A 138,933-nucleotide genomic window follows, 5' to 3' on the forward strand; every position below is an offset into this window, starting at 1 on the left:
TTCGGCGCTCTCACTGCCGCGGCCCGGGTTCGATTCCCGGTCAGGGAAGCGTGTGCTTTCTTGCACACCAAGTCCACTACAAGACTCTGGAAGCCCCCCACCCACATGCTGTGTAGGTTAAAGGAATGTAAAGCTTCCTCCTTCTGCTACTTCCTTTTTTGCCAAACTTCTAAACGACACGTTGCTGCCTCATTCACCACCTCCACACACCCACACCAGCGTGGCTTTATGCTTTCAAGTCTGCAAGTCTTTTAGGGAGGCAAGATAATGTTTGAGAAATTTGAATGGAACAGTGTAAATGATCCGTCACTGCCTTCAGCAGATTGCACTCTGGCATGCCAGCGCATCTGCAGGCAGGCACCTGGCCATGATATCCGGCAGTGGCGCGAGGGAAAAGAAAAGTCTTCTTCGAGCCCGCGACCTAAGGATTGCCTTATTAACAACTACAGTCCTCCGCTCTACCAACTGAGCTATCAAAGGCGCTAGCCTAAAGAGTTGGACTGAAAACTGACAAGTGCATTTAGGACAGACTCGGATGCTCTCCTATGATTGTAGAACGAGTACATCTGGCAAAAGCCTAGCCCTAGCCCCTGAACTTAATCCTATCTCCTTCCTTTCAGACGTGGCTGAAAACGGTGTCCCTGGTGGTCTAGTGGCTAGGATTCGGCGCTCTCACCGCCGCGGCCCGGGTTCGATTCCCGCTCAGGGAAGCGTCTGCTTTCTTGCACACCAAGTCCACTACAAGACTCTGGAAGCCCCCCACCCACATGCTGTGTAGGTTAAAGGAATGTAAAGCGTCCTCCTTCTGCTACTTCCTTTTTTGCCAAACTTCTAAACGACACGTTGCTGCCTCATTCACCACCTCCACACACCCACACCAGCGTGGCTTTATGCTTTCAAGTCTGCAAGTCTTTTAGGGAGGCAAGATAATGTTTGAGAAATTTGAATGGAACAGTGTAAATGATCTGTCACTGCCTTCAGCAGATTGCACTCTGGCATGCCAGCGCATCTGCAGGCAGGCACCTGGCCATGATATCCGGCAGTGGCGCGAGGGAAAAGAAAAGTCTTCTTCGAGCCGGATTTGAACCCGCGACCTAAGGATCGCCTTATTAACAACTACAGTCCTCTGCTCTACCAACTGAGCTATCAAAGGCGCTAGCCTAAAGAGTTGGACTGAAAACTGACAAGTGCATTTAGGACAGACTCGGATGCTCTCCTATGATTGTAGAACGAGTACATCTGGCAAAGGCCTAGCCCTAGCCCCTGAACTTAATCCTATCTCCTTCCTTTCAGACGTGGCTGAAAACGGTGTCCCTGGTGGTCTAGTGGCTAGGATTCGGCGCTCTCACTGCCGCGGCCCGGGTTCGATTCCCGGTCAGGGAAGCGTCTGCTTTCTTGCACACCAAGTCCACTACAAGACTCTGGAAGCCCCCCACCCACATGCTGTGTAGGTTAAAGGAATGTAAAGCTTCCTCCTTCTGCTACTTCCTTTTTTGCCAAACTTCTAAACGACACGTTGCTGCCTCATTCACCACCTCCACACACCCACACCAGCGTGGCTTTATGCTTTCAAGTCTGCAAGTCTTTTAGGGAGGCAAGATAATGTTTGAGAAATTTGAATGGAACAGTGTAAATGATCTGTCACTGCCCTCAGCAGATTGCACTCTGGCATGCCAGCGCATCTGCAGGCAGGCACCTGGCCATGATATCCGGCAGTGGCGCGAGGGAAAAGAAAAGTCTTCTTCGAGCCGGATTTGAACCCGCGACCTAAGGATCGCCTTATTAACAACTACAGTTCTCTGCTCTACCAACTGAGCTATCAAAGGTGCTAGCCTAAAGAGTTGGACTGAAAACTGACAAGTGCATTTAGGACAGACTCGGATGCTCTCCTATGATTGTAGAACGAGTACATCTGGCAAAAGCCTAGCCCTAGCCCCTGTACTTAATCCTATCTCCTTCCTTTCAGACGTGGCTGAAAACGGTGTCCCTGGTGGTCTAATGGCTAGGATTCGGCGCTCTCACCGCCGCGGCCCGGGTTCGATTCCCGCTCAGGGAAGCGTCTGCTTTCTTGCACACCAAGTCCACTACAAGACTCTGGAAGCCCCCCACCCACATGCTGTGTAGGTTAAAGGAATGTAAAGCGTCCTCCTTCTGCTACTTCCTTTTTTGCCAAACTTCTAAACGACACGTTGCTGCCTAATTCACCACCTCCACACACCCACACCAGTGTGGCTTTATGCTTTCAAGTCTGCAAGTCTTTTAGGGAGGCAAGATAATGTTTGAGAAATTTGAATGGAACAGTGTAAATGATCCGTCACTGCCTTCAGCAGATTGCACTCTGGCATGCCAGCGCATCTGCAGGCAGGCACCTGGCCATGATATCCGGCAGTGGCGCGAGGGAAAAGAAAAGTCTTCTTCGAGCCCGCGACCTAAGGATTGCCTTATTAACAACTACAGTCCTCCGCTCTACCAACTGAGCTATCAAAGGCGCTAGCCTAAAGAGTTGGACTGAAAACTGACAAGTGCATTTAGGACAGACTCGGATGCTCTCCTATGATTGTAGAACGAGTACATCTGGCAAAAGCCTAGCCCTAGCCCCTGAACTTAATCCTATCTCCTTCCTTTCAGACGTGGCTGAAAACGGTGTCCCTGGTGGTCTAGTGGCTAGGATTCGGCGCTCTCACTGTCGTGGCCCGGGTTCGATTCCCGGTCAGGGAAGCGTGTGCTTTCTTGCACACCAAGTCCACTACAAGACTCTGGAAGCCCCCCACCCACATGCTGTGTAGGTTAAAGGAATGTAAAGCTTCCTCCTTCTGCTACTTCCTTTTTTGCCAAACTTCTAAACGACACGTTGCTGCCTCATTCACCACCTCCACACACCCACACCAGCGTGGCTTTATGCTTTCAAGTCTGCAAGTCTTTTAGGGAGGCAAGATAATGTTTGAGAAATTTGAATGGAACAGTGTAAATGATCCGTCACTGCCTTCAGCAGATTGCACTCTGGCATGCCAGCGCATCTGCAGGCAGGCACCTGGCCATGATATCCGGCAGTGGCGCGAGGGAAAAGAAAAGTCTTCTTCGAGCCCGCGACCTAAGGATTGCCTTATTAACAACTACAGTCCTCCGCTCTACCAACTGAGCTATCAAAGGCGCTAGCCTAAAGAGTTGGACTGAAAACTGACAAGTGCATTTAGGACAGACTCGGATGCTCTCCTATGATTGTAGAACGAGTACATCTGGCAAAAGCCTAGCCCTAGCCCCTGAACTTAATCCTATCTCCTTCCTTTCAGACGTGGCTGAAAACGGTGTCCCTGGTGGTCTAGTGGCTAGGATTCGGCGCTCTCACCGCCGCGGCCCGGGTTCGATTCCCGCTCAGGGAAGCGTCTGCTTTCTTGCACACCAAGTCCACTACAAGACTCTGGAAGCCCCCCACCCACATGCTGTGTAGGTTAAAGGAATGTAAAGCGTCCTCCTTCTGCTACTTCCTTTTTTGCCAAACTTCTAAACGACACGTTGCTGCCTCATTCACCACCTCCACACACCCACACCAGCGTGGCTTTATGCTTTCAAGTCTGCAAGTCTTTTAGGGAGGCAAGATAATGTTTGAGAAATTTGAATGGAACAGTGTAAATGATCTGTCACTGCCTTCAGCAGATTGCACTCTGGCATGCCAGCGCATCTGCAGGCAGGCACCTGGCCATGATATCCGGCAGTGGCGCGAGGGAAAAGAAAAGTCTTCTTCGAGCCGGATTTGAACCCGCGACCTAAGGATCGCCTTATTAACAACTACAGTCCTCTGCTCTACCAACTGAGCTATCAAAGGTGCTAGCCTAAAGAGTTGGACTGAAAACTGACAAGTGCATTTAGGACAGACTCGGATGCTCTCCTATGATTGTAGAACGAGTACATCTGGCAAAAGCCTAGCCCTAGCCCCTGAACTTAATCCTATCTCCTTCCTTTCAGACGTGGCTGAAAACGGTGTCCCTGGTGGTCTAGTGGCTAGGATTCGGCGCTCTCACCGCCGCGGCCCGGGTTCGATTCCCGCTCAGGGAAGCGTCTGCTTTCTTGCACACCAAGTCCACTACAAGACTCTGGAAGCCCCCCACCCACATGCTGTGTAGGTTAAAGGAATGTAAAGCGTCCTCCTTCTGCTACTTCCTTTTTTGCCAAACTTCTAAACGACACGTTGCTGCCTCATTCACCACCTCCACACACCCACACCAGCGTGGCTTTATGCTTTCAAGTCTGCAAGTCTTTTAGGGAGGCAAGATAATGTTTGAGAAATTTGAATGGAACAGTGTAAATGATCCGTCACTGCCTTCAGCAGATTGCACTCTGGCATGCCAGCGCATCTGCAGGCAGGCACCTGGCCATGATATCCGGCAGTGGCGCGAGGGAAAAGAAAAGTCTTCTTCGAGCCCGCGACCTAAGGATTGCCTTATTAACAACTACAGTCCTCCGCTCTACCAACTGAGCTATCAAAGGCGCTAGCCTAAAGAGTTGGACTGAAAACTGACAAGTGCATTTAGGACAGACTCGGATGCTCTCCTATGATTGTAGAACGAGTACATCTGGCAAAAGCCTAGCCCTAGCCCCTGAACTTAATCCTATCTCCTTCCTTTCAGACGTGGCTGAAAACGGTGTCCCTGGTGGTCTAGTGGCTAGGATTCGGCGCTCTCACTGTCGTGGCCCGGGTTCGATTCCCGGTCAGGGAAGCGTGTGCTTTCTTGCACACCAAGTCCACTACAAGACTCTGGAAGCCCCCCACCCACATGCTGTGTAGGTTAAAGGAATGTAAAGCTTCCTCCTTCTGCTACTTCCTTTTTTGCCAAACTTCTAAACGACACGTTGCTGCCTCATTCACCACCTCCACACACCCACACCAGCGTGGCTTTATGCTTTCAAGTCTGCAAGTCTTTTAGGGAGGCAAGATAATGTTTGAGAAATTTGAATGGAACAGTGTAAATGATCCGTCACTGCCTTCAGCAGATTGCACTCTGGCATGCCAGCGCATCTGCAGGCAGGCACCTGGCCATGATATCCGGCAGTGGCGCGAGGGAAAAGAAAAGTCTTCTTCGAGCCGGATTTGAACCCGCGACCTAAGGATCGCCTTATTAACAACTACAGTCCTCTGCTCTACCAACTGAGCTATCAAAGGTGCTAGCCTAAAGAGTTGGACTGAAAACTGACAAGTGCATTTAGGACAGACTCGGATGCTCTCCTATGATTGTAGAACGAGTACATCTGGCAAAAGCCTAGCCCTAGCCCCTGAACTTAATCCTATCTCCTTCCTTTCAGACGTGGCTGAAAACGGTGTCCCTGGTGGTCTAGTGGCTAGGATTAGGCGCTCTCACCGCCGTGGCCCGGGTTCGATTCCCGGTCAGGGAAGCGTCTGCTTTCTTGCACACCAAGTCCACTACAAGACTCTGGAAGCCCCCCACCCACATGCTGTGTAGGTTAAAGGAATGTAAAGCGTCCTCCTTCTGCTACTTCCTTTTTTGCCAAACTTCTAAACGACACGTTGCTGCCTCATTCACCACCTCCACACACCCACACCAGCGTGGCTTTATGCTTTCAAGTCTGCAAGTCTTTTAGGGAGGCAAGATAATGTTTGAGAAATTTGAATGGAACAGTGTAAATGATCTGTCACTGCCCTCAGCAGATTGCACTCTGGCATGCCAGCGCATCTGCAGGCAGGCACCTGGCCATGATATCCGGCAGTGGCGCGAGGGAAAAGAAAAGTCTTCTTCGAGCCGGATTTGAACCCGCGACCTAAGGATCGCCTTATTAACAACTACAGTTCTCTGCTCTACCAACTGAGCTATCAAAGGTGCTAGCCTAAAGAGTTGGACTGAAAACTGACAAGTGCATTTAGGACAGACTCGGATGCTCTCCTATGATTGTAGAACGAGTACATCTGGCAAAAGCCTAGCCCTAGCCCCTGTACTTAATCCTATCTCCTTCCTTTCAGACGTGGCTGAAAACGGTGTCCCTGGTGGTCTAATGGCTAGGATTCGGCGCTCTCACCGCCGCGGCCCGGGTTCGATTCCCGCTCAGGGAAGCGTCTGCTTTCTTGCACACCAAGTCCACTACAAGACTCTGGAAGCCCCCCACCCACATGCTGTGTAGGTTAAGGGAATGTAAAGCTTCCTCCTTCTGCTACTTCCTTTTTTGCCAAACTTCTAAACGACACGTTGCTGCCTCATTCACCACCTCCACACACCCACACCAGCGTGGCTTTATGCTTTCAAGTCTGCAAGTCTTTTAGGGAGGCAAGATAATGTTTGAGAAATTTGAATGGAACAGTGTAAATGATCCGTCACTGCCTTCAGCAGATTGCACTCTGGCATGCCAGCGCATCTGCAGGCAGGCACCTGGCCATGATATCCGGCAGTGGCGCGAGGGAAAAGAAAAGTCTTCTTCGAGCCCGCGACCTAAGGATTGCCTTATTAACAACTACAGTCCTCCGCTCTACCAACTGAGCTATCAAAGGCGCTAGCCTAAAGAGTTGGACTGAAAACTGACAAGTGCATTTAGGACAGACTCGGATGCTCTCCTATGATTGTAGAACGAGTACATCTGGCAAAAGCCTAGCCCTAGCCCCTGAACTTAATCCTATCTCCTTCCTTTCAGACGTGGCTGAAAACGGTGTCCCTGGTGGTCTAGTGGCTAGGATTCGGCGCTCTCACTGCCGCGGCCCGGGTTCGATTCCCGCTCAGGGAAGCGTCTGCTTTCTTGCACACCAAGTCCACTACAAGACTCTGGAAGCCCCCCACCCACATGCTGTGTAGGTTAAAGGAATGTAAAGCGTCCTCCTTCTGCTACTTCCTTTTTTGCCAAACTTCTAAACGACACGTTGCTGCCTCATTCACCACCTCCACACACCCACACCAGCGTGGCTTTATGCTTTCAAGTCTGCAAGTCTTTTAGGGAGGCAAGATAATGTTTGAGAAATTTGAATGGAACAGTGTAAATGATCTGTCACTGCCTTCAGCAGATTGCACTCTGGCATGCCAGCGCATCTGCAGGCAGGCACCTGGCCATGATATCCGGCAGTGGCGCGAGGGAAAAGAAAAGTCTTCTTCGAGCCGGATTTGAACCCGCGACCTAAGGATCGCCTTATTAACAACTACAGTCCTCTGCTCTACCAACTGAGCTATCAAAGGTGCTAGCCTAAAGAGTTGGACTGAAAACTGACAAGTGCATTTAGGACAGACTCGGATGCTCTCCTATGATTGTAGAACGAGTACATCTGGCAAAAGCCTAGCCCTAGCCCCTGAACTTAATCCTATCTCCTTCCTTTCAGACGTGGCTGAAAACGGTGTCCCTGGTGGTCTAGTGGCTAGGATTCGGCGCTCTCACCGCCGCGGCCCGGGTTCGATTCCCGCTCAGGGAAGCGTCTGCTTTCTTGCACACCAAGTCCACTACAAGACTCTGGAAGCCCCCCACCCACATGCTGTGTAGGTTAAAGGAATGTAAAGCGTCCTCCTTCTGCTACTTCCTTTTTTGCCAAACTTCTAAACGACACGTTGCTGCCTCATTCACCACCTCCACACACCCACACCAGCGTGGCTTTATGCTTTCAAGTCTGCAAGTCTTTTAGGGAGGCAAGATAATGTTTGAGAAATTTGAATGGAACAGTGTAAATGATCCGTCACTGCCTTCAGCAGATTGCACTCTGGCATGCCAGCGCATCTGCAGGCAGGCACCTGGCCATGATATCCGGCAGTGGCGCGAGGGAAAAGAAAAGTCTTCTTCGAGCCGGATTTGAACCCGCGACCTAAGGATTGCCTTATTAACAACTACAGTCCTACGCTCTACCAAGTGAGCTATCAAAGGCGCTAGCCTAAAGAGTTGGACTGAAAACTGACAAGTGCATTTAGGACAGACTCAGATGCTCTCCTATGATTGTAGAACGAGTACATCTGGCAAAAGCCTAGCCCTAGCCCCTGAACTTAATCCTATCTCCTTCCTTTCAGACGTGGTTGAAAACGGTGTCCCTGGTGGTCTAGTGGCTAGGATTCGGCGCTCTCACTGCCGCGGCCTGGGTTCGATTCCCGGTCAGGGAAGCGTGTGCTTTCTTGCACACCAAGTCCACTACAAGACTCTGGAAGCCCCCCACCCACATGCTGTGTAGGTTAAAGGAATGTAAAGCGTCCTCCTTCTGCTACTTCCTTTTTTGCCAAACTTATAAACGACATGTTGCTGCCTCATTCACCACCTCCACACACCCACACCAGCGTGGCTTCATGCTTTCAAGTCTGCAAGTCTTTTAGGGAGGCAAGATAATGTTTGAGAAATTTGAATGGAACAGTGTAAATGATCCGTCACTGCCTTCAGCAGATTGCACTCTGGCATGCCAGCGCATCTGCAGGCAGGCACCTGGCCATGATATCCGGCAGTGGCGCGAGGGAAAAGAAAAGTCTTCTTCAAGCCGGATTTGAACCCGCGACCTAAGGATCGCCTTATTAACAACTACAGTCCTCCGCTCTACCAACTGAGCTATCAAAGGCGCTAGCCTAAAGAGTTGGACTGAAAACTGACAAGTGCATTTAGGACAGACTCGGATGCTCTCCTATGATTGTAGAACGAGTACATCTGGCAACAGCCTAGCCCTAGCCCCTGAACTTAATCCTATCTCCTTCCTTTCAGACGTGGCTGAAAACGGTGTCCCTGGTGGTCTAGTGGCTAGGATTCGGCGCTCTCACCGCCGCAGCCCGGGTTCGAGTCCCGCTCAGGGAAGCGTCTGCTTTCTTGCACACCAAGTCCACTACAAGATTCTGGAAGCCCCCCACCCACATGCTGTGTAGGTTAAAGGAATGTAAAGCGTCCTCCTTCTGCTACTTCCTTTATTGCCAAACTTCTAAACGACACGTTGCTGCCTCATTCACCACCTCCACACACCCACACCAGCGTGGCTTTATGCTTTCAATTCTGCAAGTCTTTTAGGGAGGCAAGATAATGTTTGAGAAATTTGAATGGAACAGTGTAAATGATCCGTCACTGCCTTCAGCAGATTGCACTCTGGCATGCCAGCGCATCTGCAGGCAGGCACCTGGCCATGATATCCCGCAGTGGCGCGAGGGAAAAGAAAAGTCTTCTTCGAGCCGGATTTGAACCCGCGACCTAAGGATCGCCTTATTAACAACTACAGTCCTCCGCTCTACCAACTGAGCTATCAAAGGTGCTAGCCTAAAGAGTTGGACTGAAAACTGACAAGTGCATTTAGGACAGACTCGGATGCTCTCCTATGATTGTAGAACGAGTACATCTGGCAAAAGCCTAGCCCTAGCCCCTGAACTTAATCCTATCTCCTTCCTTTCAAACGTGGCTGAAAACGGTGTCCCTGGTGGTCTAGTGGCTAGGATTCGGCGCTCTCACCGCCGCGGCCCGGGTTCGATTCCCGCTCAGGGAAGCGTGTGCTTTCTTGCACACCAAGTCCACTACAAGACTCTGGAAGCCCCCCACCCACATGCTGTGTAGGTTAAAGGAATGTAAAGCGTCCTCCTTCTGCTACTTCCTTTTTTGCCAAACTTATAAACGACATGTTGCTGCCTCATTCACCACCTCCACACACCCACACCAGCGTGGCTTCATGCTTTCAAGTCTGCAAGTCTTTTAGGGAGGCAAGATAATGTTTGAGAAATTTGAATGGAACAGTGTAAATGATCCGTCACTGCCTTCAGCAGATTGCACTCTGGCATGGCAGCGCATCTGCAGGCAGGCACCTGGCCATGATATCCGGCAGTGGCGCGAGGGAAAAGAAAAGTCTTCTTCAAGCCGGATTTGAACCCGCGACCTAAGGATCGCCTTATTAACAACTACAGTCCTCCGCTCTACCAACTGAGCTATCAAAGGCGCTAGCCTAAAGAGTTGGACTGAAAACTGACAAGTGCATTTAGGACAGACTCGGATGCTCTCCTATGATTGTAGAACGAGTACATCTGGCAAAAGCCTAGCCCTAGCCCCTGAACTTAATCCTATCTCCTTCCTTTCAGACGTGGCTGAAAACGGTGTCCCTGGTGGTCTAGTGGCTAGGATTCGGCGCTCTCACCGCCGCGGCCCGGGTTCGATTCCCGGTCAGGGAAGCGTCTGCTTTCTTGCACACCAAGTCCACTACAAGACTCTGGAAGCCCCCCACCCACATGCTGTGTAGGTTAAAGGAATGTAAAGCGTCCTCCTTCTGCTACTTCCTTTTTTGCCAAACTTCTAAACGACACGTTGCTGCCTCATTCACCACCTCCACACACCCACACCAGCGTGGCTTTATGCTTTCAAGTCTGCAAGTCTTTTAGGGAGGCAAGATAATGTTTGAGAAATTTGAATGGAACAGTGTAAATGATCCGTCACTGCCTTCAGCAGATTGCACTCTGGCATGCCAGCGCATCTGCAGGCAGGCACCTGGCCATGATATCCGGCAGTGGCGCGAGGGAAAAGAAAAGTCTTCTTCGAGCCGGATTTGAACCCGCGACCTAAGGATCGCCTTATTAACAACTGCAGTCCTCTGCTCTACCAACTGAGCTATCAAAGGTGCTAGCCTAAAGAGTTGGACTGAAAACTGACAAGTGCATTTAGGACAGACTCGGATGCTCTCCTATGATTGTAGAACGAGTACATCTGGCAAAAGCCTAGCCCTAGCCCCTGAACTTAATCCTATCTCCTTCCTTTCAGACTAGGCTGAAAACGGTGTCCCTGGTGGTCTAGTGGCTAGGATTCGGCGCTCTCACCGCCGCGGCCCGGGTTCGATTCCCGGTCAGGGAAGCGTGTGCTTTCTTGCACACCAAGTCCACTACAAGACTCTGGAAGCCCCCCACCCACATGCTGTGTAGGTTAAAGGAATGTAAAGCGTCCTCCTTCTGCTACTTCCTTTTTTGCCAAACATCTAAACGACACGTTGCTGCCTCATTCACCACCTCCACACACCCACACCAGCATGGCTTTATGCTTTCAAGTCTGCAAGTCTTTTAGGGAGGCAAGATAATGTTTGAGAAATTTGAATGGAACAGTGTAAATGATCCGTCACTGCCTTCAGCAGATTGCACTCTGGCATGCCAGCGCATCTGCAGGCAGGCACCTGGCCATGATATCCGGCAGTGGCGCGAGGGAAAAGAAAAGTCTTCTTCGAGCCGGATTTGAACCCACGCCCTAAGGATTGCCTTATTAACAACTACAGTCCTCCGCTCTACCAAGTGAGCTATCAAAGGCGCTAGCCTAAAGAGTTGGACTGAAAACTGACAAGTGCATTTAGGACAGACTCAGATGCTCTCCTATGATTGTAGAACGAGTACATCTGGCAAAAGCCTAGCCCTAGCCCCTGAACTTAATCCTATCTCCTTCCTTTCAGACGTGGCTGAAAACGGTGTTCCTGGTGGTCTAGTGGCTAGGATTCGGCGCTCTCACTGCCGCGGCCCGGGTTCGATTCCCGGTCAGGGAAACGTGTGCTTTCTTGCACACCAAGTCCACTACAAGACTCTGGAAGCCCCCCACCCACATGCTGTGTAGGTTAAAGGAATGTAAAGCGTCCTCCTTCTGCTACTTCCTTTTTTGCCAAACTTCTAAACGACACGTTGCTGCCTCATTCACCACCTCCACACACCCACACCAGCGTGGCTTTATGCTTTCAAGTCTGCAAGTCTTTTAGGGAGGCAAGATAAAGTTTGAGAAATTTGAATGGAACAGTGTAAATGATCCGTCACTGCCTTCAGCAGATTGCACTCTGGCATGCCAGCGCATCTGCAGGCAGGCACCTGGCCATGATATCCGGCAGTGGCGCGAGGGAAAAGAAAAGTCTTCTTCGAGCCGGATTTGAACCCGCGACCTAAGGATTGCCTTATTAACAACTACAGTCCTCCGCTCTACCAAGTGAGCTATCAAAGGCGCTAGCCTAAAGAGTTGGACTGAAAACTGACAAGTGCATTTAGGACAGACTCGGATGCTCTCCTATGATTGTAGAACGAGTACATCTGGCAAAAGCCTAGCCCTAGCCCCTGAACTTAATCCTATCTCCTTCCTTTCAGACGTGGCTGAAAACGGTGTCCCTGGTGGTCTAGTGGCTAGGATTCGGCGCTCTCACTGCCGCGGCCCGGGTTCGATTCCCGCTCAGGGAAGCGTGTGCTTTCTTGCACACCAAGTCCACTACAAGACTCTGGAAGCCCCCCACCCACATGCTGTGTAGGTTAAAGGAATGTAAAGCGTCCTCCTTCTGCTACTTCCTTTTTTGCCAAACTTCTAAACGACACGTTGCTGCCTCATTCACCACCTCCACACACCCACACCAGCGTGGCTTTATGCTTTCAAGTCTGCAAGTCTTTTAGGGAGGCAAGATAATGTTTGAGAAATTTGAATGGAACAGTGTAAATGATCCGTCACTGCCTTCAGCAGATTGCACTCTGGCATGCCAGCGCATCTGCAGGCAGGCACCTGGCCATGATATCCGGCAGTGGCGCGAGGGAAAAGAAAAGTCTTCATCGAGCCGGATTTGAACCCGCGACCTAAGGATCGCCTTATTAACAACTACAGTCCTCTGCTCTACCAACTGAGCTATCAAAGGTGCTAGCCTAAAGAGTTGGACTGAAAACTGACAAGTGCATTTAGGACAGACTCGGATGCTCTCCTATGATTGTAGAACGAGTACATCTGGCAAAAGCCTAGCCCTAGCCCCTGAACTTAATCCTATCTCCTTCCTTTCAGACGTGGCTGAAAACGGTGTCCCTGGTGGTCTAGTGGCTAGGGTTCGGCGCTCTCACTGCCGCGGCCCGGGTTCGATTCCCGCTCAGGGAAGCGTGTGCTTTCTTGCACGTCAAGTCCACTACAAGACTCTGGAAGCCCCCCACCCACATGCTGTGTAGGTTAAAGGAATGTAAAGCGTCCTCCTTCTGCTACTTCCTTTTTTGCCAAACATCTAAACGACACGTTGCTGCCTCATTCACCACCTCCACACACCCACACCAGCGTGGCTTTATGCTTTCAAGTCTGCAAGTCTTTTAGGGAGGCAAGATAATGTTTGAGAAATTTGAATGGAACAGTGTAAATGATCCGTCACTGCCTTCAGCAGATTGCACTCTGGCATGCCAGCGCATCTGCAGGCAGGCACCTGGCCATGATATCCGGCAGTGGCGCGAGGGAAAAGAAAAGTCTTCTTCGAGCCGGATTTGAACCCGCGACCTAAGGATTGACTTATTAACAACTACAGTCCTCCGCTCTACCAACTGAGCTATCAAAGCAATAGCCTAAAGAGTTGGACTGAAAACTGACAAGTGCATTTAGGACAGACTCGGATGCTCTCCTATGATTGTAGAACGAGTACATCTGGCAAAAGCCTAGCCCTAGCCCCTGAACTTAATCCTATCTCCTTCCTTTCAGACGTGGCTGAAAACGGTGTCCCTGGTGGTCTAGTGGCTAGGATACGGCGCTCTCACTGCCGCGGCCCGGGTTCGATTCCTGGTCAGGGAAGCGTGTGCTTTCTTGCACACCAAGTCCACTACAAGACTCTGGAAGCCCCCCACCCACATGCTGTGTAGGTTAAAGGAATGTAAAGCGTCCTCCTTCTGCTACTTCCTTTTTTGCCAAACATCTAAACGACACGTTGCTGCCTCATTCACCACCTCCACACACCCACACCAGCGTGGCTTTATGCTTTCAAGTCTGCAAGTCTTTTAGGGAGGCAAGATAATGTTTGAGAAATTTGAATGGAACAGTGTAAATGATCCGTCACTGCCTTCAGCAGATTGCACTCTGGCATGCCAGCGCATCTGCAGGCAGGCACCTGGCCATGATATCCGGCAGTGGCGCGAGGGAAAAGAAAAGTCTTCTTCAAGCCGGATTTGAACCCGCGACCTAAGGATTGCCTTATTAACAACTACAGTCCTCCGCTCTACCAAGTGAGCTATCAAAGGCGCTAGCCTAAAGAGTTGGACTGAAAACTGACAAGTGCATTTAGGACAGACTCAGATGCTCTCCTATGATTGTAGAACGAGTACATCTGGCAAAAGCCTAGCCCTAGCCCCTGAACTTAATCCTATCTCCTTCCTTTCAGACGTGGCTGAAAACGGTGTCCCTGGTGGTCTAGTGGCTAGGATTCGGCGCTCTCACTGCCGCGGCCCGGGTTCGATTCCCGGTCAGGGAAGCGTGTGCTTTCTTGCACACCAAGTCCACTACAAGACTCTGGAAGCCCCCCACCCACATGCTGTGTAGGTTAAAGGAATGTAAAGCGTCCTCCTTCTGCTACTTCCTTTTTTGCCAAACTTCTAAACGACACGTTGCTGCCTCATTCACCACCTCCACACACCCACACCAGCGTGGCTTTATGCTTTCAAGTCTGCAAGTCTTTTAGGGAGGCAAGATAAAGTTTGAGAAATTTGAATGGAACAGTGTAAATTATCCGTCACTGCCTTCAGCATATTGCACTCTGGCATGCCAGCGCATCTGCAGGCAGGCACCTGGCCATGATATCCGGCAGTGGCGCGAGGGAAAAGAAAAGTCTTCTTCGAGCCGGATTTGAACCCGCGACCTAAGGATCGCCTTATTAACAACTACAGTCCTCTGCTCTACCAACTGAGCTATCGAAGGTGCTATGCTAAGGGGTCGGACTGAAAACTGACAAGTGCATTTAGAACAGACTCGGATGCTCTCCTATGATTGTAGAACGAGTACATCTGGCAAAAGCCTAGCCCTAGCCCCTGAACTTAATCCTATCTCCTTCCTTTCAGACGTGGCTAAAAACGGTGTCCCTGGTGGTCTAGTGGCTAGGATTCGGCGCTCTCACCGCCGCGGCCCGGGTTCGATTCCCGCTCAGTGAAGCGTGTGCTTTCTTGCACACCAAGTCCACTACAAGACTCTGGAAGCCCCCCACCCACATGCTGTGTAGGTTAAAGGAATGTAAAGCGTCCTCCTTCTGCTACTTCCTTTTTTGCCAAACTTCTAAACGACATGTTGCTGCCTCATTCACCACCTCCACACACCCACACCAGCGTGGCTTTATGCTTTCAAGTCTGCAAGTCTTTTAGGGAGGCAAGATAAAGTTTGAGAAATTTGAATGGAACAGTGTAAATTATCCGTCACTGCCTTCAGCATATTGCACTCTGGCATGCCAGCGCATCTGCAGGCAGGCACCTGGCCATGATATCCGGCAGTGGCGCGAGGGAAAAGAAAAGTCTTCTTCGAGCCGGATTTGAACCCGCGACCTAAGGATCGCCTTATTAACAACTACAGTCCTCTGCTCTACCAACTGAGCTATCAAAGGTGCTAGCCTAAAGAGTTGGACTGAAAACTGACAAGTGCATTTAGGACAGACTCGGATGCTCTCCTATGATTGTAGAACGAGTACATCTGGCAAAAGCCTAGCCCTAGCCCCTGAACTTAATCCTATCTCCTTCCTTTCAGACGTGGCTGAAAACGGTGTCCCTGGTGGTCTAGTGGCTAGGATTCGGCGCTCTCACTGCCGCGGCCCGGGTTCGATTCCCGCTCAGGGAAGCGTGTGCTTTCTTGCACACCAAGTCCACTACAAGACTCTGGAAGCCCCCCACCCACATGCTGTGTAGGTTAAAGGAATGTAAAGCGTCCTCCTTCTGCTACTTCCTTTTTTGCCAAACTTCTAAACGACACGTTGCTGCCTCATTCACCACCTCCACACACCCACACCAGCGTGGCTTTATGCTTTCAAGTCTGCAAGTCTTTTAGGGAGGCAAGATAATGTTTGAGAAATTTGAATGGAACAGTGTAAATGATCCGTCACTGCCTTCAGCAGATTGCACTCTGGCATGCCAGCGCATCTGCAGGCAGGCACCTGGCCATGATATCCGGCAGTGGCGCGAGGGAAAAGAAAAGTCTTCTTCGAGCCGGATTTGAACCCGCGACCTAAGGATTGCCTTATTAACAACTACAGTCCTCTGCTCTACCAAGTGAGCTATCAAAGGCGCTAGCCTAAAGAGTTGGACTGAAAACTGACAAGTGCATTTAGGACAGACTCGGATGCTCTCCTATGATTGTAGAACGAGTACATCTGGCAAAAGCCTAGCCCTAGCCCCTGAACTTAATCCTATCTCCTTCCTTTCAGACGTGGCTGAAAACGGTGTCCCTGGTGGTCTAGTGGCTAGGATTCGGCGCTCTCACTGCCGCGGCCCGGGTTCGATTCCCGCTCAGGGAAGCGTGTGCTTTCTTGCACACCAAGTCCACTACAAGACTCTGGAAGCCCCCCACCCACATGCTGTGTAGGTTAAAGGAATGTAAAGCGTCCTCCTTCTGCTACTTCCTTTTTTGCCAAACTTCTAAACGACACGTTGCTGCCTCATTCACCACCTCCACACACCCACACCAGCGTGGCTTTATGCTTTCAAGTCTGCAAGTCTTTTAGGGAGGCAAGATAATGTTTGAGAAATTTGAATGGAACAGTGTAAATGATCCGTCACTGCCTTCAGCAGATTGCACTCTGGCATGCCAGCGCATCTGCAGGCAGGCACCTGGCCATGATATCCGGCAGTGGCGCGAGGGAAAAGAAAAGTCTTCTTCGAGCCGGATTTGAACCCGCGACCTAAGGATTGCCTTATTAACAACTACAGTCCTCTGCTCTACCAAGTGAGCTATCAAAGGCGCTAGCCTAAAGAGTTGGACTGAAAACTGACAAGTGCATTTAGGACAGACTCGGATGCTCTCCTATGATTGTAGAACGAGTACATCTGGCAAAAGCCTAGCCCTAGCCCCTGAACTTAATCCTATCTCCTTCCTTTCAGACGTGGCTGAAAACGGTGTCCCTGGTGGTCTAGTGGCTAGGATTCGGCGCTCTCACTGCCGCGGCCCGGGTTCGATTCCCGCTCAGGGAAGCGTGTGCTTTCTTGCACGTCAAGTCCACTACAAGACTCTGGAAGCCCCCCACCCACATGCTGTGTAGGTTAAAGGAATGTAAAGCGTCCTCCTTCTGCTACTTCCTTTTTTGCCAAACATCTAAACGACACGTTGCTGCCTCATTCATCACCTCCACACACCCACACCAGCGTGGCTTTATGCTTTCAAGTCTGCAAGTCTTTTAGGGAGGCAAGATAATGTTTGAGAAATTTGAATGGAACAGTGTAAATGATCCGTCACTGCCTTCAGCAGATTGCACTCTGGCATGCCAGCGCATCTGCAGGCAGGCACCTGGCCATGATATCCGGCAGTGGCGCGAGGGAAAAGAAAAGTCTTCTTCGAGCCGGATTTGAACCCGCGACCTAAGGATTGCCTTATTAACAACTACAGTCCTCCGCTCTACCAAGTGAGCTATCAAAGGCGCTAGCCTAAAGAGTTGGACTGAAAACTGACAAGTGCATTTAGGACAGACTCGGATGCTCTCCTATGATTGTAGAACGAGTACATCTGGCAAAAGCCTAGCCCTAGCCCCTGAACTTAATCCTATCTCCTTCCTTTCAGACGTGGCTGAAAACGGTGTCCCTGGTGGTCTAGTGGCTAGGATTCGGCGCTCTCACTGCCGCGGCCCGGGTTCGATTCCCGCTCAGGGAAGCGTGTGCTTTCTTGCACACCAAGTCCACTACAAGACTCTGGAAGCCCCCCACCCACATGCTGTGTAGGTTAAAGGAATGTAAAGCGTCCTCCTTCTGCTACTTCCTTTTTTGCCAAACTTCTAAACGACACGTTGCTGCCTCATTCACCACCTCCACACACCCACACCAGCGTGGCTTTATGCTTTCAAGTCTGCAAGTCTTTTAGGGAGGCAAGATAATGTTTGAGAAATTTGAATGGAACAGTGTAAATGATCCGTCACTGCCTTCAGCAGATTGCACTCTGGCATGCCAGCGCATCTGCAGGCAGGCACCTGGCCATGATATCCGGCAGTGGCGCGAGGGAAAAGAAAAGTCTTCTTCGAGCCGGATTTGAACCCGCGACCTAAGGATTGCCTTATTAACAACTACAGTCCTCTGCTCTACCAAGTGAGCTATCAAAGGCGCTAGCCTAAAGAGTTGGACTGAAAACTGACAAGTGCATTTAGGACAGACTCGGATGCTCTCCTATGATTGTAGAACGAGTACATCTGGCAAAAGCCTAGCCCTAGCCCCTGAACTTAATCCTATCTCCTTCCTTTCAGACGTGGCTGAAAACGGTGTCCCTGGTGGTCTAGTGGCTAGGATTCGGCGCTCTCACTGCCGCGGCCCGGGTTCGATTCCCGCTCAGGGAAGCGTGTGCTTTCTTGCACACCAAGTCCACTACAAGACTCTGGAAGCCCCCCACCCACATGCTGTGTAGGTTAAAGGAATGTAAAGCGTCCTCCTTCTGCTACTTCCTTTTTTGCCAAACTTCTAAACGACACGTTGCTGCCTCATTCACCACCTCCACACACCCACACCAGCGTGGCTTTATGCTTTCAAGTCTGCAAGTCTTTTAGGGAGGCAAGATAATGTTTGAGAAATTTGAATGGAACAGTGTAAATGATCCGTCACTGCCTTCAGCAGATTGCACTCTGGCATGCCAGCGCATCTGCAGGCAGGCACCTGGCCATGATATCCGGCAGTGGCGCGAGGGAAAAGAAAAGTCTTCATCGAGCCGGATTTGAACCCGCGACCTAAGGATCGCCTTATTAACAACTACAGTCCTCTGCTCTACCAACTGAGCTATCAAAGGTGCTAGCCTAAAGAGTTGGACTGAAAACTGACAAGTGCATTTAGGACAGACTCGGATGCTCTCCTATGATTGTAGAACGAGTACATCTGGCAAAAGCCTAGCCCTAGCCCCTGAACTTAATCCTATCTCCTTCCTTTCAGACGTGGCTGAAAACGGTGTCCCTGGTGGTCTAGTGGCTAGGATTCGGCGCTCTCACTGCCGCGGCCCGGGTTCGATTCCCGCTCAGGGAAGCGTGTGCTTTCTTGCACGTCAAGTCCACTACAAGACTCTGGAAGCCCCCCACCCACATGCTGTGTAGGTTAAAGGAATGTAAAGCGTCCTCCTTCTGCTACTTCCTTTTTTGCCAAACATCTAAACGACACGTTGCTGCCTCATTCATCACCTCCACACACCCACACCAGCGTGGCTTTATGCTTTCAAGTCTGCAAGTCTTTTAGGGAGGCAAGATAATGTTTGAGAAATTTGAATGGAACAGTGTAAATGATCCGTCACTGCCTTCAGCAGATTGCACTCTGGCATGCCAGCGCATCTGCAGGCAGGCACCTGGCCATGATATCCGGCAGTGGCGCGAGGGAAAAGAAAAGTCTTCTTCGAGCCGGATTTGAACCCGCGACCTAAGGATTGCCTTATTAACAACTACAGTCCTCCGCTCTACCAAGTGAGCTATCAAAGGCGCTAGCCTAAAGAGTTGGACTGAAAACTGACAAGTGCATTTAGGACAGACTCGGATGCTCTCCTATGATTGTAGAACGAGTACATCTGGCAAAAGCCTAGCCCTAGCCCCTGAACTTAATCCTATCTCCTTCCTTTCAGACGTGGCTGAAAACGGTGTCCCTGGTGGTCTAGTGGCTAGGATTCGGCGCTCTCACTGCCGCGGCCCGGGTTCGATTCCCGCTCAGGGAAGCGTGTGCTTTCTTGCACACCAAGTCCACTACAAGACTCTGGAAGCCCCCCACCCACATGCTGTGTAGGTTAAAGGAATGTAAAGCGTCCTCCTTCTGCTACTTCCTTTTTTGCCAAACTTCTAAACGACACGTTGCTGCCTCATTCACCACCTCCACACACCCACACCAGCGTGGCTTTATGCTTTCAAGTCTGCAAGTCTTTTAGGGAGGCAAGATAATGTTTGAGAAATTTGAATGGAACAGTGTAAATGATCCGTCACTGCCTTCAGCAGATTGCACTCTGGCATGCCAGCGCATCTGCAGGCAGGCACCTGGCCATGATATCCGGCAGTGGCGCGAGGGAAAAGAAAAGTCTTCTTCGAGCCGGATTTGAACCCGCGACCTAAGGATTGCCTTATTAACAACTACAGTCCTCTGCTCTACCAAGTGAGCTATCAAAGGCGCTAGCCTAAAGAGTTGGACTGAAAACTGACAAGTGCATTTAGGACAGACTCGGATGCTCTCCTATGATTGTAGAACGAGTACATCTGGCAAAAGCCTAGCCCTAGCCCCTGAACTTAATCCTATCTCCTTCCTTTCAGACGTGGCTGAAAACGGTGTCCCTGGTGGTCTAGTGGCTAGGATTCGGCGCTCTCACTGCCGCGGCCCGGGTTCGATTCCCGCTCAGGGAAGCGTGTGCTTTCTTGCACACCAAGTCCACTACAAGACTCTGGAAGCCCCCCACCCACATGCTGTGTAGGTTAAAGGAATGTAAAGCGTCCTCCTTCTGCTACTTCCTTTTTTGCCAAACTTCTAAACGACACGTTGCTGCCTCATTCACCACCTCCACACACCCACACCAGCGTGGCTTTATGCTTTCAAGTCTGCAAGTCTTTTAGGGAGGCAAGATAATGTTTGAGAAATTTGAATGGAACAGTGTAAATGATCCGTCACTGCCTTCAGCAGATTGCACTCTGGCATGCCAGCGCATCTGCAGGCAGGCACCTGGCCATGATATCCGGCAGTGGCGCGAGGGAAAAGAAAAGTCTTCTTCGAGCCGGATTTGAACCCGCGACCTAAGGATTGCCTTATTAACAACTACAGTCCTCTGCTCTACCAAGTGAGCTATCAAAGGCGCTAGCCTAAAGAGTTGGACTGAAAACTGACAAGTGCATTTAGGACAGACTCGGATGCTCTCCTATGATTGTAGAACGAGTACATCTGGCAAAAGCCTAGCCCTAGCCCCTGAACTTAATCCTATCTCCTTCCTTTCAGACGTGGCTGAAAACGGTGTCCCTGGTGGTCTAGTGGCTAGGATTCGGCGCTCTCACTGCCGCGGCCCGGGTTCGATTCCCGCTCAGGGAAGCGTGTGCTTTCTTGCACACCAAGTCCACTACAAGACTCTGGAAGCCCCCCACCCACATGCTGTGTAGGTTAAAGGAATGTAAAGCGTCTTCCTTCTGCTACTTCCTTTTTTGCCAAACTTCTAAACGACACGTTGCTGCCTCATTCACCACCTCCACACACCCACACCAGCGTGGCTTTATGCTTTCAAGTCTGCAAGTCTTTTAGGGAGGCAAGATAATGTTTGAGAAATTTGAATGGAACAGTGTAAATGATCCGTCACTGCCTTCAGCAGATTGCACTCTGGCATGCCAGCGCATCTGCAGGCAGGCACCTGGCCATGATATCCGGCAGTGGCGCGAGGGAAAAGAAAAGTCTTCATCGAGCCGGATTTGAACCCGCGACCTAAGGATCGCCTTATTAACAACTACAGTCCTCTGCTCTACCAACTGAGCTATCAAAGGTGCTAGCCTAAAGAGTTGGACTGAAAACTGACAAGTGCATTTAGGACAGACTCGGATGCTCTCCTATGATTGTAGAACGAGTACATCTGGCAAAAGCCTAGCCCTAGCCCCTGAACTTAATCCTATCTCCTTCCTTTCAGACGTGGCTGAAAACGGTGTCCCTGGTGGTCTAGTGGCTAGGATTCGGCGCTCTCACTGCCGCGGCCCGGGTTCGATTCCCGCTCAGGGAAGCGTGTGCTTTCTTGCACGTCAAGTCCACTACAAGACTCTGGAAGCCCCCCACCCACATGCTGTGTAGGTTAAAGGAATGTAAAGCGTCCTCCTTCTGCTACTTCCTTTTTTGCCAAACATCTAAACGACACGTTGCTGCCTCATTCATCACCTCCACACACCCACACCAGCGTGGCTTTATGCTTTCAAGTCTGCAAGTCTTTTAGGGAGGCAAGATAATGTTTGAGAAATTTGAATGGAACAGTGTAAATGATCCGTCACTGCCTTCAGCAGATTGCACTCTGGCATGCCAGCGCATCTGCAGGCAGGCACCTGGCCATGATATCCGGCAGTGGCGCGAGGGAAAAGAAAAGTCTTCTTCGAGCCGGATTTGAACCCGCGACCTAAGGATTGCCTTATTAACAACTACAGTCCTCCGCTCTACCAAGTGAGCTATCAAAGGCGCTAGCCTAAAGAGTTGGACTGAAAACTGACAAGTGCATTTAGGACAGACTCGGATGCTCTCCTATGATTGTAGAACGAGTACATCTGGCAAAAGCCTAGCCCTAGCCCCTGAACTTAATCCTATCTCCTTCCTTTCAGACGTGGCTGAAAACGGTGTCCCTGGTGGTCTAGTGGCTAGGATTCGGCGCTCTCACTGCCGCGGCCCGGGTTCGATTCCCGCTCAGGGAAGCGTGTGCTTTCTTGCACACCAAGTCCACTACAAGACTCTGGAAGCCCCCCACCCACATGCTGTGTAGGTTAAAGGAATGTAAAGCGTCCTCCTTCTGCTACTTCCTTTTTTGCCAAACTTCTAAACGACACGTTGCTGCCTCATTCACCACCTCCACACACCCACACCAGCGTGGCTTTATGCTTTCAAGTCTGCAAGTCTTTTAGGGAGGCAAGATAATGTTTGAGAAATTTGAATGGAACAGTGTAAATGATCCGTCACTGCCTTCAGCAGATTGCACTCTGGCATGCCAGCGCATCTGCAGGCAGGCACCTGGCCATGATATCCGGCAGTGGCGCGAGGGAAAAGAAAAGTCTTCATCGAGCCGGATTTGAACCCGCGACCTAAGGATCGCCTTATTAACAACTACAGTCCTCTGCTCTACCAACTGAGCTATCAAAGGTGCTAGCCTAAAGAGTTGGACTGAAAACTGACAAGTGCATTTAGGACAGACTCGGATGCTCTCCTATGATTGTAGAACGAGTACATCTGGCAAAAGCCTAGCCCTAGCCCCTGAACTTAATCCTATCTCCTTCCTTTCAGACGTGGCTGAAAACGGTGTCCCTGGTGGTCTAGTGGCTAGGATTCGGCGCTCTCACTGCCGCGGCCCGGGTTCGATTCCCGCTCAGGGAAGCGTGTGCTTTCTTGCACGTCAAGTCCACTACAAGACTCTGGAAGCCCCCCACCCACATGCTGTGTAGGTTAAAGGAATGTAAAGCGTCCTCCTTCTGCTACTTCCTTTTTTGCCAAACATCTAAACGACACGTTGCTGCCTCATTCATCACCTCCACACACCCACACCAGCGTGGCTTTATGCTTTCAAGTCTGCAAGTCTTTTAGGGAGGCAAGATAATGTTTGAGAAATTTGAATGGAACAGTGTAAATGATCCGTCACTGCCTTCAGCAGATTGCACTCTGGCATGCCAGCGCATCTGCAGGCAGGCACCTGGCCATGATATCCGGCAGTGGCGCGAGGGAAAAGAAAAGTCTTCTTCGAGCCGGATTTGAACCCGCGACCTAAGGATTGCCTTATTAACAACTACAGTCCTCCGCTCTACCAAGTGAGCTATCAAAGGCGCTAGCCTAAAGAGTTGGACTGAAAACTGACAAGTGCATTTAGGACAGACTCAGATGCTCTCCTATGATTGTAGAACGAGTACATCTGGCAAAAGCCTAGCCCTAGCCCCTGAACTTAATCCTATCTCCTTCCTTTCAGAGGTGGCTGAAAACGGTGTCCCTGGTGGTCTAGTGGCTAGGATTCGGCGCTCTCACTGCCGCGGCCCGGGTTCGATTCCCGGTCAGGGAAGCGTGTGCTTTCTTGCACACCAAGTCCACTACAAGACTCTGGAAGCCCCCCACCCACATGCTGTGTAGGTTAAAGGAATGTAAAGCGTCCTCCTTCTGCTACTTCCTTTTTTGCCAAACTTCTAAACGACACGCTGCTGCCTCATTCACCACCTCCACACACCCACACCAGCGTGGCTTTATGCTTTCAAGTCTGCAAGTCTTTTAGGGAGGCAAGATAAAGTTTGAGAAATTTGAATGGAACAGTGTAAATTATCCGTCACTGCCTTCAGCATATTGCACTCTGGCATGCCAGCGCATCTGCAGGCAGGCACCTGGCCATGATATCCGGCAGTGGCGCGAGGGAAAAGAAAAGTCTTCTTCGAGCCGGATTTGAACCCGCGACCTAAGGATCGCCTTATTAACAACTACAGTCCTCTGCTCTACCAACTGAGCTATCAAAGGTGCTAGCCTAAAGAGTTGGACTGAAAACTGACAAGTGCATTTAGGACAGACTCGGATGCTCTCCTATGATTGTAGAATGAGTACATCTGGCAAAAGCCTAGCCCTAGCCCCTGAACTTAATCCTATCTCCTTCCTTTCAGACGTGGCTAAAAATGGTGTCCCTGGTGGCCTAGTGGCTAGGATTCGGCGCTCTCACCGCTGTGGCCCGGGTTCGATTCCCGGTCAGGGAAGCGTCTGCTTTCTTGCACACCAAGTCCACTACAAGACTCTGGAAGCCCCCCACCCACATGCTGTGTAGGTTAAAGGAATGTAAAGCGTCCTCCTTCTGCTACTTCCTTTTTTGCCAAACATCTAAACGACACGTTGCTGCCTCATTCACCACCTCCACACACCCACACCAGCGTGGCTTTATGCTTTCAAGTCTGCAAGTCTTTTAGGGAGGCAAGATAATGTTTGAGAAATTTGAATGGAACAGTGTAAATGATCCGTCACTGCCTTCAGCAGATTGCACTCTGGCATGCCAGCGCATCTGCAGGCAGGCACCTGGCCATGATATCCGGCAGTGGCGCGAGGGAAAAGAAAAGTCTTCTTCGAGCCGGATTTGAACCCGCGACCTAAGGATTGCCTTATTAACAACTACAGTCCTCCGCTCTACCAAGTGAGCTATCAAAGGCGCTAGCCTAAAGAGTTGGACTGAAAACTGACAAGTGCATTTAGGACAGACTCGGATGCTCTCCTATGATTGTAGAACGAGTACATCTGGCAAAAGCCTAGCCCTAGCCCCTGAACTTAATCCTATCTCCTTCCTTTCAGACGTGGCTAAAAATGGTGTCCCTGGTGGCCTAGTGGCTAGGATTCGGCGCTCTCACCGCTGTGGCCCGGGTTCGATTCCCGGTCAGGGAAGCGTCTGCTTTCTTGCACACCAAGTCCACTACAAGACTCTGGAAGCCCCCCACCCACATGCTGTGTAGGTTAAAGGAATGTAAAGCGTCCTCCTTCTGCTACTTCCTTTTTTGCCAAACATCTAAACGACACGTTGCTGCCTCATTCACCACCTCCACACACCCACACCAGCGTGGCTTTATGCTTTCAAGTCTGCAAGTCTTTTAGGGAGGCAAGATAATGTTTGAGAAATTTGAATGGAACAGTGTAAATGATCCGTCACTGCCTTCAGCAGCTTGCACTCTGGCATGCCAGCGCATCTGCAGGCAGGCACCTGGCCATGATATCCGGCAGTGGCGCGAGGGAAAAGAAAAGTCTTCTTCGAGCCGGATTTGAACCCGCGACCTAAGGATTGCCTTATTAACAACTACAGTCCTCCGCTCTACCAAGTGAGCTATCAAAGGCGCTAGCCTAAAGAGTTGGACTGAAAACTGACAAGTGCATTTAGGACAGACTCGGATGCTCTCCTATGATTGTAGAACGAGTACATCTGGCAAAAGCCTAGCCCTAGCCCCTGAACTTAATCCTATCTCCTTCCTTTCAGATGTGGCTGAAAACGGTGTCCCTGGTGGTCTAGTGGCTAGGATTCGGCGCTCTCACCGCCGCGGCCCGGGTTCGATTCCCGCTCAGGGAAGCGTCTGCTTTCTAGCACACCAAGTCCACTACAAGACTCTGGAAGCCCCCCACCCACATGCTGTGTAGGTTAAAGGAATGTAAAGCGTCCTCCTTCTGCTACTTCCTTTTTTGCCAAACTTCTAAACGACATGTTGCTGCCTCATTCACCACCTCCACACACCCACACCAGCGTGGCTTCATGCTTTCAAGTCTGCAAGTCTTTTAGGGAGGCAAGATAATGTTTGAGAAATTTGAATGGAACAGTGTAAATGATCCGTCACTGCCTTCAGCAGATTGCACTCTGGCATAGCAGCGCATCTGCAGGCAGGCACCTGGCCATGATATCCGGCAGTGGTGCGAGGGAAAAGAAAAGTCTTCTTCGAGCCGGATTTGAACCCGCGACCTAAGGATCGCCTTATTAACAACTACAGTCCTCTGCTCTACCAACTGAGCTATCAAAGGTGCTAGCCTAAAGAGTTGGACTGAAAACTGACAAGTGCATTTAGGACAGACTCGGATGCTCTCCTATGATTGTAGAACGAGTACATCTGGCAAAAGCCTAGCCCTAGCCCCTGAACTTAATCCTATCTCCTTCCTTTCAGACGTGGCTAAAAACGGTGTCCCTGGTGGCCTAGTGGCTAGGATTCGGCGCTCTCACCGCCGTGGCCCGGGTTCGATTCCCGGTCAGGGAAGCGTCTGCTTTCTTGCACACCAAGTCCACTACAAGACTCTGGAAGCCCCCCACCCACATGCTGTGTAGGTTAAAGGAATGTAAAGCGTCCTCCTTCTGCTACTTCCTTTTTTGCCAAACATCTAAACGACACGTTGCTGCCTCATTCACCACCTCCACACACCCACACCAGCGTGGCTTTATGCTTTCAAGTCTGCAAGTCTTTTAGGGAGGCAAGATAATGTTTGAGAAATTTGAATGGAACAGTGTAAATGATCCGTCACTGCCTTCAGCAGATTGCACTCTGGCATGCCAGCGCATCTGCAGGCAGGCACCTGGCCATGATATCCGGCAGTGGCGCGAGGGAAAAGAAAAGTCTTCTTCGAGCCGGATTTGAACCCACGCCCTAAGGATTGCCTTATTAACAACTACAGTCCTCCGCTCTACCAAGTGAGCTATCAAAGGCGCTAGCCTAAAGAGTTGGACTGAAAACTGACAAGTGCATTTAGGACAGACTCAGATGCTCTCCTATGATTGTAGAACGAGTACATCTGGCAAAAGCCTAGCCCTAGCCCCTGAACTTAATCCTATCTCCTTCCTTTCAGACGTGGCTGAAAACCGTGTCCCTGGTGGTCTAGTGGCTAGGATTCGGCGCTCTCACCGCCGCGGCCCGGGTTCGATTCCCGCTCAGGGAAGCGTCTGCTTTCTAGCACACCAAGTCCACTACAAGACTCTGGAAGCCCCCCACCCACATGCTGTGTAGGTTAAAGGAATGTAAAGCGTCCTCCTTCTGCTACTTCCTTTTTTGCCAAACTTCTAAACGACATGTTGCTGCCTCATTCACCACCTCCACACACCCACACCAGCGTGGCTTCATGCTTTCAAGTCTGCAAGTCTTTTAGGGAGGCAAGATAATGTTTGAGAAATTTGAATGGAACAGTGTAAATGATCCGTCACTGCCTTCAGCAGATTGCACTCTGGCATAGCAGCGCATCTGCAGGCAGGCACCTGGCCATGATATCCGGCAGTGGCGCGAGGGAAAAGAAAAGTCTTCTTCGAGCCGGATTTGAACCCGCGACCTAAGGATCGCCTTATTAACAACTACAGTCCTCTGCTCTACCAACTGAGCTATCAAAGGTGCTAGCCTAAAGAGTTGGACTGAAAACTGACAAGTGCATTTAGAACAGACTCGGATGCTCTCCTATGATTGTAGAACGAGTACATCTGGCAAAAGCCTAGCCCTAGCCCCTGAACTTAATCCTATCTCCTTCCTTTCAGACGTGGCTAAAAACGGTGTCCCTGGTGGTCTAGTGGCTAGGATTCGGCGCTCTCACCGCCGCGGCCCGGGTTCGATTCCCGCTCAGTGAAGCGTGTGCTTTCTTGCACACCAAGTCCACTACAAGACTCTGGAAGCCCCCCACCCACATGCTGTGTAGGTTAAAGGAATGTAAAGCGTCCTCCTTCTGCTACTTCCTTTTTTGCCAAACTTCTAAACGACATGTTGCTGCCTCATTCACCACCTCCACACACCCACACCAGCGTGGCTTTATGCTTTCAAGTCTGCAAGTCTTTTAGGGAGGCAAGATAAAGTTTGAGAAATTTGAATGGAACAGTGTAAATGATCCGTCACTGCCTTCAGCAGATTGCACTCTGGCATGCCAGCGCATCTGCAGGCAGGCACCTGGCCATGATATCCGGCAGTGGCGCGAGGGAAAAGAAAAGTCTTCTTCGAGCCGGATTTGAACCCACGCCCTAAGGATTGCCTTATTAACAACTACAGTCCTCCGCTCTACCAAGTGAGCTATCAAAGGCGCTAGCCTAAAGAGTTGGACTGAAAACTGACAAGTGCATTTAGGACAGACTCAGATGCTCTCCTATGATTGTAGAACGAGTACATCTGGCAAAAGCCTAGCCCTAGCCCCTGAACTTAATCCTATCTCCTTCCTTTCAGACGTGGCTGAAAACCGTGTCCCTGGTGGTCTAGTGGCTAGGATTCGGCGCTCTCACCGCCGCGGCCCGGGTTCGATTCCCGCTCAGGGAAGCGTCTGCTTTCTAGCACACCAAGTCCACTACAAGACTCTGGAAGCCCCCCACCCACATGCTGTGTAGGTTAAAGGAATGTAAAGCGTCCTCCTTCTGCTACTTCCTTTTTTGCCAAACTTCTAAACGACATGTTGCTGCCTCATTCACCACCTCCACACACCCACACCAGCGTGGCTTCATGCTTTCAAGTCTGCAAGTCTTTTAGGGAGGCAAGATAATGTTTGAGAAATTTGAATGGAACAGTGTAAATGATCCGTCACTGCCTTCAGCAGATTGCACTCTGGCATAGCAGCGCATCTGCAGGCAGGCACCTGGCCATGATATCCGGCAGTGGCGCGAGGGAAAAGAAAAGTCTTCTTCGAGCCGGATTTGAACCCGCGACCTAAGGATCGCCTTATTAACAACTACAGTCCTCTGCTCTACCAACTGAGCTATCAAAGGTGCTAGCCTAAAGAGTTGGACTGAAAACTGACAAGTGCATTTAGAACAGACTCGGATGCTCTCCTATGATTGTAGAACGAGTACATCTGGCAAAAGCCTAGCCCTAGCCCCTGAACTTAATCCTATCTCCTTCCTTTCAGACGTGGCTAAAAACGGTGTCCCTGGTGGTCTAGTGGCTAGGATTCGGCGCTCTCACCGCCGCGGCCCGGGTTCGATTCCCGCTCAGTGAAGCGTGTGCTTTCTTGCACACCAAGTCCACTACAAGACTCTGGAAGCCCCCCACCCACATGCTGTGTAGGTTAAAGGAATGTAAAGCGTCCTCCTTCTGCTACTTCCTTTTTTGCCAAACTTCTAAACGACATGTTGCTGCCTCATTCACCACCTCCACACACCCACACCAGCGTGGCTTTATGCTTTCAAGTCTGCAAGTCTTTTAGGGAGGCAAGATAAAGTTTGAGAAATTTGAATGGAACAGTGTAAATTATCCGTCACTGCCTTCAGCATATTGCACTCTGGCATGCCAGCGCATCTGCAGGCAGGCACCTGGCCATGATATCCGGCAGTGGCGCGAGGGAAAAGAAAAGTCTTCTTCGAGCCGGATTTGAACACGCGACCTAAGGATTGCCTTATTAACAACTACAGTCCTCCGCTCTACCAACTGAGCTATCAAAGGCGCTAGCCTAAAGAGTTGGACTGAAAACTGACAAGTGCATTTAGGACAGACTCGGATGCTCTCCTATGATTGTAGAACGAGTACATCTGGCAAAAGCCTAGCCCTAGCCCCTGAACTTAATCCTATCTCCTTCCTTTCAGACGTGGCTAAAAACGGTGTCCCTGGTGGCCTAGTGGCTAGGATTCGGCGCTCTCACCGCCGTGGCCCGGGTTCGATTCCCGGTCAGGGAAGCGTCTGCTTTCTTGCACACCAAGTCCACTACAAGACTCTGGAAGCCCCCCACCCACATGCTGTGTAGGTTAAAGGAATGTAAAGCGTCCTCCTTCTGCTACTTCCTTTTTTGCCAAACATCTAAACGACACGTTGCTGCCTCATTCACCACCTCCACACACCCACACCAGCGTGGCTTTATGCTTTCAAGTCTGCAAGTCTTTTAGGGAGGCAAGATAATGTTTGAGAAATTTGAATGGAACAGTGTAAATGATCCGTCACTGCCTTCAGCAGATTGCACTCTGGCATGCCAGCGCATCTGCAGGCAGGCACCTGGCCATGATATCCGGCAGTGGCGCGAGGGAAAAGAAAAGTCTTCTTCGAGCCGGATTTGAACCCACGCCCTAAGGATTGCCTTATTAACAACTACAGTCCTCCGCTCTACCAAGTGAGCTATCAAAGGCGCTAGCCTAAAGAGTTGGACTGAAAACTGACAAGTGCATTTAGGACAGACTCAGATGCTCTCCTATGATTGTAGAACGAGTACATCTGGCAAAAGCCTAGCCCTAGCCCCTGAACTTAATCCTATCTCCTTCCTTTCAGACGTGGCTGAAAACCGTGTCCCTGGTGGTCTAGTGGCTAGGATTCGGCGCTCTCACTGCCGCGGCCCGGGTTCGATTCCCGGTCAGGGAAACGTGTGCTTTCTTGCACACCAAGTCCACTACAAGACTCTGGAAGCCCCCCACCCACATGCTGTGTAGGTTAAAGGAATGTAAAGCGTCCTCCTTCTGCTACTTCCTTTTTTGCCAAACTTCTAAACGACACGTTGCTGCCTCATTCACCACCTCCACACACCCACACCAGCGTGGCTTTATGCTTTCAAGTCTGCAAGTCTTTTAGGGAGGCAAGATAAAGTTTGAGAAATTTGAATGGAACAGTGTAAATTATCCGTCACTGCCTTCAGCATATTGCACTCTGGCATGCCAGCGCATCTGCAGGCAGGCACCTGGCCATGATATCCGGCAGTGGCGCGAGGGAAAAGAAAAGTCTTCTTCGAGCCGGATTTGAACCCGCGACCTAAGGATCGCCTTATTAACAACTACAGTCCTCTGCTCTACCAACTGAGCTATCAAAGGTGCTAGCCTAAAGAGTTGGACTGAAAACTGACAAGTGCATTTAGGACAGACTCGGATGCTCTCCTATGATTGTAGAACGAGTACATCTGGCAAAAGCCTAGCCCTAGCCCCTGAACTTAATCCTATCTCCTTCCTTTCAGACTGGGCTGAAAACGGTGTCCCTGGTGGTCTAGTGGCTAGGATTCGGCGCTCTCACCGCCGCGGCCCGGGTTCGATTCCCGGTCAGGGAAGCGTGTGCTTTCTTGCACACCAAGTCCACTACAAGACTCTGGAAGCCCCCCACCCACATGCTGTGTAGGTTAAAGGAATGTAAAGCGTCCTCCTTCTGCTACTTCCTTTTTTGCCAAACTTCTAAACGACACGTTGCTGCCTCATTCACCACCTCCACACACCCACACCAGCGTGGCTTTATGCTTTCAAGTCTGCAAGTCTTTTAGGGAGGCAAGATAATGTTTGAGAAATTTGAATGGAACAGTGTAAATGATCCGTCACTGCCTTCAGCAGATTGCACTCTGGCATGCCAGCGCATCTGCAGGCAGGCACCTGGCCATGATATCCGGCAGTGGCGCGAGGGAAAAGAAAAGTCTTCTTCGAGCCGGATTTGAACCCGCGACCTAAGGATTGCCTTATTAACAACTACAGTCCTCCGCTCTACCAAGTGAGCTATCAAAGGCGCTAGCCTAAAGAGTTGGACTGAAAACTGACAAGTGCATTTAGGACAGACTCGGATGCTCTCCTATGATTGTAGAACGAGTACATCTGGCAAAAGCCTAGCCCTAGCCCCTGAACTTAATCCTATCTCCTTCCTTTCAGACGTGGCTGAAAACGGTGTCCCTGGTGGTCTAGTGGCTAGGATTCGGCGCTCTCACTGCCGCGGCCCGGGTTCGATTCCCGCTCAGGGAAGCGTGTGCTTTCTTGCACACCAAGTCCACTACAAGACTCTGGAAGCCCCCCACCCACATGCTGTGTAGGTTAAAGGAATGTAAAGCGTCCTCCTTCTGCTACTTCCTTTTTTGCCAAACTTCTAAACGACACGTTGCTGCCTCATTCACCACCTCCACACACCCACACCAGCGTGGCTTTATGCTTTCAAGTCTGCAAGTCTTTTAGGGAGGCAAGATAATGTTTGAGAAATTTGAATGGAACAGTGTAAATGATCCGTCACTGCCTTCAGCAGATTGCACTCTGGCATGCCAGCGCATCTGCAGGCAGGCACCTGGCCATGATATCCGGCAGTGGCGCGAGGGAAAAGAAAAGTCTTCTTCGAGCCGGATTTGAACCCGCGACCTAAGGATTGCCTTATTAACAACTACAGTCCTCTGCTCTACCAAGTGAGCTATCAAAGGCGCTAGCCTAAAGAGTTGGACTGAAAACTGACAAGTGCATTTAGGACAGACTCGGATGCTCTCCTATGATTGTAGAACGAGTACATCTGGCAAAAGCCTAGCCCTAGCCCCTGAACTTAATCCTATCTCCTTCCTTTCAGACGTGGCTGAAAACGGTGTCCCTGGTGGTCTAGTGGCTAGGATTCGGCGCTCTCACTGCCGCGGCCCGGGTTCGATTCCCGCTCAGGGAAGCGTGTGCTTTCTTGCACACCAAGTCCACTACAAGACTCTGGAAGCCCCCCACCCACATGCTGTGTAGGTTAAAGGAATGTAAAGCGTCCTCCTTCTGCTACTTCCTTTTTTGCCAAACTTCTAAACGACACGTTGCTGCCTCATTCACCACCTCCACACACCCACACCAGCGTGGCTTTATGCTTTCAAGTCTGCAAGTCTTTTAGGGAGGCAAGATAATGTTTGAGAAATTTGAATGGAACAGTGTAAATGATCCGTCACTGCCTTCAGCAGATTGCACTCTGGCATGCCAGCGCATCTGCAGGCAGGCACCTGGCCATGATATCCGGCAGTGGCGCGAGGGAAAAGAAAAGTCTTCATCGAGCCGGATTTGAACCCGCGACCTAAGGATCGCCTTATTAACAACTACAGTCCTCTGCTCTACCAACTGAGCTATCAAAGGTGCTAGCCTAAAGAGTTGGACTGAAAACTGACAAGTGCATTTAGGACAGACTCGGATGCTCTCCTATGATTGTAGAACGAGTACATCTGGCAAAAGCCTAGCCCTAGCCCCTGAACTTAATCCTATCTCCTTCCTTTCAGACGTGGCTGAAAACGGTGTCCCTGGTGGTCTAGTGGCTAGGATTCGGTGCTCTCACTGCCGCGGCCCGGGTTCGATTCCCGCTCAGGGAAGCGTGTGCTTTCTTGCACGTCAAGTCCACTACAAGACTCTGGAAGCCCCCCACCCACATGCTGTGTAGGTTAAAGGAATGTAAAGCGTCCTCCTTCTGCTACTTCCTTTTTTGCCAAACATCTAAACGACACGTTGCTGCCTCATTCACCACCTCCACACACCCACACCAGCGTGGCTTTATGCTTTCAAGTCTGCAAGTCTTTTAGGGAGGCAAGATAAAGTTTGAGAAATTTGAATGGAACAGTGTAAATGATCCGTCACTGCCTTCAGCAGATTGCACTCTGGCATGCCAGCGCATCTGCAGGCAGGCACCTGGCCATGATATCCGGCAGTGGCGCGAGGGAAAAGAAAAGTCTTCTTCGAGCCGGATTTGAACCCGCGACCTAAGGATCGCCTTATTAACAACTACAGTCCTCTGCTCTACCAACTGAGCTATCAAAGGTGCTAGCCTAAAGAGTTGGACTGAAAACTGACAAGTGCATTTAGGACAGACTCGGATGCTCTCCTATGATTGTGGAATGAGTACATCTGGCAAAAGCCTAGCCCTAGCCCCTGAACTTAATCCTATCTCCTTCCTTTCAGACGTGGCTAAAAATGGTGTCCCTGGTGGCCTAGTGGCTAGGATTCGGCGCTCTCACCGCTGTGGCCCGGGTTCGATTCCCGGTCAGGGAAGCGTCTGCTTTCTTGCACACCAAGTCCACTACAAGACTCTGGAAGCCCCCCACCCACATGCTGTGTAGGTTAAAGGAATGTAAAGCGTCCTCCTTCTGCTACTTCCTTTTTTGCCAAACTTCTAAACGACATGTTGCTGCCTCATTCACCACCTCCACACACCCACACCAGCGTGGCTTTATGCTTTCAAGTCTGCAAGTCTTTTAGGGAGGCAAGATAAAGTTTGAGAAATTTGAATGGAACAGTGTAAATTATCCGTCACTGCCTTCAGCATATTGCACTCTGGCATGCCAGCGCATCTGCAGGCAGGCACCTGGCCATGATATCCGGCAGTGGCGCGAGGGAAAAGAAAAGTCTTCTTCGAGCCGGATTTGAACCCGCGACCTAAGGATTGCCTTATTAACAACTACAGTCCTCCGCTCTACCAACTGAGCTATCAAAGGCGCTAGCCTAAAGAGTTGGACTGAAAACTGACAAGTGCATTTAGGACAGACTCGGATGCTCTCCTATGATTGTAGAACGAGTACATCTGGCAAAAGCCTAGCCCTAGCCCCTGAACTTAATCCTATCTCCTTCCTTTCAGACGTGGCTAAAAACGGTGTCCCTGGTGGCCTAGTGGCTAGGATTCGGCGCTCTCACCGCTGTGGCCCGGGTTCGATTCCCGGTCAGGGAAGCGTCTGCTTTCTTGCACACCAAGTCCACTACAAGACTCTGGAAGCCCCCCACCCACATGCTGTGTAGGTTAAAGGAATGTAAAGCGTCCTCCTTCTGCTACTTCCTTTTTTGCCAAACATCTAAACGACACGTTGCTGCCTCATTCACCACCTCCACACACCCACACCAGCGTGGCTTTATGCTTTCAAGTCTGCAAGTCTTTTAGGGAGGCAAGATAATGTTTGAGAAATTTGAATGGAACAGTGTAAATGATCCGTCACTGCCTTCAGCAGATTGCACTCTGGCATGCCAGCGCATCTGCAGGCAGGCACCTGGCCATGATATCCGGCAGTGGCGCGAGGGAAAAGAAAAGTCTTCTTCGAGCCGGATTTGAACCCACGCCCTAAGGATTGCCTTATTAACAACTACAGTCCTCCGCTCTACCAAGTGAGCTATCAAAGGCGCTAGCCTAAAGAGTTGGACTGAAAACTGACAAGTGCATTTAGGACAGACTCAGATGCTCTCCTATGATTGTAGAACGAGTACATCTGGCAAAAGCCTAGCCCTAGCCCCTGAACTTAATCCTATCTCCTTCCTTTCAGACGTGGCTGAAAACCGTGTCCCTGGTGGTCTAGTGGCTAGGATTCGGCGCTCTCACTGCCGCGGCCCGGGTTCGATTCCCGGTCAGGGAAACGTGTGCTTTCTTGCACACCAAGTCCACTACAAGACTCTGGAAGCCCCCCACCCACATGCTGTGTAGGTTAAAGGAATGTAAAGCGTCCTCCTTCTGCTACTTCCTTTTTTGCCAAACTTCTAAACGACACGTTGCTGCCTCATTCACCACCTCCACACACCCACACCAGCGTGGCTTTATGCTTTCAAGTCTGCAAGTCTTTTAGGGAGGCAAGATAAAGTTTGAGAAATTTGAATGGAACAGTGTAAATTATCCGTCACTGCCTTCAGCATATTGCACTCTGGCATGCCAGCGCATCTGCAGGCAGGCACCTGGCCATGATATCCGGCAGTGGCGCGAGGGAAAAGAAAAGTCTTCTTCGAGCCGGATTTGAACCCGCGACCTAAGGATCGCCTTATTAACAACTACAGTCCTCTGCTCTACCAACTGAGCTATCAAAGGTGCTAGCCTAAAGAGTTGGACTGAAAACTGACAAGTGCATTTAGGACAGACTCGGATGCTCTCCTATGATTGTAGAACGAGTACATCTGGCAAAAGCCTAGCCCTAGCCCCTGAACTTAATCCTATCTCCTTCCTTTCAGACTGGGCTGAAAACGGTGTCCCTGGTGGTCTAGTGGCTAGGATTCGGCGCTCTCACCGCCGCGGCCCGGGTTCGATTCCCGGTCAGGGAAGCGTGTGCTTTCTTGCACACCAAGTCCACTACAAGACTCTGGAAGCCCCCCACCCACATGCTGTGTAGGTTAAAGGAATGTAAAGCGTCCTCCTTCTGCTACTTCCTTTTTTGCCAAACTTCTAAACGACACGTTGCTGCCTCATTCACCACCTCCACACACCCACACCAGCGTGGCTTTATGCTTTCAAGTCTGCAAGTCTTTTAGGGAGGCAAGATAATGTTTGAGAAATTTGAATGGAACAGTGTAAATGATCCGTCACTGCCTTCAGCAGATTGCACTCTGGCATGCCAGCGCATCTGCAGGCAGGCACCTGGCCATGATATCCGGCAGTGGCGCGAGGGAAAAGAAAAGTCTTCTTCGAGCCGGATTTGAACCCGCGACCTAAGGATTGCCTTATTAACAACTACAGTCCTCCGCTCTACCAAGTGAGCTATCAAAGGCGCTAGCCTAAAGAGTTGGACTGAAAACTGACAAGTGCATTTAGGACAGACTCGGATGCTCTCCTATGATTGTAGAACGAGTACATCTGGCAAAAGCCTAGCCCTAGCCCCTGAACTTAATCCTATCTCCTTCCTTTCAGACGTGGCTGAAAACGGTGTCCCTGGTGGTCTAGTGGCTAGGATTCGGCGCTCTCACTGCCGCGGCCCGGGTTCGATTCCCGCTCAGGGAAGCGTGTGCTTTCTTGCACACCAAGTCCACTACAAGACTCTGGAAGCCCCCCACCCACATGCTGTGTAGGTTAAAGGAATGTAAAGCGTCCTCCTTCTGCTACTTCCTTTTTTGCCAAACTTCTAAACGACACGTTGCTGCCTCATTCACCACCTCCACACACCCACACCAGCGTGGCTTTATGCTTTCAAGTCTGCAAGTCTTTTAGGGAGGCAAGATAATGTTTGAGAAATTTGAATGGAACAGTGTAAATGATCCGTCACTGCCTTCAGCAGATTGCACTCTGGCATGCCAGCGCATCTGCAGGCAGGCACCTGGCCATGATATCCGGCAGTGGCGCGAGGGAAAAGAAAAGTCTTCTTCGAGCCGGATTTGAACCCGCGACCTAAGGATTGCCTTATTAACAACTACAGTCCTCTGCTCTACCAAGTGAGCTATCAAAGGCGCTAGCCTAAAGAGTTGGACTGAAAACTGACAAGTGCATTTAGGACAGACTCGGATGCTCTCCTATGATTGTAGAACGAGTACATCTGGCAAAAGCCTAGCCCTAGCCCCTGAACTTAATCCTATCTCCTTCCTTTCAGACGTGGCTGAAAACGGTGTCCCTGGTGGTCTAGTGGCTAGGATTCGGCGCTCTCACTGCCGCGGCCCGGGTTCGATTCCCGCTCAGGGAAGCGTGTGCTTTCTTGCACACCAAGTCCACTACAAGACTCTGGAAGCCCCCCACCCACATGCTGTGTAGGTTAAAGGAATGTAAAGCGTCCTCCTTCTGCTACTTCCTTTTTTGCCAAACTTCTAAACGACACGTTGCTGCCTCATTCACCACCTCCACACACCCACACCAGCGTGGCTTTATGCTTTCAAGTCTGCAAGTCTTTTAGGGAGGCAAGATAATGTTTGAGAAATTTGAATGGAACAGTGTAAATGATCCGTCACTGCCTTCAGCAGATTGCACTCTGGCATGCCAGCGCATCTGCAGGCAGGCACCTGGCCATGATATCCGGCAGTGGCGCGAGGGAAAAGAAAAGTCTTCATCGAGCCGGATTTGAACCCGCGACCTAAGGATCGCCTTATTAACAACTACAGTCCTCTGCTCTACCAACTGAGCTATCAAAGGTGCTAGCCTAAAGAGTTGGACTGAAAACTGACAAGTGCATTTAGGACAGACTCGGATGCTCTCCTATGATTGTAGAACGAGTACATCTGGCAAAAGCCTAGCCCTAGCCCCTGAACTTAATCCTATCTCCTTCCTTTCAGACGTGGCTGAAAACGGTGTCCCTGGTGGTCTAGTGGCTAGGATTCGGTGCTCTCACTGCCGCGGCCCGGGTTCGATTCCCGCTCAGGGAAGCGTGTGCTTTCTTGCACGTCAAGTCCACTACAAGACTCTGGAAGCCCCCCACCCACATGCTGTGTAGGTTAAAGGAATGTAAAGCGTCCTCCTTCTGCTACTTCCTTTTTTGCCAAACATCTAAACGACACGTTGCTGCCTCATTCACCACCTCCACACACCCACACCAGCGTGGCTTTATGCTTTCAAGTCTGCAAGTCTTTTAGGGAGGCAAGATAATGTTTGAGAAATTTGAATGGAACAGTGTAAATGATCCGTCACTGCCTTCAGCAGATTGCACTCTGGCATGCCAGCGCATCTGCAGGCAGGCACCTGGCCATGATATCCGGCAGTGGCGCGAGGGAAAAGAAAAGTCTTCTTCGAGCCGGATTTGAACCCGCGACCTAAGGATCGCCTTATTAACAACTACAGTCCTCTGCTCTACCAACTGAGCTATCAAAGGTGCTAGCCTAAAGAGTTGGACTGAAAACTGACAAGTGCATTTAGGACAGACTCGGATGCTCTCCTATGATTGTGGAATGAGTACATCTGGCAAAAGCCTAGCCCTAGCCCCTGAACTTAATCCTATCTCCTTCCTTTCAGACGTGGCTAAAAATGGTGTCCCTGGTGGCCTAGTGGCTAGGATTCGGCGCTCTCACCGCTGTGGCCCGGGTTCGATTCCCGGTCAGGGAAGCGTCTGCTTTCTTGCACACCAAGTCCACTACAAGACTCTGGAAGCCCCCCACCCACATGCTGTGTAGGTTAAAGGAATGTAAAGCGTCCTCCTTCTGCTACTTCCTTTTTTGCCAAACTTCTAAACGACATGTTGCTGCCTCATTCACCACCTCCACACACCCACACCAGCGTGGCTTCATGCTTTCAAGTCTGCAAGTCTTTTAGGGAGGCAAGATAATGTTTGAGAAATTTGAATGGAACAGTGTAAATGATCCGTCACTGCCTTCAGCAGATTGCACTCTGGCATAGCAGCGCATCTGCAGGCAGGCACCTGGCCATGATATCCGGCAGTGGCGCGAGGGAAAAGAAAAGTCTTCTTCGAGCCGGATTTGAACCCGCGACCTAAGGATCGCCTTATTAACAACTACAGTCCTCTGCTCTACCAACTGAGCTATCAAAGGTGCTAGCCTAAAGAGTTGGACTGAAAACTGACAAGTGCATTTAGAACAGACTCGGATGCTCTCCTATGATTGTAGAACGAGTACATCTGGCAAAAGCCTAGCCCTAGCCCCTGAACTTAATCCTATCTCCTTCCTTTCAGACGTGGCTAAAAACGGTGTCCCTGGTGGTCTAGTGGCTAGGATTCGGCGCTCTCACCGCCGCGGCCCGGGTTCGATTCCCGCTCAGTGAAGCGTGTGCTTTCTTGCACACCAAGTCCACTACAAGACTCTGGAAGCCCCCCACCCACATGCTGTGTAGGTTAAAGGAATGTAAAGCGTCCTCCTTCTGCTACTTCCTTTTTTGCCAAACTTCTAAACGACATGTTGCTGCCTCATTCACCACCTCCACACACCCACACCAGCGTGGCTTTATGCTTTCAAGTCTGCAAGTCTTTTAGGGAGGCAAGATAAAGTTTGAGAAATTTGAATGGAACAGTGTAAATTATCCGTCACTGCCTTCAGCATATTGCACTCTGGCATGCCAGCGCATCTGCAGGCAGGCACCTGGCCATGATATCCGGCAGTGGCGCGAGGGAAAAGAAAAGTCTTCTTCGAGCCGGATTTGAACCCGCGACCTAAGGATTGCCTTATTAACAACTACAGTCCTCCGCTCTACCAACTGAGCTATCAAAGGCGCTAGCCTAAAGAGTTGGACTGAAAACTGACAAGTGCATTTAGGACAGACTCGGATGCTCTCCTATGATTGTAGAACGAGTACATCTGGCAAAAGCCTAGCCCTAGCCCCTGAACTTAATCCTATCTCCTTCCTTTCAGACGTGGCTAAAAACGGTGTCCCTGGTGGCCTAGTGGCTAGGATTCGGCGCTCTCACCGCCGTGGCCCGGGTTCGATTCCCGGTCAGGGAAGCGTCTGCTTTCTTGCACACCAAGTCCACTACAAGACTCTGGAAGCCCCCCACCCACATGCTGTGTAGGTTAAAGGAATGTAAAGCGTCCTCCTTCTGCTACTTCCTTTTTTGCCAAACATCTAAACGACACGTTGCTGCCTCATTCACCACCTCCACACACCCACACCAGCGTGGCTTTATGCTTTCAAGTCTGCAAGTCTTTTAGGGAGGCAAGATAATGTTTGAGAAATTTGAATGGAACAGTGTAAATGATCCGTCACTGCCTTCAGCAGATTGCACTCTGGCATGCCAGCGCATCTGCAGGCAGGCACCTGGCCATGATATCCGGCAGTGGCGCGAGGGAAAAGAAAAGTCTTCTTCGAGCCGGATTTGAACCCACGCCCTAAGGATTGCCTTATTAACAACTACAGTCCTCCGCTCTACCAAGTGAGCTATCAAAGGCGCTAGCCTAAAGAGTTGGACTGAAAACTGACAAGTGCATTTAGGACAGACTCAGATGCTCTCCTATGATTGTAGAACGAGTACATCTGGCAAAAGCCTAGCCCTAGCCCCTGAACTTAATCCTATCTCCTTCCTTTCAGACGTGGCTGAAAACCGTGTCCCTGGTGGTCTAGTGGCTAGGATTCGGCGCTCTCACTGCCGCGGCCCGGGTTCGATTCCCGGTCAGGGAAACGTGTGCTTTCTTGCACACCAAGTCCACTACAAGACTCTGGAAGCCCCCCACCCACATGCTGTGTAGGTTAAAGGAATGTAAAGCGTCCTCCTTCTGCTACTTCCTTTTTTGCCAAACTTCTAAACGACACGTTGCTGCCTCATTCACCACCTCCACACACCCACACCAGCGTGGCTTTATGCTTTCAAGTCTGCAAGTCTTTTAGGGAGGCAAGATAAAGTTTGAGAAATTTGAATGGAACAGTGTAAATTATCCGTCACTGCCTTCAGCATATTGCACTCTGGCATGCCAGCGCATCTGCAGGCAGGCACCTGGCCATGATATCCGGCAGTGGCGCGAGGGAAAAGAAAAGTCTTCTTCGAGCCGGATTTGAACCCGCGACCTAAGGATCGCCTTATTAACAACTACAGTCCTCTGCTCTACCAACTGAGCTATCAAAGGTGCTAGCCTAAAGAGTTGGACTGAAAACTGACAAGTGCATTTAGGACAGACTCGGATGCTCTCCTATGATTGTAGAACGAGTACATCTGGCAAAAGCCTAGCCCTAGCCCCTGAACTTAATCCTATCTCCTTCCTTTCAGACTGGGCTGAAAACGGTGTCCCTGGTGGTCTAGTGGCTAGGATTCGGCGCTCTCACCGCCGCGGCCCGGGTTCGATTCCCGGTCAGGGAAGCGTGTGCTTTCTTGCACACCAAGTCCACTACAAGACTCTGGAAGCCCCCCACCCACATGCTGTGTAGGTTAAAGGAATGTAAAGCGTCCTCCTTCTGCTACTTCCTTTTTTGCCAAACTTCTAAACGACACGTTGCTGCCTCATTCACCACCTCCACACACCCACACCAGCGTGGCTTTATGCTTTCAAGTCTGCAAGTCTTTTAGGGAGGCAAGATAATGTTTGAGAAATTTGAATGGAACAGTGTAAATGATCCGTCACTGCCTTCAGCAGATTGCACTCTGGCATGCCAGCGCATCTGCAGGCAGGCACCTGGCCATGATATCCGGCAGTGGCGCGAGGGAAAAGAAAAGTCTTCTTCGAGCCGGATTTGAACCCGCGACCTAAGGATTGCCTTATTAACAACTACAGTCCTCCGCTCTACCAAGTGAGCTATCAAAGGCGCTAGCCTAAAGAGTTGGACTGAAAACTGACAAGTGCATTTAGGACAGACTCGGATGCTCTCCTATGATTGTAGAACGAGTACATCTGGCAAAAGCCTAGCCCTAGCCCCTGAACTTAATCCTATCTCCTTCCTTTCAGACGTGGCTGAAAACGGTGTCCCTGGTGGTCTAGTGGCTAGGATTCGGCGCTCTCACTGCCGCGGCCCGGGTTCGATTCCCGCTCAGGGAAGCGTGTGCTTTCTTGCACACCAAGTCCACTACAAGACTCTGGAAGCCCCCCACCCACATGCTGTGTAGGTTAAAGGAATGTAAAGCGTCCTCCTTCTGCTACTTCCTTTTTTGCCAAACTTCTAAACGACACGTTGCTGCCTCATTCACCACCTCCACACACCCACACCAGCGTGGCTTTATGCTTTCAAGTCTGCAAGTCTTTTAGGGAGGCAAGATAATGTTTGAGAAATTTGAATGGAACAGTGTAAATGATCCGTCACTGCCTTCAGCAGATTGCACTCTGGCATGCCAGCGCATCTGCAGGCAGGCACCTGGCCATGATATCCGGCAGTGGCGCGAGGGAAAAGAAAAGTCTTCTTCGAGCCGGATTTGAACCCGCGACCTAAGGATTGCCTTATTAACAACTACAGTCCTCTGCTCTACCAAGTGAGCTATCAAAGGCGCTAGCCTAAAGAGTTGGACTGAAAACTGACAAGTGCATTTAGGACAGACTCGGATGCTCTCCTATGATTGTAGAACGAGTACATCTGGCAAAAGCCTAGCCCTAGCCCCTGAACTTAATCCTATCTCCTTCCTTTCAGACGTGGCTGAAAACGGTGTCCCTGGTGGTCTAGTGGCTAGGATTCGGCGCTCTCACTGCCGCGGCCCGGGTTCGATTCCCGCTCAGGGAAGCGTGTGCTTTCTTGCACACCAAGTCCACTACAAGACTCTGGAAGCCCCCCACCCACATGCTGTGTAGGTTAAAGGAATGTAAAGCGTCCTCCTTCTGCTACTTCCTTTTTTGCCAAACTTCTAAACGACACGTTGCTGCCTCATTCACCACCTCCACACACCCACACCAGCGTGGCTTTATGCTTTCAAGTCTGCAAGTCTTTTAGGGAGGCAAGATAATGTTTGAGAAATTTGAATGGAACAGTGTAAATGATCCGTCACTGCCTTCAGCAGATTGCACTCTGGCATGCCAGCGCATCTGCAGGCAGGCACCTGGCCATGATATCCGGCAGTGGCGCGAGGGAAAAGAAAAGTCTTCATCGAGCCGGATTTGAACCCGCGACCTAAGGATCGCCTTATTAACAACTACAGTCCTCTGCTCTACCAACTGAGCTATCAAAGGTGCTAGCCTAAAGAGTTGGACTGAAAACTGACAAGTGCATTTAGGACAGACTCGGATGCTCTCCTATGATTGTAGAACGAGTACATCTGGCAAAAGCCTAGCCCTAGCCCCTGAACTTAATCCTATCTCCTTCCTTTCAGACGTGGCTGAAAACGGTGTCCCTGGTGGTCTAGTGGCTAGGATTCGGTGCTCTCACTGCCGCGGCCCGGGTTCGATTCCCGCTCAGGGAAGCGTGTGCTTTCTTGCACGTCAAGTCCACTACAAGACTCTGGAAGCCCCCCACCCACATGCTGTGTAGGTTAAAGGAATGTAAAGCGTCCTCCTTCTGCTACTTCCTTTTTTGCCAAACATCTAAACGACACGTTGCTGCCTCATTCACCACCTCCACACACCCACACCAGCGTGGCTTTATGCTTTCAAGTCTGCAAGTCTTTTAGGGAGGCAAGATAATGTTTGAGAAATTTGAATGGAACAGTGTAAATGATCCGTCACTGCCTTCAGCAGATTGCACTCTGGCATGCCAGCGCATCTGCAGGCAGGCACCTGGCCATGATATCCGGCAGTGGCGCGAGGGAAAAGAAAAGTCTTCTTCGAGCCGGATTTGAACCCGCGACCTAAGGATCGCCTTATTAACAACTACAGTCCTCTGCTCTACCAACTGAGCTATCAAAGGTGCTAGCCTAAAGAGTTGGACTGAAAACTGACAAGTGCATTTAGGACAGACTCGGATGCTCTCCTATGATTGTGGAATGAGTACATCTGGCAAAAGCCTAGCCCTAGCCCCTGAACTTAATCCTATCTCCTTCCTTTCAGACGTGGCTAAAAATGGTGTCCCTGGTGGCCTAGTGGCTAGGATTCGGCGCTCTCACCGCTGTGGCCCGGGTTCGATTCCCGGTCAGGGAAGCGTCTGCTTTCTTGCACACCAAGTCCACTACAAGACTCTGGAAGCCCCCCACCCACATGCTGTGTAGGTTAAAGGAATGTAAAGCGTCCTCCTTCTGCTACTTCCTTTTTTGCCAAACATCTAAACGACACGTTGCTGCCTCATTCACCACCTCCACACACCCACACCAGCGTGGCTTTATGCTTTCAAGTCTGCAAGTCTTTTAGGGAGGCAAGATAATGTTTGAGAAATTTGAATGGAACAGTGTAAATGATCCGTCACTGCCTTCAGCAGATTGCACTCTGGCATGCCAGCGCATCTGCAGGCAGGCACCTGGCCATGATATCCGGCAGTGGCGCGAGGGAAAAGAAAAGTCTTCTTCGAGCCGGATTTGAACCCGCGACCTAAGGATTGCCTTATTAACAACTACAGTCCTCCGCTCTACCAAGTGAGCTATCAAAGGCGCTAGCCTAAAGAGTTGGACTGAAAACTGACAAGTGCATTTAGGACAGACTCGGATGCTCTCCTATGATTGTAGAACGAGTACATCTGGCAAAAGCCTAGCCCTAGCCCCTGAACTTAATCCTATCTCCTTCCTTTCAGACGTGGCTAAAAATGGTGTCCCTGGTGGCCTAGTGGCTAGGATTCGGCGCTCTCACCGCTGTGGCCCGGGTTCGATTCCCGGTCAGGGAAGCGTCTGCTTTCTTGCACACCAAGTCCACTACAAGACTCTGGAAGCCCCCCACCCACATGCTGTGTAGGTTAAAGGAATGTAAAGCGTCCTCCTTCTGCTACTTCCTTTTTTGCCAAACATCTAAACGACACGTTGCTGCCTCATTCACCACCTCCACACACCCACACCAGCGTGGCTTTATGCTTTCAAGTCTGCAAGTCTTTTAGGGAGGCAAGATAATGTTTGAGAAATTTGAATGGAACAGTGTAAATGATCCGTCACTGCCTTCAGCAGATTGCACTCTGGCATGCCAGCGCATCTGCAGGCAGGCACCTGGCCATGATATCCGGCAGTGGCGCGAGGGAAAAGAAAAGTCTTCTTCGAGCCGGATTTGAACCCGCGACCGAAGGATTGCCTTATTAACAACTACAGTCCTCCACTCTACCAAGTGAGCTATCAAAGGCGCTAGCCTAAAGAGTTGGACTGAAAACTGACAAGTGCATTTAGGACAGACTCAGATGCTCTCCTATGATTGTAGAACGAGTACATCTGGCAAAAGCCTAGCCCTAGCCCCTGAACTTAATCCTATCTCCTTCCTTTCAGACGTGGCTGAAAACGGTGTCCCTGGTGGTCTAGTGGCTAGGATTCGGCGCTCTCACTGCCGCGGCCCGGGTTCGATTCCCGGTCAGGGAAGCGTCTGCTTTCTTGCACACCAAGTCCACTACAAGACTCTGGAAGCCCCCCACCCACATGCTGTGTAGGTTAAAGGAATGTAAAGCGTCCTCCTTCTGCTACTTCCTTTTTTGCCAAACTTCTAAACGACACGTTGCTGCCTCATTCACCACCTCCACACACCCACACCAGCGTGGCTTTATGCTTTCAAGTCTGCAAGTCTTTTAGGGAGGCAAGATAAAGTTTGAGAAATTTGAATGGAACAGTGTAAATGATCCGTCACTGCCTTCAGCATATTGCACTCTGGCATGCCAGCGCATCTGCAGGCAGGCACCTGGCCATGATATCCGGCAGTGGCGCGAGGGAAAAGAAAAGTCTTCTTCGAGCCGGATTTGAACCCGCGACCTAAGGATCGCCTTATTAACAACTACAGTCCTCTGCTCTACCAACTGAGCTATCAAAGGTGCTAGCCTAAAGAGTTGGACTGAAAACTGACAAGTGCATTTAGGACAGACTCGGATGCTCTCCTATGATTGTAGAATGAGTACATCTGGCAAAAGCCTAGCCCTAGCCCCTGAACTTAATCCTATCTCCTTCCTTTCAGACGTGGCTAAAAATGGTGTCCCTGGTGGCCTAGTGGCTAGGATTCGGCGCTCTCACCGCTGTGGCCCGGGTTCGATTCCCGGTCAGGGAAGCGTCTGCTTTCTTGCACACCAAGTCCACTACAAGACTCTGGAAGCCCCCCACCCACATGCTGTGTAGGTTAAAGGAATGTAAAGCGTCCTCCTTCTGCTACTTCCTTTTTTGCCAAACATCTAAACGACACGTTGCTGCCTCATTCACCACCTCCACACACCCACACCAGCGTGGCTTTATGCTTTCAAGTCTGCAAGTCTTTTAGGGAGGCAAGATAATGTTTGAGAAATTTGAATGGAACAGTGTAAATGATCCGTCACTGCCTTCAGCAGATTGCACTCTGGCATGCCAGCGCATCTGCAGGCAGGCACCTGGCCATGATATCCGGCAGTGGCGCGAGGGAAAAGAAAAGTCTTCTTCGAGCCGGATTTGAACCCGCGACCTAAGGATCGCCTTATTAACAACTACAGTCCTCTGCTCTACCAACTGAGCTATCAAAGGTGCTAGCCTAAAGAGTTGGACTGAAAACTGACAAGTGCATTTAGGACAGACTCGGATGCTCTCCTATGATTGTAGAATGAGTACATCTGGCAAAAGCCTAGCCCTAGCCCCTGAACTTAATCCTATCTCCTTCCTTTCAGACGTGGCTAAAAATGGTGTCCCTGGTGGCCTAGTGGCTAGGATTCGGCGCTCTCACCGCTGTGGCCCGGGTTCGATTCCCGGTCAGGGAAGCGTCTGCTTTCTTGCACACCAAGTCCACTACAAGACTCTGGAAGCCCCCCACCCACATGCTGTGTAGGTTAAAGGAATGTAAAGCGTCCTCCTTCTGCTACTTCCTTTTTTGCCAAACATCTAAACGACACGTTGCTGCCTCATTCACCACCTCCACACACCCACACCAGCGTGGCTTTATGCTTTCAAGTCTGCAAGTCTTTTAGGGAGGCAAGATAATGTTTGAGAAATTTGAATGGAACAGTGTAAATGATCCGTCACTGCCTTCAGCAGATTGCACTCTGGCATGCCAGCGCATCTGCAGGCAGGCACCTGGCCATGATATCCGGCAGTGGCGCGAGGGAAAAGAAAAGTCTTCTTCGAGCCGGATTTGAACCCGCGACCTAAGGATTGCCTTATTAACAACTACAGTCCTCCGCTCTACCAAGTGAGCTATCAAAGGCGCTAGCCTAAAGAGTTGGACTGAAAACTGACAAGTGCATTTAGGACAGACTCGGATGCTCTCCTATGATTGTAGAACGAGTACATCTGGCAAAAGCCTAGCCCTAGCCCCTGAACTTAATCCTATCTCCTTCCTTTCAGACGTGGCTAAAAACGGTGTCCCTGGTGGCCTAGTGGCTAGGATTCGGCGCTCTCACCGCTGTGGCCCGGGTTCGATTCCCGGTCAGGGAAGCGTCTGCTTTCTTGCACACCAAGTCCACTACAAGACTCTGGAAGCCCCCCACCCACATGCTGTGTAGGTTAAAGGAATGTAAAGCGTCCTCCTTCTGCTACTTCCTTTTTTGCCAAACATCTAAACGACACGTTGCTGCCTCATTCACCACCTCCACACACCCACACCAGCGTGGCTTTATGCTTTCAAGTCTGCAAGTCTTTTAGGGAGGCAAGATAATGTTTGAGAAATTTGAATGGAACAGTGTAAATGATCCGTCACTGCCTTCAGCAGATTGCACTCTGGCATGCCAGCGCATCTGCAGGCAGGCACCTGGCCATGATATCCGGCAGTGGCGCGAGGGAAAAGAAAAGTCTTCTTCGAGCCGGATTTGAACCCGCGACCTAAGGATTGCCTTATTAACAACTACAGTCCTCCGCTCTACCAAGTGAGCTATCAAAGGCGCTAGCCTAAAGAGTTGGACTGAAAACTGACAAGTGCATTTAGGACAGACTCGGATGCTCTCCTATGATTGTAGAACGAGTACATCTGGCAAAAGCCTAGCCCTAGCCCCTGAACTTAATCCTATCTCCTTCCTTTCAGACGTGGCTAAAAACGGTGTCCCTGGTGGCCTAGTGGCTAGGATTCGGCGCTCTCACCACTGTGGCCCGGGTTCGATTCCCGGTCAGGGAAGCGTCTGCTTTCTTGCACACAAAGTCCACTACAAGACTCTGGAAGCCCCCCACCCACATGCTGTGTAGGTTAAAGGAATGTAAAGCGTCCTCCTTCTGCTACTTCCTTTTTTGCCAAACATCTAAACGACACGTTGCTGCCTCATTCACCACCTCCACACACCCACACCAGCGTGGCTTTATGCTTTCAAGTCTGCAAGTCTTTTAGGGAGGCAAGATAATGTTTGAGAAATTTGAATGGAACAGTGTAAATGATCCGTCACTGCCTTCAGCAGATTGCACTCTGGCATGCCAGCGCATCTGCAGGCAGGCACCTGGCCATGATATCCGGCAGTGGCGCGAGGGAAAAGAAAAGTCTTCTTCGAGCCGGATTTGAACCCGCGACCTAAGGATTGCCTTATTAACAACTACAGTCCTCCACTCTACCAAGTGAGCTATCAAAGGCGCTAGCCTAAAGAGTTGGACTGAAAACTGACAAGTGCATTTAGGACAGACTCAGATGCTCTCCTATGATTGTAGAACGAGTACATCTGGCAAAAGCCTAGCCCTAGCCCCTGAACTTAATCCTATCTCCTTCCTTTCAGACGTGGCTGAAAACGGTGTCCCTGGTGGTCTAGTGGCTAGGATTCGGCGCTCTCACTGCCGCGGCCCGGGTTCGATTCCCGGTCAGGGAAGCGTGTGCTTTCTTGCACACCAAGTCCACTACAAGACTCTGGAAGCCCCCCACCCACATGCTGTGTAGGTTAAAGGAATGTAAAGCGTCCTCCTTCTGCTACTTCCTTTTTTGCCAAACTTCTAAACGACACGTTGCTGCCTCATTCACCACCTCCACACACCCACACCAGCGTGGCTTTATGCTTTCAAGTCTGCAAGTCTTTTAGGGAGGCAAGATAAAGTTTGAGAAATTTGAATGGAACAGTGTAAATGATCCGTCACTGCCTTCAGCATATTGCACTCTGGCATGCCAGCGCATCTGCAGGCAGGCACCTGGCCATGATATCCGGCAGTGGCGCGAGGGAAAAGAAAAGTCTTCTTCGAGCCGGATTTGAACCCGCGACCTAAGGATCGCCTTATTAACAACTACAGTCCTCTGCTCTACCAACTGAGCTATCAAAGGTGCTAGCCTAAAGAGTTGGACTGAAAACTGACAAGTGCATTTAGGACAGACTCGGATGCTCTCCTATGATTGTAGAATGAGTACATCTGGCAAAAGCCTAGCCCTAGCCCCTGAACTTAATCCTATCTCCTTCCTTTCAGACGTGGCTAAAAATGGTGTCCCTGGTGGCCTAGTGGCTAGGATTCGGCGCTCTCACCGCTGTGGCCCGGGTTCGATTCCCGGTCAGGGAAGCGTCTGCTTTCTTGCACACCAAGTCCACTACAAGACTCTGGAAGCCCCCCACCCACATGCTGTGTAGGTTAAAGGAATGTAAAGCGTCCTCCTTCTGCTACTTCCTTTTTTGCCAAACATCTAAACGACACGTTGCTGCCTCATTCACCACCTCCACACACCCACACCAGCGTGGCTTTATGCTTTCAAGTCTGCAAGTCTTTTAGGGAGGCAAGATAATGTTTGAGAAATTTGAATGGAACAGTGTAAATGATCCGTCACTGCCTTCAGCAGATTGCACTCTGGCATGCCAGCGCATCTGCAGGCAGGCACCTGGCCATGATATCCGGCAGTGGCGCGAGGGAAAAGAAAAGTCTTCTTCGAGCCGGATTTGAACCCGCGACCTAAGGATTGCCTTATTAACAACTACAGTCCTCCGCTCTACCAAGTGAGCTATCAAAGGCGCTAGCCTAAAGAGTTGGACTGAAAACTGACAAGTGCATTTAGGACAGACTCAGATGCTCTCCTATGATTGTAGAACGAGTACATCTGGCAAAAGCCTAGCCCTAGCCCCTGAACTTAATCCTATCTCCTTCCTTTCAGACGTGGCTGAAAACGGTGTCCCTGGTGGTCTAGTGGCTAGGATTCGGCGCTCTCACTGCCGCGACCCGGGTTCGATTCCCGGTCAGGGAAGCGTCTGCTTTCTTGCACACCAAGTCCACTACAAGACTCTGGAAGCCCCCCACCCACATGCTGTGTAGGTTAAAGGAATGTAAAGCGTCCTCCTTCTGCTACTTCCTTTTTTGCCAAACATCTAAACGACACGTTGCTGCCTCATTCACCACCTCCACACACCCACACCAGCGTGGCTTTATGCTTTCAAGTCTGCAAGTCTTTTAGGGAGGCAAGATAATGTTTGAGAAATTTGAATGGAACAGTGTAAATGATCCGTCACTGCCTTCAGCAGATTGCACTCTGGCATGCCAGCGCATCTGCAGGCAGGCACCTGGCCATGATATCCGGCAGTGGCGCGAGGGAAAAGAAAAGTCTTCTTCGAGCCGGATTTGAACCCGCGACCTAAGGATTGCCTTATTAACAACTACAGTCCTCCGCTCTACCAAGTGAGCTATCAAAGGCGCTAGCCTAAAGAGTTGGACTGAAAACTGACAAGTGCATTTAGGACAGACTCGGATGCTCTCCTATGATTGTAGAACGAGTACATCTGGCAAAAGCCTAGCCCTAGCCCCTGAACTTAATCCTATCTCCTTCCTTTCAGACGTGGCTAAAAACGGTGTCCCTGGTGGCCTAGTGGCTAGGATTCGGCGCTCTCACCACTGTGGCCCGGGTTCGATTCCCGGTCAGGGAAGCGTCTGCTTTCTTGCACACAAAGTCCACTACAAGACTCTGGAAGCCCCCCACCCACATGCTGTGTAGGTTAAAGGAATGTAAAGCGTCCTCCTTCTGCTACTTCCTTTTTTGCCAAACATCTAAACGACACGTTGCTGCCTCATTCACCACCTCCACACACCCACACCAGCGTGGCTTTATGCTTTCAAGTCTGCAAGTCTTTTAGGGAGGCAAGATAATGTTTGAGAAATTTGAATGGAACAGTGTAAATGATCCGTCACTGCCTTCAGCAGATTGCACTCTGGCATGCCAGCGCATCTGCAGGCAGGCACCTGGCCATGATATCCGGCAGTGGCGCGAGGGAAAAGAAAAGTCTTCTTCGAGCCGGATTTGAACCCGCGACCTAAGGATTGCCTTATTAACAACTACAGTCCTCCACTCTACCAAGTGAGCTATCAAAGGCGCTAGCCTAAAGAGTTGGACTGAAAACTGACAAGTGCATTTAGGACAGACTCAGATGCTCTCCTATGATTGTAGAACGAGTACATCTGGCAAAAGCCTAGCCCTAGCCCCTGAACTTAATCCTATCTCCTTCCTTTCAGACGTGGCTGAAAACGGTGTCCCTGGTGGTCTAGTGGCTAGGATTCGGCGCTCTCACTGCCGCGGCCCGGGTTCGATTCCCGGTCAGGGAAGCGTGTGCTTTCTTGCACACCAAGTCCACTACAAGACTCTGGAAGCCCCCCACCCACATGCTGTGTAGGTTAAAGGAATGTAAAGCGTCCTCCTTCTGCTACTTCCTTTTTTGCCAAACTTCTAAACGACACGTTGCTGCCTCATTCACCACCTCCACACACCCACACCAGCGTGGCTTTATGCTTTCAAGTCTGCAAGTCTTTTAGGGAGGCAAGATAAAGTTTGAGAAATTTGAATGGAACAGTGTAAATGATCCGTCACTGCCTTCAGCATATTGCACTCTGGCATGCCAGCGCATCTGCAGGCAGGCACCTGGCCATGATATCCGGCAGTGGCGCGAGGGAAAAGAAAAGTCTTCTTCGAGCCGGATTTGAACCCGCGACCTAAGGATCGCCTTATTAACAACTACAGTCCTCTGCTCTACCAACTGAGCTATCAAAGGTGCTAGCCTAAAGAGTTGGACTGAAAACTGACAAGTGCATTTAGGACAGACTCGGATGCTCTCCTATGATTGTAGAACGAGTACATCTGGCAAAAGCCTAGCCCTAGCCCCTGAACTTAATCCTATCTCCTTCCTTTCAGACGTGGCTAAAAACGGTGTCCCTGGTGGCCTAGTGGCTAGGATTCGGCGCTCTCACCACTGTGGCCCGGGTTCGATTCCCGGTCAGGGAAGCGTCTGCTTTCTTGCACACAAAGTCCACTACAAGACTCTGGAAGCCCCCCACCCACATGCTGTGTAGGTTAAAGGAATGTAAAGCGTCCTCCTTCTGCTACTTCCTTTTTTGCCAAACATCTAAACGACACGTTGCTGCCTCATTCACCACCTCCACACACCCACACCAGCGTGGCTTTATGCTTTCAAGTCTGCAAGTCTTTTAGGGAGGCAAGATAATGTTTGAGAAATTTGAATGGAACAGTGTAAATGATCCGTCACTGCCTTCAGCAGATTGCACTCTGGCATGCCAGCGCATCTGCAGGCAGGCACCTGGCCATGATATCCGGCAGTGGCGCGAGGGAAAAGAAAAGTCTTCTTCGAGCCGGATTTGAACCCGCGACCTAAGGATTGCCTTATTAACAACTACAGTCCTCCACTCTACCAAGTGAGCTATCAAAGGCGCTAGCCTAAAGAGTTGGACTGAAAACTGACAAGTGCATTTAGGACAGACTCAGATGCTCTCCTATGATTGTAGAACGAGTACATCTGGCAAAAGCCTAGCCCTAGCCCCTGAACTTAATCCTATCTCCTTCCTTTCAGACGTGGCTGAAAACGGTGTCCCTGGTGGTCTAGTGGCTAGGATTCGGCGCTCTCACTGCCGCGGCCCGGGTTCGATTCCCGGTCAGGGAAGCGTGTGCTTTCTTGCACACCAAGTCCACTACAAGACTCTGGAAGCCCCCCACCCACATGCTGTGTAGGTTAAAGGAATGTAAAGCGTCCTCCTTCTGCTACTTCCTTTTTTGCCAAACTTCTAAACGACACGTTGCTGCCTCATTCACCACCTCCACACACCCACACCAGCGTGGCTTTATGCTTTCAAGTCTGCAAGTCTTTTAGGGAGGCAAGATAAAGTTTGAGAAATTTGAATGGAACAGTGTAAATGATCCGTCACTGCCTTCAGCATATTGCACTCTGGCATGCCAGCGCATCTGCAGGCAGGCACCTGGCCATGATATCCGGCAGTGGCGCGAGGGAAAAGAAAAGTCTTCTTCGAGCCGGATTTGAACCCGCGACCTAAGGATCGCCTTATTAACAACTACAGTCCTCTGCTCTACCAACTGAGCTATCAAAGGTGCTAGCCTAAAGAGTTGGACTGAAAACTGACAAGTGCATTTAGGACAGACTCGGATGCTCTCCTATGATTGTAGAATGAGTACATCTGGCAAAAGCCTAGCCCTAGCCCCTGAACTTAATCCTATCTCCTTCCTTTCAGACGTGGCTAAAAATGGTGTCCCTGGTGGCCTAGTGGCTAGGATTCGGCGCTCTCACCGCTGTGGCCCGGGTTCGATTCCCGGTCAGGGAAGCGTCTGCTTTCTTGCACACCAAGTCCACTACAAGACTCTGGAAGCCCCCCACCCACATGCTGTGTAGGTTAAAGGAATGTAAAGCGTCCTCCTTCTGCTACTTCCTTTTTTGCCAAACATCTAAACGACACGTTGCTGCCTCATTCACCACCTCCACACACCCACACCAGCGTGGCTTTATGCTTTCAAGTCTGCAAGTCTTTTAGGGAGGCAAGATAATGTTTGAGAAATTTGAATGGAACAGTGTAAATGATCCGTCACTGCCTTCAGCAGATTGCACTCTGGCATGCCAGCGCATCTGCAGGCAGGCACCTGGCCATGATATCCGGCAGTGGCGCGAGGGAAAAGAAAAGTCTTCTTCGAGCCGGATTTGAACCCGCGACCTAAGGATTGCCTTATTAACAACTACAGTCCTCCGCTCTACCAAGTGAGATATCAAAGGCGCTAGCCTAAAGAGTTGGACTGAAAACTGACAAGTGCATTTAGGACAGACTCAGATGCTCTCCTATGATTGTAGAACGAGTACATCTGGCAAAAGCCTAGCCCTAGCCCCTGAACTTAATCCTATCTCCTTCCTTTCAGACGTGGCTGAAAACGGTGTCCCTGGTGGTCTAGTGGCTAGGATTCGGCGCTCTCACTGCCGCGACCCGGGTTCGATTCCCGGTCAGGGAAGCGTGTGCTTTCTTGCACACCAAGTCCACTACAAGACTCTGGAAGCCCCCCACCCACATGCTGTGTAGGTTAAAGGAATGTAAAGCGTCCTCCTTCTGCTACTTCCTTTTTTGCCAAACTTCTAAACGACACGTTGCTGCCTCATTCACCACCTCCACACACCCACACCAGCGTGGCTTTATGCTTTCAAGTCTGCAAGTCTTTTAGGGAGGCAAGATAAAGTTTGAGAAATTTGAATGGAACAGTGTAAATGATCCGTCACTGCCTTCAGCATATTGCACTCTGGCATGCCAGCGCATCTGCAGGCAGGCACCTGGCCATGATATCCGGCAGTGGCGCGAGGGAAAAGAAAAGTCTTCTTCGAGCCGGATTTGAACCCGCGACCTAAGGATCGCCTTATTAACAACTACAGTCCTCTGCTCTACCAACTGAGCTATCAAAGGTGCTAGCCTAAAGAGTTGGACTGAAAACTGACAAGTGCATTTAGGACAGACTCGGATGCTCTCCTATGATTGTAGAATGAGTACATCTGGCAAAAGCCTAGCCCTAGCCCCTGAACTTAATCCTATCTCCTTCCTGTCAGACGTGGCTAAAAATGGTGTCCCTGGTGGCCTAGTGGCTAGGATTCGGCGCTCTCACCGCTGTGGCCCGGGTTCGATTCCCGGTCAGGGAAGCGTCTGCTTTCTTGCACACCAAGTCCACTACAAGACTCTGGAAGCCCCCCACCCACATGCTGTGTAGGTTAAAGGAATGTAAAGCGTCCTCCTTCTGCTACTTCCTTTTTTGCCAAACATCTAAACGACACGTTGCTGCCTCATTCACCACCTCCACACACCCACACCAGCGTGGCTTTATGCTTTCAAGTCTGCAAGTCTTTTAGGGAGGCAAGATAATGTTTGAGAAATTTGAATGGAACAGTGTAAATGATCCGTCACTGCCTTCAGCAGATTGCACTCTGGCATGCCAGCGCATCTGCAGGCAGGCACCTGGCCATGATATCCGGCAGTGGCGCGAGGGAAAAGAAAAGTCTTCTTCGAGCCGGATTTGAACCCGCGACCTAAGGATTGCCTTATTAACAACTACAGTCCTCCGCTCTACCAAGTGAGCTATCAAAGGCGCTAGCCTAAAGAGTTGGACTGAAAACTGACAAGTGCATTTAGGACAGACTCAGATGCTCTCCTATGATTGTAGAACGAGTACATCTGGCAAAAGCCTAGCCCTAGCCCCTGAACTTAATCCTATCTCCTTCCTTTCAGACGTGGCTGAAAACGGTGTCCCTGGTGGTCTAGTGGCTAGGATTCGGCGCTCTCACTGCCGCGACCCGGGTTCGATTCCCGGTCAGGGAAGCGTGTGCTTTCTTGCACACCAAGTCCACTACAAGACTCTGGAAGCCCCCCACCCACATGCTGTGTAGGTTAAAGGAATGTAAAGCGTCCTCCTTCTGCTACTTCCTTTTTTGCCAAACTTCTAAACGACACGTTGCTGCCTCATTCACCACCTCCACACACCCACACCAGCGTGGCTTTATGCTTTCAAGTCTGCAAGTCTTTTAGGGAGGCAAGATAAAGTTTGAGAAATTTGAATGGAACAGTGTAAATGATCCGTCACTGCCTTCAGCATATTGCACTCTGGCATGCCAGCGCATCTGCAGGCAGGCACCTGGCCATGATATCCGGCAGTGGCGCGAGGGAAAAGAAAAGTCTTCTTCGAGCCGGATTTGAACCCGCGACCTAAGGATCGCCTTATTAACAACTACAGTCCTCTGCTCTACCAACTGAGCTATCAAAGGTGCTAGCCTAAAGAGTTGGACTGAAAACTGACAAGTGCATTTAGGACAGACTCGGATGCTCTCCTATGATTGTAGAACGAGTACATCTGGCAAAAGCCTAGCCCTAGCCCCTGAACTTAATCCTATCTCCTTCCTTTCAGACTGGGCTGAAAACGGTGTCCCTGGTGGTCTAGTGGCTAGGATTCGGCGCTCTCACCGCCGCGGCCCGGGTTCGATTCCCGGTCAGGGAAGCGTGTGGTTTCTTGCACACCAAGTCCACTACAAGACTCTGGAAGCCCCCCACCCACATGCTGTGTAGGTTAAAGGAAAGTAAAGCGTCCTCTTTCTGCTACTTCCTTTTTTGCCAAACTTCTAAACGACACGTTGCTGCCTCATTCACCACCTCCACACACCCACACCAGCGTGGCTTTATGTTTTCAAGTCTGCAAGTCTTTTAGGGAGGCAAGATAAAGTTTGAGAAATTTGAATGGAACAATGTAAATGATCCGTCACTGCCTTCAGCATATTGCACTCTGGCATGCCAGTGCATCTGCAGGCAGGCACCTGGCCATGATATCCCGCAGTGGCGCGAGGGAAAAGAAAAGTTTCCTTCGAGCTGGATTTGAACAAGCAACCTAAGGATCGCCTTTATAACAACTACAGTCCTCCGCTCTACCAACTGAGCTATCGAAGGTGCTATGCTAAAGGGTCGGACTGAAAACTGACAAGTGCGTTTAGGACAGAGTCTCATGCACTCCTATGATTGTAGAGCGAGTACATCCGGCAAAAGCCTTGCCCTAGCCCCTGAACTTAATCCTATCTCCTTCCTTTCAGACGTAGCTGAAAACGGTGGCCCTGGTGGTCTAGTGGCTAGGATTCGGCGCTCTCACCGCTGCGGCCGGGTTCGATTCCCGGTCAGGGAAGTGTGTGCTTTCTTGCACACCAAGTCCACTACAAGACTCTGGAAGGTCCCCCCCCCCCCCACCCACATGCTGGGCTGTGTAGGTTGAAGGGATGTAAAGCGTCCTCCTTCTGCTACTTCCTTTTTTGCCAAACTTCTAAACGACACGTTGCTGCCTCATTCACCACCTCCACACACCCACACCAGCGTGGCTTTATGTTTTCAAGTCTGCAAGTCTTTTAGGGAGGCAAGATAAAGTTTGAGAAATTTGAATGGAACAATGTAAATGATCCGTCACTGCCTTCAGCATATTGCACTCTGGCATGCCAGTGCATCTGCAGGCAGGCACCTGGCCATGATATCCCGCAGTGGCGCGAGGGAAAAGAAAAGTCTCCTTCGAGCCGGATTTGAACCAGCGACCTAAGGATCGCCTTATTAACAACTACAGTCCTCCGCTCTACCAACTGAGCTATCGAAGGTGCTATGCTAAGGGGTTGGACCGAAAACTGACAAGTGCGTTTAGGACAGAGTCTCATGCACTCCTATGATTGTAGAGCGAGTACATCCGGCAAAAGCCTTGCCCTAGCCCCTGAACTTAATCCTATCTCCTTCCTTTCAGACGTAGCTGAAAACGGTGGCCCTGGTGGTCTAGTGGCTAGGATTCGGCGCTCTCACCGCTGCGGCCGGGTTCGATTCCCGGTCAGGGAAGTGTGTGCTTTCTTGCACACCAAGTCCACTACAAGACTCTGGAAGGTCCCCCCCCCCCACCCACATGCTGGGCTGTGTAGGTTGAAGGAATGTAAAGCGTCCTCCTTCTGCTACTTCCTTTTTTGCCAAACTTCTAAACGACACGTTGCTGCCTCATTCACCACCTCCACACACCCACACCAGCGTGGCTTTATGTTTTCAAGTCTGCAAGTCTTTTAGGGAGGCAAGATAAAGTTTGAGAAATTTGAATGGAACAATGTAAATGATCCGTCACTGCCTTCAGCATATTGCACTCTGGCATGCCAGTGCATCTGCAGGCAGGCACCTGGCCATGATATCCCGCAGTGGCGCGAGGGAAAAGAAAAGTCTCCTTCGAGCCGGATTTGAACCAGCAACCTAAGGATCGCCTTATTAACAACTACAGTCCTCCACTCTACCAACTGAGCTATTGAAGGTGCTATGCTAAGGGGTCGGACTGAAAACTGACAAGTGCGTTTAGGACAGAGTCTCATGCACTCCTATGATTGTAGAGCGAGTACATCCGGCAAAAGCCTTGCCCTAGCCCCTGAACTTAATCCTATCTCCTTCCTTTCAGACGTAGCTGAAAACGTTGGCCCTGGTGGTCTAGTGGCTAGGATTCGGCGCTCTCACCCCTGCGGCCGGGTTCGATTCCCGGTCAGGGAAGTGTGTGCTTTCTTGCACACCAAGTCCACTACAAGACTCTGGAAGGTCCCCCCCCCACCCACATGCTGGGCTGTGTAGGTTGAAGGAATGTAAAGCGTCCTCCTTCTGCTACTTCCTTTTTTGCCAAACTTCTAAATGACACGTTGCTGCCTCATTCACCACCTCCACACACCCACACCAGCGTGGCTTTATGTTTTCAAGTCTGCAAGTCTTTTAGGGAGGCAAGATAAAGTTTGAGAAATTTGAATGGAACAATGTAAATGATCCGTCACTGCCTTCAGCATATTGCACTCTGGCATGCCAGTGCATCTGCAGGCAGGCACCTGGCCATGATATCCCGCAGTGGCGCGAGGGAAAAGAAAAGTTTCCTTCGAGCTGGATTTGAACCAGCGACCTAAGGATCGCCTTTATAACAACTACAGTCCTCCGCTCTACCAACTGAGCTATCGAAGGTGCTATGCTAAAGGGTCGGACTGAAAACTGACAAGTGTGTTTAGGACAGAGTCTCATGCACTCCTATGATTGTAGAGCGAGTACATCCGGCAAAAGCCTTGCCCTAGCCCCTGAACTTAATCCTATCTCCTTCCTTTCAGACGTAGCTGAAAACGGTGGCCCTGGTGGTCTAGTGGCTAGGATTCGGCGCTCTCACCGCTGCGGCAGGGTTCGATTCCCGGTCAGGGAAGTGTGTGCTTTCTTGCACACCAAGTCCACTACAAGACTCTGGAAGGTCCCCCCCCCCACCCACATGCTGGGCTGTGTAGGTTGAAGGAATGTAAAGCGTCCTCCTTCTGCTACTTCCTTTTTTGCCAAACTTCTAAACGACACGTTCCTGCCTCATTCACCACCTCCACACACCCACACCAGCGTGGCTTTATGTTTTCAAGTCTGCAAGTCTTTTAGGGAGGCAAGATAAAGTTTGAGAAATTTGAATGGAACAATGTAAATGATCCGTCACTGCCTTCAGCATATTGCACTCTGGCATGCCAGTGCATCTGCAGGCAGGCACCTGGCCATGATATCCCGCAGTGGCGCGAGGGAAAAGAAAAGTCTCCTTCGAGCCGGATTTGAACCAGCGACCTAAGAATCGCCTTATTAACAACTACAGTCCTCCGCTCTACCAACTGAGCTATCGAAGGTGCTATGCTAAGGGGTCGGAATGAAAACTGACAAGTGCGTTTAGGACAGAGTCTCATGCACTCCTATGACTGTAGAGCGAGTACATCCGGCAAAAGCCTTGCCCTAGCCCCTGAACTTAATCCTATCTCCTTCCTTTCAGACGTAGCTGAGAACGGTGGCCCTGGTGGTCTAGTGGCTAGGATTCGGCGCTCTCACCGCTGCGGCCGGGTTCGATTCCCGGTCAGGGAAGTGTGTGCTTTCTTGCACACCAAGTCCACTACAAGACTCTGGAAGGTCCCCACCCACATGCTGGGCTGTGTAGGTTGAAGGAATGTAAAGCGTCCTCCTTCTGCTACTTCCTCTTTTGCCAAACTTCTAAACGACACGTTGCTGCCTCATTCACCACCTCCACACACCCACACCAGCGTGGCTTTATGTTTTCAAGTCTGCAAGTCTTTTAGGGAGGCAAGATAAAGTTTGAGAAATTTGAATGGAACAATGTAAATGATCCGTCACTGCCTTCAGCATATTGCACTCTGGCATGCCAGTGCATCTGCAGGCAGGCACCTGGCCATGATATCCCGCAGTGGCGCGAGGGAAAAGAAAAGTCTCCTTCAAGCCGGATTTGAACCAGCAACCTAAGGATCGCCTTGTTAACAACTACAGTCCTCTGCTCTACCAACTGAGCTATCGAAGGTGCTATGCTAAGGGGTCGGACTGAAAACTGACAAGTGCGTTTAGGACAGAGTCTCATGCACTCCTATGATTGTAGAGCGAGTACATCCGGCAAAAGCCTTGCCCTAGTCCCTGAACTTAATCCTATCTCCTTCCTTTCAGACGTAGCTGAAAACGGTGGCCCTGGTGGTCTAGTGGCTAGGATTCGGCGCTCTCACCGCTGCGGCCGGGTTCGATTCCCGGTCAGGGAAGTGTGTGCTTTCTTGCACACCAAGTCCACTACAAGACTCTGGAAGGTCCCCCCCCCCACCCACATGCTGGGCTGTGTAGGTTGAAGGAATGTAAAGCGTCCTCCTTCTGCTACTTCCTTTTTTGCCAAACTTCTAAACGACACGTTGCTGCCTCATTCACCACCTCCACACACCCACACCAGCGTGGCTTTATGTTTTCAAGTCTGCAAGTCTTTTAGGGAGGCAAGATAAAGTTTGAGAAATTTGAATGGAACAATGTAAATGATCCGTCACTGCCTTCAGCATATTGCACTCTGGCATGCCAGTGCATCTGCAGGCAGGCACCTGGCCATGATATCCCGCAGTGGCGCGAGGGAAAAGAAAAGTCTCCTTCAAGCCGGATTTGAACCAGCAACCTAAGGATCGCTTTGTTAACAACTACAGTCCTCCGCTCTACCAACTGAGCTATCGAAGGTGCTATGCTAAGGGGTTGGACTGAAAACTGACAAGTGCGTTTAGGACAGAGTCTCATGCACTCCTATGATTGTAGAGCGAGTACATCCGGCAAAAGCCTTGCCCTAGCCCCTGAACTTAATCCTATCTCCTTCCTTTCAGACGTAGCTGAAAATGGTGGCCCTGGTGGTCTAGTGGCTAGGATTCGGCGCTCTCACCGCTGCGGCCGGGTTCGATTCCCGGTCAGGGAAGTGTGTGCTTTCTTGCACACCAAGTCCACTACAAGACTCTGGAAGGTCCCCCCCCCCCACCCACATGCTGGGCTGTGTAGGTTGAAGGAATGTAAAGCGTCCTCCTTCTGCTACTTCCTTTTTTGCCAAACTTCTAAACGACACGTTGCTGCCTCATTCACCACCTCCACACACCCACACCAGCGTGGCTTTATGTTTTCAAGTCTGCAAGTCTTTTAGGGAGGCAAGATAAAGTTTGAGAAATTTGAATGGAACAATGTAAATGATCCGTCACTGCCTTCAGCATATTGCACTCTGGCATGCCAGTGCATCTGCAGGCAGGCACCTGGCCATGATATCCCGCAGTGGCGCGAGGGAAAAGAAAAGTCTCCTTCAAGCCGGATTTGAACCAGCAACCTAAGGATCGCTTTGTTAACAACTACAGTCCTCCGCTCTACCAACTGAGCTATCAAAGGTGCTATGCTAAGGGGTTGGACTGAAAACTGACAAGTGCGTTTAGGACAGAGTCTCATGCACTCCTATGATTGTAGAGCGAGTACATCCGGCAAAAGCCTTGCCCTAGCCCCTGAACTTAATCCTATCTCCTTCCTTTCAGACGTAGCTGAAAATGGTGGCCCTGGTGGTCTAGTGGCTAGGATTCGGCGCTCTCACCGCTGCGGCCGGGTTCGATTCCCGGTCAGGGAAGTGTGTGCTTTCTTGCACACCAAGTCCACTACAAGACTCTGGAAGGTCCCCCCCCCCCACCCACATGCTGGGCTGTGTAGGTTGAAGGAATGTAAAGCGTCCTCCTTCTGCTACTTCCTTTTTTGCCAAACTTCTAAACGACACGTTGCTGCCTCATTCACCACCTCCACACACCCACACCAGCGTGGCTTTATGTTTTCAAGTCTGCAAGTCTTTTAGGGAGGCAAGATAAAGTTTGAGAAATTTGAATGGAACAATGTAAATGATCCGTCACTGCCTTCAGCATATTGCACTCTGGCATGCCAGTGCATCTGCAGGCAGGCACCTGGCCATGATATCCCGCAGTGGCGCGAGGGAAAAGAAAAGTCTCCTTCGAGCCGGATTTGAACCAGCGACCTAAGAATCACCTTATTAACAACTACAGTCCTCCGCTCTACCAACTGAGCTATCGAAGGTGCTATGCTAAGGGGTCGGAATGAAAACTGACAAGTGCGTTTAGGACAGAGTCTCATGCACTCCTATGACTGTAGAGCGAGTACATCCGGCAAAAGCCTTGCCCTAGCCCCTGAACTTAATCCTATCTCCTTCCTTTCAGACGTAGCTGAGAACGGTGGCCCTGGTGGTCTAGTGGCTAGGATTCGGCGCTCTCACCGCTGCGGCCGGGTTCGATTCCCGGTCAGGGAAGTGTGTGCTTTCTTGCACACCAAGTCCACTACAAGACTCTGGAAGGTCCCCCCCCCCCCCCACCCACATGCTGGGCTGTGTAGGTTGAAGGAATGTAAAGCGTCCTCCTTCTGCTACTTCCTCTTTTGCCAAACTTCTAAACGACACGTTGCTGCCTCATTCACCACCTCCACACACCCACACCAGCGTGGCTTTATGTTTTCAAGTCTGCAAGTCTTTTAGGGAGGCAAGATAAAGTTTGAGAAATTTGAATGGAACAATGTAAATGATCCGTCACTGCCTTCAGCATATTGCACTCTGGCATGCCAGTGCATCTGCAGGCAGGCACCTGGCCATGATATCCCGCAGTGGCGCGAGGGAAAAGAAAAGTCTCCTTCGAGCCGGATTTGAACCAGCGACCTAAGGATCGCCTTATTAACAACTACAGTCCTCCGCTCTACCAACTGAGCTATCGAAGGTGCTATGCTAAGGGGTTGGACCGAAAACTGACAAGTGCGTTTAGGACAGAGTCTCATGCACTCCTATGATTGTAGAGCGAGTACATCCGGCAAAAGCCTTGCCCTAGCCCCTGAACTTAATCCTATCTCCTTCCTTTCAGACGTAGCTGAAAACGGTGGCCCTGGTGGTCTAGTGGCTAGGATTCGGCGCTCTCACCCCTGCGGCCGGGTTCGATTCCCGGTCAGGGAAGTGTGTGCTTTCTTGCACACCAAGTCCACTACAAGACTCTGGAAGGTCCCCCCCCCACCCACATGCTGGGCTGTGTAGGTTGAAGGAATGTAAAGCGTCCTCCTTCTGCTACTTCCTTTTTTGCCAAACTTCTAAATGACACGTTGCTGCCTCATTCACCACCTCCACACACCCACACCAGCGTGGCTTTATGTTTTCAAGTCTGCAAGTCTTTTAGGGAGGCAAGATAAAGTTTGAGAAATTTGAATGGAACAATGTAAATGATCCGTCACTGCCTTCAGCATATTGCACTCTGGCATGCCAGTGCATCTGCAGGCAGGCACCTGGCCATGATATCCCGCAGTGGCGCGAGGGAAAAGAAAAGTTTCCTTCGAGCTGGATTTGAACCAGCGACCTAAGGATCGCCTTTATAACAACTACAGTCCTCCGCTCTACCAACTGAGCTATCGAACGTGCTATGCTAAAGGGTCGGACTGAAAACTGACAAGTGTGTTTAGGACAGAGTCTCATGCACTCCTATGATTGTAGAGCGAGTACATCCGGCAAAAGCCTTGCCCTAGCCCCTGAACTTAATCCTATCTCCTTCCTTTCAGACGTAGCTGAAAACGGTGGCCCTGGTGGTCTAGTGGCTAGGATTCGGCGCTCTCACCGCTGCGGCAGGGTTCGATTCCCGGTCAGGGAAGTGTGTGCTTTCTTGCACACCAAGTCCACTACAAGACTCTGGAAGGTCCCCCCCCCCACCCACATGCTGGGCTGTGTAGGTTGAAGGAATGTAAAGCGTCCTCCTTCTGCTACTTCCTTTTTTGCCAAACTTCTAAACGACACGTTCCTGCCTCATTCACCACCTCCACACACCCACACCAGCGTGGCTTTATGTTTTCAAGTCTGCAAGTCTTTTAGGGAGGCAAGATAAAGTTTGAGAAATTTGAATGGAACAATGTAAATGATCCGTCACTGCCTTCAGCATATTGCACTCTGGCATGCCAGTGCATCTGCAGGCAGGCACCTGGCCATGATATCCCGCAGTGGCGCGAGGGAAAAGAAAAGTCTCCTTCGAGCCGGATTTGAACCAGCGACCTAAGAATCGCCTTATTAACAACTACAGTCCTCCGCTCTACCAACTGAGCTATCGAAGGTGCTATGCTAAGGGGTCGGAATGAAAACTGACAAGTGCGTTTAGGACAGAGTCTCATGCACTCCTATGACTGTAGAGCGAGTACATCCGGCAAAAGCCTTGCCCTAGCCCCTGAACTTAATCCTATCTCCTTCCTTTCAGACGTAGCTGAGAACGGTGGCCCTGGTGGTCTAGTGGCTAGGATTCGGCGCTCTCACCGCTGCGGCCGGGTTCGATTCCCGGTCAGGGAAGTGTGTGCTTTCTTGCACACCAAGTCCACTACAAGACTCTGGAAGGTCCCCACCCACATGCTGGGCTGTGTAGGTTGAAGGAATGTAAAGCGTCCTCCTTCTGCTACTTCCTCTTTTGCCAAACTTCTAAACGACACGTTGCTGCCTCATTCACCACCTCCACACACCCACACCAGCGTGGCTTTATGTTTTCAAGTCTGCAAGTCTTTTAGGGAGGCAAGATAAAGTTTGAGAAATTTGAATGGAACAATGTAAATGATCCGTCACTGCCTTCAGCATATTGCACTCTGGCATGCCAGTGCATCTGCAGGCAGGCACCTGGCCATGATATCCCGCAGTGGCGCGAGGGAAAAGAAAAGTCTCCTTCAAGCCGGATTTGAACCAGCAACCTAAGGATCGCCTTGTTAACAACTACAGTCCTCTGCTCTACCAACTGAGCTATCGAAGGTGCTATGCTAAGGGGTCGGACTGAAAACTGACAAGTGCGTTTAGGACAGAGTCTCATGCACTCCTATGATTGTAGAGCGAGTACATCCGGCAAAAGCCTTGCCCTAGTCCCTGAACTTAATCCTATCTCCTTCCTTTCAGACGTAGCTGAAAACGGTGGCCCTGGTGGTCTAGTGGCTAGGATTCGGCGCTCTCACCGCTGCGGCCGGGTTCGATTCCCGGTCAGGGAAGTGTGTGCTTTCTTGCACACCAAGTCCACTACAAGACTCTGGAAGGTCCCCCCCCCCACCCACATGCTGGGCTGTGTAGGTTGAAGGAATGTAAAGCGTCCTCCTTCTGCTACTTCCTTTTTTGCCAAACTTCTAAACGACACGTTGCTGCCTCATTCACCACCTCCACACACCCACACCAGCGTGGCTTTATGTTTTCAAGTCTGCAAGTCTTTTAGGGAGGCAAGATAAAGTTTGAGAAATTTGAATGGAACAATGTAAATGATCCGTCACTGCCTTCAGCATATTGCACTCTGGCATGCCAGTGCATCTGCAGGCAGGCACCTGGCCATGATATCCCGCAGTGGCGCGAGGGAAAAGAAAAGTCTCCTTCAAGCCGGATTTGAACCAGCAACCTAAGGATCGCTTTGTTAACAACTACAGTCCTCCGCTCTACCAACTGAGCTATCGAAGGTGCTATGCTAAGGGGTTGGACTGAAAACTGACAAGTGCGTTTAGGACAGAGTCTCATGCACTCCTATGATTGTAGAGCGAGTACATCCGGCAAAAGCCTTGCCCTAGCCCCTGAACTTAATCCTATCTCCTTCCTTTCAGACGTAGCTGAAAATGGTGGCCCTGGTGGTCTAGTGGCTAGGATTCGGCGCTCTCACCGCTGCGGCCGGGTTCGATTCCCGGTCAGGGAAGTGTGTGCTTTCTTGCACACCAAGTCCACTACAAGACTCTGGAAGGTCCCCCCCCCCCACCCACATGCTGGGCTGTGTAGGTTGAAGGAATGTAAAGCGTCCTCCTTCTGCTACTTCCTTTTTTGCCAAACTTCTAAACGACACGTTGCTGCCTCATTCACCACCTCCACACACCCACACCAGCGTGGCTTTATGTTTTCAAGTCTGCAAGTCTTTTAGGGAGGCAAGATAAAGTTTGAGAAATTTGAATGGAACAATGTAAATGATCCGTCACTGCCTTCAGCATATTGCACTCTGGCATGCCAGTGCATCTGCAGGCAGGCACCTGGCCATGATATCCCGCAGTGGCGCGAGGGAAAAGAAAAGTCTCCTTCAAGCCGGATTTGAACCAGCAACCTAAGAATCGCTTTGTTAACAACTACAGTCCTCCGCTCTACCAACTGAGCTATCAAAGGTGCTATGCTAAGGGGTTGGACTGAAAACTGACAAGTGCGTTTAGGACAGAGTCTCATGCACTCCTATGATTGTAGAGCGAGTACATCCGGCAAAAGCCTTGCCCTAGCCCCTGAACTTAATCCTATCTCCTTCCTTTCAGACGTAGCTGAAAATGGTGGCCCTGGTGGTCTAGTGGCTAGGATTCGGCGCTCTCACCGCTGCGGCCGGGTTCGATTCCCGGTCAGGGAAGTGTGTGCTTTCTTGCACACCAAGTCCACTACAAGACTCTGGAAGGTCCCCCCCCCCCACCCACATGCTGGGCTGTGTAGGTTGAAGGAATGTAAAGCGTCCTCCTTCTGCTACTTCCTTTTTTGCCAAACTTCTAAACGACACGTTGCTGCCTCATTCACCACCTCCACACACCCACACCAGCGTGGCTTTATGTTTTCAAGTCTGCAAGTCTTTTAGGGAGGCAAGATAAAGTTTGAGAAATTTGAATGGAACAATGTAAATGATCCGTCACTGCCTTCAGCATATTGCACTCTGGCATGCCAGTGCATCTGCAGGCAGGCACCTGGCCATGATATCCCGCAGTGGCGCGAGGGAAAAGAAAAGTCTCCTTCGAGCCGGATTTGAACCAGCGACCTAAGAATCGCCTTATTAACAACTACAGTCCTCCGCTCTACCAACTGAGCTATCGAAGGTGCTATGCTAAGGGGTCGGAATGAAAACTGACAAGTGCGTTTAGGACAGAGTCTCATGCACTCCTATGACTGTAGAGCGAGTACATCCGGCAAAAGCCTTGCCCTAGCCCCTGAACTTAATCCTATCTCCTTCCTTTCAGACGTAGCTGAGAACGGTGGCCCTGGTGGTCTAGTGGCTAGGATTCGGCGCTCTCACCGCTGCGGCCGGGTTCGATTCCCGGTCAGGGAAGTGTGTGCTTTCTTGCACACCAAGTCCACTACAAGACTCTGGAAGGTCCCCCCCCCCCCCCCACCCACATGCTGGGCTGTGTAGGTTGAAGGAATGTAAAGCGTCCTCCTTCTGCTACTTCCTCTTTTGCCAAACTTCTAAACGACACGTTGCTGCCTCATTCACCACCTCCACACACCCACACCAGCGTGGCTTTATGTTTTCAAGTCTGCAAGTCTTTTAGGGAGGCAAGATAAAGTTTGAGAAATTTGAATGGAACAATGTAAATGATCCGTCACTGCCTTCAGCATATTGCACTCTGGCATGCCAGTGCATCTGCAGGCAGGCACCTGGCCATGATATCCCGCAGTGGCGCGAGGGAAAAGAAAAGTCTCCTTCAAGCCGGATTTGAACCAGCAACCTAAGGATCGCCTTGTTAACAACTACAGTCCTCTGCTCTACCAACTGAGCTATCGAAGGTGCTATGCTAAGGGGTCGGACTGAAAACTGACAAGTGTGTTTAGGACAGAGTCTCATGCACTCCTATGATTGTAGAGCGAGTACATCCGGCAAAAGCCTTGCCCTAGTCCCTGAACTTAATCCTATCTCCTTCCTTTCAGACGTAGCTGAAAACGGTGGCCCTGGTGGTCTAGTGGCTAGGATTCGGCGCTCTCACCGCTGCGGCCGGGTTCGATTCCCGGTCAGGGAAGTGTGTGCTTTCTTGCACACCAAGTCCACTACAAGACTCTGGAAGGTCCCCCCCCCCACCCAAATGCTGGGCTGTGTAGGTTGAAGGAATGTAAAGCGTCCTCCTTCTGCTACTTCCTTTTTTGCCAAACTTCTTAACGACACGTTGCTGCCTCATTCACCACCTCCACACACCCACACCAGCGTGGCTTTATGTTTTCAAGTCTGCAAGTCTTTTAGGGAGGCAAGATAAAGTTTGAGAAATTTGAATGGAACAATGTAAATGATCCGTCACTGCCTTCAGCATATTGCACTCTGGCATGCCAGTGCATCTGCAGGCAGGCACCTGGCCATGATATCCCGCAGTGGCGCGAGGGAAAAGAAAAGTCTCCTTCAAGCCGGATTTGAACCAGCAACCTAAGGATCGCTTTGTTAACAACTACAGTCCTCCGCTCTACCAACTGAGCTATCGAAGGTGCTATGCTAAGGGGTTGGACTGAAAACTGACAAGTGCGTTTAGGACAGAGTCTCATGCACTCCTATGATTGTAGAGCGAGTACATCCGGCAAAAGCCTTGCCCTAGCCCCTGAACTTAATCCTATCTCCTTCCTTTCAGACGTAGCTGAAAATGGTGGCCCTGGTGGTCTAGTGGCTAGGATTCGGCGCTCTCACCGCTGCGGCCGGGTTCGATTCCCGGTCAGGGAAGTGTGTGCTTTCTTGCACACCAAGTCCACTACAAGACTCTGGAAGGTCCCCCCCCCCCACCCACATGCTGGGCTGTGTAGGTTGAAGGAATGTAAAGCGTCCTCCTTCTGCTACTTCCTTTTTTGCCAAACTTCTAAACGACACGTTGCTGCCTCATTCACCACCTCCACACACCCACACCAGCGTGGCTTTATGTTTTCAAGTCTGCAAGTCTTTTAGGGAGGCAAGATAAAGTTTGAGAAATTTGAATGGAACAATGTAAATGATCCGTCACTGCCTTCAGCATATTGCACTCTGGCATGCCAGTGCATCTGCAGGCAGGCACCTGGCCATGATATCCCGCAGTGGCGCGAGGGAAAAGAAAAGTCTCCTTCGAGCCGGATTTGAACCAGCGACCTAAGGATCGCCTTATTAACAACTACAGTACTCCGCTCTACCAACTGAGCTATCGAAGGTGCTATGCTAAGGGGTCGGAATGAAAACTGACAAGTGCGTTTAGGACAGAGTCTCATGCACTCCTATGATTGTAGAGCGAGTACATCCGGCAAAAGCCTTGCCCTAGCCCCTGAACTTAATCCTATCTCCTTCCTTTCAGACGTAGCTGAAAACGGTGGCCCTGGTGGTCTAGTGGCTAGGATTCGGCGCTCTCACCGCTGCGGCAGGGTTCGATTCCCGGTCAGGGAAGTGTGTGCTTTCTTGCACACCAAGTCCACTACAAGACTCTGGAAGGTCCCCCCCCCCACCCACATGCTGGGCTGTGTAGGTTGAAGGAATGTAAAGCGTCCTCCTTCTGCTACTTCCTTTTTTGCCAAACTTCTAAACGACACGTTCCTGCCTCATTCACCACCTCCACACACCCACACCAGCGTGGCTTTATGTTTTCAAGTCTGCAAGTCTTTTAGGGAGGCAAGATAAAGTTTGAGAAATTTGAATGGAACAATGTAAATGATCCGTCACTGCCTTCAGCATATTGCACTCTGGCATGCCAGTGCATCTGCAGGCAGGCACCTGGCCATGATATCCCGCAGTGGCGCGAGGGAAAAGAAAAGTCTCCTTCGAGCCGGATTTGAACCAGCGACCTAAGGATCGCCTTATTAACAACTACAGTCCTCCGCTCTACCAACTGAGCTATCGAAGGTGCTATGCTAAGGGGTCGGAATGAAAACTGACAAGTGCGTTTAGGACAGAGTCTCATGCACTCCTATGACTGTAGAGCGAGTACATCCGGCAAAAGCCTTGCCCTAGCCCCTGAACTTAATCCTATCTCCTTCCTTTCAGACGTAGCTGAGAACGGTGGCCCTGGTGGTCTAGTGGCTAGGATTCGGCGCTCTCACCGCTGCGGCCGGGTTCGATTCCCGGTCAGGGAAGTGTGTGCTTTCTTGCACACCAAGTCCACTACAAGACTCTGGAAGGTCCCCCCCCCCCCCACCCACATGCTGGGCTGTGTAGGTTGAAGGAATGTAAAGCGTCCTCCTTCTGCTACTTCCTCTTTTGCCAAACTTCTAAACGACACGTTGCTGCCTCATTCACCACCTCCACACACCCACACCAGCGTGGCTTTATGTTTTCAAGTCTGCAAGTCTTTTAGGGAGGCAAGATAAAGTTTGAGAAATTTGAATGGAACAATGTAAATGATCCGTCACTGCCTTCAGCATATTGCACTCTGGCATGCCAGTGCATCTGCAGGCAGGCACCTGGCCATGATATCCCGCAGTGGCGCGAGGGAAAAGAAAAGTCTCCTTCAAGCCGGATTTGAACCAGCAACCTAAGGATCGCCTTGTTAACAACTACAGTCCTCTGCTCTACCAACTGAGCTATCGAAGGTGCTATGCTAAGGGGTCGGACTGAAAACTGACAAGTGTGTTTAGGACAGAGTCTCATGCACTCCTATGATTGTAGAGCGAGTACATCCGGCAAAAGCCTTGCCCTAGTCCCTGAACTTAATCCTATCTCCTTCCTTTCAGACGTAGCTGAAAACGGTGGCCCTGGTGGTCTAGTGGCTAGGATTCGGCGCTCTCACCGCTGCGGCCGGGTTCGATTCCCGGTCAGGGAAGTGTGTGCTTTCTTGCACACCAAGTCCACTACAAGACTCTGGAAGGTCCCCCCCCCCACCCACATGCTGGGCTGTGTAGGTTGAAGGAATGTAAAGCGTCCTCCTTCTGCTACTTCCTTTTTTGCCAAACTTCTAAACGACACGTTGCTGCCTCATTCACCACCTCCACACACCCACACCAGCGTGGCTTTATGTTTTCAAGTCTGCAAGTCTTTTAGGGAGGCAAGATAAAGTTTGAGAAATTTGAATGGAACAATGTAAATGATCCGTCACTGCCTTCAGCATATTGCACTCTGGCATGCCAGTGCATCTGCAGGCAGGCACCTGGCCATGATATCCCGCAGTGGCGCGAGGGAAAAGAAAAGTCTCCTTCAAGCCGGATTTGAACCAGCAACCTAAGGATCGCTTTGTTAACAACTACAGTCCTCCGCTCTACCAACTGAGCTATCGAAGGTGCTATGCTAAGGGGTTGGACTGAAAACTGACAAGTGCGTTTAGGACAGAGTCTCATGCACTCCTATGATTGTAGAGCGAGTACATCCGGCAAAGCCTTGCCCTAGCCCCTGAACTTAATCCTATCTCCTTCCTTTCAGACGTAGCTGAAAACGGTGGCCCTGGTGGTCTAGTGGCTAGGATTCGGCGCTCTCACCGCTGCGGCAGGGTTCGATTCCCGGTCAGGGAAGTGTGTGCTTCCTTGCACACCAAGTCCACTACAAGACTCTGGAAGGTCCCCCCCCCCACCCACATGCTGGGCTGTGTAGGTTGAAGGAATGTAAAGCGTCCTCCTTCTGCTACTTCCTTTTTTGCCAAACTTCTAAACGACACGTTCCTGCCTCATTCACCACCTCCACACACCCACACCAGCGTGGCTTTATGTTTTCAAGTCTGCAAGTCTTTTAGGGAGGCAAGATAAAGTTTGAGAAATTTGAATGGAACAATGTAAATGATCCGTCACTGCCTTCAGCATATTGCACTCTGGCATGCCAGTGCATCTGCAGGCAGGCACCTGGCCATGATATCCCGCAGTGGCGCGAGGGAAAAGAAAAGTCTCCTTCGAGCCGGATTTGAACCAGCGACCTAAGGATCGCCTTATTAACAACTACAGTCCTCCGCTCTACCAACTGAGCTATCGAAGGTGCTATGCTAAGGGGTCGGAATGAAAACTGACAAGTGCGTTTAGGACAGAGTCTCATGCACTCCTATGACTGTAGAGCGAGTACATCCGGCAAAAGCCTTGCCCTAGCCCCTGAACTTAATCCTATCTCCTTCCTTTCAGACGTAGCTGAGAACGGTGGCCCTGGTGGTCTAGTGGCTAGGATTCGGCGCTCTCACCGCTGCGGCCGGGTTCGATTCCCGGTCAGGGAAGTGTGTGCTTTCTTGCACACCAAGTCCACTACAAGACTCTGGAAGGTCCCCCCCCCCCACCCACATGCTGGGCTGTGTAGGTTGAAGGAATGTAAAGCGTCCTCCTTCTGCTACTTCCTCTTTTGCCAAACTTCTAAACGACACGTTGCTGCCTCATTCACCACCTCCACACACCCACACCAGCGTGGCTTTATGCTTTCAAGTCTGCAAGTCTTTTAGGGAGGCAAGATAAAGTTTGAGAAATTTGAATGGAACAGTGTAAATGATCCGTCACTGCCTTCAGCATATTGCACTCTGGCATGCCAGCGCATCTGCAGGCAGGCACCTGGCCATGATATCCCGCAGTGGCGCGAGGGAAAAGAAAAGTCTCCTTCGAGCCGGATTTGAACCAGCGACCTAAGGATCGCCTTATTAACAACTACAGTACTCCGCTCTACCAACTGAGCTATCGAAGGTGCTATGCTAAGGGGTCGGACTGAAAACTGACAAGTGCGTTTAGGACAGAGTCTCATGCACTCCTATGATTGTAGAGCGAGTACATCCGGCAAAAGCCTTGCCCTAGCCCCTGAACTTAATCCTATCTCCTTCCTTTCAGACGTAGCTGAAAACGTTGGCCCTGGTGGTCTAGTGGCTAGGATTCGGCGCTCTCACCGCTGCGGCCGGGTTCGATTCCCGGTCAGGGAAGTGTGTGCTTTCTTGCACACCAAGTCCACTACAAGACTCTGGAAGGTCCCCCCCCCACCCACATGCTGGGCTGTGTAGGTTGAAGGAATGTAAAGCGTCCTCCTTCTGCTACTTCCTTTTTTGCCAAACTTCTAAACGACACGTTCCTGCCTCATTCACCACCTCCACACACCCACACCAGCGTGGCTTTATGTTTTCAAGTCTGCAAGTCTTTTAGGGAGGCAAGATAAAGTTTGAGAAATTTGAATGGAACAATGTAAATGATCCGTCACTGCCTTCAGCATATTGCACTCTGGCATGCCAGTGCATCTGCAGGCAGGCACCTGGCCATGATATCCCGCAGTGGCGCGAGGGAAAAGAAAAGTCTCCTTCGAGCCGGATTTGAACCAGCGACCTAAGGATCGCCTTATTAACAACTACAGTCCTCCGCTCTACCAACTGAGCTATCGAAGGTGCTATGCTAAGGGGTCGGAATGAAAACTGACAAGTGCGTTTAGGACAGAGTCTCATGCACTCCTATGACTGTAGAGCGAGTACATCCGGCAAAAGCCTTGCCCTAGCCCCTGAACTTAATCCTATCTCCTTCCTTTCAGACGTAGCTGAGAACGGTGGCCCTGGTGGTCTAGTGGCTAGGATTCGGCGCTCTCACCGCTGCGGCCGGGTTCGATTCCCGGTCAGGGAAGTGTGTGCTTTCTTGCACACCAAGTCCACTACAAGACTCTGGAAGGTCCCCCCCCCCCACCCACATGCTGGGCTGTGTAGGTTGAAGGAATGTAAAGCGTCCTCCTTCTGCTACTTCCTCTTTTGCCAAACTTCTAAACGACACGTTGCTGCCTCATTCACCACCTCCACACACCCACACCAGCGTGGCTTTATGCTTTCAAGTCTGCAAGTCTTTTAGGGAGGCAAGATAAAGTTTGAGAAATTTGAATGGAACAGTGTAAATGATCCGTCACTGCCTTCAGCATATTGCACTCTGGCATGCCAGCGCATCTGCAGGCAGGCACCTGGCCATGATATCCCGCAGTGGCGCGAGGGAAAAGAAAAGTCTCCTTCGAGCCGGATTTGAACCAGCGACCTAAGGATCGCCTTATTAACAACTACAGTACTCCGCTCTACCAACTGAGCTATCGAAGGTGCTATGCTAAGGGGTCGGACTGAAAACTGACAAGTGCGTTTAGGACAGAGTCTCATGCACTCCTATGATTGTAGAGCGAGTACATCCGGCAAAAGCCTTGCCCTAGCCCCTGAACTTAATCCTATCTCCTTCCTTTCAGACGTAGCTGAAAACGTTGGCCCTGGTGGTCTAGTGGCTAGGATTCGGCGCTCTCACCGCTGCGGCCGGGTTCGATTCCCGGTCAGGGAAGTGTGTGCTTTCTTGCACACCAAGTCCACTACAAGACTCTGGAAGGTCCCCCCCCCACCCACATGCTGGGCTGTGTAGGTTGAAGGAATGTAAAGCGTCCTCCTTCTGCTACTTCCTTTTTTGCCAAACTTCTAAATGACACGTTGCTGCCTCATTCACCACCTCCACACACCCACACCAGCGTGGCTTTATGTTTTCAAGTCTGCAAGTCTTTTAGGGAGGCAAGATAAAGTTTGAGAAATTTGAATGGAACAATGTAAATGATCCGTCACTGCCTTCAGCATATTGCACTCTGGCATGCCAGTGCATCTGCAGGCAGGCACCTGGCCATGATATCCCGCAGTGGCGCGAGGGAAAAGAAAAGTTTCCTTCGAGCTGGATTTGAACCAGCGACCTAAGGATCGCCTTTATAACAACTACAGTCCTCCGCTCTACCAACTGAGCTATCAAAGGTGCTATGCTAAAGGGTCGGACTGAAAACTGACAAGTGCGTTTAGGACAGAGTCTCATGCACTCCTATGATTGTAGAGCGAGTACATCCGGCAAAAGCCTTGCCCTAGCCCCTGAACTTAATCCTATCTCCTTCCTTTCAGACGTAGCTGAAAACGGTGGCCCTGGTGGTCTAGTGGCTAGGATTCGGCGCTCTCACCGCTGCGGCAGGGTTCGATTCCCGGTCAGGGAAGTGTGTGCTTCCTTGCACACCAAGTCCACTACAAGACTCTGGAAGGTCCCCCCCCCACCCACATGCTGGGCTGTGTAGGTTGAAGGAATGTAAAGCGTCCTCCTTCTGCTACTTCCTTTTTTGCCAAACTTCTAAACGACACGTTCCTGCCTCATTCACCACCTCCACACACCCACACCAGCGTGGCTTTATGTTTTCAAGTCTGCAAGTCTTTTAGGGAGGCAAGATAAAGTTTGAGAAATTTGAATGGAACAATGTAAATGATCCGTCACTGCCTTCAGCATATTGCACTCTGGCATGCCAGTGCATCTGCAGGCAGGCACCTGGCCATGATATCCCGCAGTGGCGCGAGGGAAAAGAAAAGTCTCCTTCGAGCCGGATTTGAACCAGCGACCTAAGGATCGCCTTATTAACAACTACAGTACTCCGCTCTACCAACTGAGCTATCGAAGGTGCTATGCTAAGGGGTCGGACTGAAAACTGACAAGTGCGTTTAGGACAGAGTCTCATGCACTCCTATGATTGTAGAGCGAGTACATCCGGCAAAAGCCTTGCCCTAGCCCCTGAACTTAATCCTATCTCCTTCCTTTCAGACGTAGCTGAAAACGTTGGCCCTGGTGGTCTAGTGGCTAGGATTCGGCGCTCTCACCGCTGCGGCCGGGTTCGATTCCCGGTCAGGGAAGTGTGTGCTTTCTTGCACACCAAGTCCACTACAAGACTCTGGAAGGTCCCCCCCCCACCCACATGCTGGGCTGTGTAGGTTGAAGGAATGTAAAGCGTCCTCCTTCTGCTACTTCCTTTTTTGCCAAACTTCTAAATGACACGTTGCTGCCTCATTCACCACCTCCACACACCCACACCAGCGTGGCTTTATGTTTTCAAGTCTGCAAGTCTTTTAGGGAGGCAAGATAAAGTTTGAGAAATTTGAATGGAACAATGTAAATGATCCGTCACTGCCTTCAGCATATTGCACTCTGGCATGCCAGTGCATCTGCAGGCAGGCACCTGGCCATGATATCCCGCAGTGGCGCGAGGGAAAAGAAAAGTTTCCTTCGAGCTGGATTTGAACCAGCGACCTAAGGATCGCCTTTATAACAACTACAGTCCTCCGCTCTACCAACTGAGCTATCAAAGGTGCTATGCTAAAGGGTCGGACTGAAAACTGACAAGTGCGTTTAGGACAGAGTCTCATGCACTCCTATGATTGTAGAGCGAGTACATCCGGCAAAAGCCTTGCCCTAGCCCCTGAACTTAATCCTATCTCCTTCCTTTCAGACGTAGCTGAAAACGGTGGCCCTGGTGGTCTAGTGGCTAGGATTCGGCGCTCTCACCGCTGCGGCAGGGTTCGATTCCCGGTCAGGGAAGTGTGTGCTTCCTTGCACACCAAGTCCACTACAAGACTCTGGAAGGTCCCCCCCCCCACCCACATGCTGGGCTGTGTAGGTTGAAGGAATGTAAAGCGTCCTCCTTCTGCTACTTCCTTTTTTGCCAAACTTCTAAACGACACGTTCCTGCCTCATTCACCACCTCCACACACCCACACCAGCGTGGCTTTATGTTTTCAAGTCTGCAAGTCTTTTAGGGAGGCAAGATAAAGTTTGAGAAATTTGAATGGAACAATGTAAATGATCCGTCACTGCCTTCAGCATATTGCACTCTGGCATGCCAGTGCATCTGCAGGCAGGCACCTGGCCATGATATCCCGCAGTGGCGCGAGGGAAAAGAAAAGTCTCCTTCGAGCCGGATTTGAACCAGCGACCTAAGGATCGCCTTATTAACAACTACAGTCCTCCGCTCTACCAACTGAGCTATCAAAGGTGCTATGCTAAGGGGTCGGAATGAAAACTGACAAGTGCGTTTAGGACAGAGTCTCATGCACTCCTATGACTGTAGAGCGAGTACATCCGGCAAAAGCCTTGCCCTAGCCCCTGAACTTAATCCTATCTCCTTCCTTTCAGACGTAGCTGAGAACGGTGGCCCTGGTGGTCTAGTGGCTAGGATTCGGCGCTCTCACCGCTGCGGCCGGGTTCGATTCCCGGTCAGGGAAGTGTGTGCTTTCTTGCACACCAAGTCCACTACAAGACTCTGGAAGGTCCCCCCCCCCCACCCACATGCTGGGCTGTGTAGGTTGAAGGAATGTAAAGCGTCCTCCTTCTGCTACTTCCTCTTTTGCCAAACTTCTAAACGACACGTTGCTGCCTCATTCACCACCTCCACACACCCACACCAGCGTGGCTTTATGTTTTCAAGTCTGCAAGTCTTTTAGGGAGGCAAGATAAAGTTTGAGAAATTTGAATGGAACAATGTAAATGATCCGTCACTGCCTTCAGCATATTGCACTCTGGCATGCCAGTGCATCTGCAGGCAGGCACCTGGCCATGATATCCCGCAGTGGCGCGAGGGAAAAGAAAAGTCTCCTTCAAGCCGGATTTGAACCAGCAACCTAAGGATCGCCTTGTTAACAACTACAGTCCTCCGCTCTACCAACTGAGCTATCGAAGGTGCTATGCTAAGGGGTCGGACTGAAAACTGACAAGTGTGTTTAGGACAGAGTCTCATGCACTCCTATGATTGTAGAGCGAGTACATCCGGCAAAAGCCTTGCCCTAGTCCCTGAACTTAATCCTATCTCCTTCCTTTCAGACGTAGCTGAAAACGGTGGCCCTGGTGGTCTAGTGGCTAGGATTCGGCGCTCTCACCGCTGCGGCCGGGTTCGATTCCCGGTCAGGGAAGTGTGTGCTTTCTTGCACACCAAGTCCACTACAAGACTCTGGAAGGTCCCCCCCCCCACCCACATGCTGGGCTGTGTAGGTTGAAGGAATGTAAAGCGTCCTCCTTCTGCTACTTCCTTTTTTGCCAAACTTCTAAACGACACGTTGCTGCCTCATTCACCACCTCCACACACCCACACCAGCGTGGCTTTATGTTTTCAAGTCTGCAAGTCTTTTAGGGAGGCAAGATAAAGTTTGAGAAATTTGAATGGAACAATGTAAATGATCCGTCACTGCCTTCAGCATATTGCACTCTGGCATGCCAGTGCATCTGCAGGCAGGCACCTGGCCATGATATCCCGCAGTGGCGCGAGGGAAAAGAAAAGTCTCCTTCAAGCCGGATTTGAACCAGCAACCTAAGGATCGCTTTGTTAACAACTACAGTCCTCCGCTCTACCAACTGAGCTATCGAAGGTGCTATGCTAAGGGGTTGGACTGAAAACTGACAAGTGCGTTTAGGACAGAGTCTCATGCACTCCTATGATTGTAGAGCGAGTACATCCGGCAAAAGCCTTGCCCTAGCCCCTGAACTTAATCCTATCTCCTTCCTTTCAGACGTAGCTGAAAACGGTGGCCCTGGTGGTCTAGTGGCTAGGATTCGGCGCTCTCACCGCTGCGGCCGGGTTCGATTCCCGGTCAGGGAAGTGTGTGCTTTCTTGCACACCAAGTCCACTACAAGACTCTGGAAGGTCCCCCCCCCCCACCCACATGCTGGACTGTGTAGGTTGAAGGAATGTAAAGCGTCCTCCTTCTGCTACTTCCTTTTTTGCCAAACTTCTAAACGACACGTTGCTGCCTCATTCACCACCTCCACACACCCACACCAGCGTGGCTTTATGTTTTCAAGTCTGCAAGTCTTTTAGGGAGGCAAGATAAAGTTTGAGAAATTTGAATGGAACAATGTAAATGATCCGTCACTGCCTTCAGCATATTGCACTCTGGCATGCCAGTGCATCTGCAGGCAGGCACCTGGCCATGATATCCCGCAGTGGCGCGAGGGAAAAGAAAAGTCTCCTTCGAGCCGGATTTGAACCAGCGACCTAAGGATCGCCTTATTAACAACTACAGTCCTCCGCTCTACCAACTGAGCTATCGAAGGTGCTATGCTAAGGGGTCGGACTGAAAACTGACAAGTGCGTTTAGAACAGAGTCTCATGCACTCCTATGATTGTAGAGCGAGTACCTCCGGCAAAAGCCTTGCCCTAGCCCCTGAACTTAATCCTATCTCCTTCCTTTCAGACGTAGCTGAAAACGTTGGCCCTGGTGGTCTAGTGGCTAGGATTCGGCGCTCTCACCGCTGCGGCCGGGTTCGATTCCCGGTCAGGGAAGTGTGTGCTTTCTTGCACACCAAGTCCACTACAAGACTCTGGAAGGTCCCCCCCCCACCCACATGCTGGGCTGTGTAGGTTGAAGGAATGTAAAGCGTCCTCCTTCTGCTACTTCCTTTTTTGCCAAACTTCTAAATGACACGTTGCTGCCTCATTCACCACCTCCACACACCCACACCAGCGTGGCTTTATGTTTTCAAGTCTGCAAGTCTTTTAGGGAGGCAAGATAAAGTTTGAGAAATTTGAATGGAACAATGTAAATGATCCGTCACTGCCTTCAGCATATTGCACTCTGGCATGCCAGTGCATCTGCAGGCAGGCACCTGGCCATGATATCCCGCAGTGGCGCGAGGGAAAAGAAAAGTTTCCTTCGAGCCGGATTTGAACCAGCGACCTAAGGATCGCCTTATTAACAACTACTGTCCTCCACTCTACCAACTGAGCTATCGAAGGTGCTATGCTAAAGGGTCGGACTGAAAACTGACAAGTGCGTTTAGGACAGAGTCTCATGCACTCCTATGATTGTAGAGCGAGTACATCCGGCAAAAGCCTTGCCCTAGCCCCTGAACTTAATCCTATCTCCTTCCTTTCAGACGTAGCTGAAAACGGTGGCCCTGGTGGTCTAGTGGCTAGGATTCGGCGCTCTCACCGCTGCGGCAGGGTTCGATTCCCGGTCAGGGAAGTGTGTGCTTCCTTGCACACCAAGTCCACTACAAGACTCTGGAAGGTCCCCCCCCCCACCCACATGCTGGGCTGTGTAGGTTGAAGGAATGTAAAGCGTCCTCCTTCTGCTACTTCCTTTTTTGCCAAACTTCTAAACGACACGTTCCTGCCTCATTCACCACCTCCACACACCCACACCAGCGTGGCTTTATGTTTTCAAGTCTGCAAGTCTTTTAGGGAGGCAAGATAAAGTTTGAGAAATTTGAATGGAACAATGTAAATGATCCGTCACTGCCTTCAGCATATTGCACTCTGGCATGCCAGTGCATCTGCAGGCAGGCACCTGGCCATGATATCCCGCAGTGGCGCGAGGGAAAAGAAAAGTCTCCTTCGAGCCGGATTTGAACCAGCGACCTAAGGATCGCCTTATTAACAACTACAGTCCTCCGCTCTACCAACTGAGCTATCGAAGGTGCTATGCTAAGGGGTCGGAATGAAAACTGACAAGTGCGTTTAGGACAGAGTCTCATGCACTCCTATGACTGTAGAGCGAGTACATCCGGCAAAAGCCTTGCCCTAGCCCCTGAACTTAATCCTATCTCCTTCCTTTCAGACGTAGCTGAGAACGGTGGCCCTGGTGGTCTAGTGGCTAGGATTCGGCGCTCTCACCGCTGCGGCCGGGTTCGATTCCCGGTCAGGGAAGTGTGTGCTTTCTTGCACACCAAGTCCACTACAAGACTCTGGAAGGTCCCCCCCCCCCCAACCCACATGCTGGGCTGTGTAGGTTGAAGGAATGTAAAGCGTCCTCCTTCTGCTACTTCCTTTTTTGCCAAACTTCTAAACGACACGTTGCTGCCTCATTCACCACCTCCACACACCCACACCAGCGTGGCTTTATGTTTTCAAGTCTGCAAGTCTTTTAGGGAGGCAAGATAAAGTTTGAGAAATTTGAATGGAACAATGTAAATGATCCGTCACTGCCTTCAGCATATTGCACTCTGGCATGCCAGTGCATCTGCAGGCAGGCACCTGGCCATGATATCCCGCAGTGGCGCGAGGGAAAAGAAAAGTTTCCTTCGAGCTGGATTTGAACCAGCGACCTAAGGATCGCCTTTATAACAACTACAGTCCTCCACTCTACCAACTGAGCTATCGAAGGTGCTATGCTAAGGGGTCGGAATGAAAACTGACAAGTGCGTTTAGGACAGAGTCTCATGCACTCCTATGACTGTAGAGCGAGTACATCCGGCAAAAGCCTTGCCCTAGCCCCTGAACTTAATCCTATCTCCTTCCTTTCAGACGTAGCTGAGAACGGTGGCCCTGGTGGTCTAGTGGCTAGGATTCGGCGCTCTCACCGCTGCGGCCGGGTTTGATTCCCGGTCAGGGAAGTGTGTGCTTTCTTGCACACCAAGTCCACTACAAGACTCTGGAAGGTCCCCCCCCCCCACCCACATGCTGGGCTGTGTAGGTTGAAGGAATGTAAAGCGTCCTCCTTCTGCTACTTCCTCTTTTGCCAAACTTCTAAACGACACGTTGCTGCCTCATTCACCACCTCCACACACCCACACCAGCGTGGCTTTATGTTTTCAAGTCTGCAAGTCTTTTAGGGAGGCAAGATAAAGTTTGAGAAATTTGAATGGAACAATGTAAATGATCCGTCACTGCCTTCAGCATATTGCACTCTGGCATGCCAGTGCATCTGCAGGCAGGCACCTGGCCATGATATCCCGCAGTGGCGCGAGGGAAAAGAAAAGTCTCCTTCAAGCCGGATTTGAACCAGCAACCTAAGGATCGCCTTGTTAACAACTACAGTCCTCCGCTCTACCAACTGAGCTATCGAAGGTGCTATGCTAAGGGGTCGGACTGAAAACTGACAAGTGTGTTTAGGACAGAGTCTCATGCACTCCTATGATTGTAGAGCGAGTACATCCGGCAAAAGCCTTGCCCTAGTCCCTGAACTTAATCCTATCTCCTTCCTTTCAGACGTAGCTGAAAACGGTGGCCCTGGTGGTCTAGTGGCTAGGATTCGGCGCTCTCACCGCTGCGGCAGGGTTCGATTCCCGGTCAGGGAAGTGTGTGCTTCCTTGCACACCAAGTCCACTACAAGACTCTGGAAGGTCCCCCCCCCCACCCACATGCTGGGCTGTGTAGGTTGAAGGAATGTAAAGCGTCCTCCTTCTGCTACTTCCTTTTTTGCCAAACTTCTAAACGACACGTTCCTGCCTCATTCACCACCTCCACACACCCACACCAGCGTGGCTTTATGTTTTCAAGTCTGCAAGTCTTTTAGGGAGGCAAGATAAAGTTTGAGAAATTTGAATGGAACAATGTAAATGATCCGTCACTGCCTTCAGCATATTGCACTCTGGCATGCCAGTGCATCTGCAGGCAGGCACCTGGCCATGATATCCCGCAGTGGCGCGAGGGAAAAGAAAAGTCTCCTTCGAGCCGGATTTGAACCAGCGACCTAAGGATCGCCTTATTAACAACTACAGTCCTCCGCTCTACCAACTGAGCTATCGAAGGTGCTATGCTAAGGGGTCGGACTGAAAACTGACAAGTGCGTTTAGGACAGAGTCTCATGCACTCCTATGATTGTAGAGCGAGTACATCCGGCAAAAGCCTTGCCCTAGCCCCTGAACTTAATCCTATCTCCTTCCTTTCAGACGTAGCTGAAAACGTTGGCCCTGGTGGTCTAGTGGCTAGGATTCGGCGCTCTCACCGCTGCGGCCGGGTTCGATTCCCGGTCAGGGAAGTGTGTGCTTTCTTGCACACCAAGTCCACTACAAGACTCTGGAAGGTCCCCCCCCCACCCACATGCTGGGCTGTGTAGGTTGAAGGAATGTAAAGCGTCCTCCTTCTGCTACTTCCTTTTTTGCCAAACTTCTAAATGACACGTTGCTGCCTCATTCACCACCTCCACACACCCACACCAGCGTGGCTTTATGTTTTCAAGTCTGCAAGTCTTTTAGGGAGGCAAGATAAAGTTTGAGAAATTTGAATGGAACAATGTAAATGATCCGTCACTGCCTTCAGCATATTGCACTCTGGCATGCCAGTGCATCTGCAGGCAGGCACCTGGCCATGATATCCCGCAGTGGCGCGAGGGAAAAGAAAAGTCTCCTTCAAGCCGGATTTGAACCAGCAACCTAATGATCGCCTTATTAACAACTACAGTCCTCCGCTCTACCAACTGAGCTATCGAAGGTGCTATGCTAAGGGGTCGGACTGAAAACTGACAAGTGCGTTTAGGACAGAGTCTCATGCACTCCTATGATTGTAGAGCGAGTACATCTGGCAAAAGCCTTGCCCTAGCCCCTGAACTTAATCCTATCTCCTTCCTTTCAGACGTAGCTGAAAACGTTGGCCCTGGTGGTCTAGTGGCTAGGATTCGGCGCTCTCACCGCTGCGGCCGGGTTCGATTCCCGGTCAGGGAAGTGTGTGCTTTCTTGCACACCAAGTCCACTACAAGACTCTGGAAGGTCCCCCCCCCACCCACATGCTGGGCTGTGTAGGTTGAAGGAATGTAAAGCGTCCTCCTTCTGCTACTTCCTTTTTTGCCAAACTTCTAAATGACACGTTGCTGCCTCATTCACCACCTCCACACACCCACACCAGCGTGGCTTTATGTTTTCAAGTCTGCAAGTCTTTTAGGGAGGCAAGATAAAGTTTGAGAAATTTGAATGGAACAATGTAAATGATCCGTCACTGCCTTCAGCATATTGCACTCTGGCATGCCAGTGCATCTGCAGGCAGGCACCTGGCCATGATATCCCGCAGTGGCGCGAGGGAAAAGAAAAGTCTCCTTCAAGCCGGATTTGAACCAGCAACCTAATGATCGCCTTATTAACAACTACAGTCCTCCGCTCTACCAACTGAGCTATCGAAGGTGCTATGCTAAGGGGTCGGACTGAAAACTGACAAGTGCGTTTAGGACAGAGTCTCATGCACTCCTATGATTGTAGAGCGAGTACATCTGGCAAAAGCCTTGCCCTAGCCCCTGAACTTAATCCTATCTCCTTCCTTTCAGACGTAGCTGAAAACGTTGGCCCTGGTGGTCTAGTGGCTAGGATTCGGCGCTCTCACCGCTGCGGCCGGGTTCGATTCCCGGTCAGGGAAGTGTGTGCTTTCTTGCACACCAAGTCCACTACAAGACTCTGGAAGGTCCCCCCCCCCACCCACATGCTGGGCTGTGTAGGTTGAAGGAATGTAAAGCGTCCTCCTTCTGCTACTTCCTTTTTTGCCAAACTTCTAAACGACACGTTGCTGCCTCATTCACCACCTCCACACACCCACACCAGCGTGGCTTTATGTTTTCAAGTCTGCAAGTCTTTTAGGGAGGCAAGATAAAGTTTGAGAAATTTGAATGGAACAATGTAAATGATCCGTCACTGCCTTCAGCATATTGCACTCTGGCATGCCAGTGCATCTGCAGGCAGGCACCTGGCCATGATATCCGGCAGTGGCGCGAGGGAAAAGAAAAGTCTCCTTCGAGCCGGATTTGAACCAGCGACCTAAGGATCGCCTTATTAACAACTACAGTCCTCCGCTCTACCAACTGAGCTATCGAAGATGCTATGCTAAGGGGTCGGACTGAAAACTGACAAGTGCGTTTAGGACAGAGTCTCATGCACTCCTATGATTGTAGAGCGAGTACATCCGGCAAAAGCCTTGCCCTAGCCCCTGAACTTAATCCTATCTCCTTCCTTTCAGACGTAGCTGAAAACGGTGGCCCTGGTGGTCTAGTGGCTAGGATTCGGCGCTCTCACCGCTGCGGCCGGGTTCGATTCCCGGTCAGGGAAGTGTGTGCTTTCTTGCACACCAAGTCCACTACAAGACTCTGGAAGGTCCCCCCCCCCCACCCACATGCTGGGCTGTGTAGGTTGAAGGAATGTAAAGCGTCCTCCTTCTGCTACTTCCTTTTTTGCCAAACTTCTAAACGACACGTTGCTGCCTCATTCACCACCTCCACACACCCACACCAGCGTGGCTTTATGTTTTCAAGTCTGCAAGTCTTTTAGGGAGGCAAGATAAAGTTTGAGAAATTTGAATGGAACAATGTAAATGATCCGTCACTGCCTTCAGCATATTGCACTCTGGCATGCCAGTGCATCTGCAGGCAGGCACCTGGCCATGATATCCGGCAGTGGCGCGAGGGAAAAGAAAAGTCTCCTTCGAGCCGGATTTGAACCAGCGACCTAAGGATCGCCTTATTAACAACTACAGTCCTCCGCTCTACCAACTGAGCTATCGAAGATGCTATGCTAAGGGGTCGGACTGAAAACTGACAAGTGCGTTTAGGACAGAGTCTCATGCACTCCTATGATTGTAGAGCGAGTACATCCGGCAAAAGCCTTGCCCTAGCCCCTGAACTTAATCCTATCTCCTTCCTTTCAGACGTAGCTGAAAACGGTGGCCCTGGTGGTCTAGTGGCTAGGATTCGGCGCTCTCACCGCTGCGGCCGGGTTCGATTCCCGGTCAGGGAAGTGTGTGCTTTCTTGCACACCAAGTCCACTACAAGACTCTGGAAGGTCCCCCCCCCCCACCCACATGCTGGGCTGTGTAGGTTGAAGGAATGTAAAGCGTCCTCCTTCTGCTACTTCCTTTTTTGCCAAACTTCTAAACGACACGTTGCTGCCTCATTCACCACCTCCACACACCCACACCAGCGTGGCTTTATGTTTTCAAGTCTGCAAGTCTTTTAGGGAGGCAAGATAAAGTTTGAGAAATTTGAATGGAACAATGTAAATGATCCGTCACTGCCTTCAGCATATTGCACTCTGGCATGCCAGTGCATCTGCAGGCAGGCACCTGGCCATGATATCCCGCAGTGGCGCGAGGGAAAAGAAAAGTCTCCTTCGAGCCGGATTTGAACCAGCGACCTAAGGATCGCCTTATTAACAACTACAGTCCTCCGCTCTACCAACTGAGCTATCGAAGGTGCTATGCTAAGGGGTCGGACTGAAAACTGACAAGTGCGTTTAGGACAGAGTCTCATGCACTCCTATGATTGTAGAGCGAGTACATCCGGCAAAAGCCTTGCCCTAGCCCCTGAACTTAATCCTATCTCCTTCCTTTCAGACGTAGCTGAAAACGTTGGCCCTGGTGGTCTAGTGGCTAGGATTCGGCGCTCTCACCGCTGCGGTCGGGTTCGATTCCCGGTCAGGGAAGTGTGTGCTTTCTTGCACACCAAGTCCACTACAAGACTCTGGAAGGTCCCCCCCCCCCACCCACATGCTGGGCTGTGTAGGTTGAAGGAATGTAAAGCGTCCTCCTTCTGCTACTTCCTTTTTTGCCAAACTTCTAAACGACACGTTGCTGCCTCATTCACCACCTCCACACACCCACACCAGCGTGGCTTTATGTTTTCAAGTCTGCAAGTCTTTTAGGGAGGCAAGATAAAGTTTGAGAAATTTGAATGGAACAATGTAAATGATCCGTCACTGCCTTCAGCATATTGCACTCTGGCATGCCAGTGCATCTGCAGGCAGGCACCTGGCCATGATATCCCGCAGTGGCGCGAGGGAAAAGAAAAGTCTCCTTCAAGCCGGATTTGAACCAGCAACCTAAGGATCACCTTATTAACAACTACAGTCCTCCGCTCTACCAACTGAGCTATCGAAGGTGCTATGCTAAGGGGTCGGACTGAAAACTGACAAGTGCGTTTAGGACAGAGTCTCATGCACTCCTATGATTGTAGAGCGAGTACATCCGGCAAAAGCCTTGCCCTAGCCCCTGAACTTAATCCTATCTCCTTCCTTTCAGACGTAGCTGAAAACGTTGGCCCTGGTGGTCTAGTGGCTAGGATTCGGCGCTCTCACCGCTGCGGCCGGGTTCGATTCCCGGTCAGGGAAGTGTGTGCTTTCTTGCACACCAAGTCCACTACAAGACTCTGGAAGGTCCCCCCCCCACCCACATGCTGGGCTGTGTAGGTTGAAGGAATGTAAAGCGTCCTCCTTCTGCTACTTCCTTTTTTGCCAAACTTCTAAATGACACGTTGCTGCCTCATTCACCACCTCCACACACCCACACCAGCGTGGCTTTATGTTTTCAAGTCTGCAAGTCTTTTAGGGAGGCAAGATAAAGTTTGAGAAATTTGAATGGAACAATGTAAATGATCCGTCACTGCCTTCAGCATATTGCACTCTGGCATGCCAGTGCATCTGCAGGCAGGCACCTGGCCATGATATCCCGCAGTGGCGCGAGGGAAAAGAAAAGTCTCCTTCAAGCCGGATTTGAACCAGCAACCTAATGATCGCCTTATTAACAACTACAGTCCTCCGCTCTACCAACTGAGCTATCGAAGGTGCTATGCTAAGAGGTCGGACTGAAAACTGACAAGTGCGTTTAGGACAGAGTCTCATGCACTCCTATGATTGTAGAGCGAGTACATCTGGCAAAAGCCTTGCCCTAGCCCCTGAACTTAATCCTATCTCCTTCCTTTCAGACGTAGCTGAAAACGTTGGCCCTGGTGGTCTAGTGGCTAGGATTCGGCGCTCTCACCGCTGCGGCCGGGTTCGATTCCCGGTCAGGGAAGTGTGTGCTTTCTTGCACACCAAGTCCACTACAAGACTCTGGAAGGTCCCCCCCCCCACCCACATGCTGGGCTGTGTAGGTTGAAGGAATGTAAAGCGTCCTCCTTCTGCTACTTCCTTTTTTGCCAAACTTCTAAACGACACGTTGCTGCCTCATTCACCACCTCCACACACCCACACCAGCGTGGCTTTATGTTTTCAAGTCTGCAAGTCTTTTAGGGAGGCAAGATAAAGTTTGAGAAATTTGAATGGAACAATGTAAATGATCCGTCACTGCCTTCAGCATATTGCACTCTGGCATGCCAGTGCATCTGCAGGCAGGCACCTGGCCATGATATCCGGCAGTGGCGCGAGGGAAAAGAAAAGTCTCCTTCGAGCCGGATTTGAACCAGCGACCTAAGGATCGCCTTATTAACAACTACAGTCCTCCGCTCTACCAACTGAGCTATCGAAGATGCTATGCTAAGGGGTCGGACTGAAAACTGACAAGTGCGTTTAGGACAGAGTCTCATGCACTCCTATGATTGTAGAGCGAGTACATCCGGCAAAAGCCTTGCCCTAGCCCCTGAACTTAATCCTATCTCCTTCCTTTCAGACGTAGCTGAAAACGGTGGCCCTGGTGGTCTAGTGGCTAGGATTCGGCGCTCTCACCGCTGCGGCCGGGTTCGATTCCCGGTCAGGGAAGTGTGTGCTTTCTTGCACACCAAGTCCACTACAAGACTCTGGAAGGTCCCCCCCCCCACCCACATGCTGGGCTGTGTAGGTTGAAGGAATGTAAAGCGTCCTCCTTCTGCTACTTCCTTTTTTGCCAAACTTCTAAACGACACGTTGCTGCCTCATTCACCACCTCCACACACCCACACCAGCGTGGCTTTATGTTTTCAAGTCTGCAAGTCTTTTAGGGAGGCAAGATAAAGTTTGAGAAATTTGAATGGAACAATGTAAATGATCCGTCACTGCCTTCAGCATATTGCACTCTGGCATGCCAGTGCATCTGCAGGCAGGCACCTGGCCATGATATCCCGCAGTGGCGCGAGGGAAAAGAAAAGTCTCCTTCGAGCCGGATTTGAACCAGCGACCTAAGGATCGCCTTATTAACAACTACAGTCCTCCGCTCTACCAACTGAGCTATCGAAGGTGCTATGCTAAGGGGTCGGACTGAAAACTGACAAGTGCGTTTAGGACAGAGTCTCATGCACTCCTATGATTGTAGAGCGAGTACATCCGGCAAAAGCCTTGCCCTAGCCCCTGAACTTAATCCTATCTCCTTCCTTTCAGACGTAGCTGAAAACGTTGGCCCTGGTGGTCTAGTGGCTAGGATTCGGCGCTCTCACCGCTGCGGTCGGGTTCGATTCCCGGTCAGGGAAGTGTGTGCTTTCTTGCACACCAAGTCCACTACAAGACTCTGGAAGGTCCCCCCCCCCCACCCACATGCTGGGCTGTGTAGGTTGAAGGAATGTAAAGCGTCCTCCTTCTGCTACTTCCTTTTTTGCCAAACTTCTAAACGACACGTTGCTGCCTCATTCACCACCTCCACACACCCACACCAGCGTGGCTTTATGTTTTCAAGTCTGCAAGTCTTTTAGGGAGGCAAGATAAAGTTTGAGAAATTTGAATGGAACAATGTAAATGATCCGTCACTGCCTTCAGCATATTGCACTCTGGCATGCCAGTGCATCTGCAGGCAGGCACCTGGCCATGATATCCGGCAGTGGCGCGAGGGAAAAGAAAAGTCTCCTTCGAGCCGGATTTGAACCAGCGACTTAAGGATCGCCTTATTAACAACTACAGTCCTCCGCTCTACCAACTGAGCTATCGAAGATGCTATGCTAAGGGGTCGGACTGAAAACTGACAAGTGCGTTTAGGACAGAGTCTCATGCACTCCTATGATTGTAGAGCGAGTACATCCGGCAAAAGCCTTGCCCTAGCCCCTGAACTTAATCCTATCTCCTTCCTTTCAGACGTAGCTGAAAATGGTGGCCCTGGTGGTCTAGTGGCTAGGATTCGGCGCTCTCACCGCTGCGGCCGGGTTCGATTCCCGGTCAGGGAAGTGTGTGCTTTCTTGCACACCAAGTCCACTACAAGACTCTGGAAGGTCCCCCCCCCCACCCACATGCTGGGCTGTGTAGGTTGAAGGAATGTAAAGCGTCCTCCTTCTGCTACTTCCTTTTTTGCCAAACTTCTAAACGACACGTTGCTGCCTCATTCACCACCTCCACACACCCACACCAGCGTGGCTTTATGTTTTCAAGTCTGCAAGTCTTTTAGGGAGGCAAGATAAAGTTTGAGAAATTTGAATGGAACAATGTAAATGATCCGTCACTGCCTTCAGCATATTGCACTCTGGCATGCCAGTGCATCTGCAGGCAGGCACCTGGCCATGATATCCGGCAGTGGCGCGAGGGAAAAGAAAAGTCTCCTTCGAGCCGGATTTGAACCAGCGACCTAAGGATCGCCTTATTAACAACTACAGTCCTCCGCTCTACCAACTGAGCTATCGAAGATGCTATGCTAAGGGGTCGGACTGAAAACTGACAAGTGCGTTTAGGACAGAGTCTCATGCACTCCTATGATTGTAGAGCGAGTACATCCGGCAAAAGCCTTGCCCTAGCCCCTGAACTTAATCCTATCTCCTTCCTTTCAGACGTAGCTGAAAACGTTGGCCCTGGTGGTCTAGTGGCTAGGATTCGGCGCTCTCACCGCTGCGGTCGGGTTCGATTCCCGGTCAGGGAAGTGTGTGGTTTCTTGCACACCAAGTCCACTACAAGACTCTGGAAGGTCCCCCCCCCCCACCCACATGCTGGGCTGTGTAGGTTGAAGGAATGTAAAGCGTCCTCCTTCTGCTACTTCCTTTTTTGCCAAACTTCTAAACGACACGTTGCTGCCTCATTCACCACCTCCACACACCCACACCAGCGTGGCTTTATGTTTTCAAGTCTGCAAGTCTTTTAGGGAGGCAAGATAAAGTTTGAGAAATTTGAATGGAACAATGTAAATGATCCGTCACTGCCTTCAGCATATTGCACTCTGGCATGCCAGTGCATCTGCAGGCAGGCACCTGGCCATGATATCCGGCAGTGGCGCGAGGGAAAAGAAAAGTCTCCTTCGAGCCGGATTTGAACCAGCGACTTAAGGATCGCCTTATTAACAACTACAGTCCTCCGCTCTACCAACTGAGCTATCGAAGATGCTATGCTAAGGGGTCGGACTGAAAACTGACAAGTGCGTTTAGGACAGAGTCTCATGCACTCCTATGATTGTAGAGCGAGTACATCCGGCAAAAGCCTTGCCCTAGCCCCTGAACTTAATCCTATCTCCTTCCTTTCAGACGTAGCTGAAAACGGTGGCCCTGGTGGTCTAGTGGCTAGGATTCGGCGCTCTCACCGCTGCGGCCGGGTTCGATTCCCGGTCAGGGAAGTGTGTGCTTTCTTGCACACCAAGTCCACTACAAGACTCTGGAAGGTCCCCCCCCCCCACCCACATGCTGGGCTGTGTAGGTTGAAGGAATGTAAAGCGTCCTCCTTCTGCTACTTCCTTTTTTGCCAAACTTCTAAACGACACGTTGCTGCCTCATTCACCACCTCCACACACCCACACCAGCGTGGCTTTATGTTTTCAAGTCTGCAAGTCTTTTAGGGAGGCAAGATAAAGTTTGAGAAATTTGAATGGAACAATGTAAATGATCCGTCACTGCCTTCAGCATATTGCACTCTGGCATGCCAGTGCATCTGCAGGCAGGCACCTGGCCATGATATCCCGCAGTGGCGCGAGGGAAAAGAAAAGTCTCCTTCGAGCCGGATTTGAACCAGCGACCTAAGGATCGCCTTATTAACAACTACAGTCATCCGCTCTACCAACTGAGCTATCGAAGGTGCTATGCTAAGGGGTCGGACTGAAAACTGACAAGTGCGTTTAGGACAGAGTCTCATGCACTCCTATGATTGTAGAGCGAGTACATCCGGCAAAAGCCTTGCCCTAGCCCCTGAACTTAATCCTATCTCCTTCCTTTCAGACGTAGCTGAAAACGTTGGCCCTGGTGGTCTAGTGGCTAGGATTCGGCGCTCTCACCGCTGCGGTCGGGTTCGATTCCCGGTCAGGGAAGTGTGTGGTTTCTTGCACACCAAGTCCACTACAAGACTCTGGAAGGTCCCCCCCCCCCACCCACATGCTGGGCTGTGTAGGTTGAAGGAATGTAAAGCGTCCTCCTTCTGCTACTTCCTTTTTTGCCAAACTTCTAAACGACACGTTGCTGCCTCATTCACCACCTCCACACACCCACACCAGCGTGGCTTTATGTTTTCAAGTCTGCAAGTCTTTTAGGGAGGCAAGATAAAGTTTGAGAAATTTGAATGGAACAATGTAAATGATCCGTCACTGCCTTCAGCATATTGCACTCTGGCATGCCAGTGCATCTGCAGGCAGGCACCTGGCCATGATATCCCGCAGTGGCGCGAGGGAAAAGAAAAGTCTCCTTCGAGCCGGATTTGAACCAGCGACCTAAGGATCGCCTTATTAACAACTACAGTCCTCCACTCTACCAACTGAGCTATCGAAGGTGCTATGCTAAGGGGTCGGACTGAAAACTGACAAGTGCGTTTAGGACAGAGTCTCATGCACTCCTATGATTGTAGAGCGAGTACATCCGGCAAAAGCCTTGCCCTAGCCCCTGAACTTAATCCTATCTCCTTCCTTTCAGACGTAGCTGAAAACGGTGGCCCTGGTGGTCTAGTGGCTAGGATTCGGCGCTCTCACCGCTGCGGTCGGGTTCGATTCCCGGTCAGGGAAGTGTGTGCTTTCTTGCACACCAAGTCCACTACAAGACTCTGGAAGGTCCCCCCCCCACCCACATGCTGGGCTGTGTAGGTTGAAGGAATGTAAAGCGTCCTCCTTCTGCTACTTCCTTTTTTGCCAAACTTCTAAATGACACGTTGCTGCCTCATTCACCACCTCCACACACCCACACCAGCGTGGCTTTATGTTTTCAAGTCTGCAAGTCTTTTAGGGAGGCAAGATAAAGTTTGAGAAATTTGAATGGAACAATGTAAATGATCCGTCACTGCCTTCAGCATATTGCACTCTGGCATGCCAGTGCATCTGCAGGCAGGCACCTGGCCATGATATCCCGCAGTGGCGCGAGGGAAAAGAAAAGTCTCCTTCAAGCCGGATTTGAACCAGCAACCTAATGATCGCCTTATTAACAACTACAGTCCTCCGCTCTACCAACTGAGCTATCGAAGGTGCTATGCTAAGGGGTCGGACTGAAAACTGACAAGTGCGTTTAGGACAGAGTCTCATGCACTCCTATGATTGTAGAGCGAGTACATCTGGCAAAAGCCTTGCCCTAGCCCCTGAACTTAATCCTATCTCCTTCCTTTCAGACGTAGCTGAAAACGTTGGCCCTGGTGGTCTAGTGGCTAGGATTCGGCGCTCTCACCGCTGCGGCCGGGTTCGATTCCCGGTCAGGGAAGTGTGTGCTTTCTTGCACACCAAGTCCACTACAAGACTCTGGAAGGTCCCCCCCCCCACCCACATGCTGGGCTGTGTAGGTTGAAGGAATGTAAAGCGTCCTCCTTCTGCTACTTCCTTTTTTGCCAAACTTCTAAACGACACGTTGCTGCCTCATTCACCACCTCCACACACCCACACCAGCGTGGCTTTATGTTTTCAAGTCTGCAAGTCTTTTAGGGAGGCAAGATAAAGTTTGAGAAATTTGAATGGAACAATGTAAATGATCCGTCACTGCCTTCAGCATATTGCACTCTGGCATGCCAGTGCATCTGCAGGCAGGCACCTGGCCATGATATCCGGCAGTGGCGCGAGGGAAAAGAAAAGTCTCCTTCGAGCCGGATTTGAACCAGCGACCTAAGGATCGCCTTATTAACAACTACAGTCCTCCGCTCTACCAACTGAGCTATCGAAGATGCTATGCTAAGGGGTCGGACTGAAAACTGACAAGTGCGTTTAGGACAGAGTCTCATGCACTCCTATGATTGTAGAGCGAGTACATCCGGCAAAAGCCTTGCCCTAGCCCCTGAACTTAATCCTATCTCCTTCCTTTCAGACGTAGCTGAAAACGTTGGCCCTGGTGGTCTAGTGGCTAGGATTCGGCGCTCTCACCGCTGCGGTCGGGTTCGATTCCCGGTCAGGGAAGTGTGTGGTTTCTTGCACACCAAGTCCACTACAAGACTCTGGAAGGTCCCCCCCCCCCACCCACATGCTGGGCTGTGTAGGTTGAAGGAATGTAAAGCGTCCTCCTTCTGCTACTTCCTTTTTTGCCAAACTTCTAAACGACACGTTGCTGCCTCATTCACCACCTCCACACACCCACACCAGCGTGGCTTTATGTTTTCAAGTCTGCAAGTCTTTTAGGGAGGCAAGATAAAGTTTGAGAAATTTGAATGGAACAATGTAAATGATCCGTCACTGCCTTCAGCATATTGCACTCTGGCATGCCAGTGCATCTGCAGGCAGGCACCTGGCCATGATATCCCGCAGTGGCGCGAGGGAAAAGAAAAGTCTCCTTCGAGCCGGATTTGAACCAGCGACCTAAGGATCGCCTTATTAACAACTACAGTCCTCCACTCTACCAACTGAGCTATCGAAGGTGCTATGCTAAGGGGTCGGACTGAAAACTGACAAGTGCGTTTAGGACAGAGTCTCATGCACTCCTATGATTGTAGAGCGAGTACATCCGGCAAAAGCCTTGCCCTAGCCCCTGAACTTAATCCTATCTCCTTCCTTTCAGACGTAGCTGAAAACGGTGGCCCTGGTGGTCTAGTGGCTAGGATTCGGCGCTCTCACCGCTGCGGTCGGGTTCGATTCCCGGTCAGGGAAGTGTGTGCTTTCTTGCACACCAAGTCCACTACAAGACTCTGGAAGGTCCCCCCCCCACCCACATGCTGGGCTGTGTAGGTTGAAGGAATGTAAAGCGTCCTCCTTCTGCTACTTCCTTTTTTGCCAAACTTCTAAATGACACGTTGCTGCCTCATTCACCACCTCCACACACCCACACCAGCGTGGCTTTATGTTTTCAAGTCTGCAAGTCTTTTAGGGAGGCAAGATAAAGTTTGAGAAATTTGAATGGAACAATGTAAATGATCCGTCACTGCCTTCAGCATATTGCACTCTGGCATGCCAGTGCATCTGCAGGCAGGCACCTGGCCATGATATCCGGCAGTGGCGCGAGGGAAAAGAAAAGTCTCCTTCGAGCCGGATTTGAACCAGCGACCTAAGGATCGCCTTATTAACAACTACAGTCCTCCGCTCTACCAACTGAGCTATCGAAGATGCTATGCTAAGGGGTCGGACTGAAAACTGACAAGTGCGTTTAGGACAGAGTCTCATGCACTCCTATGATTGTAGAGCGAGTACATCCGGCAAAAGCCTTGCCCTAGCCCCTGAACTTAATCCTATCTCCTTCCTTTCAGACGTAGCTGAAAACGGTGGCCCTGGTGGTCTAGTGGCTAGGATTCGGCGCTCTCACCGCTGCGGCCGGGTTCGATTCCCGGTCAGGGAAGTGTGTGCTTTCTTGCACACCAAGTCCACTACAAGACTCTGGAAGGTCCCCCCCCCCCACCCACATGCTGGGCTGTGTAGGTTGAAGGAATGTAAAGCGTCCTCCTTCTGCTACTTCCTTTTTTGCCAAACTTCTAAACGACACGTTGCTGCCTCATTCACCACCTCCACACACCCACACCAGCGTGGCTTTATGTTTTCAAGTCTGCAAGTCTTTTAGGGAGGCAAGATAAAGTTTGAGAAATTTGAATGGAACAATGTAAATGATCCGTCACTGCCTTCAGCATATTGCACTCTGGCATGCCAGTGCATCTGCAGGCAGGCACCTGGCCATGATATCCCGCAGTGGCGCGAGGGAAAAGAAAAGTCTCCTTCGAGCCGGATTTGAACCAGCGACCTAAGGATCGCCTTATTAACAACTACAGTCCTCCGCTCTACCAACTGAGCTATCGAAGGTGCTATGCTAAGGGGTCGGACTGAAAACTGACAAGTGCGTTTAGGACAGAGTCTCATGCACTCCTATGATTGTAGAGCGAGTACATCCGGCAAAAGCCTTGCCCTAGCCCCTGAACTTAATCCTATCTCCTTCCTTTCAGACGTAGCTGAAAACGTTGGCCCTGGTGGTCTAGTGGCTAGGATTCGGCGCTCTCACCGCTGCGGTCGGGTTCGATTCCCGGTCAGGGAAGTGTGTGCTTTCTTGCACACCAAGTCCACTACAAGACTCTGGAAGGTCCCCCCCCCCCACCCACATGCTGGGCTGTGTAGGTTGAAGGAATGTAAAGCGTCCTCCTTCTGCTACTTCCTTTTTTGCCAAACTTCTAAACGACACGTTGCTGCCTCATTCACCACCTCCACACACCCACACCAGCGTGGCTTTATGTTTTCAAGTCTGCAAGTCTTTTAGGGAGGCAAGATAAAGTTTGAGAAATTTGAATGGAACAATGTAAATGATCCGTCACTGCCTTCAGCATATTGCACTCTGGCATGCCAGTGCATCTGCAGGCAGGCACCTGGCCATGATATCCCGCAGTGGCGCGAGGGAAAAGAAAAGTCTCCTTCGAGCCGGATTTGAACCAGCGACCTAAGGATCGCCTTATTAACAACTACAGTCCTCCGCTCTACCAACTGAGCTATCGAAGGTGCTATGCTAAGGGGTCGGACTGAAAACTGACAAGTGCGTTTAGGACAGAGTCTCATGCACTCCTATGATTGTAGAGCGAGTACATCCGGCAAAAGCCTTGCCCTAGCCCCTGAACTTAATCCTATCTCCTTCCTTTCAGACGTAGCTGAAAACGTTGGCCCTGGTGGTCTAGTGGCTAGGATTCGGCGCTCTCACCGCTGCGGTCGGGTTCGATTCCCGGTCAGGGAAGTGTGTGCTTTCTTGCACACCAAGTCCACTACAAGACTCTGGAAGGTCCCCCCCCCCCACCCACATGCTGGGCTGTGTAGGTTGAAGGAATGTAAAGCGTCCTCCTTCTGCTACTTCCTTTTTTGCCAAACTTCTAAACGACACGTTGCTGCCTCATTCACCACCTCCACACACCCACACCAGCGTGGCTTTATGTTTTCAAGTCTGCAAGTCTTTTAGGGAGGCAAGATAAAGTTTGAGAAATTTGAATGGAACAATGTAAATGATCCGTCACTGCCTTCAGCATATTGCACTCTGGCATGCCAGTGCATCTGCAGGCAGGCACCTGGCCATGATATCCCGCAGTGGCGCGAGGGAAAAGAAAAGTCTCCTTCGAGCCGGATTTGAACCAGCGACCTAAGGATCGCCTTATTAACAACTACAGTCCTCCACTCTACCAACTGAGCTATCGAAGGTGCTATGCTAAGGGGTCGGACTGAAAACTGACAAGTGCGTTTAGGACAGAGTCTCATGCACTCCTATGATTGTAGAGCGAGTACATCCGGCAAAAGCCTTGCCCTAGCCCCTGAACTTAATCCTATCTCCTTCCTTTCAGACGTAGCTGAAAACGGTGGCCCTGGTGGTCTAGTGGCTAGGATTCGGCGCTCTCACCGCTGCGGTCGGGTTCGATTCCCGGTCAGGGAAGTGTGTGCTTTCTTGCACACCAAGTCCACCACAAGACTCTGGAAGGTCCCCCCCCCCCCCACCCACATGCTGGGCTGTGTAGGTTGAAGGAATGTAAAGCGTCCTCCTTCTGCTACTTCCTTTTTTGCCAAACTTCTAAACGACACGTTGCTGCCTCATTCACCACCTCCACACACCCACACCAGCGTGGCTTTATGTTTTCAAGTCTGCAAGTCTTTTAGGGAGGCAAGATAAAGTTTGAGAAATTTGAATGGAACAATGTAAATGATCCGTCACTGCCTTCAGCATATTGCACTCTGGCATGCCAGTGCATCTGCAGGCAGGCACCTGGCCATGATATCCCGCAGTGGCGCGAGGGAAAAGAAAAGTCTCCTTCGAGCCGGATTTGAACCAGCGACCTAAGGATCGCCTTATTAACAACTACAGTCCTCCGCTCTACCAACTGAGCTATCGAAGGTGCTATGCTAAGGGGTCAGACTGAAAACTGACAAGTGCGTTTAGGACAGAGTCTCATGCACTCCTATGATTGTAGAGCGAGTACATCCGGCAAAAGCCTTGCCCTAGCCCCTGAACTTAATCCTATCTCCTTCCTTTCAGACGTAGCTGAAAACGGTGGCCCTGGTGGTCTAGTGGCTAGGATTCGGCGCTCTCACCGCTGCGGCCGGGTTCGATTCCCGGTCAGGGAAGTGTGTGCTTTCTTGCACACCAAGTCCACTACAAGACTCTGGAAGGTCCCCCCCCCCACCCACATGCTGGGCTGTGTAGGTTGAAGGAATGTAAAGCGTCCTCCTTCTGCTACTTCCTCTTTTGCCAAACTTCTAAACGACACGTTGCTGCCTCATTCACCACCTCCACACACCCACACCAGCGTGGCTTTATGTTTTCAAGTCTGCAAGTCTTTTAGGGAGGCAAGATAAAGTTTGAGAAATTTGAATGGAACAATGTAAATGATCCGTCACTGCCTTCAGCATATTGCACTCTGGCATGCCAGTGCATCTGCAGGCAGGCACCTGGCCATGATATCCCGCAGTGGCGCGAGGGAAAAGAAAAGTCTCCTTCAAGCCGGATTTGAACCAGCAACCTAAGGATCGCCTTGTTAACAACTACAGTCCTCCGCTCTACCAACTGAGCTATCGAAGGTGCTATGCTAAGGGGTTGGACTGAAAACTGACAAGTGCGTTTAGGACAGAGTCTCATGCACTCCTATGATTGTAGAGCGAGTACATCCGGCAAAAGCCTTGCCCTAGTCCCTGAACTTAATCCTATCTCCTTCCTTTCAGACGTAGCTGAAAACGGTGGCCCTGGTGGTCTAGTGGCTAGGATTCGGCGCTCTCACCGCTGCGGCCGGGTTCGATTCCCGGTCAGGGAAGTGTGTGCTTTCTTGCACACCAAGTCCACTACAAGACTCTGGAAGGTCCCCCCCCCCCCCCACCCACATGCTGGGCTGTGTAGGTTGAAGGAATGTAAAGCGTCCTCCTTCTGCTACTTCCTTTTTTGCCAAACTTCTAAACGACACGTTGCTGCCTCATTCACCACCTCCACACACCCACACCAGCGTGGCTTTATGTTTTCAAGTCTGCAAGTCTTTTAGGGAGGCAAGATAAAGTTTGAGAAATTTGAATGGAACAATGTAAATGATCCGTCACTGCCTTCAGCATATTGCACTCTGGCATGCCAGTGCATCTGCAGGCAGGCACCTGGCCATGATATCCCGCAGTGGCGCGAGGGAAAAGAAAAGTCTCCTTCGAGCCGGATTTGAACCAGCGACCTAAGGATCGCCTTATTAACAACTACAGTCCTCCGCTCTACCAACTGAGCTATCGAAGGTGCTATGCTAAGGGGTCGGACTGAAAACTGACAAGTGCGTTTAGGACAGAGTCTCATGCACTCCTATGATTGTAGAGCGAGTACATCCGGCAAAAGCCTTGCCCTAGCCCCTGAACTTAATCCTATCTCCTTCCTTTCAGACGTAGCTGAAAACGGTGGCCCTGGTGGTCTAGTGGCTAGGATTCGGCGCTCTCACCGCTGCGGCCGGGTTCGATTCCCGGTCAGGGAAGTGTGTGCTTTCTTGCACACCAAGTCCACTACAAGACTCTGGAAGGTCCCCCCCCCCCACCCACATGCTGGGCTGTGTAGGTTGAAGGAATGTAAAGCGTCCTCCTTCTGCTACTTCCTTTTTTGCCAAACTTCTAAACGACACGTTGCTGCCTCATTCACCACCTCCACACACCCACACCAGCGTGGCTTTATGTTTTCAAGTCTGCAAGTCTTTTAGGGAGGCAAGATAAAGTTTGAGAAATTTGAATGGAACAATGTAAATGATCCGTCACTGCCTTCAGCATATTGCACTCTGGCATGCCAGTGCATCTGCAGGCAGGCACCTGGCCATGATATCCCGCAGTGGCGCGAGGGAAAAGAAAAGTCTCCTTCGAGCCGGATTTGAACCAGCGACCTAAGGATCGCCTTATTAACAACTACAGTCCTCCGCTCTACCAACTGAGCTATCGAAGGTGCTATGCTAAGGGGTCGGACTGAAAACTGACAAGTGCGTTTAGGACAGAGTCTCATGCACTCCTATGATTGTAGAGCGAGTACATCCGGCAAAAGCCTTGCCCTAGCCCCTGAACTTAATCCTATCTCCTTCCTTTCAGACGTAGCTGAAAACGGTGGCCCTGGTGGTCTAGTGGCTAGGATTACCAACTGAGCTATCGAAGGTGCTATGCTAAGGGGTCGGACTGAAAACTCACAAGTGCGTTTAGGACAGAGTCTCATGCACTCCTATGATTGTAGAGCGCGTACATCCGGCAAAAGCCTTGCCCTAGCCCCTGAACTTAATCCTATCTCCTTCCTTTCAGACGTAGCTGAAAACGGTGGCCCTGGTGGTCTAGTGGCTAGGATTCGGCGCTCTCACCGCTGCGGCCGGGTTCGATTCCCGGTCAGGGAAGTGTGTGCTTTCTTGCACACCAAGTCCACTACAAGACTCTGGAAGGTCCCCCCCCCCACCCACATGCTGGGCTGTGTAGGTTGAAGGAATGTAAAGCGTCCTCCTTCTGCTACTTCCTTTTTTGCCAAACTTCTAAACGACACGTTCCTGCCTCATTCACCACCTCCACACACCCACACCAGCGTGGCTTTATGTTTTCAAGTCTGCAAGTCTTTTAGGGAGGCAAGATAAAGTTTGAGAAATTTGAATGGAACAATGTAAATGATCCGTCACTGCCTTCAGCATATTGCACTCTGGCATGCCAGTGCATCTGCAGGCAGGCACCTGGCCATGATATCCCGCAGTGGCACGAGGGAAAAGAAAAGTTTCCTTCGAGCTGGATTTGAACCAGTGACCTAAGGATCACCTTTATAACAACTACAGTCCTCCACTCTACCAACTGAGCTATCGAAGGTGGTATGCTAAAGGGTCGGACTGAAAACTGACAAGTGCGTTTAGGACAGAGTCTCATGCACTCCTATGATTGTAGAGCGAGTACATCCGGCAAAAGCCTTGCCCTAGCCCCTGAACTTAATCCTATCTCCTTCCTTTCAGACGTAGCTGAAAACGTTGGCCCTGGTGGTCTAGTGGCTAGGATTCGGCGCTCTCACCGCTGCGGCCGGGTTCGATTCCCGGTCAGGGAAGTGTGTGCTTTCTTGCACACCAAGTCCACCACAAGACTCTGGAAGGTCCCCCCCCCCCCACCCACATGCTGGGCTGTGTAGGTTGAAGGAATGTAAAGCGTCCTCCTTCTGCTACTTCCTTTTTTGCCAAACTTCTAAACGACACGTTGCTGCCTCATTCACCACCTCCACACACCCACACCAGCGTGGCTTTATGTTTTCAAGTCTGCAAGTCTTTTAGGGAGGCAAGATAAAGTTTGAGAAATTTGAATGGAACAATGTAAATGATCCGTCACTGCCTTCAGCATATTGCACTCTGGCATGCCAGTGCATCTGCAGGCAGGCACCTGGCCATGATATCCCGCAGTGGCGCGAGGGAAAAGAAAAGTCTCCTTCGAGCCGGATTTGAACCAGCGACCTAAGGATCACCTTATTAACAACTACAGTCCTCCGCTCTACCAACTGAGCTATCGAAGGTGCTATGCTAAGGGGTCGGACTGAAAACTGACAAGTGCGTTTAGGACAGAGTCTCATGCACTCCTATGATTGTAGAGCGAGTACATCCGGCAAAAGCCTTGCCCTAGCCCCTGAACTTAATCCTATCTCCTTCCTTTCAGACGTAGCTGAAAACGTTGGCCCTGGTGGTCTAGTGGCTAGGATTTGGCGCTCTCACCGCTGCGGCCGGGTTCGATTCCCGGTCAGGGAAGTGTGTGCTTTCTTGCACACCAAGTCCACTACAAGACTCTGGAAGGTCCCCCCCCCCACCCACATGCTGGGCTGTGTAGGTTGAAGGAATGTAAAGCGTCCTCCTTCTGCTACTTCCTTTTTTGCCAAACTTCTAAACGACACGTTGCTGCCTCATTCACCACCTCCACACACCCACACCAGCGTGGCTTTATGTTTTCAAGTCTGCAAGTCTTTTAGGGAGGCAAGATAAAGTTTGAGAAATTTGAATGGAACAATGTAAATGATCCGTCACTGCCTTCAGCATATTGCACTCTGGCATGCCAGTGCATCTGCAGGCAGGCACCTGGCCATGATATCCCGCAGTGGCACGAGGGAAAAGAAAAGTTTCCTTCGAGCTGGATTTGAACCAGTGACCTAAGGATCACCTTTATAACAACTACAGTCCTCCACTCTACCAACTGAGCTATCGAAGGTGGTATGCTAAAGGGTCGGACTGAAAACTGACAAGTGCGTTTAGGACAGAGTCTCATGCACTCCTATGATTGTAGAGCGAGTACATCCGGCAAAAGCCTTGCCCTAGCCCCTGAACTTAATCCTATCTCCTTCCTTTCAGACGTAGCTGAAAACGTTGGCCCTGGTGGTCTAGTGGCTAGGATTCGGCGCTCTCACCGCTGCGGCCGGGTTCGATTCCCGGTCAGGGAAGTGTGTGCTTTCTTGCACACCAAGTCCACTACAAGACTCTGGAAGGTCCCCCCCCCCACCCACATGCTGGGCTGTGTAGGTTGAAGGAATGTAAAGCGTCCTCCTTCTGCTACTTCCTTTTTTGCCAAACTTCTAAACGACACGTTCCTGCCTCATTCACCACCTCCACACACCCACACCAGCGTGGCTTTATGTTTTCAAGTCTGCAAGTCTTTTAGGGAGGCAAGATAAAGTTTGAGAAATTTGAATGGAACAATGTAAATGATCCGTCACTGCCTTCAGCATATTGCACTCTGGCATGCCAGTGCATCTGCAGGCAGGCACCTGGCCATGATATCCCGCAGTGGCACGAGGGAAAAGAAAAGTTTCCTTCGAGCTGGATTTGAACCAGTGACCTAAGGATCACCTTTATAACAACTACAGTCCTCCACTCTACCAACTGAGCTATCGAAGGTGGTATGCTAAAGGGTCGGACTGAAAACTGACAAGTGCGTTTAGGACAGAGTCTCATGCACTCCTATGATTGTAGAGCGAGTACATCCGGCAAAAGCCTTGCCCTAGCCCCTGAACTTAATCCTATCTCCTTCCTTTCAGACGTAGCTGAAAACGTTGGCCCTGGTGGTCTAGTGGCTAGGATTCGGCGCTCTCACCGCTGCGGCCGGGTTCGATTCCCGGTCAGGGAAGTGTGTGCTTTCTTGCACACCAAGTCCACCACAAGACTCTGGAAGGTCCCCCCCCCCCCACCCACATGCTGGGCTGTGTAGGTTGAAGGAATGTAAAGCGTCCTCCTTCTGCTACTTCCTTTTTTGCCAAACTTCTAAACGACACGTTGCTGCCTCATTCACCACCTCCACACACCCACACCAGCGTGGCTTTATGTTTTCAAGTCTGCAAGTCTTTTAGGGAGGCAAGATAAAGTTTGAGAAATTTGAATGGAACAATGTAAATGATCCGTCACTGCCTTCAGCATATTGCACTCTGGCATGCCAGTGCATCTGCAGGCAGGCACCTGGCCATGATATCCCGCAGTGGCGCGAGGGAAAAGAAAAGTCTCCTTCGAGCCGGATTTGAACCAGCGACCTAAGGATCGCCTTATTAACAACTACAGTCCTCCGCTCTACCAACTGAGCTATCGAAGGTGCTATGCTAAGGGGTCGGACTGAAAACTGACAAGTGCGTTTAGGACAGAGTCTCATGCACTCCTATGATTGTAGAGCGAGTACATCCGGCAAAAGCCTTGCCCTAGCCCCTGAACTTAATCCTATCTCCTTCCTTTCAGACGTAGCTGAAAACGTTGGCCCTGGTGGTCTAGTGGCTAGGATTTGGCGCTCTCACCGCTGCGGCCGGGTTCGATTCCCGGTCAGGGAAGTGTGTGCTTTCTTGCACACCAAGTCCACTACAAGACTCTGGAAGGTCCCCCCCCCCACCCACATGCTGGGCTGTGTAGGTTGAAGGAATGTAAAGCGTCCTCCTTCTGCTACTTCCTTTTTTGCCAAACTTCTAAACGACACGTTGCTGCCTCATTCACCACCTCCACACACCCACACCAGCGTGGCTTTATGTTTTCAAGTCTGCAAGTCTTTTAGGGAGGCAAGATAAAGTTTGAGAAATTTGAATGGAACAATGTAAATGATCCGTCACTGCCTTCAGCATATTGCACTCTGGCATGCCAGTGCATCTGCAGGCAGGCACCTGGCCATGATATCCCGCAGTGGCACGAGGGAAAAGAAAAGTTTCCTTCGAGCTGGATTTGAACCAGTGACCTAAGGATCACCTTTATAACAACTACAGTCCTCCACTCTACCAACTGAGCTATCGAAGGTGGTATGCTAAAGGGTCGGACTGAAAACTGACAAGTGCGTTTAGGACAGAGTCTCATGCACTCCTATGATTGTAGAGCGAGTACATCCGGCAAAAGCCTTGCCCTAGCCCCTGAACTTAATCCTATCTCCTTCCTTTCAGACGTAGCTGAAAACGTTGGCCCTGGTGGTCTAGTGGCTAGGATTCGGCGCTCTCACCGCTGCGGCCGGGTTCGATTCCCGGTCAGGGAAGTGTGTGCTTTCTTGCACACCAAGTCCACCACAAGACTCTGGAAGGTCCCCCCCCCCCCACCCACATGCTGGGCTGTGTAGGTTGAAGGAATGTAAAGCGTCCTCCTTCTGCTACTTCCTTTTTTGCCAAACTTCTAAACGACACGTTGCTGCCTCATTCACCACCTCCACACACCCACACCAGCGTGGCTTTATGTTTTCAAGTCTGCAAGTCTTTTAGGGAGGCAAGATAAAGTTTGAGAAATTTGAATGGAACAATGTAAATGATCCGTCACTGCCTTCAGCATATTGCACTCTGGCATGCCAGTGCATCTGCAGGCAGGCACCTGGCCATGATATCCCGCAGTGGCGCGAGGGAAAAGAAAAGTTTCCTTTGAGCCGGATTTGAACCAGCGACCTAAGGATTGCCTTATTAACAACTACAGTCCTCCGCTCTACCAACTGAGCTATCGAAGGTGCTATGCTAAGGGGTCGGACTGAAAACTGACAAGTGCGTTTAGGACAGAGTCTCATGCACTCCTATGATTGTAGAGCGAGTACATCCGGCAAAAGCCTTGCCCTAGCCCCTGAACTTAATCCTATCTCCTTCCTTTCAGACGTAGCTGAAAACGTTGGCCCTGGTGGTCTAGTGGCTAGGATTTGGCGCTCTCACCGCTGCGGCCGGGTTCGATTCCCGGTCAGGGAAGTGTGTGCTTTCTTGCACACCAAGTCCACTACAAGACTCTGGAAGGTCCCCCCCCCCACCCACATGCTGGGCTGTGTAGGTTGAAGGAATGTAAAGCGTCCTCCTTCTGCTACTTCCTTTTTTGCCAAACTTCTAAACGACACGTTGCTGCCTCATTCACCACCTCCACACACCCACACCAGCGTGGCTTTATGTTTTCAAGTCTGCAAGTCTTTTAGGGAGGCAAGATAAAGTTTGAGAAATTTGAATGGAACAATGTAAATGATCCGTCACTGCCTTCAGCATATTGCACTCTGGCATGCCAGTGCATCTGCAGGCAGGCACCTGGCCATGATATCCCGCAGTGGCGCGAGGGAAAAGAAAAGTCTCCTTCGAGCCGGATTTGAACCAGCGACCTAAGGATCGCCTTATTAACAACTACAGTCCTCCGCTCTACCAACTGAGCTATCGAAGGTGCTATGCTAAGGGGTCGGACTGAAAACTGACAAGTGCGTTTAGGACAGAGTCTCATGCACTCCTATGATTGTAGAGCGAGTACATCCGGCAAAAGCCTTGCCCTAGCCCCTGAACTTAATCCTATCTCCTTCCTTTCAGACGTAGCTGAAAACGTTGGCCCTGGTGGTCTAGTGGCTAGGATTCGGCGCTCTCACCGCTGCGGCCGGGTTCGATTCCCGGTCAGGGAAGTGTGTGCTTTCTTGCACACCAAGTCCACTACAAGACTCTGGAAGGTCCCCCCCCCACCCACATGCTGGGCTGTGTAGGTTGAAGGAATGTAAAGCGTCCTCCTTCTGCTACTTCCTTTTTTGCCAAACTTCTAAACGACACGTTGCTGCCTCATTCACCACCTCCACACACCCACACCAGCGTGGCTTTATGTTTTCAAGTCTGCAAGTCTTTTAGGGAGGCAAGATAAAGTTTGAGAAATTTGAATGGAACAATGTAAATGATCCGTCACTGCCTTCAGCATATTGCACTCTGGCATGCCAGTGCATCTGCAGGCAGGCACCTGGCCATGATATCCCGCAGTGGCGCGAGGGAAAAGAAAAGTTTCCTTCGAGCTGGATTTGAACCAGCGACCTAAGGATCGCCTTTATAACAACTACAGTCCTCCGCTCTACCAACTGAGCTATCGAAGGTGGTATGCTAAAGGGTCGGACTGAAAACTCACAAGTGCGTTTAGGACAGAGTCTCATGCACTCCTATGATTGTAGAGCGAGTACATCCGGCAAAAGCCTTGCCCTAGCCCCTGAACTTAATCCTATCTCCTTCCTTTCAGACGTAGCTGAAAACGTTGGCCCTGGTGGTCTAGTGGCTAGGATTCGGCGCTCTCACCGCTGCGGTCGGGTTCGATTCCAGGTCAGGGAAGTGTGTGCTTTCTTGCACACCAAGTCCACTACAAGACTCTGGAAGGTCCCCCCCCCCCCACCCACATGCTGGGCTGTGTAGGTTGAAGGAATGTAAAGCGTCCTCCTTCTGCTACTTCCTTTTTTGCCAAACTTCTAAACGACACGTTCCTGCCTCATTCACCACCTCCACACACCCACACCAGCGTGGCTTTATGTTTTCAAGTCTGCAAGTCTTTTAGGGAGGCAAGATAAAGTTTGAGAAATTTGAATGGAACAATGTAAATGATCCGTCACTGCCTTCAGCATATTGCACTCTGGCATGCCAGTGCATCTGCAGGCAGGCACCTGGCCATGATATCCCGCAGTGGCGCGAGGGAAAAGAAAAGTCTCCTTCGAGCCAGATTTGAACCAGCGACCTAAGGATCACCTTATTAACAACTACAGTCCTCCGCTCTACCAACTGAGCTATCGAAGGTGGTATGCTAAAGGGTCGGACTGAAAACTCACAAGTGCGTTTAGGACAGAGTCTCATGCACTCCTATGATTGTAGAGCGAGTACATCCGGCAAAAGCCTTGCCCTAGCCCCTGAACTTAATCCTATCTCCTTCCTTTCAGACGTAGCTGAAAACGGTGGCCCTGGTGGTCTAGTGGCTAGGATTCGGCGCTCTCACCGCTGCGGTCGGGTTCGATTCCAGGTCAGGGAAGTGTGTGCTTTCTTGCACACCAAGTCCACTACAAGACTCTGGAAGGTCCCCCCCCCCCACCCACATGCTGGGCTGTGTAGGTTGAAGGAATGTAAAGCGTCCTCCTTCTGCTACTTCCTTTTTTGCCAAACTTCTAAACGACACGTTCCTGCCTCATTCACCACCTCCACACACCCACACCAGCGTGGCTTTATGTTTTCAAGTCTGCAAGTCTTTTAGGGAGGCAAGATAAAGTTTGAGAAATTTGAATGGAACAATGTAAATGATCCGTCACTGCCTTCAGCATATTGCACTCTGGCATGCCAGTGCATCTGCAGGCAGGCACCTGGCCATGATATCCCGCAGTGGCACGAGGGAAAAGAAAAGTTTCCTTCGAGCTGGATTTGAACCAGTGACCTAAGGATCACCTTTATAACAACTACAGTCCTCCACTCTACCAACTGAGCTATCGAAGGTGGTATGCTAAAGGGTCGGACTGAAAACTGACAAGTGCGTTTAGGACAGAGTCTCATGCACTCCTATGATTGTAGAGCGAGTACATCCGGCAAAAGCCTTGCCCTAGCCCCTGAACTTAATCCTATCTCCTTCCTTTCAGACGTAGCTGAAAACGTTGGCCCTGGTGGTCTAGTGGCTAGGATTCGGCGCTCTCACCGCTGCGGCCGGGTTCGATTCCCGGTCAGGGAAGTGTGTGCTTTCTTGCACACCAAGTCCACCACAAGACTCTGGAAGGTCCCCCCCCCCCCACCCACATGCTGGGCTGTGTAGGTTGAAGGAATGTAAAGCGTCCTCCTTCTGCTACTTCCTTTTTTGCCAAACTTCTAAACGACACGTTGCTGCCTCATTCACCACCTCCACACACCCACACCAGCGTGGCTTTATGTTTTCAAGTCTGCAAGTCTTTTAGGGAGGCAAGATAAAGTTTGAGAAATTTGAATGGAACAATGTAAATGATCCGTCACTGCCTTCAGCATATTGCACTCTGGCATGCCAGTGCATCTGCAGGCAGGCACCTGGCCATGATATCCCGCAGTGGCACGAGGGAAAAGAAAAGTTTCCTTCGAGCTGGATTTGAACCAGTGACCTAAGGATCACCTTTATAACAACTACAGTCCTCCACTCTACCAACTGAGCTATCGAAGGTGGTATGCTAAAGGGTCGGACTGAAAACTGACAAGTGCGTTTAGGACAGAGTCTCATGCACTCCTATGATTGTAGAGCGAGTACATCCGGCAAAAGCCTTGCCCTAGCCCCTGAACTTAATCCTATCTCCTTCCTTTCAGACGTAGCTGAAAACGTTGGCCCTGGTGGTCTAGTGGCTAGGATTCGGCGCTCTCACCGCTGCGGCCGGGTTCGATTCCCGGTCAGGGAAGTGTGTGCTTTCTTGCACACCAAGTCCACCACAAGACTCTGGAAGGTCCCCCCCCCCCCACCCACATGCTGGGCTGTGTAGGTTGAAGGAATGTAAAGCGTCCTCCTTCTGCTACTTCCTTTTTTGCCAAACTTCTAAACGACACGTTGCTGCCTCATTCACCACCTCCACACACCCACACCAGCGTGGCTTTATGTTTTCAAGTCTGCAAGTCTTTTAGGGAGGCAAGATAAAGTTTGAGAAATTTGAATGGAACAATGTAAATGATCCGTCACTGCCTTCAGCATATTGCACTCTGGCATGCCAGTGCATCTGCAGGCAGGCACCTGGCCATGATATCCCGCAGTGGCGCGAGGGAAAAGAAAAGTCTCCTTCGAGCCGGATTTGAACCAGCGACCTAAGGATCGCCTTATTAACAACTACAGTCCTCCGCTCTACCAACTGAGCTATCGAAGGTGCTATGCTAAGGGGTCGGACTGAAAACTGACAAGTGCGTTTAGGACAGAGTCTCATGCACTCCTATGATTGTAGAGCGAGTACATCCGGCAAAAGCCTTGCCCTAGCCCCTGAACTTAATCCTATCTCCTTCCTTTCAGACGTAGCTGAAAACGTTGGCCCTGGTGGTCTAGTGGCTAGGATTCGGCGCTCTCACCGCTGCGGCCGGGTTCGATTCCCGGTCAGGGAGGTGTGTGCTTTCTTGCACACCAAGTCCACTACAAGACTCTGGAAGGTCCCCCCCCCCACCCACATGCTGGGCTGTGTAGGTTGAAGGAATGTAAAGCGTCCTCCTTCTGCTACTTCCTTTTTTGCCAAACTTCTAAACGACACGTTGCTGCCTCATTCACCACCTCCACACACCCACACCAGCGTGGCTTTATGTTTTCAAGTCTGCAAGTCTTTTAGGGAGGCAAGATAAAGTTTGAGAAATTTGAATGGAACAATGTAAATGATCCGTCACTGCCTTCAGCATATTGCACTCTGGCATGCCAGTGCATCTGCAGGCAGGCACCTGGCCATGATATCCCGCAGTGGCGCGAGGGAAAAGAAAAGTTTCCTTCGAGCTGGATTTGAACCAGCGACCTAAGGATCGCCTTTATAACAACTACAGTCCTCCGCTCTACCAACTGAGCTATCGAAGGTGGTATGCTAAAGGGTCGGACTGAAAACTCACAAGTGCGTTTAGGACAGAGTCTCATGCACTCCTATGATTGTAGAGCGAGTACATCCGGCAAAAGCCTTGCCCTAGCCCCTGAACTTAATCCTATCTCCTTCCTTTCAGACGTAGCTGAAAACGTTGGCCCTGGTGGTCTAGTGGCTAGGATTCGGCGCTCTCACCGCTGCGGTCGGGTTCGATTCCAGGTCAGGGAAGTGTGTGCTTTCTTGCACACCAAGTCCACTACAAGACTCTGGAAGGTCCCCCCCCCCCACCCACATGCTGGGCTGTGTAGGTTGAAGGAATGTAAAGCGTCCTCCTTCTGCTACTTCCTTTTTTGCCAAACTTCTAAACGACACGTTCCTGCCTCATTCACCACCTCCACACACCCACACCAGCGTGGCTTTATGTTTTCAAGTCTGCAAGTCTTTTAGGGAGGCAAGATAAAGTTTGAGAAATTTGAATGGAACAATGTAAATGATCCGTCACTGCCTTCAGCATATTGCACTCTGGCATGCCAGTGCATCTGCAGGCAGGCACCTGGCCATGATATCCCGCAGTGGCGCGAGGGAAAAGAAAAGTCTCCTTCGAGCCGGATTTGAACCAGCGACCTAAGGATCGCCTTATTAACAACTACAGTCCTCCGCTCTACCAACTGAGCTATCGAAGGTGCTATGCTAAGGGGTCGGACTGAAAACTGACAAGTGCGTTTAGGACAGAGTCTCATGCACTCCTATGATTGTAGAGCGAGTACATCCGGCAAAAGCCTTGCCCTAGCCCCTGAACTTAATCCTATCTCCTTCCTTTCAGACGTAGCTGAAAACGTTGGCCCTGGTGGTCTAGTGGCTAGGATTCGGCGCTCTCACCGCTGCGGCCGGGTTCGATTCCCGGTCAGGGAAGTGTGTGCTTTCTTGCACACCAAGTCCACTACAAGACTCTGGAAGGTCCCCCCCCCCCACCCACATGCTGGGCTGTGTAGGTTGAAGGAATGTAAAGCGTCCTCCTTCTGCTACTTCCTTTTTTGCCAAACTTCTAAACGACACGTTGCTGCCTCATTCACCACCTCCACACACCCACACCAGCGTGGCTTTATGTTTTCAAGTCTGCAAGTCTTTTAGGGAGGCAAGATAAAGTTTGAGAAATTTGAATGGAACAGTGTAAATGATCCGTCACTGCCTTCAGCATATTGCACTCGGGCATGCCAGTGCATCTGCAGGCAGGCACCTGGCCATGATATCCCGCAGTGGCGCGAGGGAAAAGAAAAGTTTCCTTTGAGCCGGATTTGAACCAGCGACCTAAGGATCGCCTTATTAACAACTACAGTCCTATGCTCTACCAACTGAGCTATCGAAGGTGCTATGCTAAGGGGTCGGACTGAAAACTGACAAGTGCGTTTAGGACAGACTCTCATGCACTCCTATGATTGTAGAGCGAGTACATCCGGCAAAAGCCTAGCCCTAGCCCCTGAACTTAATCCTATCTCCTTCCTTTCAGACGTAGCTGAAAACGGTGGCCCTGGTGGTCTAGTGGCTAGGATTCGGCGCTCTCACCGCTGCGGCCGGGTTCGTTTCCCGGTCAGGGAAGTGTGTGAGTAGTATATATCCTACACCTTCTGTCAAACACCTCTGTGAATGATTTATGACCCCTTGATTTATGACCCCTGATTTATGACCCAGGTGACAGGTCAGTACAGGATGTCCTTATATGGGCTTCCCCTCACACCTACACCCCACCCCCTGACACCCTCACACCCCCCAACATGTTTGGGGTGGGTTGTGCTTGCATGTGTTATTTAAAATGACCCTGGTGGATTTCTATGGCTAAACGCTTTTTAAAATGTCTACAGTGTGTGTAAATCAGTCTCTTTTAAGAGAATCTGCAGTTACACCAACTATTAGTTCTGAAACCAACGTTGCTTTTGCGCCAAGGAAGAAACGGCGTGGTAAAGCATTTGGTAGCAGCCCTCGCGAATATTTTAGGGATGTTAAAATTAACCTGTTTGATTCTCGGGCTTATGACGTTTGTGGGATGGTCAAAAGTGGATCAACGCCTTCCAGTGATGTCTGTTAAAAGAAACATAAGCCGACACTGAAACCACACGAAGTCAAGACACGAACAACACGCAAGCCATCATGTTTGAGGACATTCTTCCAGCAGACCATCCCGACACCCGTGGACCTATGTGGTGTGAAAATTATCGACTGTCGGACATTGAATATACGCCGATTGACACGGGTCATGGGCTTGTAAACTACAGCTATGGTGAATCGACGGCGGTTGCCAAAGCGGTATCAGACAACAGTTTGTTGGGTCAATATGGTGATGATCTCAGTTGTGTGGACATTGCGAACCCGCATGTTTTTCGACAAGACCCGGTGGATGATTTGGCAACGTTGATGGCTAGACAACTGACAATCGCTGAAGCTCCTGAAGACAACGCTATATCTGCTCCGATTGATGTGGTGGACGGGCAAGTAAGCTCTACGGCGCTAAAACTGATAAAGTCCACTGTCGTTGTAATCCTACAACACATCATAAACAACAAGCTGAAGGAAACATGTCTTGGTTGTGAAGTGGATCACCCTAGTCAACTTCGACATTCGTGTCTGTTTGAACCTGATATCTTCTTTTTTGAAAAATACTATAAAGATATAGCAAGGACATTGTTCACGCCCGCCTTAAAACATGCCATAGCTGGGCTTCTAAAGTGTTTTGGAATAGAACTACCCCTTCTAAAAATTCAAGGATGTGTTGAAACAGTCGTCTGTGAATTACAATGCGAGCCGTACATTGTGGAAAAGCTGCAGGAACTAAGAGAAAGTCTGATTGATCAAACCTCTGAACAGTTTGTCAGCGATGCCGTTGACTGTTGGGAAGGTGATTCAAAGACTTGCAGAGCTGTTTAAGTGAAAATGGGTATAGTTTGCGGACACCAAAGTCTGTCAAAGCGTGTGCTGAAACACCGTGTGAACTGCGAATTGACACGTTTGTTGTATAAATGTATTGACGATAGTGTGGATGATTTTACACTCATTAATAGTGTGTATGATGTCAATGTTAAACGTTTACAAAATTTCAAGAACCAAATGAATATTGTTAAATCAACATCGCATGATTGGTGTCATTTGACACAGTTATGTATAGATTCTGACGAAACAACCCTTGTGACTATTAGTAAATTACTGTCTCTCATGCCTAAGAGTGAAAATGTGGTAAAAATTGGTTATGTGCTTTGTCTATGTACATATATAATAGACATTTGTGTGATAAAACTTTCAACAAAGAAACCAATTGATGTTTGTAAAGTGATTGAAACATTTGTTGAATATCTAGTTGAGAAAAATGTAGATGTGTGTGCAAACTTTTTAAATTTCATCGATGCATTGTGAATAAAACAGTCAAACAAACAAATCTGGGGTCATTATTTTCAACAATGTCATCTATCGACACATCAAATCTTATGAGAACGGTATATTACACGCCGTCTAATTCTGGTTCATTAGGTGGTAAAAATCGTTTGAAACGGGGTGTTTTAGAGAATACAGGATTGTGTCTGTCTGATCAACAGGTTTCAGACTGGTTATCTGGAGAGGATGCATACACACTCCACAAACCCATACGACATAATTACAAAAGAAACCGGGTTATAGTATATGGCATTGACGCTCAATTCCAAGCTGATCTTGTTGATATGAGTGCGTATTCTAGGGAAAATGACGGATATAAATATATGTTGACATGTATTGACGTGTTCAGCAAATATGCGTGGGCTCGACTGTTAAAAAATAAGTCTGGTATAGAAGTCTCAAAGGCATTTGCGAACATATTAGAAGAAGGCAGAGTTCCTCAAAAGTTACAGACTGACAGGGGTAAAGAGTTTTTCAACAAACATTTTCAAATTTTAGTATCAAAAAACAAAATCACACATTTTGCTACAGGTAGTGAGCTAAAAGCCAGTGTCATAGAGCGGTTTAATAGAACGCTAAAAAGTCGTATGTGGCGTTATCTAACAGCTGTAAACTCCAAAAGGTACATTGATGTTTTACAAGATATTATGAGCGGTTACAATAATAGTTACCACCGTAGTATCAAAACCAAGCCAGCTGATGTGACGAAAGAAAACGAATCTAGCGTGTTTAAAACGCTGTATGGTGTGAGAAACAAATTAGACAAGAAAACCATATTTAAGTACAAGACTGGTGACGTTGTGCGTATTTCTAAAGTCAGGGGTCCGTTTACAAAGGGGTATGAGGAGAACTATACACAGGAGTTTTTCACTATATCAGAATGTATCCGACGACAACCACCCGTTTATAAATTGAAAGATTATGACGGTGACATTATACACGGCCGTTTCTATGAAGAAGAGTTGCAAAAAATACGCATGTCTACAGAAAAAGCATTCAAAGTTGAAAAGATTTTGGATAAAAAAAAACAGGGTAAAAAAACAATGGTTTTAGTGAAATGGTTAGGTTGGCCGTCAAAATTTAACAGCTGGGTTCCTGAAAATGATGTTGTGGACATACAAAGGCCTTAAAAGGTGTTGTACTTTGTGAACTAGTTCATTTACATCAAAGGACAAATATGGGGGACAATGGTTTTTGCGTCAAACTGCCGAGCAATTCGTCTATGTCGGTATACCCCGATAATCAAATTTCTAATTATAGAACAAAACTAGCGAAACCAATCGATCTAAAAGGTGACTGGGAAGTAGGGGTGATAGAGTTTCAATACCCACGAACGTGGACAACCTTTTGTGAGCTAGATGCCACATTTAGCGTAATTGATAAAAAATCTGGCAAAACAACACAAATAACACTACCTACAGGGTATTATAACCATATACCGGCATTAGTTGCTGAGATTAATATCCATCTAGCAGACCATTCAATAGGTCTTGTTTATGACCAAATAAGTCACAGGTTATTTATTAAGACGTTATCTGATATCGGTTTGATATTTAATGGTAAACTAGCCATCATCTTGGGTTTTAAACCGGGTGTGATACTAGAGTGTGTAGTTAAAACAAATGACCCGGATGTCGTACAAAAAGAGTACGCGCCACACCCTGTCGACATCTATGGTGGTTTCTACTCAATGTTTGTTTACACAGACATTGTTGATTACCAATTAATTGGTGACAGTTTTGTACCTCTGTTAAGATGTGTACATATATCAGGGAACAACCATGATATTGTCACAGTTAGATACAGTAAGCCACACTACGTGTCGACAACAAAATCACAGATAAACGATATCGCTATAGAAGTGAAAACCGATCAGAACCAGCACGTAAATTTTTCTTATGGGAAAGTGGTTGTAAAGCTACACTTTAGACCTGTAAAACAAGGAATTAGGTTTTGAAAATGGAATCTTTCAACAGACAGGCCATGGATCCTGAACGTTACGTTTCTTACTATCAAAGTCAGGCCGGAGGCCACATGCCCGGCTATACAGGTAGCCCAACAATGTATGGTGCGGGATTTGGTGGGATTTTTAGAAATTTATTCAGAATGGCTATACCGTTGTTCAAGAAGGGTTTTAATATAGCCAAACCACATCTAAAAACAGCTGCTAAAAACATTGTAAGTGATGTTGTCAGTAACGGTCTGACGCGTATGATGGCACACAATCAAGATGGGTCGGGTATGTTGGTGATGGCTCGAAAATCTGTGAAACGACCCCCTGGTAAGAGGCGTGGCCGTCCTGCTAAGAAAACCAAGCTTGAGATGAAAAAACACATAGTGTCAAAAAGAAAGCGTAAGGGGAAGCTGACAACAACCTCGACCTGTAGGAAACCTATTAAAACCATTTTCTGATCATGGCTCTACTTCATCGCATGTCTGAGGAGTGTATTAAATCAGAACTGGACTTGTTTACAGTACCTTTAACACAAACCGCTATTGAGAAAAACACTTATGTCGAAATTCCGCCGCTGTCAGCAATATCCGACACTGCCCCACTGGAGTTTTTCATAGCCGGCCATGGTGAAGATTATATGGATCTAAATAACACACTATTATACCTTCGTCTTAAAATCACAAAATCTGACGGAAGCGACATTGATGACGGAGCCGCTGTGGGGTTGATAAACTATCCTGGAGCCACAATATTTTCACAGGTCGACGTGTCCTTAGGAGACAGGCTGGTATCACAGAGTTCAAGTACCTACCCATACCGTAGCATGATAGAATGTCTTGCCAACTATGGTCGGGACACCCTGGAAACTGTCTTCTCTGCAGGCCTCTTTTATCTGGACACTGCAGGGCATATGGATGAAACAAACCCCGCAAGGAACAATCGCGGTTTGGCAAAGAGGGCCGCATTTACAAACGCTAGTAATGTGGTAGAACTGCTGACCCCGATTCATAGCGACATATTTTTTCAGGAGAAATTGATGCTTAACGGTGTTGATATAAAAATTCGCATGACACGTAATAAGGATGATTTCTGTCTAATGCGGCATGACGCGTTAGCATACAAAGTGAATATTCTCTCTGCATCGTTATTTGTCAAAAAAGTATCTGTGTCACCAGCTGTAAGGTTGGGTCATGCCCAGACATTGTTGTCAACAACGGCTAAATACCCCATTGACAGAGTGTGTCTAAAAAACTTTTCCATACCCGCTGGAACACGTGTTTCTAACCAAGAAAATTTGTTCTTGGGGACTCTACCCAAGTCTATGATAATAGCCATGGTTGATAATGATGCATTCACAGGCGCGTATAATAAAAACCCCTTCGCGTTTAAACATTACAACTTGGAGTTTCTTGCGGTCTATTTAGACGGCCAACAATTTCCAGCCAAACCACACCAACCCGATTTCCACACTGGTTCCGCCGTGCGCGAATTCTTCCAGTTAGCGCTTGCATCTGGAAGACATCTGAAAAACCAGGCATTGCCAATTGATAGGCAGGATTTCCTACAGGGCTACACTCTGTATGCGTTTAACCTCACACCTGATGAAGAATGCGGTCAACACGTGTCTTTGGTCAAATCAGGTAATATTAGACTGGAGGTCCGTTTCAGACAGCCGCTCCCGCATACTGTAAATTTGGTTGTGTATGCTGTTTTTGACAGCATCATTGAAATCTCTAACCGAAGACAAGTTTTAGTGGATTATTACTAATGAATACGTTGGAGCTGTCTGCTGTAATGGACAAAGTGGCTGTTAACACACATTTTCTCGGTGTGTTAGCATGTGACCAATTACCAACAAATGGTATATGGAAATTACCTGTGACGGCTATTGTCAATACACACTCATCTGATCTTCCTGGCGAACATTGGCTTGCTATCTACATAAGTGAAGACCGTGTCGGGTGTTTTTTTGACAGTTTTGGAAATGCACCTACCTATGACAAGTTCCCTAAAATTATTAGTGATTTCCTTAAAACAACATGCACGACTTTGAGGTATTCTACCAGACAAGTTCAAGATTTTACATCAACTACATGCGGTCAACATTGTGTGTTTTTTCTATACCACATGGTTAGACTGTGTAATTATGAAGAAGTGATGTCAAAATATGGTTTTAATTTAACTAAAAATGACAATATGGTTTCAGCCTTTGTGAAACATTTGTATCCGTGTGTTTGTAAGAACAGGTCGTTTATTTGTATACAACATGTTCAAAAAGGAGAGATGTTTATTGTATAACCCTGTGTAGTGTAAAGCTGACGAATAAAAACACTGATTTTCAAAAAAGATTTTCAACTCTGGTTCGTTTATTTACAAATATACATGTAACAATAATAAAACAACAAATGACAGTTTTCAAACAATGTGAAAAATATTCAGAACAATCAATTAAACAACACAATCACACACACATCAAATAAAATAAAAATAAAATATATAACAATTAGAAGTTTAACCAAACACTTCTGTCTAAAACGGGGGAGTGAAATCTGGGGTGTTCAACACTCTTAACAGGCGATTGCAAAGTGTCTTTCACTGGTGTAGCATAATCAGCAGACTTTTTATTTTTTAACAAATTAATTTTTTGTCTGACAAACTTATTTGGTATGGTAGAAAGAGGGATGTTTAAAACAGCAAAAGCCTCTAGAAACTCGCTCCACCCCTGAGGTCTACGATCATCGCTAACACGGTGTGCGGCGGTGATGCTTTTCACCAAGTCCAGAATATGTGACCCTGGGATCGTACGTCCATTTAAGACAAATTCTCCTAATTCATTCCAGGAAGACACATCTTTTGATTTAGACATTGTATCTAAAACATACTGAACATTCTGTCTGCTTCGCGAAGATACATTTCTAAGAACATCATCGAGTATGGAATGTTTGTTACCAGTCTGATCGACAACATTTATTTCCTTATTAACAGTATCCGCATGCGGCAATGACAATGTTAAAGTATTGGTCTCCATATCACCATGTTTAGCGATGGTTAAATATCTCTGTAACACGGATGTATAAAGTTTGGCCTTCTCGTGGGGGTCGAGATCCCTCCTGGCCAAAATATCTCTGATCGACACGTCCAAATCATTTTCTACAATTTGTCGGACAGCGCCCCGACTGTTATCACTCTTTAACTTATCCAACTGGTGCTGAGGTACCAAAAATAATTTTTCAGCATACTCCATGTCTTCAGTTTATCTCCCCGCTATCAAGCTTGCTATAAATGGTAAAGCAACGCTTAACAATGGTAAAATAAAGCCGCCTTTCTGATTAATTATTTTCTTTTTCCGTGAAACACCAACCTTTTTATCAGCGATAAATTTAATTTCAGACTTCTTCTTCTTTAACTCACGATATTGTGTTGATGTGAGAGGTACAGTGCCATTAAGAACATTAAGGGCAACCTCACACAGAGTTAAGATAAGTTCATTAGACGCCGTTTGTAAAATAACACGTCTCTGTGCTGGTGTGGCTTTAAATAAAAGTTTAAGAAGCGGCAGGTTTCTATATAGTCTGTCCGACATGCTGATCTATCTGCGTATTTTCGGAATGTAAACAACAGGCGTGTTTGAAAGCAGATCTGTTCTGAGACGAAAGTTTTCAGGAGTCTTAGCTTTATAATCAATTAAAAGGTGACCGAACGGCTTGCTAACAGCATTTTGAAAACATTCCATGAAAAATTTGGTGTTGCCGGGGTACATCTGTCTACCTAATACACAAACCTGATTGTTGTCTCTTGGATTTTTAAATAATATGAGATAGTTTGTATTCAAACTAATTGTCCTACTAGACTTTCCTTGAAAAAACAAATTTTGCATTAAGTAAATGGCGCTTAAATTTCTGTGATGTACATACTGTGTAAACACCTTTTCCACTTCGGCATTATTGCTGGCATCTTTCATAACATCATCAATTATTAACAAATTATTTCTGTTAAGCGGTAAAAGTGTGTCGTCACATAGCGACGTTGGTATCCCTTGAACAAAAATAATATTTCTTATCTTTAACATTTCATCATAAAGGGGTTGCCAGCAGTCATAAATGTATACTATATTTTCTATTTTATTTGAAATCAACTCATCAGAACGCTCAATCAACTGTTTTACAAAAAAAGTTTTTCCGGAATTTGATGGTCCGCTTATTACACACGAAAATGGGTGTTGTAATCTAAAATCAAACCCGTCAACATCTATCACACCTCGACCGTCTTTAGTACCCATAAGGAAGTGTTGAAAAATCAGGCAACAGGACACGTTTGTTGTACACAACTTTAAACCGCTTCACTACTGATTTGTTTTTCAGCGTGAGGTTCTTTTTATTTCTCACAATGCCGTCAGCGCGAGCAAGTATGTGTCGGCTAGTATCGCGATTCGTCACATAATTATCAACAAGGTCAATAAGTGTGTCGAGTCTAATAACTTTTGAGTTTTCAGAATTTAGCGTAATGCCCTTTGCTTTCATGCATGTTTTACCGCCAGCTGTAAGATAACCGTACGTCTTAGGACCTCCCGAGCAGAACTCTGTAATGTAATCACCACCACCAATCTCGTCTGTCAAATCGCCTAAATAAGGCCCCAGAGGGGGTTCCCAATCACCTTCACGAGAAATACAAAAATAACACTGTCAGTGTCGCTATACAACAATCTGTCTCCCAATTTATCCATTAGATTATACAATTCTAAACGAGCGTGCGCTGTTGTAAATGCGCCGAGGAATACATTAATATCACGTGTTGGACAGCTGTCTCCAGCCGAATAGCACCACTGAATCAATGCTGCGGTGTCGGACACAAATGAAAAGTGTTTAACCTCATAGCCGTCACCAAAGATGTGTTGTGAAAACTGTTCAGGGTCCGTTAACACTTCAGACACGGGCAGGTTTTCCCTCATTGAAAAACGGCCCCACAAGCTGTTTAACAACAATTTGTTAATAGAGCGACGCGCCTGGTTAAGGCATATCTTGTCAGGATTCAGTTGGATATTTTCCTTTTCAAAATAATCCCTGATGTATTCGGCCCTCTCTTCCTCTGTGACAGCATGTGCTGGATAACCACTGGCCTCCTGCTTGTACTGTAAAAACGTCTTTACATACTCGCAGAACAATGTCTCTGAACTGTCTGGGAAATGCCAAACTTCATGGATTTTTGCAACTACATACCCTTTCTCAACAGCCTTCACTAGTTCAATACTGACCCATGACCCCGTTATAGATCTCTCTTCATCACTATGCATACATGAATGCAACTGGTTTTCGTGCTCGGCACATGTGCGGCACAGCGGGAACATTAACTTTCCATTACAACGGTATGGTAAAACAGGGTGAAGGAGTTTTCTTGGCGGATATACTGTTGCCTTGACTAGACCATAGTAATCCTCAAGAGGTTGAAAGTCTTTGAAAAATATTTGGGGGTGCCCTACTGGGTATTTCTTCCGGGCCTGGCAGAATGGGTACAAGCTGGTGAAGTCCAAATATCTAATCTTCTCACCCTCCTTTGCTTTGTAATACAAATTATACGCATTTGTTCGACCACCAAAAAGTGCGTCTCTTGGTTTGAGCCTTTCAGGAGCTGTGTAATTAGAAATGAACGTGGCAACATCCAAATCATCCCTCTTAGCAGATGCCCACTGACATTCCCACATCACTTCAACTTCTAGACCATATGCACGAACAAGCGTCTCCACCTTGGTATCAAACCGCATTCGCAAATCTCCATACAAGACCTTTGACATAGGATGGCACTGGTTCGGGTTGTAACGACATTCATGACCATGATGCATGCAACCATTAAATTCTAAAGCTTTTCGCACACCATCTTTTTCATAATAACCATCCACATAATATGCGCCAAACTTCATTTCCCCGTGAGTTAAAGCGTGGTGCACATCAACATCTCTTACCTGCTTAACATACTCAAGCCATTCAATAGAGACGTTAGAGAATGTCTTGTGCTGGTTAATGTATGCGTTGTTGTGTGTCAGCGCCAGCGTGTCTTTTGGTAGAAAATGTGTTTTGTATACTGCCATACAACATGATGCTAATGTCGTATAATTAAACGGGTCTAGCTTTGTGCACTGAATGAATTCTTCGCGATACTTGATACATGCTTCGCGCAGTAAAACAACGTCGTTCCTGCCGTAAACATACAACTCCTTTTGGAAGTCAAAAACACCGTTTGAGACAGTGTCGTACCATTCGTCAAACTCTTTTTTACCTTTGTCGTTCATAGTGTCATAACCATAAAAACCCTTTTCAGGGTATGGCCCCACATAGTTCTCATTTTGTTTTAAATTGAATTTGTGTGGGAAATGTCCTTTCTCGGAGCATGTTAGATTTAAGGCTGATGTTGTTTTAGCCAAACGCATTGGAATGAATGAATATGAGTCTATGTAACGTTGTTTGTATGTTTCATCATACATGGAGATCAGTCTACACCCCATCATGGTGATTTTGACAGCGACACCCACACTAGAAAAATATTCCAATAATAGAAAATTGTCAAAACCGGCCGCATTGTGTGCTAACCATGTGTACCCTTGATATTTGAGCTGTCTAAACTTTCTCATAAGCCTTTCTATGCAGTCAGACCCTTCTGCAGTGAATTCTGTACCATCATATGTAATAGCGCAGACAAAATTAGCTTCATGCTTTCCATTTTCAAAGCGTGTCTCAAAGTCGAAAAAGATGTAGGAATTACTGGGTTCTTTTATTTTGATCGGCTGTATGTAACATTCATGTGTGGTGTCCGATATTAAATCTTCACCACAATGAACACAACGACCCGACACACACTTGTGGGGTTTTGGTTTTATTAAACTTACGTGATAACGATGGCCACATTTTTTGCAATACTTAGTTAGATTGCATGAGGATGCTATCACCCCTGTAATAGACTGTTGTTTTTGTTTCTTATGCTGCTCATAGCAATAGACAGACTTGCAGTAACGCGAACAGTCATCACAATATTTCACACGCCTGGGGTGTTTGTGACACATCGCATCTTGACACACATCGCAACTATATTTACAGCTATGATCTCTGGCGTTAGTGTAGCCCGTATAACAAAACGTGCAAACATGCGGCACCCCCATGAACGCTTTCAAATTTTTTACCAAATAATAATGACCGTCATGGAGGTACAGAAACGCAGTCTTGGTATGTGGTTTGTCTTTGGTTTGGTACTTTTCTAATTTACCCGAACGACTCTTGTGGAACACAACTATTTTAATACCATACTTATATTCAAAACGACCAATATCATTAAAACCTACTCTATGGTCACGTGTGTAGCCAATGTTTATCTGTATCTGTTCGGCTATAGGTTCTAATGTGTTATGTGGTACATGCGGATTCAGAAAAAGAGCAATGCAGATTGCAAAACACAGATTGTTTGAGATGTTTGTTGGGCAGAAAAGATTCAGTCTGTTCCTTTTGATCACCTGATCGTGTGCTAGGTCACGCACCTTACGACGAACACCACCATTTTTACCCACGACTATCGAGACAGTCAGAGCCAAACTCTCATCCGTTTTAATACTGTTATTGCTCTGCATAACCCTTTCAATAGCGTCTGAAAATCTGTCCACACTGTAACCGTCCCTTGAAGACAACACCGTGTTTACATCAGATGTTAAACTACTACCTCTTAGGGTGATGTCGATAACACCGCCATCACCAGCCAAGACCCTGGAGAATGACACAATTTCTGACAACACATCGTGTATATAGGACGTGTATGAAGCTATGTCTGTGGATGGCGCGTCATGTAAATTCAGCATCCGGTGAAGCACAACGCTGTTAAACCGATTCCTAGACACTATGGTATAATCGTCTACAACACCACCATTTCTCACCAATTCTGCTATATGACCGTCAGATAAACCAAAGTTAGGAGCTGTTGGGTCAAATGCTGAATGTCCAGGTGTTGTCACACCGCTACCTGTTTGTTCATTGTTTATGTGTTGTGTATTATTTTGAATATCATTTTCTAGGTCTGCTATAGCCATGTCACATTCTTCGATAAGACAGTGTAGTTTTTCACTTGGAGACAACCGCCCCCAAGCATCATATGTTGCATCACATCACATGCAAAATCTGTTGATTGTTCGCCACTACTATCATATCTACAACGCTTAACCGGTTGTGTATGTGATGCTTGTCTTGTGTTTGTTAACCATTTGTCCAGTGTAATTTGTAATAAGCCATGTGCGTTACTGTTATCGCTGTCTTGTATGTCTACGTCTTGCTGGTTGCTAAGCGATTCAATACCCATATCATATTCGTCCATAAGACAAAGCATTTTTTCACTCGGAGACAACTGTTTCCACGCTTCATATATTGGGTCATCAAGCGCAAAATCTGTAGATGCCATGACTGTTTAGACCTATTTGGTTTTCGATACACAAATTGTTGGTTTTTAAATGTCAATGGTTTAAAATAATGCTATTACTTTTGAATGTACGTTAATGATTTGATTTATTTAACACATACTTGAAAAAAAAACCACAGTATATTATTAACACAATAATAATAATAATAACAATTATAATATTAACTATTATCATCTACAAGACGGTCCTGCAACAGGGATCCGTGTTGATTTTTTTAACTGCAAAAGTCTGTTTAATTTATACAACAATTCTAACGCTGTTTCACTGTGCGCAACCTGTTTCTTACACAAACCATGAATATCCTTAACTAAATTGGCATTAGCTGTTTGTTCTTTACACAAGGCTTCAATACATTCAAACTGTTTCTGAATAATATTGTCACGCCTGCGGTTTAAAGCAGCCTGCCTACGCTGTTCAATAGAGATTTTAGCGATCTCCTGTGACATCTGTCTCATCAACGTTATAAGCTCAACAGGGTTGTTAGCACAATTACAACCCCCCACCTGGTTTTGTTGTTGTTGTTGTTGTTGTTGTTGTTGTTGTTGTTCGTGATCTTGATTGGATTTTATTTCATCCGTAACAGAGTCCCCAGGTTCGATCAGAGCATCATTTAACACATCATTCGGCACAACAGCAGCACCGTTGTCCTCCTTTACTGTAAAGCTGTTATCATTCCATGTTTTAAATAACTCATCAGACCATCCAGCGGCGCACAGACCAGGATCAACACAGTCCTCATACACCGACAGATCGAAAATGTCCAAATCTATGAACAGATAAAATAATGAAACACTCGTTAACACACAAACCTCATGTTATAAATAATACAAATAATATTTAATTGTGTTTTTATTACCATTTGTTTTGTGGATATCGTCCAATCTAAGACGTTTACCACTACTTGAGCGCGATGTTTGAGCACCACCAGATCCAAAACTACCACGTTTTCCTTGTGGAACAGGCACCCTGATGTCCCTTGGGACACTTTGATTGGCTCGGGTAGGACTGCTTGTTAAACACGGCGTAAATGTTTGCGGCGCTTGGTCGTTGTTGGCGTACGTAGCATCCAATGGTTCAACAACGGCAGAGGTGCCGGGAACAACTTCAAACCCTGGCGGTGTTAAGAGATTTGTTTCTTCAACCAAACGTGTCAACCCTACTACAGAGAACATATAAATTACACACTATTGCGACACACAATCAAAATATAACACCATGAGTTATAAGATGTATCAGACAACCTACCAAGAGGATTTAAATACCCCGTAGCATCCACAGTTTCTGAAGAAATGAAAAAATAATCTCATGAATAACAACTAAAATCAAAAAAGACACATAAAATAATAAAGAGCCATAAAGAGTCATACCTTCACAAAGTTGTGATAAACCTTCAATGCTCCTAATGGCACGGATGGTTTCTAACTCAGATGTAACTAGACAAGATAAACCCTGTTAAGTGGGTAAGAAAATATTATATCACCGAAATTCTGACAAAAAATTAGGTAGAAATCTGTAGTTTAACACTTACCGAAAATGAAGGACTCCATTGCGACTTCCAAATAGTGTCGGTATAGGCTTTCTCACAAACACAGGATTCAAGCTAACTCTATATACATGGGGGCTGTGGGTGTGTCAGGGGTGTGGTGTGGGTGTGAGGGGAAACCCATATAAGGGCATCCTGTACTGACCTGTCAGTCATAAGCCCGAGAATCAAACTGGTTAATTTTAACACCCCTAAAATATTCGCGAGGGCTGCTACCAAATGCTTTACCACGCCGTTTCTTCCTTGGCGCAAAAGCAACGTTGGTTTCAGAACTAATAGTTGGTGTAACTGCAGATTCTCTTAAAAGAGACTGATTTACACACACTGTAGACATTTTAAAAAGCGTTTAGCCATAGAAATCCACCAGGGTCATTTTAAATACATATGCAAGCACAACCACCCCCAACATGTTGGGGGGTGTGAGGGTGTCAGGGGGTGGGGTGTAGGTGTGAGGGGAAGCCCATATAAGGACATCCTGTACTGACCTGTCACCTGGGTCATAAATCAGGGGTCATAAATCAAGGGGTCATAAATCATTCACAGAGGTGTTTGACAGAAGGTGTAGGATATATACTACTTGTGTGCTTTCTTGCACACCAAGTCCACTACAAGACTCTGGAAGCCCCCCCCCCCCCCCCCCCAACCAGATGCTGGGCTGTGTAGGTTGAAGGAATGTAATGCGTCCTCCTTCTGCTACTTCCTTTTTTGCCAAACTTCTAAACGACACGTTGCTGCCTCATTCACCACCTCCACACACCCACACCAGCGTGGCTTTATGTTTTCAAGTCTGCAAGTCTTTTAGGGAGGCAAGATAAAGTTTGAGAAATTTGAATGGAACAGTGTAAATGATCCGTCACTGCCTTCAGCATATTGCACTCGGGCATGCCAGTGCATCTGCAGGCAGGCACCTGGCCATGATATCCCGCAGTGGCGCGAGGGAAAAGAAAAGTTTCCTTCAAGCCGGATTTGAACCAGCGACCTAAGGATCGCCTTATTAACAACTACAGTCCTCTGCTCTACCAACTGAGCTATCGAAGGTGCTATGCTAAGGGGTTGGACTGAAAACTGACAAGTGCGTTTAGGACAGACTCTCATGCACTCCTATGATTGTAGAGCGAGTACATCCGGCAAAAGCCTAGCCCTAGCCCCTGAACTTAATCCTATCTCCTTCCTTTCAGACGTAGCTGAAAACGGTGGCCCTGGTGGTCTAGTGGCTAGGATTCGGCGCTCTCACCGCTGCGGCCGGGTTCGGTTCCCGGTCAGGGAAGTGTGTGAGTAGTATATATCCTACACCTTCTGTCAAACACCTCTGTGAATGATTTATGACCCCTTGATTTATGACCCCTGATTTATGACCCAGGTGACAGGTCAGTACAGGATGTCCTTATATGGGCTTCCCCTCACACCTACACCCCACCCCCTGACACCCTCACACCCCCCAACATGTTTGGGGTGGGTTGTGCTTGCATGTGTTATTTAAAATGACCCTGGTGGATTTCTATGGCTAAACGCTTTTTAAAATGTTTACAGTGTGTGTAAATCAGTCTCTTTTAAGAGAATCTGCAGTTACACCAACTATTAGTTCTGAAACCAACGTTGCTTTTGCGCCAAGGAAGAAACGGCGTGGTAAAGCATTTGGTAGCAGCCCTCGCGAATATTTTAGGGATGTTAAAATTAACCTGTTTGATTCTCGGGCTTATGACGTTTGTGGGATGGTCAAAAGTGGATCAACGCCTTCCAGTGATGTCTGTTAAAAGAAACATAAGCCGACACTGAAACCACACGAAGTCAAGACACGAACAACACGCAAGCCATCATGTTTGAGGACATTCTTCCAGCAGACCATCCCGACACCCGTGGACCTATGTGGTGTGAAAATTATCGACTGTCGGACATTGAATATACGCCGATTGACACGGGTCATGGGCTTGTAAACTACAGCTATGGTGAATCGACGGCGGTTGCCAAAGCGGTATCAGACAACAGTTTGTTGGGTCAATATGGTGATGATCTCAGTTGTGTGGACATTGCGAACCCGCATGTTTTTCGACAAGACCCGGTGGATGATTTGGCAACGTTGATGGCTAGACAACTGACAATCGCTGAAGCTCCTGAAGACAACGCTATATCTGCTCCGATTGATGTGGTGGACGGGCAAGTAAGCTCTACGGCGCTAAAACTGATAAAGTCCACTGTCGTTGTAATCCTACAACACATCATAAACAACAAGCTGAAGGAAACATGTCTTGGTTGTGAAGTGGATCACCCTAGTCAACTTCGACATTCGTGTCTGTTTGAACCTGATATCTTCTTTTTTGAAAAATACTATAAAGATATAGCAAGGACATTGTTCACGCTCGCCTTAAAACATGCCATAGCTGGGCTTCTAAAGTGTTTTGGAATAGAACTACCCCTTCTAAAAATTCAAGGATGTGTTGAAACAGTCGTCTGTGAATTACAATGCGAGCCGTACATTGTGGAAAAGCTGCAGGAACTAAGAGAAAGTCTGATTGATCAAACCTCTGAACAGTTTGTCAGCGATGCCGTTGACTGTTGGGAAGGTGATTCAAAGACTTGCAGAGCTGTTTAAGTGAAAATGGGTATAGTTTGCGGACACCAAAGTCTGTCAAAGCGTGTGCTGAAACACCGTGTGAACTGCGAATTGACACGTTTGTTGTATAAATGTATTGACGATAGTGTGGATGATTTTACACTCATTAATAGTGTGTATGATGTCAATGTTAAACGTTTACAAAATTTCAAGAACCAAATGAATATTGTTAAATCAACATCGCATGATTGGTGTCATTTGACACAGTTGTAGCGTAGTAAGGTACACCACAAATACATATACATATAATTTTATAATTTTTTTTATAGCCTTGACTTTATTCAAACTCCTTCAACCTCTGATATTTGACTTAATGAAATTAATTAAGATTTATAATTGGTTTAAGCAATTAGAACATTAATAATTAGTTTGAGAATGAATAATAATCATGCTAAATGAGTTCTTCCGGATTTTCAGAAATTCTAATGAACAAACTGCACACACTGTGATTTCAAATAATGAGAGTTTTATTAATAAAGAGAAGTATTTAATTAACATAGCACAACCTTGTAATCTCACTGTGTCCGGCAGGGGGAACTGATTCAAGCTTAAAGGTGAGCTAGGCTTTCCTAATTTGGGACTGAAGTTACTAGCTAAGGTTTAGTTAATACAAAATTTATCAAGAACTTAATTCGGTTTCAGCTCTGGAAATGCATAAGTTTAGCTTACTTTTTCGTCGATTTTCACCACCCGTTTGGATGCAGAGGCTCTTTGAAGTCCTAGGAATGGAGGCGTCTCACTTAGTCTCGCGGTTCTTACCGCCGAAGTATCCAGGCTGGTTTAGCGTGGAGGTTTTTCTTCGTTGATTGAGTTGTCTCGGGCGTACCCGGAGTGTGATGACGCAGGCGGCAGGATCCTCTCTTCGGCCTTCGGTCCGGAGTGGGAGAGTCCAAAATATGGACGTTTTGGACGAGCGGTTCGCTAGTTATGGCAGCTCCAGAACTGAAACCGCTTCAATAAACTCACTTATTCTAAGACTTCTGATGTATCGGCAGTGTTTCCTTACTCTGGCCACGAATAAGTTCACCTGCTTCGATCAGTTGTGAGATTAAACTTAGATTGGGTTATAAGCATAAACAAGATTAAAAGAAAAGAAAGATATTCAAATTACTCGACGTATTAGTAAAACTTCATACTCTTAGCTAATTTCGAGACGTCTCTCGTAAGCTTTTGAAGTCTGAGAGGTTTTTCTTTTGTTTCGTTGTCGGCGTGGAAGAGACAGCGTTTCTTTGTCGTTCAAGGTTTCTCGTCGGCGTCCTCTCTTTCCACTTTCTTTCGTGGTCCGTTACTTCTGTAGAGTCCTCGCGACTCTTCAAAACTTCGAACTGGATGTGAGCAGTCGAGCTGCTATTTTCAAGGCTGGCGCGGTCACGCCCTAATGGGAGGCGTCCTCTTTCTGATTGGACGCGAGTTCAGTCTCACGTGACTCTCGCTAGGGGGAGAGAGTCGAAGGGAGTTTGAATCATTGATTCTCACATAAAGAATATGAATTTCTCATATCAAAATTCTTATACCCGCTATCAACATATAACAATGAGTACATTGTACTATTAACATCAGACAGTTACATAAGGTTTCATCTTTACGTCCCATTTATGATGCTATGCTGGGAAAGTATATTAGTTCGTTTAATCCTATTCAGAGGTAGGATTTCTCTTCATGATAGAAAACAGTCCACAATATACACATTTCATTAGGAGGTAGGCATTCATCTGAGGGTACAGAAAGTGACATCAATACATAGGTTTAATACACAAATAATCAGAGTTTGATTATTTTCCGCTATTTTTTTCCAGCGACTCCGAGCGAGGCGTAGTTTCGCCAGTGTCCATTTAGTGTCGCTGTTGATCCGTGCTTCGGCTGGTGATTCACGGGAGTTCACTCGAGGTCACTTTGGTTTGAACATTTGTTGATCTCCGTGAAAGATAAGGATTAGACATTTAGGTGCCATTGTCATAAAAACGGGCCGTAAAAGCTCTCTTCTTTGTTTGAGGTTCCTGTCTCTTTAAGTTAGTTATCTCGACAGTTCCTGTTAGTTAAAAGAGAGAAGGGGGGTGTTGGGGCCATGTGTTACTTAAAAGGGTTCTTTTGATGTTTTCAGCTTATGTGTGTGCGTGTGTGTGGGGCTTTGACCCCCGCGGGCACAGACAGTCCTCTGGAATGTGACTTGGTCGCAGAGGAAAGGTCCTATTCAGACTGGAAAAGTTTTAATCCAAAACTTTTCATTTCTTCATTTCGATCTGGTATTCATATTTGGTCCATACTCCACTACATTCCCCCCTTTCTTTTCAGTTTTATGGTTCGTCAGGGACCACGGAGCTGAAAAGAACTTTTGCTGTGGAGGAAGGTGAGGTCAGCAAGCATATTCAAACACATTTCCAGAGCTGATGTATTCCTATTAGTGTATGGGTGTATATGGAATGTGTATGTTTGCGTGCTGAAGGGATCCTAATTATTTAGGGGCAGGTCTTGTTCAAACGCAACCTCGAGAGCTGATTCTTCGACATGGCCTTCGGCTTCATATCTAAAACTTGGGGGTTCACCTCTCTGGGCTCTCTTATGTCTAACGAATTTGACCATTTTATTAGACCAAGTTTCTAATCTGCTCTGGAGGGCTCGAGTGCGTTTGAAATAGAACCAAGCTATACCAAAAGTCAAAAGATATCCTAATCCTACCAGGGTAACTAGTAAGGTGTCCGGGGTGGACCATGCATAGGTGACAGGCTGAACTGGCCATAGGGGTTGAGACGATAGTTCTCTAAGAGTGTTATCTATGGGGGTTAGGTCAATGACTTGGGTTCCCTCATATTCTAGGTGAGTTAGGGTTTTAGTATCTAGCTCGATGGTGTGTTTGGAGAAGAACTCTGAGATTTCTATGTCGCTCTCATATTGGTCAGGGTTTAGGTGATACAGGGCCAGGTCTCCTACATGTAAGATTGCGTTTACGGGGACGTCTACCCAGAAGGTTTGGCTAGGAAGGAGTACCCTTTCTGAGGTGTCATGTTGATCATAGGTTAGTAGGGCCTCTCTAAAGGGGGTGTTAACCAACCAACGATTTCCAACAATTTCAGCTTGAGTACTGGTTACCAAACGTCGGGGCGTGACGACTACCGGGCATTGAGTATTACTCATCATAGGCTTAAGGCCACAGATCCCATTTGCGCTGTCACGAATGAAAGGTTTGCTAGGGCACAAGTAGTGAATGTCTTTAGTGAGTGTGCACATAAGCAAATTGGGTACCAGATATAGGTCAGGGTTATCGTCTTGGTATGCTACAAGAGATGTTGTTTTCACACGAACGTAGGCAGAATCTTGCCAGAAACCAACGTTGACAACATCTTTCAAACGGTATATGTTTTCAGGCGCCATTATGGGAAGGTTAATAATGAATGCTAATTCTCGGTCTTGAGGATTAACATAAATTGGGATGGCGCTACCTAAGGTATAGGCTAGGTGGGCCTGGAGATCAGTAACTACTTCTCGAGTTGCTGTGGATAAAATCTCCTGTACTAAGGATAGGGGCACCAGGTAGGGAGGGATTCTCCCCATGGCTAGGCTATCTACAGAGGAGCTGATTTCTTGTAGCATATCAGACAATAACATATTCACAAGCTGGATGTGGGCAAGGTCAAGTTGTACTACTGAAAGCATGGAGTTAACCGTCTGGAGCGTTTTGTTCAAAGCGACACTGTGAGCGTTGAGCACTACGACGGTGCCACGTAGGGTTTGCCCAATGGTTTGCAGGTGCTGCTGCTGTTTGTCTAATTGGGTTTTAATGTTCGGAATTTCCGCTTGCAATTCCCCTACTTGACGTTTAACAGTGGCTACATTGACGGCATTGACGGCGGACGTTCCGAGACTCAGTAGTGATCCCACAGTTGCAGCTGTCATTAGTAATCCGCCTATGAAGCGTTTAGGTCGTTTATTAAAACCATTTAGTTCTGATTGCGTTACGGTAAACTTTTGTAGCTGGCGGAGCATGTGAGTTACGTCGGCTTCAGCATGGCTGATAGCTTCCTCAGTCCATCTAACTCCATTCCGGCCAGTCTGCAGAGTGGTTATCGGTAGGTTTTTGCTACACGCTTCGGCGGGATTCAACCGTACAAATACTCTCTGGGTATGGAGGCGGCAATTAGTGATTAGCAGTCCCGGCTGGTCTTTCAGTATTATTCCTGAGTCAGGACCTGGTTCGATCACTTCAGGGAGCACGGCGGTTCCTAGGGAGCCGACGATCAGGAGAATGAGCAGCGGGGCCATCCTACCGGAAGAGATGCTCATGGTTAGATTTAGGGTATTTACGGCGAGTCGTTTAGACAAATTATAAAATTTTCACGATACCCTCCTTTTGATAAAATTTTCCTAGGGTAAACACTTTATAATAATTGACGATGAGGGACTAGGGTCTTGCACCCTGAGCGTCCTCAGTCTGGTTAGAAGCTCGTTGCCTGCTAAAGAGTGAGAGAAAAAGGGAAAAGGGATAGGAGAACTAAGGTGTGAGTAGAAGGTTATAGTTGTTTGTTAACTAACACCCTTCCTGCCTTTGGTTCTGTCGTTTATGATCTAACACAAGCGTTAGTATCCCCTACAAGTCCCATGGGGGTTGTGTGTGGTCGGATTTGGTTGCGGTGGACCCATTTGAATTCGGTACTGCCCCGAGCTTTGTTTATTTTGATCCTGTACACAACGGGGGACAGTTTGTCTGTTATCTTATAGGGACCGGACCATCGGGGTAGGAATTTGCGGGCCAAATTCCCCCCTGTTTTTCGTGACCTTCCAACAGGTTGGACAAAGATGTAGTACCATACTTTGTCCCCTATTTGGAGTTCATCGTGGGATGCTTTGTGATCGTAGTACGCTTTGCGACCTTCTGCACTTCTTTCCAGTTTCTGTTGGGCAAAGGCGAAAGTAGCTTTGAGGTGTTTCTGCAGGTCTTCCATATACTGATGAGTGGTGTAGGCTACGGCTATGCTAGCTTCACCTGGCTGATATAACAGATGTAGAGGCAGAGTCATTTGTCTCCCTGTCATCAACTCAAAGGGTGAGACCCCGACCGCGTCGTGTGGGGTCGCCCGTATGGCCATCAGTACGAGGGGGAGTTTGACATCCCAGTCTCGTTGGTTTGCTGCTACGTACTTTTTCAGTATGCTAACAACAGTTCGGTTGGCTCGTTCTACCTGACCTGAGCTTTGAGGATGGTAGCTAATGTGAAGGCTGGCTTTTACTCCTAAGAGTTGCCAGAGCTGCTGCATGACCTCGGCTGTGAAATGTGTCCCTCTGTCAGAGTCGACACGGCTGGGTAGGCCAAACCGTGAGAAGACATGGTTCATCAGTAAGTATGCAGTGGTTAGCGCTGTGTCATTCGGTGCGGGGAGGCATTCTACCCATTTAGTGAATGCACACGTGACTGTGAGCAAGTACTTGTTACCTCTTACTGTTCGAGTGAGTGGTCCAACCCAGTCTATCTGGAGGTTTGACCAAGGGAAGGATAATCCCTTCTTTTGCAAGGGGGCTCTATGAAGAGGATTTGAGGGTTGAAATTGGCAACATACCAGACAGCCTTTAATATAGTCAGCCACATCTTTTACCATGTGGGGCCAATATGCCACCTGCCTGAGCGCATGGTGTGTTGCTTTGACCCCTTTGTGTCCCGCAGATGGGGAGTCATGGGCGTGCATCAGCATCACCCCCCTGTGGCACTGAGGAACCACGAACGTAGGTGAAGTGTGCGACTCAGTGGCATGAACTAGCAAGCCTTTGACGACTTGGAGGGATGCTCTGGCGCCGTATAGGTCTTTAAGGCCTGGTATGGTGTCAAGATCTTGTGCTGCGATGGGATTAGTAGATGGGTCAGAGATGTGGCTAAGCACTTTAGAAATGGATGGGTCTCGAGCTTGGAGAGCAACTAAGTCAGCGTCCGAAAAAGCAGGGTTAATAGAGACAATGGTAGTTTTGGCATTGTCAGGCGACGCCTTCGTTACTGTTCGAGACCGTGTGACAGCTAGGACTTCGATGTCGGGTGGGTTTGGAAAAAGGGAGGGATCGAATGTCCACGATGTGCCTTCGCGGGCCCCTTGTTTGGCTAAGCTATCTGCTTGATCATTGAATTCTTTGTCATCTCCCGGGACTCGGGAGTGACCCTTCACTTTCTTCCAGTAGATCTGCAGGTCATGTGTGTCTACCAAGTGTTCGCATGCCGCGAAGAGCTCTTTGTGTTTAACTGGCTTTTTGTTTGACGTGGTGTAATTGTTGGTTTTCCACAGTCTCAAGTGGCATGTGAAGCTTAGGCGCGCGTAGTTGGAGTCTGTGCAGATCACCAACGTTTTTACGCTTTTCTGGACTGCAGACTGGATTGTGATGAGAATTCCTGCTATTTCAGCATATTGGGAGGACTGAGCACCCAATTTGAAACTTAGGGGTTCGTGAGGCCATCCGTTTATTCCGATAATACCCACCCCTGCCATCAGGGTGTGTTCTCGGCCGAACGAACAACCATCTACATACGCAGTGACAAGGTCTTTGCATGTGTTAGGATCGAAATAGTGGTGGTTAGCCACGGTAGGTAAGAGGGTTTCTAGAGTTTGTGGCACTTGGGAAGGCATGTCTCCTTCGCATCGCCTGCAGGAAGCAAGGCCTGTGCCTAGGGGGCTCTTGTAGTTTTGCGCGTAACGCACCTCTAAGTCAAAGCTTTGGAGAGCCATTAGCCATGATGCTACTCGAGCGTTAGTTACTACACCCTCTCGAATTCGTTGGCTGTTTAGGAAAGTGACTGGTTGATGATGAGTTTCAACAATCACCTTCTGACCACCTAGGTAGTTGGAGAAATGTTTGACTGCCCACACTGTTGCTAGTAGTGCTTTTTCGCAGTCACTGTATTTGTTTTCGGCAGCCAGCATAGTTTTACTAGCATAGGCTATGACACGTTTGTCTCTGTCGTGTAATTGATACAGACCGGAGCTGAGACAGTGGTTCGAGAACCCTACTTCTAGGTAGAATTCTTTGCTACTGTCAGGATAGGCAAGGCATGGAGCCGTGCACAGTTTCGATTTTAGTGCCTGCATGGCGTGTTCCTGGGCTTCGCCCCAGGTGAACGGAGTGTCCTTTTTCAGGAGGTCATAAAGTGGACGAGCTAGGTCCGCGTAGTTCTCTATGAATTGTCGTGAGTAGTTGCATACTCCTAAGAAACTGCGGAGTTCCTTAAGATTGGTGGGTGCTGCGAGGTTTGTTACCCCTTGCACTCGACTCACTTGTGGTTCAACACCATCAGTGCTTACGAGCAGACCGACGTAATTCACTTTTGTTCTGCACCACTGACATTTGGAGAGTGATATTTTCGCACCTGCTGTTGTAAGCTGGTCAAGAACATGATCAATCTCGTCAATGTGTGCCTGTAGGGAGTGGTTACGCATGAGTATGTCGTCCACATATATGAGGGTGCCTCGCTCGCGGGCATCAGGGCATGCTTTGTTTAAGAAAATATTAAACTCCGCGGGTGAGTTGGCATATCCAAAAGGGCACCGAGTGAATGTGTACTGTCGGTTTGCGAAAGTGAAAGCGAGCTTGTGTTGGTCTTCTGCTTGCACCGGGATGGTCCAGAAGCCAGAGGCTACATCGATGGTGGAAAAGTATTTAGCGTTTCGGACCGAGGGAAGTTCTTGCTCCAATTGTGTCATCGGCCATCGAGACAAGGGAACTTGTTGATTTAGTTTCCGATAGTCGATGGTTAAGCGCCATTTACCATTTGGTTTTATGACGGGCCATAATGGTGCCGAGTACGTGCTGTTACAGGGTCGAATTATGCCCTTCTCCAGCAAGTCATCAATGATTTCTTGTACCGGTTCATAGGATGCCAATGGAATTTTGTATTGGCGGACAAATGTGGGTGGTGCTCCTGGACGAGTGGGAATGCGTACTGAATGAATGTCAGTGAGACCACAGTCCGTTGAATCTTTGGAAAAAGATTTTTGATATTTAAGGAGCACTTCACAGAGTTTCTCACGTTCTTCTTTGCTTTGGAGGGCGTCGGCCTCCTTTAGAACTTGTTCGACTTGGATACGAAATTCGGAGTCAGATAGTTCTTTTGAAGTACGTGGATTTGAAGTGTTTTCTCCCGCTTCGGGAAGAAGAGATGGTTCCCGGGAGGATTCCGGGGATGAATCTATGGAAAGAACCGTGATCGTCATTTGATTGTCGTCAGCGAGATCTATCCTGCAAATGGCGTCGTTACTCATGTCCAGAGCTGAGAAGAGGGCAACAGCTCGTGTCGGATGAGTGTAGAACACCTTTGATTCTGCATGATCAAGAAGCAGGGATTCAGGCATTGGTCCTATGATCGGAATTCGCAACTCGAAGTCATGGAATTTCGTACTGACTAACCAACCCAGAGGAGATGAGTGAGGGATTGTTAAGGGTTGAGTGGTTTCGTTCCGTACGAATAGATAGGTGGATCTTGCTCGCGTCTGCACCAAAGGTGTGGCTTCGAGGGTGAGGCCTAGTTCGAAGAACTGAGGTGACGGTTGGAAAAGTGCATGCGCGTGGCTTAAGTGTTGGCCAGGTCGCATGACTAAGCGGATGGGTACATTTGCTGCGTTCGCAGGTACCACAAGTGAACCTTGGTTAGTGACCTGACATACCTCGGGAATAGTTTGTCCTGAGCCTAGGTTGCTGAGATCGGAGGACCAGGTTTCCGTTGAAACATCAGTCAAAGACCACAGTACACTATTGAGGGTGTCTACGTGGACGTCGAGGCGCACCAAGAAGTCACTTCCAATGTAAACGTCGTGCGGCAAGTTAGGGACGACTAAGAAATAATGGGTGATTACCCTTTTGTTCCACTGGACGGTTAAAGCGCAAATTCCATCAGTGGGTGACATTGCTTTTGATGTCAGGTTAAGAGGAAAGCGACAAGGACTGCTCACCAAAGGAATATTTGGTTGAGTGAGGCGCAGAGTGTTAAAGAGGGTTTGGCTTATGGCGGACTGGTCGGTCCATAGAGCCAGAACTGCATTGTCTACATGATAGTCCTGCATTGTGAGACCATTCACGATGGGAAGGCCTGGAGCGTCTGTTGTGGACGGCTGTGTGAAAGTGCATAGGAATGTGTTCCGTTGTTCTAACATGGCACTAGGGGGCCAGGGAGAGACTGCTGTCTCTGGTGTGGCCGCCATGGGCTCAGTTTCCTCTTCCTCGAAGTGAGGGATCTGACTTGGTGGATCTCCTATTGATTCAGGCCGGATTTCGAGGCGGCAACACTGAGCTTCCCGGTGGTGTGGGGTGCAGATGGGTAAAGGCTCACGCACTTGTGCCCAGATCTTTGACCTTTTGAAGTCAATCAGTGGTTCGAAGCGATTAAGGAGATCTTTGCCGATGAGGAAGGGAATTGTTTCGAGAGGAGACACATCGACTGGATGCACTAAGGTCATTGGTCCAATGGCTAAGTGTATTAGTGCCATAGACTGGATAGTGAGGCCTGCATGTGAATACGGCTGAATTTTAAGAGAACAGTTTTGGAGCTGTATCTCGCGATTTTCAAGCCGCGCAATGGCTCGAACCTGGTGGAATAAGGCGGAAGACATGAGCGTGACATCTGATGCAGTGTCCAACAGGGCCTCATGTACTAGCCTTCTCTCCACAATGGTGGACAAGTAGAATTTGCGTGCAACCCCTTTCTCAGTTAAGTGTCCCATGAATTGTCGGACGGGTGTGTCGCCTTCAATGACTGAAGGGTCATTTGGCGTTAAACCTTCTTTACCGTCTAACTGAACAACTAAAACAGCACTGGAGGGTGGTTGCGAGTCACCCCCCTGTATCATCGGGTTTTCAGTGTTTGTTTGGGTCACGAGGAGATCGCACGGTGCGCTGCAAGACGGAGCTTCGCTTGTCACTTCTCCTACATAACTCTCTAACATTTCTGGAGTGTTAGAGGATGGCTTTGGGTTAGACCGCACAGAGGTGATAGAAAGAACGTCAGGTTTTTTCTTTTTCTCTTTGCAAATCATTGCAAGCATTCGGCGGATGTCCTCTAACTCCTTAGAGCTGAGTTCCGTGTCTTTAAGCTTGTCTTTAGCGTGATTTTCTTTATTTTGATACCAGTATTTCTCTTTCTTTTCTCTATAGGAATCAGAAAGCTGGTTCGGAGCTGTTCGCTCATATCCCTTATGGGGATGTGATGGTTTTCCACGGCCCGCACCGCGGTTTTCTACAGGGTAATAGTTACGACCATACCCAGCCCTGTCCCGAGGGTTCCAGAAATCTTTGTCGTGATTTCTGTCTGGCCTGCGAGGAGGGTAGCGCTTGTATTGGTGTGAGGGCGGATGAGGTTTCGGGCCCTCACTGGTCCACGGAGTGGAGGAAGGGTCCAGGGCGGATCTTTGTGGATCGGCCTGGGTGGCACCTTCTAACTCTAAATGTGGGGAGTTGGAGTCGACGTTGAAGACTTGGGGTGTTTCGGACCGCCTGTTGGGGATTTGTTGGGATTTTAGGAAACCTCTGAGTGCTAAATCGCGCAGCTGTCTGCTAGACAGGGTGCGAGGGCAAGCTGAGACTCCCAACTGATGACTGGTGTGGGGATGGAGGTTTTGGATAAATAGTGATTTGAAATTTAACTCTTCCTCCATTCCGGAGTCATTTCTAGGTCCGAAGTACGCCTGTCTGAGTCGGTTATAATATTGCTGAGGGGATTCCTGGCGTTGCTGTTTTATGTTCAAAGCAGCGGCCAGTCCGGTCTGTGACAGGTGATTGGAGAATTCTTCCTCCAATGCTTGGCACAGCACATCATATCGCGCTTTTACATAGTCTGGCTGACGTTCAATGAAGTTACTGACGTCTCGGTTGGAGGTCAGTTTGATCACATATAGTCTGTCATCTATGGTGATCCCGGGGAACCTTTGGAGGTAAAAGTCAATATCTTTTAGGTAGGAAAAGATATCATTAGAACCGTCAGGTTTGGGATCAAAGCGGGTTATATTACGCGCGATTTTATCTAGGTCCTTGTATGAGGGACCGTGAGAGGGTAAAGGTTGAGGGGACCAGACACTGGGTTGCAGTGCTCTGGGTCTAGCAGGGCGTTGTAAGGGACGACTGACAGGAGACACAGGGGAAGGTGAGATACCCGTTGATACCAGAGGAGGTGCTGCAGCAGCTCTAAAGGTTACGGTCCCTGAGTCTGGTTCCTGATCCTCACTATCTTCCTGCTGGCCTTGTCTTTCTGTAGCGGCACTAGGTGGCACATCGGGTGTGACCTGGGGCAGCGTGTTCCCTTCAGCTATTTCGCTTTGAAGTCGACTTAGCTCTGCCTCTACCTTTGCCTGCTGTCGCCTTGATACCTCAAGCTCACGTTCGCTGGCTCTGAGCTGTACTACAGCGAGGAGGGCTATCTGACCTAATGCCTCAGTTAGGGGCTTGCCCTTGAGGATGTCGGTTAAGTGGTTCTCTACCCACTTAGCCACCATGTGGTCACGATGCGCCTGTGAGGTTTTCTGCACAGTTTCTGCGAGTCCCGGCATCACATCACTGGTGATGCTGGTCAGAACAGAGAATGCCTCATCCCACAAACCTTCTATATATACTTCCGAGGAAAAAGTCCCTTCTGCCATGTTAGCTGTGTTTTAACCGCGAGGTGTAACTTACTTCTATTTAGTTAGGATTAATTCCGCTAATCCTTTTTCTTAACTAAATCTGAACTAAATTCACCTGTATCGAGTGCTCTAAGAGTAACTGCTAGTACGTATGGTGTTAGAGTTCACTTGTGAATCTCTAAGGGAAGTCTGTTAGTAGGAGAGGGTGGAGTGAAAGTTGCTATGCGCGAGTGAATAAAAGAAGAGAGAGAAAAAAAAATTTTCAATAATTAAAATTATTAAAAATTTTGAATTAAAGGATTGTCGAAAAATTTGGATGAAGGAATTTTAATATTAAGTGAGGTTTATTATTAGATATAATTTCCAATTAAGGAATTATGAAAGTAAAAGAATTTTCCAAATTAAAGAATTATTAAGAACAGCAAGATTAAAAGACTCTCTCTTTTAACTGCGTTTGTGATCTGGTATCAAGTTAAAGTGTCAATCTCTAATTACTGCACACTGTCTGCTGTAGTTGTACCAACTTATTATGCTTCCAAGCCCTTACTTGTAATTATTCAGAAGTGTTTTAGTTTGTTCATTAAAAAGCCTTTTTCCGGCCTCGCGTGGGCGCCAAAAATTTATAATGGTCTGTATATATGTAGCGTAGTAAGGTACACCACAAATACATATACATATAATTTTATAATTTTTTTTATAGCCTTGACTTTATTCAAACTCCTTCAACCTCTGATATTTGACTTAATGAAATTAATTAAGATTTATAATTGGTTTAAGCAATTAGAACATTAATAATTAGTTTGAGAATGAATAATAATCATGCTAAATGAGTTCTTCCGGATTTTCAGAAATTCTAATGAACAAACTGCACACACTGTGATTTCAAATAATGAGAGTTTTATTAATAAAGAGAAGTATTTAATTAACATAGCACAACCTTGTAA

The 138,933-nt window shown here is 49.1% G+C and overlaps 34 non-coding genes across 34 annotated transcripts; 6 read left to right on the forward strand and 28 right to left on the reverse strand.

The window, feature by feature from the left end:
- The first annotated feature begins 10,016 nt into the window (after nucleotides 1–10,016).
- On the forward strand, nucleotides 10,017–10,088 carry trnae-cuc (transfer RNA glutamic acid (anticodon CUC)). The gene has a single exon. It is a non-coding gene; the product is annotated as a tRNA-Glu (tRNA).
- Nucleotides 10,089–10,689: 601 nt separating this feature from the next.
- On the forward strand, nucleotides 10,690–10,761 carry trnae-cuc (transfer RNA glutamic acid (anticodon CUC)). Its single transcript has one exon. It is a non-coding gene; the product is annotated as a tRNA-Glu (tRNA).
- Nucleotides 10,762–30,878: 20,117 nt separating this feature from the next.
- Nucleotides 30,879–30,950, forward strand: trnae-cuc (transfer RNA glutamic acid (anticodon CUC)). The gene has a single exon. It is a non-coding gene; the product is annotated as a tRNA-Glu (tRNA).
- A 4,639-nt stretch (nucleotides 30,951–35,589) lies between these two features.
- On the forward strand, nucleotides 35,590–35,661 carry trnae-cuc (transfer RNA glutamic acid (anticodon CUC)). The gene has a single exon. It is a non-coding gene; the product is annotated as a tRNA-Glu (tRNA).
- A 5,312-nt stretch (nucleotides 35,662–40,973) lies between these two features.
- trnae-cuc (transfer RNA glutamic acid (anticodon CUC)) lies at nucleotides 40,974–41,045 on the forward strand. The gene has a single exon. It is a non-coding gene; the product is annotated as a tRNA-Glu (tRNA).
- Nucleotides 41,046–55,779: 14,734 nt separating this feature from the next.
- trnae-cuc (transfer RNA glutamic acid (anticodon CUC)) lies at nucleotides 55,780–55,851 on the forward strand. The gene has a single exon. It is a non-coding gene; the product is annotated as a tRNA-Glu (tRNA).
- A 1,042-nt stretch (nucleotides 55,852–56,893) lies between these two features.
- On the reverse strand, nucleotides 56,894–56,980 carry trnay-gua (transfer RNA tyrosine (anticodon GUA)). The gene is given in 2 exon segments: nucleotides 56,894–56,929; nucleotides 56,944–56,980. It is a non-coding gene; the product is annotated as a tRNA-Tyr (tRNA).
- Nucleotides 56,981–58,259: 1,279 nt separating this feature from the next.
- Nucleotides 58,260–58,346, reverse strand: trnay-gua (transfer RNA tyrosine (anticodon GUA)). The gene is given in 2 exon segments: nucleotides 58,260–58,295; nucleotides 58,310–58,346. It is a non-coding gene; the product is annotated as a tRNA-Tyr (tRNA).
- A 4,011-nt stretch (nucleotides 58,347–62,357) lies between these two features.
- Nucleotides 62,358–62,444, reverse strand: trnay-gua (transfer RNA tyrosine (anticodon GUA)). The gene is given in 2 exon segments: nucleotides 62,358–62,393; nucleotides 62,408–62,444. It is a non-coding gene; the product is annotated as a tRNA-Tyr (tRNA).
- Nucleotides 62,445–69,188: 6,744 nt separating this feature from the next.
- Nucleotides 69,189–69,275, reverse strand: trnay-gua (transfer RNA tyrosine (anticodon GUA)). The gene is given in 2 exon segments: nucleotides 69,189–69,224; nucleotides 69,239–69,275. It is a non-coding gene; the product is annotated as a tRNA-Tyr (tRNA).
- A 1,964-nt stretch (nucleotides 69,276–71,239) lies between these two features.
- On the reverse strand, nucleotides 71,240–71,326 carry trnay-gua (transfer RNA tyrosine (anticodon GUA)). Its single transcript is given in 2 exon segments — nucleotides 71,240–71,275; nucleotides 71,290–71,326. It is a non-coding gene; the product is annotated as a tRNA-Tyr (tRNA).
- Nucleotides 71,327–72,605: 1,279 nt separating this feature from the next.
- Nucleotides 72,606–72,692, reverse strand: trnay-gua (transfer RNA tyrosine (anticodon GUA)). Its single transcript is given in 2 exon segments — nucleotides 72,606–72,641; nucleotides 72,656–72,692. It is a non-coding gene; the product is annotated as a tRNA-Tyr (tRNA).
- A 5,377-nt stretch (nucleotides 72,693–78,069) lies between these two features.
- On the reverse strand, nucleotides 78,070–78,156 carry trnay-gua (transfer RNA tyrosine (anticodon GUA)). The gene is given in 2 exon segments: nucleotides 78,070–78,105; nucleotides 78,120–78,156. It is a non-coding gene; the product is annotated as a tRNA-Tyr (tRNA).
- A 1,278-nt stretch (nucleotides 78,157–79,434) lies between these two features.
- On the reverse strand, nucleotides 79,435–79,521 carry trnay-gua (transfer RNA tyrosine (anticodon GUA)). Its single transcript is given in 2 exon segments — nucleotides 79,435–79,470; nucleotides 79,485–79,521. It is a non-coding gene; the product is annotated as a tRNA-Tyr (tRNA).
- A 599-nt stretch (nucleotides 79,522–80,120) lies between these two features.
- trnay-gua (transfer RNA tyrosine (anticodon GUA)) lies at nucleotides 80,121–80,207 on the reverse strand. Its single transcript is given in 2 exon segments — nucleotides 80,121–80,156; nucleotides 80,171–80,207. It is a non-coding gene; the product is annotated as a tRNA-Tyr (tRNA).
- A 1,280-nt stretch (nucleotides 80,208–81,487) lies between these two features.
- trnay-gua (transfer RNA tyrosine (anticodon GUA)) lies at nucleotides 81,488–81,574 on the reverse strand. Its single transcript is given in 2 exon segments — nucleotides 81,488–81,523; nucleotides 81,538–81,574. It is a non-coding gene; the product is annotated as a tRNA-Tyr (tRNA).
- A 3,328-nt stretch (nucleotides 81,575–84,902) lies between these two features.
- Nucleotides 84,903–84,989, reverse strand: trnay-gua (transfer RNA tyrosine (anticodon GUA)). Its single transcript is given in 2 exon segments — nucleotides 84,903–84,938; nucleotides 84,953–84,989. It is a non-coding gene; the product is annotated as a tRNA-Tyr (tRNA).
- A 2,645-nt stretch (nucleotides 84,990–87,634) lies between these two features.
- On the reverse strand, nucleotides 87,635–87,721 carry trnay-gua (transfer RNA tyrosine (anticodon GUA)). The gene is given in 2 exon segments: nucleotides 87,635–87,670; nucleotides 87,685–87,721. It is a non-coding gene; the product is annotated as a tRNA-Tyr (tRNA).
- Nucleotides 87,722–91,053: 3,332 nt separating this feature from the next.
- On the reverse strand, nucleotides 91,054–91,140 carry trnay-gua (transfer RNA tyrosine (anticodon GUA)). Its single transcript is given in 2 exon segments — nucleotides 91,054–91,089; nucleotides 91,104–91,140. It is a non-coding gene; the product is annotated as a tRNA-Tyr (tRNA).
- A 1,962-nt stretch (nucleotides 91,141–93,102) lies between these two features.
- Nucleotides 93,103–93,189, reverse strand: trnay-gua (transfer RNA tyrosine (anticodon GUA)). Its single transcript is given in 2 exon segments — nucleotides 93,103–93,138; nucleotides 93,153–93,189. It is a non-coding gene; the product is annotated as a tRNA-Tyr (tRNA).
- A 1,279-nt stretch (nucleotides 93,190–94,468) lies between these two features.
- Nucleotides 94,469–94,555, reverse strand: trnay-gua (transfer RNA tyrosine (anticodon GUA)). The gene is given in 2 exon segments: nucleotides 94,469–94,504; nucleotides 94,519–94,555. It is a non-coding gene; the product is annotated as a tRNA-Tyr (tRNA).
- Nucleotides 94,556–95,152: 597 nt separating this feature from the next.
- Nucleotides 95,153–95,239, reverse strand: trnay-gua (transfer RNA tyrosine (anticodon GUA)). The gene is given in 2 exon segments: nucleotides 95,153–95,188; nucleotides 95,203–95,239. It is a non-coding gene; the product is annotated as a tRNA-Tyr (tRNA).
- A 597-nt stretch (nucleotides 95,240–95,836) lies between these two features.
- On the reverse strand, nucleotides 95,837–95,923 carry trnay-gua (transfer RNA tyrosine (anticodon GUA)). The gene is given in 2 exon segments: nucleotides 95,837–95,872; nucleotides 95,887–95,923. It is a non-coding gene; the product is annotated as a tRNA-Tyr (tRNA).
- A 599-nt stretch (nucleotides 95,924–96,522) lies between these two features.
- On the reverse strand, nucleotides 96,523–96,609 carry trnay-gua (transfer RNA tyrosine (anticodon GUA)). The gene is given in 2 exon segments: nucleotides 96,523–96,558; nucleotides 96,573–96,609. It is a non-coding gene; the product is annotated as a tRNA-Tyr (tRNA).
- A 1,283-nt stretch (nucleotides 96,610–97,892) lies between these two features.
- Nucleotides 97,893–97,979, reverse strand: trnay-gua (transfer RNA tyrosine (anticodon GUA)). The gene is given in 2 exon segments: nucleotides 97,893–97,928; nucleotides 97,943–97,979. It is a non-coding gene; the product is annotated as a tRNA-Tyr (tRNA).
- A 597-nt stretch (nucleotides 97,980–98,576) lies between these two features.
- trnay-gua (transfer RNA tyrosine (anticodon GUA)) lies at nucleotides 98,577–98,663 on the reverse strand. Its single transcript is given in 2 exon segments — nucleotides 98,577–98,612; nucleotides 98,627–98,663. It is a non-coding gene; the product is annotated as a tRNA-Tyr (tRNA).
- A 1,485-nt stretch (nucleotides 98,664–100,148) lies between these two features.
- Nucleotides 100,149–100,235, reverse strand: trnay-gua (transfer RNA tyrosine (anticodon GUA)). Its single transcript is given in 2 exon segments — nucleotides 100,149–100,184; nucleotides 100,199–100,235. It is a non-coding gene; the product is annotated as a tRNA-Tyr (tRNA).
- A 1,964-nt stretch (nucleotides 100,236–102,199) lies between these two features.
- On the reverse strand, nucleotides 102,200–102,286 carry trnay-gua (transfer RNA tyrosine (anticodon GUA)). Its single transcript is given in 2 exon segments — nucleotides 102,200–102,235; nucleotides 102,250–102,286. It is a non-coding gene; the product is annotated as a tRNA-Tyr (tRNA).
- Nucleotides 102,287–104,250: 1,964 nt separating this feature from the next.
- On the reverse strand, nucleotides 104,251–104,337 carry trnay-gua (transfer RNA tyrosine (anticodon GUA)). Its single transcript is given in 2 exon segments — nucleotides 104,251–104,286; nucleotides 104,301–104,337. It is a non-coding gene; the product is annotated as a tRNA-Tyr (tRNA).
- Nucleotides 104,338–104,932: 595 nt separating this feature from the next.
- On the reverse strand, nucleotides 104,933–105,019 carry trnay-gua (transfer RNA tyrosine (anticodon GUA)). Its single transcript is given in 2 exon segments — nucleotides 104,933–104,968; nucleotides 104,983–105,019. It is a non-coding gene; the product is annotated as a tRNA-Tyr (tRNA).
- A 2,652-nt stretch (nucleotides 105,020–107,671) lies between these two features.
- trnay-gua (transfer RNA tyrosine (anticodon GUA)) lies at nucleotides 107,672–107,758 on the reverse strand. Its single transcript is given in 2 exon segments — nucleotides 107,672–107,707; nucleotides 107,722–107,758. It is a non-coding gene; the product is annotated as a tRNA-Tyr (tRNA).
- Nucleotides 107,759–108,354: 596 nt separating this feature from the next.
- On the reverse strand, nucleotides 108,355–108,441 carry trnay-gua (transfer RNA tyrosine (anticodon GUA)). Its single transcript is given in 2 exon segments — nucleotides 108,355–108,390; nucleotides 108,405–108,441. It is a non-coding gene; the product is annotated as a tRNA-Tyr (tRNA).
- A 597-nt stretch (nucleotides 108,442–109,038) lies between these two features.
- On the reverse strand, nucleotides 109,039–109,125 carry trnay-gua (transfer RNA tyrosine (anticodon GUA)). The gene is given in 2 exon segments: nucleotides 109,039–109,074; nucleotides 109,089–109,125. It is a non-coding gene; the product is annotated as a tRNA-Tyr (tRNA).
- Nucleotides 109,126–124,756: 15,631 nt separating this feature from the next.
- Nucleotides 124,757–124,843, reverse strand: trnay-gua (transfer RNA tyrosine (anticodon GUA)). Its single transcript is given in 2 exon segments — nucleotides 124,757–124,792; nucleotides 124,807–124,843. It is a non-coding gene; the product is annotated as a tRNA-Tyr (tRNA).
- Nucleotides 124,844–138,933: the final 14,090 nt, after the last annotated feature.

Source organism: Hoplias malabaricus, chromosome 8 (assembly GCF_029633855.1).
Source record: "Hoplias malabaricus isolate fHopMal1 chromosome 8, fHopMal1.hap1, whole genome shotgun sequence".
NCBI lineage: Eukaryota > Metazoa > Chordata > Actinopteri > Characiformes > Erythrinidae > Hoplias > Hoplias malabaricus.